The sequence below is a fragment of the Microcaecilia unicolor genome, chromosome 10 (assembly GCF_901765095.1).
Source record: "Microcaecilia unicolor chromosome 10, aMicUni1.1, whole genome shotgun sequence".
NCBI classification, from domain to species: domain Eukaryota; kingdom Metazoa; phylum Chordata; class Amphibia; order Gymnophiona; family Siphonopidae; genus Microcaecilia; species Microcaecilia unicolor.
The window spans coordinates 21,609,183-21,753,361 of NC_044040.1; the positions used below are offsets into that span (position 1 = coordinate 21,609,183).

Below are 144,179 nucleotides of genomic sequence, written 5' to 3' on the forward strand. Positions count from 1 at the left end.
TGCTACCGGCTTGCCGTGCATGCTCAGTACTTTTGCATGTGCGAAAACTGAGCCAGTGCAGAAGGGCTGATCTCACTGTCAGCTCAAGGCAAGTGCTGCTGGCTGACATTTGGAAGAGTGCTGGCTGCCCAAGGAGATCAAATCTTCAACTGGCAAGGTTTGGGGATCCCCACCAGCCACAGCAAGCGTGTCACAATTTTGGGTGGGCCTGACTCCAAAGTGGGTGGGCCCCGGCCCACCCAGGCCCACCTATGGCTATGCCACTGCTAAACCTAGCTGGTTTGGCACAGAATATCTACTCCTAACTGGCTACGTTTAACTAGTGAGTTATCTAGTTAGTTAGTTAGTTAGTGAGGGGCCCTTTTACAGAGCAGCGGTAAGCCCAATGCAAGCTTATCGCTCGCTCTTTAGGGACTACCACCGGCCCAACGCAGCCACTGGCAGTAGTCCTGCCCCAAGCGCACACTATTTCTGGGGTAAAAAGAAAACCCCAGGAAATGGCTTGCGCAAAAATATCCCAGCGGTAACTGGGCTTCGCTGCATGCTGCCCATTTACCACCAGGTTAGCACGGGAGCCCTTATCGCCACCTCAGTGGGTGGCTGTAAGGGCTCCCCGCCACATGACCACATGATAAGAGTTATCTCATCATCTGGCCATTTGAGGGGGGGTTACCAGCTGCAGGAGAAAGGGTCCTGGTGCACAGGAAAAATGGCCCCAGCCGCTAGCGCAGGCCCTTTTTTTCTGAACCTTAGTAAAAGGACCCGTTAGTATGGTATAGTATAGTATGGTAGTGGAGAAGTGGCCTAGTGGTTAGGGTGGTGGACTTTGGTCCTGAGGAACTGAGTTAGATTCCCACTTCAGGCACAGGCAGCTCCTTGTGACTCTGGGCAAGTCACTTAACCCTCCATTGCCCCATGTAAGCCGCATTGAGCCTGCCATGAGTGGGAAAGCGCAGGGTACAAATGTAACAAAAATAAAATAGATACTATTGGACATTCTACATGGAATGTTGCTATTCCACTAGCAACATTCCATGTAGAAGGCTGCGCAGGCTTCTGTTTCTGTGAGTCTGAAGTCCTGCATGTATGTGCAGGATGTCAGACGTCAGACTCACAGAAGCAGAAGCCTGCGCGGTTCAATTCCCACTTGAGGCACAGGCAGCTCCTTGTGACTCTGGGCAAGTCACTTAACCCTCCATTGCCCCATGTAAGCCGCATTGAGCCTGCCATGAGTGGGAAAGCGCAGGGTACAAATGTAACAAAAATAAAATAGATACTATTGGAGAGTCTACATGGAATGTTGCTACTCTTTGAGATTCTACATGGAATGTTGCTACTATTGGAGATTCTACATGGAATGTTGCTATTCCACTAGCAACTTTCCATGTAGAAGGCTGCGCAGGCTTCTGTTTCTGTGAGTCTGAAGTCCTGCATGTATGTGCAGGATGTCAGACGTCAGACTCACAGAAGCAGAAGCCTGCGCGGTTCAATTCCCACTTGAGGCACAGGCAGCTCCTTGTGACTCTGGGCAAGTCACTTAACCCTCCATTGCCCCATGTAAGCCGCATTGAGCCTGCCATGAGTGGGAAAGTGCAGGGTACAAATGTAACAAAAATAAATGGTATAGTATACTACTTACAATGTCAACACAATACATAATAAAACATTTTAATAGCATAGGGTATAAGCAAAGATGGAACACCCTCTCCCTTTTACAAAGCCGCACTAGCGGCTGCCACACGGCAATCCTAGCACAGCCCACTCAAAGTGAATGGGCTGTGTTGGCCCTACTGCACCAGCAGCTGCTAGCATGGCTTTGTAAAAGGAGGGGGTGGATAGAGTAATAGGAGTAAGAAATTAAGGGGATTAATTTAAGACAGTTGCACATGGTCAGAAATGTGTTTGACTATTATCTTAGATAAATACTAGGACTAGGGGACACACAATGAAGCTACAAAGTATTACATTTAAAATTAATCAGAGAAAATATTTCTTCACTCACGTGCAATTAAACTCTGGAATTCATTGACAGAGAATGTGGTAGAAGCAGTTATCTTAGCAGGGTTTTAAAAAGGTTTGAATAATTTCCTAAAAGAAAAGTCCACCTTGGTGCCTAAATTTAAACATCAGCGGGAAAGTGTGTTCTTACTTGTGTAAGTACTGGGTGCGGGTCTCAGCATTCTTCCATAAATGATGCATGCAACTCGGCTGGATATGACACTACAAGTTACACACATTAAACTGTGTGTGTGCCCAATGTACGTGCATTACTTAATTGAGTAACGAGCCAATCAGTGCTGATAATTGGGTGATAACCAATTATCAGCACTAATTGCCAATAATTAGGATTTATGCACATATTTTCTATAACAATTTATGATCAAGATCAAGAATATATTTGTTATATTGCAACACATCTCAAGAAAGATATAGTAGAATTGGAAAAGGTGCAGCGAAGGGCGACTAAAATGATAGCGGGGATGGGACGACTTCCCTATGAAGAAAGACTAAGGAGGCTAGGGCTATTCAGCTTGGAGAAGAGACGGCTGAGGGGAGACATGATAGAGGTATATAAAATAACGAGTGGAGTGGAACAGGTGGATGCGAAGCGTCTGTTCATGCTTTCCAAAAATACTAGGACTAGGGGGCATGCGATAAAACTACAGTGTAGTAAATTTAAAACAAATAGGAGAAAATCTTTCTTCACCCAGCGCATAATTAAACTCTGGAATTCGTTGCCGGAGAACGTGGTGAAGGCGGTGAGCTTGGCAGAGTTTAAAAAGGGGCTAGATGGTTTCCTAAAGGATAAATCCATATACCACTACTAAAAGGACTTGGGAAAAATCCACAATTCCAGGAATAACATGTATAGAATGTTTGTACGTTTGGGAAGCTCGCCAGGTGCCCTTGGCCTGGATTGGCCGATGTCATGGACAGGATGCTGGGCTCGATGGACCCTTGGGCTTTTCCCAGTGTGGCATTACTTATGTACTTATGTACATAAGTACATAAGTACATAAGTAGTGCCATACTGGGAAAGACCAAAGGTCCATCTAGCCCAGCATCCTGTCACCGACAGTGGCCAATCCAGGTCAAGGGCACCTGGCACGCTCCCCAAACGTAAAAACATTCCAGACAAGTTATACCTAAAAATGAGGAATTTTTCCAGTCCATTTAATAGCGGTCTATGGACTTGTCCTTTAGGAATCTATCTAACCCCTTTTTAAACTCCGTCAAGCTAACCGCCCGTACCACGTTCTCCGGCAATGAATTCCAGAGTCTGATTACACGTTGGGTGAAGAAAAATTTTCTCCGATTCGTTTTAAATTTACCACACTGTAGCTTCAACTCATGCCCTCTAGTCCTAGTATTTTTGGATAGCGTGAACAGTCGCTTCACATCCACCCGATCCATTCCACTCATTATTTTATACACTTCTATCATATCTCCCCTCAGCCGTCTCTTCTCCAAGCTGAAAAGCCCTAGCCTTCTCAGCCTCTCTTCATAGGAAAGTCGTCCCATCCCCACTATCATTTTCGTCGCCCTTCGCTGTACCTTTTCCAATTCTACTATATCTTTTTTGAGATACGGAGACCAGTACTGAACACAATACTCCAGGTGCGGTCGCACCATGGAGCGATACAACGGCATTATAACATCCGCACACCTGGACTCCATACCCTTCCTAATAACACCCAACATTCTATTCGCTTTCCTAGCCGCAGCAGCACACTGAGCAGAAGGTTTCAGCGTATCATCGACGACGACACCCAGATCCCTTTCTTGATCTGTAACTCCTAACGCGGAACCTTGCAAGACGTAGCTATAATTCGGGTTCCTCTTACCCACATGCATCACTTTGCACTTGTCAACATTGAACTTCATCTGCCACTTGCACGCCCATTCTCCCAGTCTCGCAAGGTCCTCCTGTAATCGTTCACATTCCTCCTGCGACTTGACGACCCTGAATAATTTTGTGTCATCGGCGAATTTAATTACCTCACTAGTTATTCCCATCTCTAGGTCATTTATAAATACATTAAAAAGCAACGGACCCAGCACAGACCCCTGCGGGACCCCACTAACTACCCTCCTCCACTGAGAATACTGGCCACGCAATCCTACTCTCTGCTTCCTATCTCTCTTATGCACATGCTATGAGTTTAACATATTGGGCAGAATTGATGGATCGTGCAGGTCTTAACTAACTTCTTAGTATCACACACAGACAAGGAGTGACATGGACTGCAGGACATGTTATCCACTCCTACCCTAGCTGAGATAACATTTAATCATCTGTCTGACCTCATGTACAAATCTCTTTAAATTAGTCACCTTATTTTCTAACTCCTCTTACTCCCTTACCTGTCTATATGTTCCATCTTTGTTTATACCCTACACGGTCTATTAAAATGTTCTATTACATATTGTGTTGACATTATAAGTAGTATACTATGCCATACTTTGTATTGTTATTTGAATATTTTTACTGCTGCAATTGTCTATTGCTTATGTTTCATTTATTCTTAACTGTACACTGCCTTGAGTGAATTCTTTCAAAAAGGCGGTAAATAAATCCTAATAAAAAAATGTGTAAATCCTAGTGTGCATACATATTTGGGCATTTCTGTGGCGTTCCCAAACGTTATGCACGCTGATATAGAATATGGACGAACTGTGCCTAATTTATTGCAGGCACCTACAGTCCGGCGCAGTTTGTGCCTAAGCACAATTCTATAAAGGACTCATACCCTTACAGAATCGCACTAAGCGCTACTTATAGAATTTACCCCTTCGTGCATGAATTCAAGGGGCATTCACAGGGAAAGATAAATGGGCAGGAGCAGCATTAATGCACGTAAATTATGGAATACTGTAAGTTACACGCTGAAGTGCTACATTTAAGCATGCGCGTTTACATCTGCTGTTGACATGGTGGACGTGGGCACGTCTAAATGTAGGCGCCGACTTATGCTAGTATTCTAGAATGAAATCTTGGTGCCCAGATGCCATTATAGATGAGTCTCAGTACCTAACCTGTGGTGCCCACCATGTACAATCCAGATTAAAGTCAATCATGTGTGCTCCCCGCCTACATTCATCAGAAGCTGGAGTGCTGAAAGAGGAAAGAAAGATTTCTAGTACCTTGGTCTTCACTTCCAGTATTCGAGGGCCAACAGTGGATCAGGTTTTCGGGATTTTCTAAATGAATATGCAGGAGAGAGAGATTCGCATTCCTACTAGTCCTGTTGTATGCAAATATTTCTTATGCATCTTCATTAAGGATATTCTGACAACCTGACCTGTTGGTGGCCCTTGAGGACTGGGAGAAAAGACCACTTCTGCAGTGGAAGACAGAAGTCACCCAACTACAGTGAAGGTTACAACAGACTTACTTATTTATTTATTGCATTTGTATCCCACCACCTATTTGCAGGCTCAATGTGGCTTACAGAGTCCTGTTATGGCATTGTCATTCCAGGATATCAGATACAATTAGTGATGTAAAAAGATTAAGTAAGGGAAAAAGAAAAGGTTTAGGCAGATAGGCATAGAAGGTAGACTTTCATGACTGGGGTGGGTTGGCGAGGTGATTTAGTGAGGCTATGGGTTCTCTTTGCAGGCCTTGTTGAAGAGATATGTCTTCAGAGATTTACGAAAGTTGGTTATTTCGTCAATAGTTTTCAAGGCAGTAGGTATTTATTTATTTATTTATTTATTGCATTTGTATCCCACATTCCCCCCACCTATTTGCAGGCTCAATGTGGCTTACATAGATTTGTTAACATTGTTCATTGCAGGATATCAGATACAGTTAGTAGTGTGTAGCGATTCGGAAGGGAAGAAAGAAGATGGGCGAGAGTGGTTAGGGTAGTTATAGAAGGTAGGTATAGAAGTTCATAATTGAGTGGGTTGGTGAGGTGACTTAGTGAGGCTATGGGTTCTCATTGTAGGCCTTGTTGAAGAAGAATATCTTCAGAGATTTTCAAAAGATGGTTGTTCCGTTGATTGCTTTCAGGTCTATAGGTAATGCATTCCACAACTGTGTGCTCATGTAGGAGAAGGTAGTTGCATGTATCAGCTTGTATTTTAGTCCTTTAGAGCTGGGGAAGTGTAGATTAAAAAATTTGAAGGATGATCTTTTGGCATTTCTGGGAGGCAGGTCCACGAGGTTTAGCATGTAGGTTGGGGCAGCTGCGTGGATGATTTTGTGTACAATCGTGCAGATCTTGAACATGATGCGTTCCTTAAGTGGGAGCCAGTGAAGTTTCTCTCTTAGGGGTTTTGCACTTTCATATTTAGTTTTTGCAAATATGAGTCTGGTGGCGGTATTCTGGGCTGTTTGGAGTTTTTTGATAGTCTGTTCTTTGCAGCCAGCGTACAGTGCGTTGCAGTAGTCCAGGTGACTTAGCACCATTGACTGTACCAGGGTACGGAAGATGTATCTCGGGATGAATGGTTTTACTCTTTTGAGTTTCCACATGGCGTGGAACATCTTTTTCGTCGTATTCTTCACGTGGGCATTGAGTGTGAGGTTTCGATCAATGGTAACTCCAAGAATTTTCAGATTTTGTGAGACGGGAAGAAATGACCCTCAAGGAAATGGGGAGGAAAGAGAGCACATGACCACTGTTCCCTCTAAGCTGAGCGGGAGTCCTCCAACTGCATTGTTGCCAGAGAGAGAGTGTGTGTGTGGGGGTGGGGGGGCAGTGCTTCAATGTTGTGTCTTCAATGGCTACAGTCCTACAGAAGTTGCTTGTCCCTCACTATTGAAAATGTGATAGTGAAACAGCACCCTCTACTGGCAGGACTGTAGGTGGAAGAATCCCGCTCAGCTTAGAGGGAACAGTGCACATGACCCCCCCAGTGCCGTAGCGAGGGTGGCTGACACCTGGGGCAGGTCGCCGCTGCGCCCCCCCCCCCCCCCCCCGGTGCAGCACGGCGCACCCCCCTCGGCAAGCACCCTCCCCCCTCCGGAGCGCACCCCCCCCCGGAGCGTATTTGTACTTGCATAGGGAAGCGGCGAGGGGCGATCCGCCCCGAGTGCACATCGCTGGGAGCTGCGTCGGCTCCGCTGGTTCCCTGTTCTCTCTGCCCCAGAACAGGAAGTAACCTGTTTGGGGGCAGAGGGAGCAGGGAACCAGCGAAGCCAACACCCCCCCAGCGGCGTGCACCCAGGGCGGACCGCCCCACTGCACCCCCTTCCTATGCCACTATGACCCCCCCCCCCCCCCAGCACCACCACCAGCAGGAACTAACACCAGTTATTTCTGTATGATCACAAAGACTTCCTATGCCCCCGTACCACTTCTCAAAAGAAAGGTATAAGCATGTTTTCTCTTTGAAAGTTGCCCAAGCAAAAAGTGGCCCCGGAGATCTGCACCTGTTTTTTTCTGCAGATCATTTTCCTGCCAAAACCATGCATGTTGTTTCCTTCTTAGGCATAACTCCGCCCCAGCAATGCTGCCACAAAATGCGATATACAGGGTGATTAGTTTTCAGAAAATCCTATTACCCAGATAAGTAGCCACTTACACAGGTAAGCTTTCTTTAAGCTTAATGCAATCTTCTTTTTGTAATGTTCTCCTGACAAAAATAATCCACAGTTCTGATGCTGTAGGCAGGCTTTGAAAACTGCTAGACGTACAGCTGGAACAAAAACATGACCACTTCTATGAGGGCTCTCAGCTTAACAAATGGCCTGCAAATAGGTGGGAAAATGTGGGATACAAATGCAACAAATAAATAAATAAATAAAATAAAGACAAACTATGTGAATTATTTTTTTTAAAAACATGATTGTTTGTTAGCTCAGTTCTACAATAGTCAATAATTACTAAGAAAACCTATTTGTTATCTTCCTGTTTTAATATTACAGGACCTCCCAGTGAATTCACAAGTAGAGAGATTGGACTTCGTCCCAGACAGGCTGTCCTACAATAGGTTACAGTCCATGAATGACGGCTTAATGATTTTTCGGCAGATCTTTTCTCTCTTATCTGGGGAAGATGTGGAGCAAGTTCTGCATGAACTTGTCCACCTCCGAGACCTTCTCGAATACCTGGCTTCCTTATTCAGTTGCTATATTAAAATCTCAGACAACTCAGAGATCCAGCAGATGCTGTCAGAGGAATATATTAGGTCTCATTATACAGTTGAAATGTTGGCTTTCGATAGGTTTCAGAAATACCTCCACAGCATCCTGCAACATCTGAACGACATCACACACTGCTGAGAAGAGCAAAAAGAGACATATGGCGCATGAGAAGAAGAATTGTCTCTTGGATTAGAAATGGTTTCGTCTTATTTATGATCATGATTTCTGTAGGTTATTTATTAGAAACTCGTTCCTTTGAGCTTTGCTACTTGCAACAACATTATGATGGTACTTGGCCACGTCAAGTCACGAAAGTGAGCATCCTACCATCATATCTCTACCAGCAGGACAAAGAGGTCGCTCTTTAATTTGACATCCTCCAACCATTGTGGGCAAAAAAAAACAAAGGGAATAGCAATGAATGCACAAATTATAACTCAGCTTTGGGCACAGGCTGTCAAGAGCTGCAATCTGATTAATTGATATTAACAAAATAACACTAAGTAAACATAAGAGGCCTTAGTTTTAAAAGTTAGTAATAGAAAGAGAAGGGTTAGGGATCATGGATTTAGCTCATATCTTTTTCAGTTATAGCTCAAAGCGAGCTATATTCAGGTACAGTAGGAATTTCCCGGTCCCCGGAGGGCTTACAATCTAACCCCCCCCCCCCTCCCCCTGTTTACAAAGCCATGCTAGCTGCTGTCTGTGCGGTAATGCCAACACAGCTCATTCACTTTGAATGGGTTATGTCGAAATTGCCGCAAGGCTTTATAAACAGTGGAGTAAGATTGTACATAAAAATGACAGAAACGCTGAATGTGGTGGATGAGGACCGAAAGGTTCAGTTGACTTCTTGTAATATTATAAACCCTTCATTTGATCCTTAGCTTTTTTTTGTATTTATTCAGAATTAAGGATCCATCATGCCATCCCAGTCTTTCCTCAATTCTGTCAGTGTTTCTTTCCGCCACATACCTTGGAAGGCAGTTCCATGTATCCACCACCTTTGCTGCAAATAATCCTAATGTTATTATTGATTCTATCCCCTTTGAACCCTCACATGATGACCCCTTGATGCAAACTTGCTTTCCAAAGTTTCAGCGAGGGGAGGAGTGGCCTAGTGGTTAGGGTGGTGGACTTTGGTCCTGAGGAACTGAGTTTGATTCCCACTTCAGGCACAGGCAGCTCCTTCTGACTCTGGGCAAATCACTTAACCCTCCATTGCCCCATGTAAGCCACATTGAGCCTGCCATGAGTGGGAAAGCACGGGGTACAAATGTAATAAAAATACAGAGGCATACAGGACCATGAAAGTCTGCACAGAACAAGATGTTCTCCTGGGCACTCTACCATAAAACACCAGGATCTCTGGATCATTATCTAGTCCTGTTTTTGTATATTCCAACCTCAGAGCATTCTGGGATTTGTAGTTTTTATTAAGATAATTACACTGCATCTAAAATGAAAAAAAAAAACCTACTCAGGTTGGAGGAAAAATTCCCATTAAGAAGGCTTTTCTTCTGAAAATTGCTTATAGTCCTACTTATCTCCCCAATATATCATAAGAGCTAGCACTAAATACTTATAGAATTACCCTAGGCCAACAGAACTATACTGATCTAGTTTAATTCTTATATAATCGCAACGGAAAAAATATTTGCACAACTGGTGACATCACACACATAGCTTTTCTGAAAGAGGCGTAGCCAGACACCCAATTTTGGGTGGGCCTGGGCCCAAGATGGGTGGGCAGAAGAACTCCACCTTGTCCCACAAGTGATTTGGTCTCTCCCTCTCCCAACTGCATGCCATATGATTTTCTCAAACATACCCCCCTCCCCTGCATACTTTTTACATAGCAGATTTTCACAAAAATCTGGCTGTGAATACGTACTGCTCATGTTGGCCCAATAGCCGTCCGTCTGATGTAATTTCCTGTTTCCACATAGGAAGGAATACATCAGAGGAAAGGCTGTGGGGCTAGTGCGAGCACTATGTCTCAGTTGCTGCTCGCTGCAGGTGAAGATCTGCTATTTAAAAAGTATGCAGGAGGGACAGTTGTTGGGAGTTTTTGGCTGGTGGGGCTTGGGGAACCCTGCCAGCCACATCATAGGTGTGCTGCTACTAGGTGGGCCTGAGCCCAAAGTGGGTGGGCTCGGGCCCACCCGGGCCCACCATTGGCTACGCCACTGTCTTCTGAACTACTTTTCAGCACAGAGAAAGAAGCACAGTGACAGGACTAGTGTCTGCATCTTTGTAATATGGACCTCATAAAGTTTCTAAGATTGCCTCTAAAATCAGAAAAAATAATTGAATTAAAATAATTTTTAGGCTGCATTTAAAAACAAATATGACTAACTTTTCTCTGCCATTTGGATGAGAGTGTTGACACCTCACTTTCCAGTAACAGAAAAATATTCACATTCTCAGAGCTGCCAAGTTACCCATTCCAGGAGGGAGACTCTTCAGCCGGTCCTGGTTTTAAACTTACATCCCAAAGCAGTGTGGGACTTGTAGTCCATGATGCTATACATTTACATCAGTGCTGCAGGTACCATAATGCACCAGGATGAGTTTGGCAGAAATCCAGGACCGGCCAAACAGTCTCCCTCCTGGAATGGGTAACTTGGCAGCTCTGCATTCTACTCCTAGTTTGCCAACCATTTTAGGATAGTTTCATCTTTCCTCATCCAATCTAGCAGCCATTTTGAGAGTTGTTTTCAGTGGGACAGAAACAGAGACAATTCGCTACTGCTCCAGTCTCTGTGGAATTCATATGCAGAGATAGAAAGTTGCCAGTTCACTCTGGTCAATCCAAAATAGTTTGATCCGGTTCTAGTTTTGCACCAGCCAAAGCATGAAAAAAATATTCCTACAATAACCAAGCATACAGTGAGTACAATCTGGATAGAATCAACCCGGTTTGGTTGACTTTCAGTGGACCCTATGTCTTGATGGCATCGGCTTGTAACAGTATGTTTACTTATGAAACAGAATTGGAGAGTTCATCATGAAGATTATCTTACTTTCAAAATGTAGATGTAGTTTTTAATACTCATCACAGGATACGATGATAGAAATGTGTTTCATAATGAAACCCTGTATACCACCATTGATTTGGAAAACAAAACAAAACAGTAGTTAGAAATTATACCTTTACGAAGCTAATGTTTTAAGATGCAAACTAGGGATACACATTTGTTAGCATGTATTCTATTCATTAGAGTGTCTTTAAGTTCCATGTTTCAAATTCATTCAGAATTTTATATCCCACCCATCATAGGACAGGTCTGGGGGGGTGGGGGCTTGCATTCTAAAAATAAAAGTACCTAAAGAAGAAGAAAATAGAAACATTGGAAAAGGAACAACTTTATGATGGTACATGGCCATGTTTGGATTAGAAAGAAATGTTGGCTTTCGATAGGTTGCAGAAATTCCTCCTCAGCATACTGGATCATCTGGATGAGATCACACACTGCTGAGAAGAAAAAAGAGACTTATAGAGCATAATTGAATTAAAGCATGTAATGGTCAAGGGTTATATGGATTTGATATATCGCCTTTCTGTGGCACAACCAAAATGGTTTACATTCGTTATATGCAGGTACTTTCGCTGTCCTCAGTGGGCTCACAATCTAAGGAGCCGTTTTACAAAGCCACGCTAAAACGTAGCCTGCAGCAGTATTAGCATATAGGTTTCCCATGCTCCGAGGCCACATTAAGCATGGTGGTAAAATGGCTGCTTTTCTATGTTTAATACAAAGACGAAGGAGTGGAGAAAATAGGCTCTTTCCAATCAGTAAGAGAGACGTAAATAATAAAAAAAGTTTATTGGTAACATCAAACAATAAACTTTTTTTCTTATATGCATCTCTCTCACTGATTGGAAAGAGCCTATTTTCCCTACTCCTTCGTTTTTGTATTGGATTTTTTCTCTGTGGGGATTAAGTGCACCTCCACTCCCGTGTGGCCTTCCTTCAGTATCTGCTTTTCTATGTTTCCCATAAATGGCCAGGCACTAGCATGTGAACCCTTAGCACTATCTATTTAGTAGGTTCTAGGGTCTCCCACGCTAATTCTGCACTAATTGGTTGGCCCACAGCAATGCCCACCCACAAACATGCCCCCATGCTAAAAAATATTTTAGTGCACCGATCCCTGATCTACCATGGGATGCCTGAGCGCATCCCATGGCAATGCTTTTTGGCGCGTGGGAGGCATGCATGAGTTCCTACTGCCGCTTAGTAAAAGGAGCCTTAAATTTTTGTACTTGGTGTAATGGAGGGTTAAGTGACTTGGCCAGAGGCAGAAGGAACCATAGTAAGAATTCAATCCAGTTCCCTGGGTTCTCAGCCCACTGCACGAACCTTAAGCTACTCCTCCACTCAATTTATGTGTGTTAAATAATTTTTAAATTTTAACACAAATATATGAAACAAAGTAAAAAAAAACTTCCAAAAATTGTGATCTGCCCATCTCTACTGCAAATCTTTAGGGGCTACTAAGACCTTTTTCTCAGGCATCTTATAGTTTACAATATCCTTAGCCTAATTGGCCTTTATGAGGCCTCCTGCTGCATTTGGTTAGGTCACTTGCCTACTGCACCCATAACCTGAATTCAAATCCCACACTGGGATTTCTATCAGGTAGCTGGTTTTTCGCCAACACAGCCATCCATCCACTTTCAACTGCTAAATGAGTACCCAGTCTTAGGTGTGCCGTAAAGATCACTGGGGAAGGCAATGGCAAACCACCCCACTGCCAAGAAACCATTACTCAAGTGGCAGCCCCTATAAGTCATTCACAACTTGCATACCGGGGACTAATTTTCCCTGTTTTTTAATTAGTCTATGCAAAAAGTTCCTATATAAGAAGCTCGTTTGCTCTTTAATCGACTCCTTTCCTGCACCCAAATGGCCTTCTGTTTTCCCCACACCAAAAACCTGATGATGAACTGAGGACCACTCTCCTTCCTACATCTAATACCAGAGTGAACTCCTGGCAGGAAGCACCTTGGCACCCCTCCCACTTTCTTCATTGTTCTTCCACTGCCTGTATGCAGAAGTAATTCAAAGATTCATCTGTGGCAGAGGTTCTCAACCCAGTCCTTGGGCCACATCTAGCCAGACAGGTTGTCAGGATATCCCCAGTGAATACGCACGCAGGAGCTAGATTTGTACACAGTGCCTTGGTTACATGTAAATCTATCTTGTGCATATTCATTGAGAATATACTGAAAACCTGACTGACTGGGTGTGTCCTGAGGACTGGGTTGAGAACCCCTGACCTGGGAAGCATAGGTTATGTGATCTGCTCAGATACTAAATGCAAATCTTGAGCCATGCAAAATCTGCTGGGGCAATACCACACTTAAAGCTTGAATATTACAATTGTTTTTTCTTCTATTGCTTTGTTTGTAGGTATTTATTTTTTTCTATTATCTATTTTTAATTAAAATGATTAGTTTATGGTACACCTGCTCTCTGTTTTTGTGATGAGAAAAGGTAGGAGTCCTGCCTTAATCTTATAAGAGTACCCAATCCACCCATTTGCACGCCTTCCTTTAGACTCCTGTCATTTAAGTTCCATGTTTCAAGTTTATTCAGAATTTTCTATCCCACCCATCATAGGACATGTCTGGGGGGCTTACATTCTAAAAATAAAAGCACCTAAAGAAGAAGAAAATAGAAACATTGGAAGAGGGAAATGGTACTTGATATACCACCTTTCTGAGGTTTTTGCAACTACATTCAAAGCGGTTTACATATATTCAGGTACTTATTTTGTACCAGGGGCAATGGAGGGTTAAGCGACTTGCCCAGAGTCACAAGGAGCTGCAGTGGGAATCAAACTCAGTTCCCCAGGATCAAAGTCCACTGCACTAACCACTAGGCTACTCCTACACTGGCAGTATTTCATGTAGAAGCCTGCCCTTGCAGATCATCAATGCGGCCGCGCAGGCTTCTGTTTCTGTGAGTCTGAAGTCCTGCACATACGTGCAGGACGTCAGACTCACAGAAACAGAAGCCTGCGCGGCCGCGTTGCTGATCTGTAAGGGCAGGCTTCTACATGGAATGTTGCTAGTGGAATAGCAACATTAACATTCCATCTAGAACCTCCAATAGTATCAACATTCCATGAAGAATCTCAAATAGGAAAAAGGGAAATGGGACTTGATATACCACCTGAGATTTTTGCAACTACATTCAAAGCGGTTTACATATATTCAGGTACTTATTTTGTACCAGGGGCAGTGGAGAGTTAAGTGACATGCCCAGAGTCAGAAGGAGCTGCAGTGGGAATCAAACCCAGTTCCCCAGGATCAAAGTTCACTGCACTAACCACTAGGCTACTCCTCCTTACAACAACTTTATGATGGTTACATGGCCATGTTTGGATTAGAAAGAAATGTTGGCTTTCGTTAGGTTTCAGAAATTCCTCCACAGCATCCTGGATCATCTGGATGCCATCACACACTGCTGAGGAGAGCAAAAAAGAGACTTATAGAGCATAATTGAAGTAATGAACACTTAGATCCGTAAATGGCAGCCACACACCCAGCAAGGGGGGGGAGGGTTCACTCCGGAGAAACACAGGTGGGCCACAGGCCTGTCTCCTATACTGAACATTCTGTACCTTCTTAATGTGCGAACTGCTTCTTTCAACAGCTTTATTTCACATGCTTAATCCATTTCATTTTATAATATACTCAGCAGTATAAACGCATATAAAATTAATTTGCACACAATACAAACATGTCCATTGCTAAAAACACTCACAGCTTATAAGAGAAAATGCATACAGATATGACAGGCATTACCAGCCAAGCAGATCTATGCAAAGCAGCTCATTAGCTATGCATGCATAGTAAAAATAGCTACCCAAGTGCAGGCCTGCAAAACTTTAACTACACCTCTGTGGGACAGTGTCGAAGATTTTACAAAAACATTCGTAGCAAAACTAGAAGGCCCATTTACTGAATCTTAGAGCACACTAAAGGACATTAGCGTGATGTAGGTGAAATATGGCCCGTAGGTATAAATTTGGACACACGGCACAGTGGCATAGACACAGGTGGGCCAGGGCCCACCCAACATTTCTTCTCCATTACTTAACTTGTCCTCTGCTATGCTACTGACAGTCCTCTCTACCCACCCCCCCCCCAGCTGATCGGCAGTCTCTCAACTCTACCCCCCAACCCCCAGTACCTTTTAAAGCCTTCAGTTCGCTGGCAATGAGTAGTGACTCATACCCACTGCTCAGGCCCACAAGTAGCCTTTCATCTGACACAACATCCTGTTTCCACTAGGTAGAACCAGGTCAGACAGAAGGCTGGGGCCGGTGTGAGCAAGCGGGTATGAATTGCTGCTCATTACTGGTGAAAGACTGAAGGCTTTACAGCTACTGGGGGGGGGGGGGTAATTGGGGGATTGGAGTTGAGAGATGCCTGATTGCCTGCAGGGAGGGGAGGGGGATATGCTGGGCATGGTTTGTGGGTTTTGTACCCACCCACTTTATATAACATAGTAGATAAGTATTGCCATACTGGGACAGACTGAAGGTCCATCAAGCCCAGCATCCTGTTTCCAACAGTGGCCAATCCAGGTAAAAAAATACCTGGCAAAATTCCAAAAAAGTACAAAACATTTTATACTGCTTATCCCAGAAATAGTGGATTTTCCCCAAGTCCATTTAATAATGGTCTATGGACTTTTCCTTTAGGAAGCCATCCAAACCTTTTTTAAACTCCGCTAAGCTAACCGCCTTTACCACATTCTCTGGCAATGAATTCCAGAGTTTAATTACACGTTGAGTGAAGAAAAATTTTCTCTGATTCGTTTTAAATTTACTACATTGTAGCTTCATCGCATGCCCTCTAGTCCTAGTATTTTTGGAAAGCGTAAACAGACGCTTCACATCTACCCATTCAACTCCACTCATTATTTTATAGACCTCTATCCTATCTCCCCCTCAGCCGCCTTTTCTCCAAGCCGAAGAGCCCTAGCCGCTTTAGCCTTTCCTCATAGGGAAGTCGTCCCATCCCCTTTACCATTTTGAGCTCAGACCCACCCAAATTAAGTGTCTGGCAACACCCTTGACGCGACATGTGGTGTGAGCTAACGTCCATTAGTGCACACTAAGCCTTAGTTAAAGGGCCCCGAGGTCAGCTAGTTTTCTACTGGGCTTTTGATGTACAAATGCCATTATAGAACTAGCACTCAGCACATGGTAGCGGGGGACCCAGATTTGCCTACAATGGGGGGCAGTTGATGAACAGGGTCTTTTTGACTGAATCTGAGGCACGTCATGGGGATCTGTCTATATATATTTCCACTATTCATGATGTATTGTAAGCCACATTGAGCCTGCAAAGAGGTGGGGAAAATGTGAGATACAAATGCAATAAATAAATAAATCTCACTCTGGAAGCTGCTTACTTGCCAGAGAAGAAATTACAACTGCGTACACCCAAGGTTTATAGATTCAAATCAGTCCAAGCCTACTTGACTCGACCATTCACAATTCCAAGACAGGTAGAGCAGGTTCCGGTTGTAACTGGGTAAAAAATAAACATGAACTTGATTTAATAAACGTCTTCTTCGCTTCTGTTCTCAAGGGAGAAATCTTTTGCTAAACGCAGTCCTTTGCCTGGGATTCAGCTTGGTTAGATTGCTGTGATATTTTACTAACAGAAGAAAATTATAGCTGCCTGTCTAAAATCCTGCTTGCTGGCTCTCAGCCTGGAGGCTTGTAGCAGATGGCGATGATGGGGACAGCCACAGCAAACATTGTCAAAAACACGTCAGATCCATCTCAAGGAGGATGACATAACCCACAGAGAATAGAACACGCTTACTTCAAGTTCACCAACAGATGGCCTCGCAAAGCATTTGTTAATTTCTTTGATAAATATTATTCAGCTCTCCAGCCCATCGATCTAGAATGGACGGTTCTGCTCCCGAAGAAGCCATTATTAGTGAAATGGACAGCTCCGTTGAGCTTGAGAGCAGTAGTTTACAAAGCTAAGTAATCTAGTTATAAGGCTTCTGTTTAAAAATATTGTATCACATATTGGTTTATGAATGGATGGATAGTTAAATAGACAGATAAATGATTCACTATTACTACTACTACTACTACTTATCATTTCTATAGCGCTACAAGGCATATGCAGCGCTGTACACCATACACAAAAGACAGTCGCTGCTCAAAGAGCTCACAATCTAAATATGGAACGTTGCTAGTGGAATAGCAACATTCCATGTAGAATCTCAAATAGTAGCAACATTCCATGTAGAATCTCAAGTAATAGCAACATTCCAGAATCTCAAATAGTAACAACATTCCATGTTCCACTGCACTAACCACTAGGCTACTCCTCCACTAGCAACATTCCATCTAGAAGCCTGCCCTTGCAGATCAGCAATGCAGCCACGCAGGCTTCTGTTTCTGTGAGTCTGACGTCCTGCACATACTTGCAGGACGTCAGACTCACAGAAACAGAAGCCTGCGTGGCCGCGCTGCTGATCTGCAAGGGCAGGCTTCTACATTATTACTACTACTACTTATCACTTCTATAGCGCTACAAGGCATACGCAGCGCTGTACATCATACACAAAAAGACAGTCCCTGCTCAAAGAGCTTACAATCTAGATAAAACAGGTAAACAGACAGAACAACTAAGGGTAAGGTAAACAGACAATTAAGGGTAAGGGAATAAAAAGGTGAGGATAAAGGCCAGGGCAAGTGAGTTAGGAGTCAAAAGCAGTGGTAAAGAGGTGGGTTTTGAGTCTGGACTTGAAAACGGCCACAGACGGGGCTAGTCGTATAGGCTCAGGAAGTCTATTCCAGGCATGAGGTGCAGCGAGATAAAAGGAACGGAGTCTTTATATAAAGTCTTTATATAAGAGCAAAACATACGGGAAAAATGGAGAAGGATTTTTTGACCAGAGATGGTGGTTAGAATGTGAGGTTCTTCCGTGGTCTCCTGATTAAGGAGTAGAACAAACAGTGAAGTAGACAAGTCGCAGGAGGAATGTGAACGATTACAGGAGGACCTTGCGAGACTGGGAGAATGGGCGTGCAAGTGGCAGATGAAGTTCAATGTTGACAAGTGCAAAGTGATGCATGTGGGTAAGAGGAACCCGAATTATAGCTACGTCTTGCAAGGTTCCACGTTAGGAGTTACGGATCAAGAAAGGGATCTGGGTGTCGTCGTCGATGATACGCTGAAACCTTCTGCTCAGTGTGCTGCTGCGGCTAGGAAAGCGAATAGAATGTTGGGTGTTATTAGGAAGGGTATGGAGTCCAGGTTTGCGGATGTTATAATGCCGTTGTATCGCTCCATGGTGCGACCGCACCTGGAGTATTGTGTTCAGTACTGGTCTCCGTATCTCAAAAAAGATATAGTAGAATTGGAAAAGGTACAGCGAAGGGCGACGAAATGATAGTGGGGATGGGACGACTTTCCTATGAAGAGAGGCTGAGAAGGCTAGGGCTTTTCAGCTTGGAGAAGAGACGGCTGAGGGGAGATATGATAGAAGTGTATAAAATAATGAGTGGAATGGATCGGGTGGATGTGAAGCGACTGTTCACGCTATCCAAAAATACTAGGACTAGAGGGCATGAGTTGAAGCTACAGTGTGGTAAATTTAAAACGAATCGGAGAAAATTTTTCTTCACCCAACGTGTAATTAGACTCTGGAATTCGTTGCCGGAGAACGTGGTACGGGCGGTTAGCTTGACGGAGTTTAAAAAGGGGTTAGATAGATTCCTAAAGGACAAGTCCATAGACCGCTATTAAATGGACTTGGAAAAATTCCACATTTTTAGGTATAACTTGTCTGGAATGTTTTTACGTTTGGGGAGCGTGCCAGGTGCCCTTGACCTGGATTGGCCACTGTCGGTGACAGGATGCTGGGCTAGATGGACCTTTGGTCTTTCCCAGTATGGCACTACTTATGTACTTATGTACTTATGAATGACGCTCCAGGTCAAAAATAAAAATTAAATAATTTATTGATTGATGAACACGACTCGACACAGCTGTGTTTCAGCCCAAGAGGCCTGCATCAGGAGTCTAATTACAAAACAGCATAAAAAAGCAATAACAACATGGACATAAAACAAACATAATGTTGAATATCGACACAGTAATTAGTATAAATCTAAGTAAGATTAAATGAAAAGACCTAATAAAAATACACCTACAAATACAAATGATTGTAACGAAAGGACTATTATCAACATTTTTAAGGGGATATTGTGAACAGCAACATTGTTTATTTTAAAGGGACATTGTTTATTTTTAAAGGGGCCATATCTTGCATCCACAAAATACAATATTTGTACATATTACATCTTGATTATATTGTAATGAACGAGGCCTCGTTTAACAAAAAACTTAGCAAGATATGGCCCCTTTAAAAATAAACAATGTCCCTTTAAAATAAACAATGTTGCTGTTCACAATATCCCCTTAAAAATGTTGATAATAGTCCTTTCGTTACAATCATTTGTATTTGTAGGTGTATTTTTATTAGGTCTTTTCATTTAATCTTACTTAGATTTATACTAATTACTGTGTCGATATTCAACATTATGTTTGTTTTATGTCCATGTTGTTATTGCTTTTTTATGCTGTTTTGTAATTAGACTCCTGATGCAGGCCCCTTGGGCTGAAACACAGCTGTGTCGAGTCGTGTTCATCAATCAATAAATTTTTATTTTTGACCTGGAGCACCATTCATTTTAGTCTACGTCACTGTTTGTTCTACTGTCTATAGTCCTGCGAAGATTTATTTCTTCTGTTTTTGTATCGTGTCTCCTGATTAAGGAACCTTGAGAGCCACTGAGGTCTTTCTCCTTCTGCTTTAATATTGAGACATTTGAAGTATATAAATATAGAGATCCAAGATGGCTGCGCTCTGTTAAGACGCTGTGCCTCACGCTCCTTTGAAATCAAAAATGCCTAAACGTAGAGGAAGAGTAGCGGTTAGAGCCTCCCCGCTACCTACCTCCTTACCTGGTCCTATGGATCGTTTTCTGCGACCACAGGGAGTTGGTCAAAACGGCGGAATGCCTCCAGTAGGGAATGCCGGCGAAAGGGAGAATTCGGCTTCCCCTGGTTTTGACATCACTTTGAGCCCCGCTGCACGCACCCCTCCTCCCCAACCGATTGGCACCAGTTCCTTCCTTTCAGAACCGACAGGGTCGCCCCAAGTGGGATTCATGGGCCCAGAAGAGCGTCGGCTGGAGGTCCTTGTTACAGCAGCGGAAGGAATGGAGGGCAATTTGCCCAAGGAATCGCCACGGAATGAGGGTAGAGAAGCTGAGGGAGTAAGCGAGATTCGTGGGCAATCTTCTGAAAGGTATGAATTTCCAGCAGCATTAGTAGTCAAACCAAAAGAAGTGACACTGGATGCATTATGGGACTTAGTGTCAACCCTGGGACAAACTTTTATAAAACAGATTAATGAAGTTACACCGAGAGTAAAATCCTTGGAAAATGACTTACAAAAAAAAGAGGAAGAAGCTAAGGCTTTGAATGATAAAATTGAAAATATGGATCAAAGAATTGTGAAGTTTGAAACAATGCAACCAACTATGATAAAAGATTTGACAAGTCTCAGGCAGAGAATGGAGATGTTTGATAATTATACCAAAAATCATAACCTGAGATTTGTTAACTTTCCTAGAGTGTTAAATGTTGCTCCTCTTGAGATGTTGAAACGTTATTTACGTGATGTTTTGAATATACCTGATCAGAATCTGCCACCATTTTCACAAGCATATTATATACCAGGGAAGGACTCAAATCCAATGACTGAAAATCCAATAGATGTTTCTCTTTTGCTTGAGACTTCTGATACTGAGTTGGCAACTGCAGCTACTTTAGTGGTGACGGTTGCATTATTGCCAGACAAAAATTGGATTTTCCGTTTGTTTTTCCGAAATAAAGATAAACCTTTTTTAGGTTTTAAGATATTGCTTTTCCCTGATGTCTCTAAGGAGACAAGGCGACGGAGGAAACCATTTTTGATCCTTAAGCCTGAAGTTCTGCACCTGGGGGGTACCTTCTTTTTAAGATACCCCTGCAAGTGCATAATAAGACTTGGGGAAAAGAAATATGTATTTACAGAACCTGCCCATTTGTCGGCGCTTATAGCCTCAGCGAAAATGGAAAAGCGCCAAGGATAAATAAGATATTAACTCCACTTAACAGAGTTGCGTTATCCTGAATGGTTTTCCTTTTATTTACTATTCTCCATGTTTTTCCGAATTCTTGGATCTCACTTTATGGACTTGAGTGTCAATTTTTCCTAAAATGTATGTATTCTAATTTTTTTGCTTATTATTATTATAAGTAATTTCCTAAGTAACAAATACTTTACTACACAAGATGTTTCTTGTATAAATTACTAAATGAATAATTAATAAAAAATAAAAAAAAGAAGTATATAAATATATAGGAACATTGAAATATATATACCTATATAAGAACAATTTGTCTGGGAATCTGGTGGAGTTTGGTAAAACTACAGTAAAGTGAGTCTACCTAAATTTTGGCACCATTTCTTGAATTTACCCCCAACATCTTTATTCCAACTTTCTGCTGTTTCACAAAGTAGAATCCAATGATCAGTTTTGGTAGACTTGAAGGCAACATACTCATATATAAAATTGTTTACTACAATTTTGTTATACTCTTCTCCAAATTCTGTAATTGTATTTACTATGTAAGCTGCATTGAGCCTGCAACTTGTGGGAAAGCGTGGGGTACAAATATAAACTTATTTTTATTTATTTTTGTTACATTTGTACCCCACGCTTTCCCAATCAAAATGCAGCTTACATGGGGCAATGGAGGGTTAAGTGACTTGCCCAGAGTCACAAGGAGCTGCCTGTGCCTGAAGTGGGAATCAAACTCAGTTCCTCAGGACCAAAGTCGGCCCTTGCAGATCACCAATGTGGCTGCGCAGGCTTCTACATGGAATGTTGCTAGTGGAATAGCAACATTCCATGTAGAATCTCCAATAGTATCTATTTTATTTTTGTTACATTTGTACCCTGCGCTTTCCCACTCATGGCAGGCTCAATGCGGCTTACATGGGGCAATTGAGGGTTAAGTGACTTGCCCAGAGTCACAAGGAGCTGCCTGTGCCTGAAGTGGGAATCGAACTCAGTTCCTCAGCTCCCCAGGACCAAAGTCCACCACCCTAACCACTAGGCCACTCCTCCACTTTTCTCATTTGGATCATATGATCATATATACCATGATCTATTCCATATATGTTATGTTCCATGTATGTTACCATGTATGTATGCACCTTAAAGCAATACCATTTGTAATTCTGTTATCCGGAAATGGCAACCGCCATTACGGCAAATGTAAGCCACAATGAGCCTGCAAAGTGGTGGGAAAATGTGGGATACAAATGCTACAAATAAATAAATAAATAATCCTAACTGTCACAATTTAAGGATCAGGGTAACATCAATAATAAGTAAGCAACACACCCTGGAAAACAGAGCATATGTCTTGAGTAAGTTTACGTGCGTTGCAAAGCTCAGAGCACCTCATATGCATGGAGACAGCAGCCCGGTAGGCCACCTGTACAAGAAGCCCCTGTGATAATTTGAGACTTTTTCTCCCCCTCACACCAAATTAAGATCGAGATTTCCGTATGAGAAAAGTTTGGTGAACTACCTATCTCTAGTTTCAAGCAGTTTTAAAGAGAATGTGGTAAAAGCAGTTGACCTATTCTGAAAAGATGGGCTCCACCTTAACCAGGGTGGAATCAGGCTGCTGGTACTGACATTCAAAAACAAGAGTGTTTTTTAAAACTAGAACATGGGGGAAATCGAACAGTCTTCAATTATCTTTAAAAGATACTATCAAAACAAGGCGCTTGGGTGTCCCTGTAGAACGGTTGCAATAAAGGCAAAAGTAAGCCAAGTGCCTTTAAGGGAAGAACAAGATTGCAAAACTGCTAAGCAAGATGAAGAAACAAGCAAAACACAAGCACACTCTGAAATATCTGTATACAAATGCTAGGAACCTGACAAGATGGGAACTTTAGGGGTCCTTTTACTAAGGTGTGCCGAAAAATGGCCTGCGCTGGTGTAAACGCGTGTATTGGACTCGCATAGGTCCATTTTCCAGTGCGCCTGCAAAAAAAGGCCCTTTTTTGGGGGACGAAAATGGACGTGCGGCAAATAAAAATTGACGCTCATCCATTTTGGGCCTGAGACCTTACCGCCACCCATTGACCTAGCAGTAAAGTCTCACTCATTAACCGGGTGGTAATGGTCTATGCCCGTACAATGCCAATTACCGCCCAGTTAGCACCACACGCTGGAAAATTTCCGGCGCGTAGTGGATGTGCGTAAAAAATGAAATTACCGCCCGTGTCACACGATAGCCAGGCAGTAGTTCAAAATTGACTCACATAGGATGCACGAACGCACCTATGCGGCTTTGTAAAAGGGCCCCTTAGAGTATAATAGCATTAAATGAAGAGGTTGATATAAAAGGTATCTCGGAGACCTGATAGAAGGAGAGTAACCAACAGGACAGTCTCATGCCAGGAAACAAACTATATTCAAGCAAGCCTTGAAGACATATTTTACTAAGACATTCACTCCAAACTGAAAGGTTTCTCAGCAAGGTTGGTCTCCTGTTGAGTAGTTCATCTTAATATACTCTACCTCTCCCTTTGAATCTTTAGTTTAATTAATAATCTACTATAATTTTTAATTTATTATCTACTGTTGTGATGTAATCTGGGCCACTTTTCATGTTTTCATCTGCCCAGCCCTTTCTTTTCCTTTATTTTATAAGCTGCTTAATTATACTGATGGGCGGTATCTAATATAATAATTTGCTCCTCCAACATTCCATTGTGTCGCACTGGGATCGTAACCACCTGCTGACATCACTCCTCCAACGTTCTCCATCCCCCCTCCCTCCCAGTTCCATGGGATCCTGGAACTGGGAGGGACAGAGGGAGGGGGGACCATGGAAATGGGAGGGAGGGGGGACACTGGAACTCAGAGGGAGTTGGAGGAGGCAGGGGAGAGATGCTGCACATGGATGGATGGAGGGGGCAGGGCTCAGAGGACGTTGCCTGCATATGGATGAATGCAGGGGAGAGAGGGGACCCTGAAACTCGGAGGGAGGCAGGGAGGGGACGACCCTGGAACTCGGAGGCAGGGAGGGAGGAAGGGGACGACCCTGGAACTCGGAGGGAGGGAGGGAGGGGGACAACAACCCTGGAACTCGGAGGGGGGGAAGGACCCTGGAACTCAGAGGGCGGGAGGGAGGGGGAGACCCTGGAACTGGGAGGGAGGGGGCCCTGGTACACACTCTCATGCTCACACACACACTCTCTCTCTCTCACAGACACACTCACACCCAGTCTCACTCTGTCACACACTCGCACATTCACTCGCTCTCACACACACAGTCACTCTCACATACACTCTCTCAAACATACACACTCCGAGGAAAACCTTGCTAGCGCCCGTTTCATTTGTGTCAGAAATGGGCCTTTTTTTTACTAGTATCAAATAAAGATGATCAATTCCAATAATAGAATGGATCAAATTGGAAGAGGGATGGCACTACATGTTAAAACAGGGAATTGAATGTAAGAAGAGCATAGTGTTGGGGGTATACTACCATTTGCCTTTCCGAAATGGGCAGATGATGAAATGTTTGTATGAATTAATGAAGCCAACGAATGTGGCAAAACTATTATAACTAACTCAATGTTGACTGAATAAATATCGCATTGAAAAATATTAGGAAGGTAAAATTCCTAGGTCAGTGGTCTCCAACATGCAGCCCCTGAAGTCCTCCATTGTGGCCTTCAATATGTTGTGCTCGTGAACAATATGCAGAAACAAGTATTTCATTAATGATATTTGCTACAGTTGACAAGACACAGTTAAGTGAGTTTAAATATATCCTGTGTGGTAGAATCAATATTTCATGTTTAATAATCACTTGCTATAGTAACTGTAAACAATCCCTCTTGTCAGTTGTCAGGTGTCTCATTTATATTTACTATATGGTTGACAAAACAAAATAAAGTGAGTTTTTAAAATATATCCTTGAAGTGTTGCAGAATCAATATTAGTATTAATGTTTAATATTTAATACCTGGTCTGAAAAAGCAAGCAAAGGCAGTTTACAAATTCAGTAGTATTTACTTTGAAATATGTTGGTGGCCCTCAGAGCTTTCTTATTGTAGCATACCAGGGCCGCCGAGAGGGGGGGGGGCAGGGGGGACAAAATTCCCCAGGCCCAGCACTGGGGTCAGGCTACCGGCGCTGCAGTTCCCAGTCTCACCTGCCTGCCTCCTCGGCTCCGGGCCCCCTGCATTCGAAGCAGCAGTCACAGATCGCCTCTCTTCTGGCCTTGCCTCCGTGTGTCCCGCCCTCGCGGAAACCGGAAGTTACATCAGACGAGGATGGGACACAGGGAGGGAAGGCCAGAAGAGAGGTGACCTGCAACTGCCGCCTTGAATGCAGGGGGACAAGAACCGTGGAGGCAGGCAGGTGAGACCGTGGACTGAAGCGGCCGGGGGGGGGGGGGGGGGAGTGCAGCCTTGTCCCAGGCCCAGCCCAGTCTCTCAGCAGCCCTGCCCTATACATAATAAAGGTTGGAGACCTCTGTCCTAGGTTCAGAGAGGGAGTTATTTTAGATCTAGTCCTTAGTGGAATGCAGGACTTGGAGCAACTTGGCAATAATGATCACAATATTTGAGCAGATAACTAGAGTAAAGATACAAAGGAAAATTACTGCATTAGTATTTTATTTTCAAAAGGGAAACTATAATAAAATGAGGAAAATATATATTTAAAAAAAAAAAGCAGCAGCAAAAGTTAAGAGTTTAAATCAGGCATAGATGATATTTAAAAATAACCACCTTGGAAGCCCAAACCAGATATATTCTACTTATTAAAAAAAGGTGGAAGGAAGGACAAACGACAGTCAGCATGGTTAAAAGGTAAGAAGAGACTATTCTAGCCAAAAGAACAACTTTCAAAAAAATGGAAAAAGGATCCAAATGATGAAACAATAAGCAGCATAAGCACTGACCACTTATACGTAAAGTATTGATATGGACGGCAAAAAGGAACTTGAAAAAAAAAAACTTGCCACAGATGCAAAAACTCATAATAAAAATGTTTACAGGTATATTAGAAGCAGAAAGCCTGTGAGGGGGGTCAGTTGGACCATTAGATCATCGTGGAGTAAAAGAGGCCATTCAGGGAGTACAATGTGCTAGAGGAGAAACTAAATTAATTCTTTGCTTCTTCATCTTTACTGAAGCCATTAATGCCAGACATGGAATTTAAAGGTCATGATTCAGAGGAGCCTAAACAAATCCCGATGAACCTAGAACATGTATTTATTTTTGTTACATTTGTACCCCCGCGCTTTCCCACTCACGGCAGGCTCAATGCAGCTTACATGGGGCAATGGAGGGTTAAATGACTTGCCCAGAGTCACAAGGAGCTGCCTTTGCCTGAAGTGGGAATCAAACTCAGTTCCTCAGGACCAAAGTCCACCACCCTAACCACTAGGCCACTCCTCCACTGTTGCTACTATTTGAGATTCTACATGGAATGTTGCTATTCCACTAGCAACATTCCATGTAGACGTCGGCCCTTGCAGATCACCAATGTGGCCGCGCAGGCTTCTACATGGAATGTTGCTAGTGGAATAGCAACATTCCATGTAGAATCTCCAATAGTAGCAACATTCCATGTAGAATCTCCAATAGTATCTATTTTATTTTTGTTACATTTGTACCCTGCACTTTCCCACTCATGGCAGGCTCAATGAGGCTTACATATTGTATACAGGTACTTATTTGTACCTGGGGTAATTGAGGGTTAAGTGACTTCCCCAGAGTCACAAGGAGCTGCCTGTGCCTGAAGTGGGAATTGAACTCAGTTCCCCAGGACCAAAGTCCACCACCCTAACCACTAGGCCAAACTGAGAAGCTAAACAGCAGCAAATCACATAGACTGAATGGTTTACACTACAACGTACTAAAGATAGATAGATACAAAATGAATTTACAGCTCTACTATTAGTAATCTGTAACCTATTATTAAAAGCATCCATGGTATTTAAGACTTGAATTGGCCATGCTGGAACAGGATACTGGGCTCAATGGACCTTTGGTCCGAGACGAAATGGCAATGATAAAATAATATTTCAGTCGTCCAGTGGAGTGACCAAACCTATGTGCACTGATCAGGAAAGCAATGACATAAAATACTTAGGAACATTCCCAAATTAGAACTGGAAGAGTGGCCTAGTGGTTAGGGTGGTGGATTTTGGTCCTGAGGAACTGAGTTCGATTCCCAGCACAGGCAGCTCCTTGTGACTCTGGGAAGTCACTTAACCCTCCATTGCCTGCCGCATTGAGCCTGCCATGAGTGGGAAAAAGCATGGGGTACAAAATGTAACAAAAAAAAAATCTTGGTTTGCAATTTTTGGCCCACGTCGAGGATGCGTTTTGGATCATGAATCTCCAATCCACCGAAGTTGAGAAAAAAAATGTCAAAGTCCTTAGGCATATAGCAGGGATTTTGCTATTTTTACACCAATACTGGCAATTTAGATCAGATGTGCAGAAAAACAGGCTGGAGATTGTGGAAATATTAGAAAGAAAAAAAAAGCCTTTGGATTTTAATTTTGCTGCCTCCTGCAAAGTTTAGAACATAAGAGTAGCCATACTGGGTAACCAATGGTCCATCTACCCCTGAATCCTGTTTTCCAAACAGTGGCCAAGCCAGGTCACAAGTACCTGGCAGAAACCCAAATCATGGCAACACTCCATACTACAAAGCCCAGGGCAAGCAGTTGCTTCCTATGTCTGTCTCTATAACATTTCTTAAGCAATTGACAATTAAACTGTATCACTACGGGCTGGCCAGCCATCAAGCAAACGAGGCCACCTCTGGCAACACGTTCTGACAACAGCCCAAACTCAAAAAATCAGCAGCTGATTCTAACCTGCAGGAAGAATGGACAATTTTCAAACAGTGCATTAACCCTTGTAAATTGCTTTTGGGACATCACCCTCATTATGCAAATACCTGCAAAATAAAGTATATTTAAAAGGTATCATGCACAAATATGCATTTTATTAGTATTTTCGTTGGAAGGGGGTGTCGAGATGATCATGACTGTTGAATTTAATTATCAATATCTTGGTGGTGGGGAGAGGTTAAAAAGTTAACTAAGAGGCATAAGGTCAAGAGCTTTCCCTGGGCACCAACCTCTGCCCCACTCCACTGGCTGACCAACAGTAATTCAATTCCTGTCGCTCTCCAGAACCAGTGCACACAGATTTTGATCACTCCCCAGGATGACTGACAGCAGTGCATCCCTATAGCTCTCTTGACCTGGTGCACATAGGTTTTGACCACACCACAGGATGACCGATAGCACTGCATTCCTAGCGCTCTTCTGGGTTTGAGGGACACTCTGTAAAACTGACTTGTGTGTTGTTTTGCAGAGGATGCAGGCTGCAAATGTGAGAATGACAGGTTTCACATCTACTATGCACCGAGTCCAGTACTGCTACGATGCTTTCTGGCAGCAGGGAAGCTTCAGTCTGGCAGAGATTCCAAAAGGCAGCTCACAGATTCCTCCTATTCGCTTTGATTACTAATTGTAATTCATGTGAGGATTCATGCCACCGCATTCAGATGAATGAACAGGCAGAGCTTACCTGATGTAACCCCAAGACAGACATGCATGCACAGAAACACATCTGTCTGCCTCTGTAACAAGAGCAAGCTCTGTCACTTCTCAACCTTCGACTCAAATTAGTCCCCCCTCCTCTGCCCTTTCAATTCCCATTCTGCTGCCAACATGAAACAGATGGCTTCTGGAACCAGGACTGTGATGTAAAAGCTTTGGGCTCCAGCAGATTCAACAAAGCTTGGAGTTTTGCCGTCAGCCTAAGCATCATCTGCTGGCCAGGACTATCCAAAAGTTTAAAACAGATTCTTTGTAGGTTATGACAATTTTTATTAGCTCAACTGCTAAAGACACAAGTGGTCTCAAAAGGCCTGGCTTTGGATTATCCTTGTTTGCTCAACAAAAGGTAACCGTAATTCCCAAACATCCAGCTCTCCAGGACCAAGAAAGCTACTCACGTTCTGCATTTAAGTTATCGTAACATTTGTTTAAAAATAAACCAGTGTAATTGGATAGAATTTAGCTTAGATTGCGAGCCCTTCAGGGACAGGAAAATACTGGATAGGCTATATAGTCTTTATCTACCTACATTTTTTTATGTTTCTATCTGAATGTAACTCACTCTGAACTACCAAGTTTACCTCATTGTCTGTATTTATGCTTATAGTTGGTCATTTCATTATTAGCTATTAACACATTTGTACGTTTTATGTCAAGCTGTACCTGCTTTACACAATCTTGGGTGGATTTCTTCAAAAAGGCAGTTAAGAAATCCAAATAAATAAACAGGTATAAGAATTAAAAAAAAAAAAGAAGCTATCCTTTTTCCACAAGAACATAAGCTTCCATGAATACAATATACCATCCTTGAATAATATTAGAGAAACAGTCCTAAAATCAAATTTAATTGATAGGAATGACCCTAGACTATAATTCCAAGGGGTTCCAGAGACATCCGAGCCCCTGTGACAGATGCTCACAAAGTCAAAACAGACCTGCTCATTTTCCCCCCCTACCTGTGTCAATCCCACATCTCACACCCTCCCAGCACTAAAAATCTTCCGTGTCTTAAACAGAATTCTGTGTCCCCAACACCCTTCTGTTGGGAAAGATTTCCTTATGTGACCCCCTAAAATCAGCCTCAGAAACTATAAACCCTCGGTACAAAACTCTGCTGCCCGTCTCATCTTCCGCCAGGGTCACTTTACCCATACTACCCCTCTCCTCAAGTCCCTTCACTGGCTCCCTATCCGTTTTCGCATCCTGTTCAAACTTCTTCTACTAACCTATAAATGTACTCACTCTGCTGCTCCCCAGTATCTCTCCACACTCGTCCTTCCCTACACCCCTTCCCGTGCACTCTGCTCCATTGATAAATCCTTCTTATCTGTTCCCTTCTCCACTACTGCCAACTCCAGACTTCGCGCCTTCTGTCTCGCTGCACCCTACACCTGGAATAAACTTCCTGAGCCCCTACGTCTTGCCCCATCCTTGGCCACCTTTAAATCTAGACTGAAAGCCCACCTCTTTAACATTGCTTTTGACTCGTAACCACTTGTAACCACTCGCCTCCACCTACCCTCCTCTCTTCCTTCCCGTTCACATTAATTGATTTGATTTGCTTACTTTATTTTTGTCTGTTAGATTGTAAGCTCTTTGAGCAGGGACTGTCTTTCTTCTATGTTTGTGCAGCGCTGCGTATGCCTTGTAGCGCTATAGAAATGCTAAATAGTAGTAGTAGTAACATTCGCTGAAGAACGCTCTTGTAAATTAAATTACACATTTTAAGAATATAAATGCCCGCCACATCCCCCTCTCCTCCAGAACAGTTTGTCTCAACTTGTTGAATCATGATGTAGATACAAGCCTACACGGTTTGGTTACCCTTCTCTGAACTGCCGCTACTCTGTCTACATCTCTCCACCCGTGTAACTCCACCACTGCTTCAGATACATCATCAGTGTAGATTAGGGGGTCTTAACCCTGTCCTCAGGACACACCTAGCCAGTCAGGCTTTCAGGCTAGGATGCATGAGCTAGATTTGCTTGGAACTGAAGTGCATGTGAATTTACCTCATGCATACTCAATCTGGAGATCCTGAAAATATGACTGGCTAGTTTGTGTTGAGAACCCCTCGGGATAGATGAAGGGCATTTTGCAAATTATTTAGGATATGATTTTTTTTTCCTTCATGGCATCAAAATGATGAGCATGCAACTGGACATCAACCTTGTCATCTTGGATGCGTTAACAAGCCTACCTGTAATGTCATAAAGCAGCTACTGCTAAAAGCAGACATAAGACCATACTTGCACTGTAATTGTGTAACATTGCTTTGGCATGCACCACTCTGAACACAGCTGAGGTTAATAATCTATATGACTCAAAATCCCAACCCCAGGCGTCTGGATCTTTGCTGAATGTAATTACATCAAGATGAGACTGCATCAGCGGATTTCTTCAATCTGGGAATTTCTGGTGACATCACGGCACGAGAGAAGCGTCTGTCACAAGTTCTGCAGAATAAGATCTCATCAGTCAATTGTCTTTAGTATCCTGTGAGGGTCCAGGAACGCCATGGAGACCCCACTGAAAGGTTTCAGGGATACCATGAGACAAGCTCCATCACAGGATCTGAATGGAGACACACCACATACGTATTCCACATATTGCAACACATTAAAAAAAAAAAAAAACATACCTACATACGCATTGCGCATGACTGTATTAAACATTCTTTTAAAAAAACACACATGCATTGCGCATAACTGTATATGAACTCTCTCATCACATTCCATGTGATACTTCATATAGCCTGCAAATGCCGATGCCTTCCAAGGTGCCCTGAGGCTTTCATCACACCTTTTATTTATAACTGTAAAGTGTTTCATGGATTTGTAATTACGAGAAGGAGAGCAAATAAACAACAACTGGAGCCTGTAGCACTGCACCAAAGATGAAGCTGGACAAAGTGGATGTACCCTGACATCCCTACCTGCATTGATAGTTTTTTTGACCAAAGGGAACCAGATAAAATGCAACTTCAATTAAGAACCCAAAGGTGTACAGTCATGTTTCGGTAATAAAACAAACTGCTGGTTAAACCCAATTACATAAGTCCATAGAAATTTCTGTGACGACAGCTTCTTCAGTTGCGCAAGTGTGAAATCCTTTCATGTAGCTCCGGAGCCACATTTGCAAATCTTGTTCTTATTTCCATCTGGAAAGCAGCGATTCCAGCAGGTCAAAACATCTGTGGTATTTAAAATACAAGAACCGTGAAGTTAAAAAAAAAAAAAAAGAGGCAAACACATCGGAATGCTTCCCTTACTGGAAAGGAAGCTTGCCTGGACATTATTACTGGCAATCCGAGCATCCTGTCAGGATTGGCCACCCTGATAGGGCCAGTAAGGTTTGCGTAAAAAAAGCCGAGGACAGTGAGTCACTTGTCATTAATACTGCTATGGATCATCGGCTCCTCGTTCAATCACGAGAACAGCATGTCTTGCCTCCCTCAGATCTGCACAAACACTGCCATGCACATCTTCACAGATGAAGTCATCAGTCTCCGGTTTGGAGTTCCAGAGAAAGTATTAATAAAAACCTAAATTCATAACAGCGGTGCAGGCTTCCTTAACACTAGAGAGCTACATGAGAACAGGGACTGTGGGAATTCCAAATAACCTACAGGATTCCCGTGGGTATGGAAGAAGTTGCCATGAGATTCCCACGGGAGTGTAGTCAAAACCCCTGGAGACTCCTGAATGAGGCTTGGAATGCACTGAGAGAGGCAGCTGAACACCAGACTGAGGCCTGGAACACTCATTGGCTGAACAGTAAATACCATCCAAGAAAACCATGGGAGGCTGTTGGGGACAGGAGAAAAGACGGCTGCGAGCAAGTAACTAATAGTGTTGACTCTTGCAGGTACAGGTGGGGAGGGAGAAGACTAATTGTGCGAATGGAATGGATCTTAGTGGGTAAAGGTGGGTACGGATAAAACTTCTGTCACTGTGCAACTCTTCTTTACACAGAGTCTCCCACCAGAGGAAGCAGCACAAGCTTCTCCACACTTACACAGACCCACCACAGCACAAGTACAGCACAGGCATCTCTCAAGCACTGACCCACCAGAGCACAGATGTGCAAGCTTCCCTCACAACCTGACCCACTACGATACAGGCGGAAAAGTAGTGCAACTTTCCTCACACGCTGACCCACCATGGTAGCTTACTGCTCATAACGCGCTTAGTGTATCTGGGTTTGGACAAATTCCTGGAGGAAAAGTCTATTGAGACAGACATGGGAAGCAACTGCTTGCCCTGGGATTGGTAGCATGGAATGTTGCCACTCTGAGATTCTGTATGGAATCTTGTCACTCTTCAGGATTCCAGAATCTTGCTATTCTTTGGGGTTCTACATGGAATGTTGCCACTCTGAGATTCTGCATGGAATCTTGTCACTCTTCAGGATTCCAGAATCTTGCTATTCTTTGGGGTTCTACATGGAATGTTACTACTCTGAGATTCTGCATGGAATCTTGTCACTCTTCAGGATTCCAGAATCTTGCTATTCTTTGGGGTTCTACATGGAATGTTACTACTCTGAGATTCTGCATGGAATCTTGTCACTCTTTAGGATTCCAGAATCTTGCTATTCTTTGGGGTTCTGCATGGAATGTTGCCATGATTTGGGTTTCTGCCAGGTACTTGTGACCTGTCTTGGCCACTGTTTGGAAAATAGGATACTGGACTAGATGGACCACTAGTCTGACCCAGTATGGCTCCTCTTATGCTCTTATGTTCTCTATCTTTTGTGCACGTTCATTAGAACAATAAAGTTGCTTCAATCTCTTACAGTTAGGTTAAAGATTAAAATAAATAATACATTAAACAAATCCCCAGGCATTGTACATGCTGGATTGTATGTGTCCTTCTGGTAAACACGCTATTGTCTATGAAACATCTGGAGGCAATCTACCCCTAACTACAAACGTACAGAGTCTCTCATTCATCTAAAAGGAGGCTTAGTTTGTACAGACAATCCAAACATGGCAGCTTGATTAATATATTCTGCTCACAGAAATGAAAGAATTACACCATTGCTTATAAACCTTCATTGGTTGCCTACTGAGGTCAGAATTTGGTTTACATTGTGCATGACGATATTTTAAATAATATATATATAGGAGAGCTCCATTATACATGTTAAATATGATATGTATGCCAAGAGAGGCAAGAATAGGCACACTGTGTAATATGTTATTACATCTCCCAAATTTCAAGTGATTTCATTTTAAAGGCGTTTTTTCATTGGGTTTTCCCTATCAAGCTTCTGTCGTTTGGAACTCTCTTCCTCCATCAATTAGGATATTAAAAAACTATCTGGTATTTCCCAAGGTAGTGAAATCCTCTCTCTTTAAAAACTACTTACTGAAGAGGAGTTGAACTTTATATTTGTTTATTATCAATTGCATGTTTTCCCAGGGACTACTTAGCTCTTTTAATCTGGAATCCACATAGAACTTTATGGTATTTCTGGAATAAAAGAATACTCAGCCAATGTCTGGCAAGCAGGAATAGATCCAAATGGAAACGAAAGGGAAAAAAAGGTAATGGAAACTTAAAACTTTTTTTTTTTAATGCTTAATTGGCTTGTGAACCTACACCACCTCCTGCTGTGGTCTCAAGATCCTTCTTACATTTTTGTTTTTTTTTAAGGGAACCTACTGACTGCACAGACATACTGCTACCTGCTGAGACTAGACTGACTTTCAGGAAGAGTGCACAACCTACTTATAACTGGAGTGAAAGTTCAGTGTGCTCTGTCTCCATCTGCTGGCAGGAATGCATAACCCATCTGTGACAGTCTAGAGGGACGCTATGGAATATTTGTTTAGAAAAAAAGAAAGAAACATGAACAAGCCCTTTTTTCACTGCAGACCAAAGTCAATACACAAACCAACCACTCAGGGTGGGGGGCAGATAGCACACAATCCTCTCATTCCAGTAAAGAAAGTACTTGTTGACAAAGGAGAATATCTGCAAGGAAGCTTGGCTGAATGTTTTAACTGGGTGTCATGAGTGACAAAAGGCTTGTCTTCAAGGTACTGGGAAGTTCGTCTGTATGTCACTGAGGGGGGCTGTGAAGGAACACGGGTACTGTATATAAAGGTAGACAAGTCTATCCTACAGTCATGATGTTCAGGGTTAGGAAGGGTGCTTAGGTTCAGGGCATTAGGGGGCACAACTGTACTGTACAGTATACACTCATATACAAAACTAGACCTCCCCAAGTAATCACAAAAGGTCAGGAGTCTGGGTTTTGAAGTGGATAGGATCTTGGATCTTATAGTGGAGGTGGTGGCGGGGGGGTACTCTGCTGTTGTTTTTTTTTTTTGCTAAGGCAGGACAGGGGTCAGGCTTTCCTGTAGAGCAGGGAGGGCTCTGCTATTCTCTCACAAATAACGTCATACATAAGGGTGCGAATGCCATCATTACACAAAACAAGATATTCTGGTACGTTTCAGTTACTTTCCTTTTTAGTAAAACATACTCTTAGTCCTCCTGTTAAATTAAAATAAAGGTGGATCTCAGAAGGTGAATCTAGCAGCCACCCAGTGGATATTATCATAGCTGCACTGTTTTTTTTTCCCACCTCATACGTACGTAATGTGATAACCCAGCTCAGGCAATGGTTTATTTCAGGTTTCAGGATCTCTGCCTGGTTTTACAGCTATCTGGTTCAGAAGACACATCCCAAGCAGTCTCCAGCATCAGACACACCGAGGGCTTGTGTTAATAAACTACAGCACGGGGTTTCAGCACATCCCTACGGCCAGCCCCTACGCAGCATTTCGATATCACGGGCCGAGGCAAGAAGCCGCAGTCATTGCGCTGGATGGCTGGGAGAAGGGTGAGCTGGTGCTGTGCCTGCGTAAGTCTCTGCAGCAGTCACAGCTCCCAGCCTGTTTCTGTGCGCACCTCAGTTCTCAAACCACTTGTTCTGTCTCACGGTGAAGGAGTTACTGCTCTTCCCCAGAATCTTGCTCTTGTACTGCTCCACCAGCTGGTTAAACCGCACCTCTGACTTGTTTGTCCGCTTTTTCTTGAGGGGGAGGAGGGAATGGAGAAAAAAAAAAACAAAAAAAAAACACAGAAGTTAATGCAAACTAAAAGCTCTGCCCCTGGCGTCTGTAAGATTTGCACTCCCCTTCCCTCACTTTTTCTACTTCTCCTGCATTTACCTCTTTGGGATGCACCCTCTGCTCCTGGTGGCGTTGGTTCTTTGGCGTCGGTTTATTTCTCTTTTGCGTTTGCTGCATCTTTCTCTTTTGCGTTTGCTGCATCTTTTTCTTCTGCGTTTGCTGCATCTTTCCTTTGTCCCGCATTCTAAAAACAGAGACAAATCTGTAACTATCCTCTTGGTAAACATCCTGTGTTACAGTGAGTTGAGCTACACCTTATGAAGTAAAACTAGTGTTTATTACGGGCATTACATTCTTCCTTAACAAAGCTTCCTAACAACAGAGCCATGAGTTACACCCTCCCCCCCCCCCCCCCCCCAAACTCACATCACTCCCATAATGCACAACTCCACTGTCCTTGGGAGCAGTGTTGCCAGGTGGGCGGTTTTCCGCGACCCGCCGCGGGAAATTTTTGCCCGCGGCGGGTCGCGGTTTTTTGGGCTTTTTTTTCTTTTCCGCGGTTTTTCGGGCGTTTTTTTCAGCCGCAGGGGGCGGGGTTAGTGACGTTTTGGGCGGGGCCGATGACGGGGAGGCGGGCCGATGACGTGGGAGGCGGGGCCTATGACGGGGAGGCGGGGCCGGTGACGGGGGCGGGGTGATGACGCGGTGGTGGGGGTGTCAGGGGCGGGGTTTGAGTTTGGGCGGGTTTTGGGCTGTTTTTACGATGGATTGGGTGGGAAAAAAATTTTCCACCTGGCAACACTGCTTGGGAGGACTGGGGGGGGAAGGGCAGGAGTGGGAGAAATCCACCACAGAGGTGGCTGTGTGTATATTTTCCAAGTCGATATTTCGTCAAACACATTGAAATTTGGTTTGAATTAAAAGGTACTACAGAAATTGAAATTACTGTCATGGCTGCCGCCAGGATTCTAACAGTTAAGAAAATAAAAGTGTTTATATTTTAACAATAGTTACTGCCTTATGGGAGTCTGGAGCTTGGCAGGTATGTATGATCAGTCCAGAAAGCAGGCTCTGTAGCAAACCTTTATAGTACACCTTGGCCTGCTGTTCCCACTGCATCACCCTGCTCAGTTTCCGCAGACTGGACTAGTTCTCTTTACCCTGCGTACCTGACTTTTGGCCCACGGTGGGAGGGGAACACAAGCACCTTTCTCCTCTTCTTCCCATCCAGCAATTCCTCATGCTCCAGCTCAGCTTTCGTATGAAACCCTGACCAGGGGGTTGGCTTTGGGGATACAATCCCGACTGCTTTTCCAGGTCTCTCAGCCCCATTCGGCACAGACCATTTCCGTTTTGAGGGGGTTGCCCTCGCTTTCTGCCTCCCCTCAGCTTCCTGCTTCTGCCTTAGCTTTTGCTGCGGAAGAAGAGGGACAATGATTATTTCCAGTCCCAGAAGTCTAGAATACGACCATAGGTAAAAGAGCAAAAGCCACATCAAAGCAATAATGTCCATCAGGCCGTTACTAAAAGAAAAGATTGTGTGTTCCTTGGAGACGACAAAACCCTAACTTGCCTATCTGTATATTTTCAAACATCAACCCCCTCATTCTGTAACACATCACCTAAAGCTAGACCAAAGCAAATGGCACTCAAAAATCATCACTTGGTTTGTTAATGGGCACATCTGGATGCACGTTATTCTGTAACACTGGGCACCCAAATCCCATAGTCTGTAACCCAAATTTAAGCACCAGGGACTTATGCCTGCTGAAACCAGCTGTACTACCTGGTACTCAATTTGGGCATGCATTTTTGGAACGCCTCTGACCCTCCCAAGGCCACGCCCCCTTTTGGGTCACAGGCTATGGGATTTGGGTGCCCAGTGTTACAGAATAACGTGCATCCAGATGTGCCCATTAATGTCAATAATTCATTGTTACTGCCAAATTATTGCCGATAATTGGTTCGTTAACTAAGTTGTGCATGCGTCTCAGGACCACACCCAACTTTTGGTGCACAAATTTGGGCAACCTTTCTCGAATCCATGGAATAATATATAGAATATTAGCACTTAGACGCATTAACTGTTACAATTAGCTGCATTAAGTGCCAGGCACGTGCTCAGCGGTATTCTATATCTTTAGCATTTAAATGTAAGTGGGGGTTCACGTTGGGGGGGGGGGGGAGGGGAAGGTGCATGGGCGAGCTGCGAGTTTGTCTTCCACTTAATGTGCATAACTTACAGAATTCCATACGTTGGGCATGTAGGTGTTGCATTTAGTCTTATGCCTTTGTGTGTGCTATAGACATGGCATAAATGCGCGTACAAGTCCAGAAATCCAGACTGCTCAGGGATTAGGTCAGTCCAGATTTTTGGATTTTTTTAGATTCTCACCCAGTATTTTAAAACTCAAAATGTAAGCATTTCTCCTCCCCCTTCCAGTGTCTCTGTTCACCACTGTGGCTACGCCTTTCCCCTCCCTTCTTTTCCCCTTCCTTCCTGCACGGTCAGGTGTCTTCCCCCCCTCCCCTCCCCAACTCCTGGCCTCACCCACAGCTCTGTCTCACACTCACTTGGTTCTGAAGTCTTTGGTGCTGCAGCGCCAGCCTTACGGCTGCCTCCGGCATCCACTAAGTCTTTCACCCTCTAACCTGCCCAACCCTTTCTGATGCAACTTCCTGTTTTCGGAAGAGTGGGTCAGATCACAGAGAAGGGCCCGGTGCATGCCAGAGGCAGCCTGTGAATAAGACTACCACTGGCACTGCAGACTTCAGAACAGGTGAGAGTGACAGCAAGCTGACAGGGCTAGAAACGGAAGGAGACGCTGGACCGTTGGTGGGGGAGGGAGGGGAGAATGTGTAGTCCGGATTCTCGGGTGGTCCAGATTTCTGGCATCTTCTGGACTTGTACTGTACATAAAATGTAGGTGAAATAAATGTCAACTGATGTTAGCATTCTATAACAACTCGGGCAGGGCACCTAGATGTGGTTATAGAATTAGCTCTCAGAGTGCTGCCCCCTATACGTACAGTATTGGTCTATTTAGATCACTAAGGGGCCAGTTCTGTAGATGCCTGATGCTGCAACAGCCCAATCTACAGTAGCATTTGGTGCCCAGATTCCACTGCAGAATACTAGCATAACCTAGCATTAGCGTGCCTCCATCAATGCACCCGCGATTACACTAGCCATGTAGACTCAGTGTAAAGGCATGCAAAATATCCTGTAGAATGTCCCCTTTGCATTTATGCACTATTCCACTTATGTGCACCATTAGACAAGGAGAAATTAGATCTTACCTGCTAATTTGCTTTCCTTTAGTCCCTCCGGACCGGACCAGGATTGGACTGATGGGTTGTGCTCGCCTACCAGCAGGTGGAGACTGAGAAAAAACTCTGACTCTAGAGAGCCAATAGGAGCCCTGGCCATTTGACCTTAGCCTCAGTATTTGAATAACAAAGCAGGAAAGAAAGAAAGACCTTCTGTGCCGTATGGAATCCTAGCAGCCACAAAGCACTCGGCAATGCCAAGTATCAGAGCTCACCAGCAACTCTCACCAGAGAAGCGGTATGGCTCACATGTACTATAGCTCACCAGCAACTCTCACCAGAGAAGCGGTATGGCTCACATGTACTATAGCTCACCAGCAACTCTCACCAGAGAAGCGGTATGGCTCACATGTAATATAGCTCACCAGCAACTCTCACCAGAGAAGCGGTATGGCTCACATGTAATATAGCTCACCAGCAACTCTCACCAGAGAAGCGGTATGGCTCACATGTAATATAGCTCACCAGAGAAGCGATATGGCTCACATGTCTTATAGCTCACCAGCAACTCTCACCAGAGAAGTGGTATGGCCCACTTAAGATTTTATATATATTCCATCAACTGAGCTTACCAGCAACTCTCACCACAAAAGTGTTAAATCATATTTAAGGTTTTATAGATATTCCAGCAACTGAGCTCAGCCACAACTCTCACCAGAGAAGTGGTATGGCGTATTTAAGGTTTTATAGATAGATTCCAGCAATTGAGCTCACCAGCAACCACCAGAGAAGTGATATAGACCACGTAAAGTTCTGTATATACAGTGGGGGAAATAAGTATTTGATCCCTTGCTGATTTTGTAAGTTTGCCCACTGACAAAGACATGAGCAGCCCATAATTGAAGGGTAGGTTATTGGTAACAGTGAGAGATAGCACATCACAAATTAAATCCGGAAAATCACATTGTGGAAAGTATATGAATTTATTTGCATTCTGCAGAGGGAAATAAGTATTTAATCCCTCTGGCAAACAAGACCTAATACTTGGTGGCAAAACCCTTGTTGGCAAGCACAGCGGTCAGACGTCTTCTGTAGTTGATGATGAGGTTTGCACACATGTCAGGAGGAATTTTGGTCCACTCCTCTTTGCAGATCATCTCTAAATCATTAAGAGTTCTGGGCTGTCGCTTGGCAACTCGCATCTTCAGCTCCCTCCATAAGTTTTCAATGGGATTAAGGTCTGGTGACTGGCTAGGCCACTCCATGACCCTAATGTGCTTCTTCCTGAGCCACTCCTTTGTTGCCTTGGCTGTATGTTTTGGGTCATTGTCGTGCTGGAAGACCCAGCCACGACCCATTTTAAGGCCCTGGCGGAGGGAAGGAGGCTGTCACTCAGAATTGTACGGTACATGGCCCCATCCATTCTCCCATTGATGCGGTGAAGTAGTCCTGTGCCCTTAGCAGAGAAACACCCCAAAACATAACATTTCCACCTCCATGCTTGACAGTGGGGACGGTGTTCTTTGGGTCATAGGCAGCATTTCTCTTCCTCCAAACACGGCGAGTTGAGTTCATGCCAAAGAGCTCAATTTTTGTCTCATCTGACCACAGCACCTTCTCCCAATCACTCTCGGCATCATCCAGGTGTTCACTGGCAAACTTCAGACGGGCCGTCACATGTGCCTTCCGGAGCAGGGGGACCTTGCGGGCACTGCAGGATTGCAATCCGTTATGTCGTAATGTGTTACCAATGGTTTTCGTGGTGACAGTGGTCCCAGCTGCCTTGAGATCATTGACAAGTTCCCCCCTTGTAGTTGTAGGCTGATTTCTAACCTTCCTCATGATCAAGGATACCCCACGAGGTGAGATTTTGCGTGGAGCCCCAGATCTTTGTCGATTGACAGTCATTTTGTACTTCTTCCATTTTCTTACTATGGCACCAACAGTTGTCTCCTTCTCGCCCAGCGTCTTACTGATGGTTTTGTAGCCCATTCCAGCCTTGTGCAGGTGTATGATCTTGTCCCTGACATCCTTAGACAGCTCCTTGCTCTTGGCCATTTTGTAGAGGTTAGAGTCTGACTGATTCACTGAGTCTGTGGACAGGTGTCTTTCATACAGGTGATCATTGCCGACAGCTGTCTGTCATGCAGGTAACGAGTTGATTTGGAGCATCTACTGGTCTGTAGGGGCCAGATCTCTTACTGGTTGGTGGGGGATCAAATACTTATTTCCCTCTGCAGAATGCAAATAAATTCATATACTTTCCACAATGTGATTTTCCGGATTTAATTTGTGATGTGCTATCTCTCACTGTTACCAATAACCTACCCTTCAATTATGGGCTGCTCATGTCTTTGTCAGTGGGCAAACTTACAAAATCAGCAAGGGATCAAATACTTATTTCCCCCACTGTATATAGTATTGTTCCACGAATCGTAAAGGAATGAATACACTTCCTACTGAATACACTTCCTACTTAATAAAAGAAGCTAAAGAGTAGAGAGAACATGGGAGGGGCCTGGTCCGGTCCGGAGGGACTAAAGGAAAGCAAATTAGCAGGTAAGATCTAATTTCTCCTTCCTTAGCGTCCCTCCGGACCGGACCAGGATTGGACTGATGGGAAGTACCAAAGCAGTAATCTGAAGGGAGGGACCCTATGAAAACTGCAGAGAAATGTTCTTGCTGCATAGGCCACCTGGCGACAACTAACATGTAGTGTGTCCCAATGAGCAAAATAAAATGAAACTAGGACTAAGTTGCCAACTTACCAATGTGCACCGAGAGCACCAAAAATCGCCATAGTAAGAATAGAGCCCGCTTCTGAAGTTGTGGAATATGTTGTAATACGCTGTGGAACTGCCCTCTCAGCGAGAAGAGAAATAGACACTCATTTCCTTGATCCTTCGCGATATAGCGGGTTAGAAACAATGAAAAACTTTTACGCCTACTGGCTAGAAGGACAAAACCAATAAGAAAAAAACCGATAGGGAAAGGTGAAAACTTTAAACTACAGCAGACCGAAAAGAAGTTACCAACCGTAGAAGTATTCCACACATAGATCTACTTGCTGCAATGGTTACTAGGAAACACTGCTTGAAGAGGAAAACTTTATAGAAAAAGTTATGGCTACTAGAAAACAGAACTTTAAGAGTCTGTTCACCTAGTTCACCTAGCTGGTGGACGAAGCGGGGGGTACAGGTGCAGGACTCCTTTAAGAAACCACTTTGACAGTGGATGCTGCATAAGCGTGCGGTTGTCAACAGTATCATGCATCACTGATAGAGCTGCCAAATGAACTCTAATGGATGAGTAAGACAGACAAGATTTCGCAAGATGCAGAAGACATTCCAAAACATGCAAAATGGATACTGTTTGTGGAATGAAGTGGCGAGAGGAGCACCACAGAGTGAACTGTCGCCACTTTGATTCATAGGACTTTAATGTAGATTTCTGTCTGGAAGCAATTAAAACTTGAAGTACTTCCTGCGAAAATATCAAAGATGTTGCGGACCCAGTAACCACGCCATAAGTTTGAGTGACTGGGGGTCCGGATGTAGAAGGGTGCCTTGGTTCTGCGTAAACACCTAGTGAGATGACGGAAGAAACGCATAAAGAAGGTTGAAAAACCCCTGCTGGACGTTGGCATCTGTCCCTGTCTCCATCAAGACTGTTGCTGAACGGAAGAAGCAAGAAATGTTCGTGAGCCTGAAGGCAAAAAGAGATAGCCCTGAAGTGTCGCAGTGAGGAAGTAAGGCTGAAAAAATGAGAGTCCATTCACCTAAATGCAGGGTGACACAACTAAGAAAAAATGAGTACAAACTCAAGAGTATACTCTTAACTCCTCCTTGGCGGATGACATAACCCATTGCCATGGCAAGGACCAACATAGCTCTCTCCGCCTTGTTTGTCAGTAGGGAAAACAAAATTCACCCGAAGGTAAAACGAATTGCTGAGGTCTCCCAGAAAAAAAATATATACAAACAAGCTTCTGCCAAAAAGTGTACTGCACGAAGCATCCCAATGACAGAACTAAGGTTCTTGAGATAACTAGATGACACTTAAATAGCGCGATTGATGACCCTGAGATTCGCAATAGGATGAAGGAAAATTCCTTCTTGGGCATTAGAAAGTAAAATTGCATTCTGCAGAATAGAGCGAGGAAATGGCCGAAGGCCCAAGGTCACCAAGAAAAATATAAACTGGGATGTTTGCAGAGGAGACAAAAGACTGTGCGCCAACCTGACTAAACAAAGAGAAAATCAGAGATATCTGATGAGAGATCAAATGAGAGGCCTGGCTACAATCACCACCCAACCTAGAGACTGTAAGAAATGCAACACCCGGTGCGTGACCTGAGAACTCTGCTGATAAGACTTTCTCCAATTAGGCAGTCGTCTAGGTAAGAATGAAATGACCCTAAGAGCACAATGAACATCCTCTTAGATCTATAAAAGAAGGGAAGAGAGAGTACTGCTGAAAATGACCGGTTAATGCATAATCAAAAAACTAGCCATTCTCTGGATCCTGAGGAGAAGAGGAAGGGTGACCAAGGACACCAGTTAAATAGGGCTACAAACTCCAACCCTATCTCTATGGCGTTCCATAGTTGGGTAAGTTCTGAATATAGAAAGTTCTGAATATAGGAGTCCACCAGCTATGGTAGTACGCTCCGGACAGAAAAAAATTGTCCCAGTATGAACGTCTGATTCACCGGCCTGTAATTTCTTGGATCTCCCTAATCCACATACCACTAATCCACGTACCACGGTCATGCGTCCTCCCTCACTGAGATGTAGATTGTAAGCTCCTTTGAGCAGGGAACGTCCTTCTTTGTTAATTTGTACAGTGCTGCGTAACCCTAGTAGCGCTCTAGAAATGTTAAGTAGTAGTAGTAGTAGTACCAGACTCACACCCAATAGATATGAATGTTGAGCTTGTTTCAGGTTAAAACACCGAACCTAGGCCCAGGGTCCCCAGTGTTCCTAGTGGTGAACAGCCATGGCAAATATTGTATGCGTTAGTTTGCAGAATTACTGCAAAGCCTTGCTTTTGGAGCAGAGATTTCTGTTCGATACTCTCGTGAGAGGTTTTTTTTTTTTTTTTTTTTTCCTTTAATGCTGTTCTGGGTGTAGAAAGGTGGACATTTGAGCTTCCCCAGAATGGCAAAACTTATGTACCTATGCCCATTAGATATGAATGCTGGACTTGATGGACTTTAGGCCTTACCCAGCATAACCATACTTATGTACCTATGGCATAAATACACAGGAAGTGAGTGAATCCCCTTCCAATTGAAAGAACACTCTGGAGTGAAGGCGCATAGAATGAAAATGAAAAAGGACAAACTTGGAAATTACCTGTAACGAAAAAAGTGAAGTTGTGCCACAGCCACTTGGTGAAGGCAGTGTAGACAAGACTGTATCTGAATTCAAGAAAGCTTGATATAACATCAGGTCTCTAAGGAAGAGGAAGAGATAGCAGATGGTATGTATAGGCATACTGGACCAAACCAGGATGTTTATAATCTGCCAATGCTGAACTGATAGAGTAGAGACAAACACGAGTAGATGGTTGAGGACCGTCCACTATCTTTAAGTGAAAGGATGACTTTATTCTCTAAGTGACCATATGTCCTGTAAAAACCAGAAGAAAGCTAAAATGAAATATGAGAGGCTTCAAGGCAGTTGGAAAAGAAGGGAAGACATGAATAAAGCATGCCTGCTAAGGCAGCTGAGTGATTGGGAGCTTGGTAGACAGGACTGTCCCTCAGAGAATATGAAAGAGCTGATATATCCCCATGGCATCTGAACAATATACTGTATGCCTCTAGAGAAGGCTTCTTAAAGTCGGAAAAAGAAAACACTGTATAACACTACAGCCATTGAGAGTGATTGTCTGTTAAGTTCTTAAAACACTATATAACATCATAGGCATGGAGTAAAATGCTTGAAAGGAACTAAGATATTATGGTCAGAATTGCAAAGTATCAATCAATTGACTCTTAGACAATGTAGTCCTATTCACCAGGGAATGAGAAAGACAGAAATTTACTCTATGCCTATAGAGAAAGTTTCTAAAGTTCTTAAAACACTGTATAATACTACAGCTATTGAGGAAAATGCTTGAAATGAATTATGATATTATGATAAGATGTAGATTTTCCACCAGGCAATGAAAAATGACTGAGCACCAGAAAAAACTAGTGTTAACAGCCCCGTGATACATAGAAATTTAAAAGAAGAAAAGCTTGTTATATATCCATATATGAAAGGAGCCCCCTTTCAACCAAATATTGCCTGCTGATGTGAAGAGCATTTTAGAATACGCCGTTCAGCACATACAAAAGTGTACACATCTTGGAGCCGAACTGCTCTATGAACTGCAGCCTTACCTTCAGCAGAGAGATCCCTGACTGATAAGATGGAGGGAGAAACAAAATGGCCGCCGTTCGCACCACTGGCCCCGTGGCGATCGTCGACAGCGCGCCCGACACCTCCGAACAAGCGGAGCCCAGTGGAACGGCGAAGAAACAACAGCCGGCGAAAAAGGCCCCGAAAAAACCGGAGGCAGCACCGGACCCGAAGAAACCTTGAAGGGAGAGCAAAATTTACACGTTCCGGCTGCGTGAACTGCGCGACGCTGACCGACAGCAGCTGTTTGAACTTTTAAGCCATATCGGAAAAAACAGGTGGCCGCGCTTACGCGGTTCGCACCTTTGTTTTTTTTTTTTTTTTTTCAAAACGCAAGAAAATGGAGGAAATTAAATCTGACGAGAAAAATCGCTGTTTAAATTCACAGACACAATTATTTTCTTTTGTTTTTTTTTGTTTTTTTATAACCCCTCAATCATAATAAAACACTGGAGCTGCCTGCTCGTTAGAAGTCTGGGGAAAGAAAGGCTGCTTCTTTGAATTTCCTTTTATTTGATTTAATTCTTTTAAAGCAGCTGCCTGTTAAAAGTGGCTGCCTCTCCCAAAGACGGTACACCTTTCCAGAGAAAGGGACGGCCCTTCCCTGCTAAGCCAGGAGATGGGGAGGAAGGGGGGTGGACTCGAGACACCCGAGTTTAACACCCCCGAGGCTGTCAAAGAAAGAAGAGAAAGGAAACCCTGTCAAGCCTCTAAATAAGATTCCAGGCACAGAAGAATTATCACAAATATCTGTAATATCTAAAGAGAAAAGGAGAGAGACTAATGGGCTCACTTCCTACCTGCTGGGAGACTGAGAAAATACTGGGGCTAAGGTCACATGGCCAGGGCTCCTATTGGCTCTCTAGAGTCAGAGTTTTTTCTCAGTCTCCACCTGCTGGTAGGCGAGCACAACCCATCAGTCCAATCCTGGTCCGGTCCGGAGGGACGCTAAGGAATACTGCTTAATCGCTTTGATGCCACTTACCTGCCAGAATGTTGGTTTTCTGTATATTGATGGACATATTTGCCCTTTACATGGCCAGATCAGGGGCGTAGCTACGTGGGGCCACGGGGGCCTAGGCCCCATAGATTTGGTCCTGGACCCTCCCCTGCCGACAACCCTCTCAACCCCCCCTCCCGTCGCCAACCCTCCCCCGCCTTGGGCTACCTTTGCTGGCGGGGGACCCCGCCAGCCGAGGTCCTCTTGCTTCCCGCCGAAGGCTGTGTTCTGTTTCTGACGTCCTGCACGTTGTACGTGCAGGACGTCAGAAACAGAACGAAGCCTTCAGCGGGAAGCAAGAAGTCCTCGGCTGGCGGGGATTGGGGTCCCTCGCCAGCAAAGGTAGGCGACGACGACGGCGGGGGAGGGTTGGCGGCGGGGGGGGGGGGGTCGAGAGGGTTGGCGGTGGGGGGGGGGGGGGCAAAGTTGGTGGTGGCGGCGGTGGCACGGGGGGGGGGGGGGATAAAATGTGCCCCCTCTCCTGGACTCTGGACCTCCCTCCCGCCAAAGTCTGGCTACGCCCCCGGGGCAGATGCTATCTGTTCTAAAAGTAGCCACGTTAGGGGAGGCATCAGAAATTATCCTTTCCTGGGAATATTTATCTGCTAAATCCTGAGCAAACTAGATTATTATATCATCATCTATCTGGGCATTTCTAAATATCTATGCAAAGACTGCAGTCCCTACAGAATGTAGCAATTCGTTTAATCTTTTCTCTTAAAATAAAATATGATAAGATAACCCTTTTTTCGGTTTTAGTGCATTGGCGCCCCTTAGAAGCCAGAGTTCTCTACAAACCTTTCTGTCTGATATTTAAGATCCTTTAGGGCACAGTGCTGAAGTTTGTGTTTCAACTTATCTGTGGGCCAGCAGTTAACTGATATAACCTAATACGCAATTCTATGGTTTTATCCTTTCCAAATCCTAGAGAGATTTCATCTGTGAAAGTGTTTTCCTCTTTATTTTGTTATCAAGCTGCTAGTGTTTGGGTCTACTCTACCTAGGGAGACATGCTCAAAACTCCGGCACTGAAAATACCGCCATTACAGCACCAAAAAGGCACTTCCCAATGCGCAGCGCTAATTATATGCAAATTTTATGCGCGCTGTTAGCACCAAGCATTGGGAAGCATGGAGGGACATGCACACAAGACCTGTGCGAAGGTGTCTGCGGTTCTCCACTGGTCTTCCCAAATAAGCAAGACTTCCCAAACCTTACCATCTGTTTGCCTTAAAGCGAGGTTTCCACAGATTTTGAAATGAAGCCTGGCAGCGGAAGAATCTAGTCCCGCCTCTCTTCTCCATTTAGGGAAGGGCTCATATGTTGCCACAGCTAAGTACATAAGTATTGCCACACTGGGACAGACAAAAGGTCCATCAAGCCCGGCATCCTGTTTCCAACAGTGACCAAGCCAGGTCACAAATACCTGGCAAGATCCCAAAAAAGTTGAATACATTTTATGCTGTTTATCCCAGAAATAAGCAGTGGATTTTCCCCAAGTCAACTTAATAATATTCTATGGACTTTTCCTGCTAAGCTAACCGCCTTTACCACATTCTCTGGCAATGAATTCCAGAGTTTAATTACACGTTGAGTGAAGAAACATTTTCTCAGATTCGTTTTAAATTTACTGCTTTGTAGCTTCATCGCATGTCCCCTAGTCCTAGTATTTTTGGAAAGCGTAAATAGATGCTTCACATCTACCCATTCTACTCCACTCATTATCTTATAGACCTCTATCATATCTCCCCTCAGCCGTCTTTTCTTCAAGCTGAAGAGTCCCCAGCCCGCTTTAGCCTTGTCCTCATTTTTCCATGGTTCCCTCCCCCCCCCCCCCCCCGTCTCCTCCTCCTCCCTTCCTTTTTCCCTATGTAGTTTTTCAGACAAGAGTATGTCTCTTCAGTATCACTGCCCTATTCTTTCCTGTTTTATTGTAGTTCCTTTCTAAACTTTGAATTTATTAGATTGCAAACCACCTGGATCTGTCAGTTAGGTTAGGCGCCATAGCGAGTTTGAATAAATATGCCTACATATGTGGACTGGTCTGGAGGAACTAAAGGAAAGAAAATTAGCAGGTAAGAATTTCCCCTTAGACAAATTCCTGGAAGAAAAAAAAAAAGTTAAGGTAGTCCTGGGTAAACCACTGCGTATCCCTGGGGGTAAGTAGCATGGAATATTCCAATTTTTGGATACTGCCAAGTATTTGTGGCCTAGATTGATCACTGCTGGAAACAGGATGCTGGGTGAGATGGACCGTTGGTCTGACCCAATATGGGAATTTTTATGTTCCATTAACTTGTTTCACTTCCTGCCATTTGCGTAACTTATGAAATGCATTATTCAGGAGCAATTAATAGAAAGTTACAAAAACAACTGAAAGAAATGCATTAATCATGTGAGAAATAACAGCCACATTTTGATGAATTGCCTGTTTTTTTTGCAACTCATTTGCTTCTACTGGAACTGTACAGCACGGCCCCTTAACCACTGGGTCAGAACGGAGCAACAACCAGGGCTGTGGAGTTGGTAGTACACCAAACCTTTGACTCCAACGCATCTATTTTTCTACTGTCTGACTCCGACTGATATTAGGCTTAAAACTTTTTTTGTTCTGGATCTAAAGTACTGGTAAATAACATATGTACTACTACTTTAGTAAATATAACTTATATTTACCAGTACTTTAGATCCAGAACAAAGATTTTACATAAATAAAACAAGATGGCAGATAAGAGCCAAGAGGCCCATCCAGTCTGCCCATCCACTGCAACCAGTGTCTCCTTCTTTCCCTAACAGATCCCATGTGCCTGTCCCACGCTTTCTTAAATTCAGACACAGTCCTCAGCTCCTCCACCAGAAGGCAATTCCACGCACCCACCACCCTTTCATTGAAAAATTATTTCCTTAGATTACTATGTAAAATCTAAGTACATAAGTAATGCCACACTGGGAAAAGACCAAGGGTCCATCGAGCCCAGCATCCTGTCCACAACAGCGGCCAATCCAGGCCCAGGGCACCTGGCAAGCTTCCCAAACGTACTAACATTCTATACATGTTATTTCTGGAATTGTGCATTTTTCCCAAGTCCATTTAGTAATGGTTTATGGACTTGTCCTTTAGGAAACCGTCTAACCCCTTTTTAAACTCTGCCAAGCTAACCGCCATATATTATAGCACTCCAATATTGGGGGTATAATATATGGCAAAAATGTTTAAATGCTTACCTTGGGGACTAAATGTGGGCAGACAGGGTGCTGGAGTTTATACAGGCCCATCCAATGTTCAGCTGGGGTCGCATAACTTAAAAAATCTTATTTAAAGTGCTGCAACCCCCCCCCTCCCCAGCACCCCTCCTTCCTTCCCACCCTCCCCCAACCCCTCAAAGTTTAACCCCACCAAACTCACCCCCCAGTCCCGTCTCCTTCCCCCCCCCCCCCCCACGAGCCTACCTCTGATCCGTGGTGCTCTAGAGGGTCATTGGGGGCAGGAGAGCAGCTCCCTCGTTCCTGCCCCTAGTGGCTGGCCTCACAAAATGGCTGCTGTGACCTCTCACAGAAGCTCACTATACTTGTGTATGCTCTAGGGTATTCCACTGGGCAGGAGCCTCTCCTGATCACTCAATTGCTTTGAATATCGGCCCGTATATAATGCTATAAGTTTTATAAGCTGTAGTCAGAAGGGGTACATTTTATCAAATGACTCCACCCAAATTGCTTCCAACTCTGACTCCACAGCCCCGGTTAACAACTTACCTTTTTACTCTGGGAAAGTGCAAGTTAAGCCTTTGGAGCCCCCCCCCCCCCCCCCCCACACACACTTCTCTTCAACTAATATAGGTGCAGAGAGGGAGAGCAAGCAGACCATGTGGAGACACAAGCACAGACCAACACACGTCTTACCAGGCTGAGCTCAGCTCGTCTCTCCTTCAGCTTCAGTTTTCTGCGATCCTCCAGAGAGAACTCCACAATTGGCCTCTATGCGCCGGAGCAAAAACACACAGTGTTAATGAGAGCAGCTTTCAGTGTGCTTTACAGCTGCACGCTGCAATGACAGCCCTCTCTTGCAAATCTCCAAACCCTACTTTCATACCACACGCTGCAGAGCTCAGCAAGACAAGAGAAATTCAAAGACAACACTTGTAGGCTGTAGAATTCCCTAGGGCAGTGATTTTCACTATTTTTGAACTGGGGACCACACTGGCAAAACAACTTCAAGTGAGAACCAGGGTCAGTGCTGGATAAAGTGGACGGTCCCCAGAAGTCTAGATGATAAAGTTTAGGGTTTTTTTTTTTTTTTTTTGGGGGGGGGGGGGGGGAGGGAGTCCCTTCTAATGCTATAGCTAGTATAGTTGCTCAAGTGTACTCAGAGTAATGTCTCTTCACCCCCACCCCGGACTGTTTTAAAGCCCTGACCTGTCCCAGAGTCTTCCTACAGGAAGTGGACCCTGGGACAGCAGTTTTGCTTCCTTCCAGCATCATCTGCACGATGTCCAAACTTTTACACTGTTCGCATAAAAAGAGTTTTGCAAGAACTGCGTGGCAGTTGATATGCTGCGTAGCACCAACTCGCTAATTACAGAGCAATTGTTCTGGAGACACTGCCAGCAACACACCTCTGGATAAGGTGGGGAGGAGGTATGTATTGGGAGAAGAGAGTAGAGAGCTGCATGGGAACGGGGTTTGCGGGATTCCCGCAGGGACGGAAGCAGTTCTGCGGGGTTCCCGCGGGGATAGAAGCAGTTCTGCGGGGTTCCGGCGGGGACGGAAGCAGGTCCTGTGGGTTTCCCGTGGGGATGGAAGTTCTGCGGGGTTCCTGTGGAAGTGTAAGCTGCACTGCATCAGCCTCTCATCTACCGAGTACCTTGAGTGCTGTCTCCTCCTCCTCCTCCTCTTCCTCCTTGCTTTAACAGCACAAATGTGGAAAGTCTTCCGTTAAGGAGGTGGTAGAGACACAAATGATGATGGAATTCAAAAAGGCTTGGGATGAACACAGAGGATCCCACAAATGAGAAGACGAATAGACTGGAGTGGGCTTCAGCGAGAACTCCAGCAGCTGGAACATAAGTATAGGGCCAGATAGACTTCTATGGTCTATGTTCCAGAAACACATTATATACTTTCTTTCGTGTTTCTGGAACATAGACCATAGAAGTCTATCTGGCACACTCGATTTAATCATGAATTGATAATGAGTGTGACTATTGGGCAGACTGGATGGACCGTTCAGGTCTTTATTTGCTGTCACTAACTATGTTACAATTAATCCTCTTTGCTCCCGGGCTGATGCGCGGACCTCAGGTCTGACACCTGACCTACTGGTGCGTGCATGTGGTGACCTCTCAGCACACAGTGCCAGAAATCAGAGACAAATCTTACATGTGCACACCAGAGTGTTCTAAGTTTCAGCTTCCATTCCTTCCTTGCCTACAGTGATGTGGCTCAAATCCAGAGAGAGACTGAGGGAGCTGACCAGAATTTTCTTTTATGTACCATTAAATTCTTGTGGGGATGGGTTAAATTCTTGCGGGGACGAGTGGGGACGGGTTGTGATGGGTTAAATTTTTGCGGGGATGGGTGGGGATGGGTAAGATTTCTGTCCCCATGCAACTCTCTAGAAGAGAGTTAGGGAACCTCACCTAGGGTCGCTGGAGGCGTCACTAGTCATCGGAAATCGCAATGAAGAACACTGCCCTAGTGAGACTAAAACGTCAACTATTACATTTTCTATTATTTATTCCTTGATCTTTTATACTGGCTGGGCTGTTTCATACAAGCATACACAAAACACTCTCTCCGAGATGTGATTACAGGATGTGGAGCCAAGAAGGGAGTCCTAAAGAAGAAAACTGCGATCGTCGCTGGATATCTGTCCTCTAAAAATGAACTGAAGACATGACAGGAACAAGCAATGCCTTCACCCACCTCAGGATGCCATTAGCTAAATGTCAGGAAGAGAGAGGGAAAAAGAAAAGAGAGATCTGGGAAGAGGGTAAAGCCTGATTAGAGACACCCATCTCTCTCATTAGTGATGTCTGTCTTACAACTGCTGCCATACAGTACCAATCCGTCACTGATCTGTCTGCCCCTAGTAGGGTAACAGATTTAATCCATACCTTGTGAGGTCCAAACAGGTCCGGGTTGTTGTTTACATGGCGCAGAGCAGCCAGGGCATGCTCGTGCTCCTGGAATTCCACAAAAGCGTAACCCAGGGATTGGCCAGTGCTCTTCTTCCCGCCTTTGCCCCGTAGGTCCCGCATCACACGACACTAGGGGAGAGAAAGTTATGGTCTCGTGCATACTGAATAACTTCTGCTCTGCAGGACTAGAGACAATCCAGGCAAAGGCCACAAAACGCTAAAGATGTGACAAAAGCCTTCTAAACTAAGACTTAAAGACCTAAATATAAGTACATAAGTAATGCCATACTGGGAAAAGACCAAAGGTCCATCGAGCCCAGCATCCTGTCCCCGACAGCGGCCAATCCAGGTCAAGGGCACCTGGCAAGCTACCCAAACGTACTAACATTTTATACAAGTTATTCCCAAAATTGTGGATTTTTCCCAAGTCCATTTAGTAGCTGTCTATGGACTTGTCCTTTAGGAAACCGTCCAACCCTTTTTTAAACTCTGCCAAGCTAACCGCCCTCACAACGTTCTCCGGCAACGAATTCCAGAGTTTAATTATGCGTTGGGCGAAGAAAAATTTTCTCCGATTTGTTTTAAATTTACTACACTGTAGTTTCATCGCATGCCCCCTAGTCCTAGTATTTTTGGAAAGCGTGAATAGACGCTTCACATCCACCTGTTCCACTCCACTCATTATTCTATATACCTCTATCATGTCTCCCCTCAGAGAGAAAAAAGGGGATATGACAGATGACATTCAGACACTTCAGATATATAAGTGCAGGAGTAAATTAGAAGCTAGAATACCAGACTGACAACCAGGAAAGCCCAGTTCAAATCCTGCTGCTGCTCCTTGTGATCCTGGGGCAAGTAACACAATGTATTTCTCCACTTTTCAAGAAAAAACAAAACAGCAAAGATGACCAACAAAAGCAAAAAACATAAAATATGTATTTAAAAGATGAATCCATCAAAATCAAAAAATTACATAAAAAAGACGACACTTTGGATGTAAAAGTGAAGAATCAACTTTATTAGCCAAACTGTAGCAGGGAGATAGGGACTCGACACAGCTGTGTTTCGGCCATACTGGCCTGTGTCAGGAGTCTTCTCTGCCGTCTGTTGATCATTAATTCTATCCAAATATAAAAGAATATGTGTGTCAATAAACTGAAGCTATAGTGCTCAATTGTACTGGAAACAAAGTTGTTGAGCGGAGAAGATCAGAGCAGCGTCTCTGATCTATGCATAGTTGATTCTTCATTTTTACATCCAAAGTGTCGTCTTTTTTATGTAATTTTTTGATTTTGATAGATTCATCTTTTAAATACATATTTTATGATTAATTTTAAATTTTGACCTTTTTTATATATATATATATATTTTTTTTTTTTTTTTAATATTTTTTGTTTTTTGCTTTTGTTGGTCATCTTTGCTGTTTTGTTTCTTGTTGATTTCCTTGCGAAGACTGGTTTCTTCTGTTTTTTGTACTACTTTCTCCACTTTTCACCTCTCCTCTCCTGCTTTTATTATTTTTATTCTTCTAATGGCCTTAAGTGAAGGGTGGTACAGAAGTGAAAATAAACAAAAATGTAGTTTTGAAAACATAAAACTAAGCCTGCTGTAATCCCCCTCCCACCCCCGCCTCTGTTCAATGTGGTTAAAAGCATAGGATGGGCTGTTTCAAGCTGTCAATTTCTGCGGTTTACCTGAAGAAATGACTTTGAAAATTAATTTAAAAGAAGTGTGGGCGAGTGGTGCAATACACCAATTTGTGGGGTAAGGGAAGTGGTGTCTGCACAAGGACCAGCCGAGCCTCTGTCACATATTCCTTCAAGCAGATAAGACCTTTAAGTATCACAGGTGCTCCCTAGAAATGGCATTATACAGCTCTCTGCTTTAGTCAGATGATATGCTAGATTCCAGGAATAATTATACTTCAGGGCTACATGCACTGTTTGTCCAGGTATTCTTTAGATCACTAGATAACTCCTCCTTTCTTTAGATCACTAGATAACTCCTCCTTCAAAAGTACATAAGTGCTGCCATACTGGGACAGAACGAAGGTCCATCAAGCCCAGCATCCTGTTTCCAACAGTGGCCAAACCAGGTCACAAGTACCTGGCAATATCCCCCAAAACGTACAATACATTTTATGCTGCTTATCCTAGAAATAAAGCAATGGATTTTCCCCAAGTCCATTTTAATAATGGTCTATGGATTTTTCCTTTAGGAAGCCATCCAAAGACTTTTTAAAACCCCGCTAAGCTAACTGCTTTTACTACATTCTCTGGCAACGAATCCCAGAGTTTAATTACACGTTGAGTGAAGAGAAATGGCCTCCAATTCGTTTTAAATTTACTACTTTGTAGCTTCACTGCGTGCCCCCTAGTCCTAGTATTTTTAGAATGAGTAAAAAAAGCAATTTACGTCTACCCGTTCAACTCCACTCATTATTTTATAGACCTCTATCATATCTCCCCTCAGACGTCTTTTCTCCAAGCTAAAAGAGCCCTAGCCGCTTTAGCTTTTCCTCATAGAGAAGACATCCCAATCTCTTTATCATTTCCGTCACCCTTCTCTGTACCTTTTCCAATTCCACTATATCTTTTCTGATATGCGGTGACCAAAATTGCACACAGTATTCGAGGTGAGGTCGCACCATGGAGCGATACAAAGGCAATATAACGTCCTCATTTTTGTTTTCCATTCCTTGCCCAGAGTCACAAGGAGCTGCCTGTGCCTGAAGTGGGAATCAAACTCAGTTCCCCAGGACCAAAGTCCACCACCCTAACCACTAGGCCACTCCTCCACTGTTGCTAATATTTGAGATTCTACGTGGAATGTTGCTATTCCACTAGCAACATTCCATGTAGAAGTCGGCCCTTGCAGATCACCAATGTGGCCACGCAGGCTTCTGCTTCTGTGAGTCGTCACAGAAACAGAAGCCTGTGCAGCTTTCTACATGGAATGTTGCTAGTGGAATAGCAACATTCCATGTAGAATCTCCAATAGTATCTATTTTATTTTTGTTACATTTGTACCCCGCGCTTTCCCACTCATGGCAGGCTCAATGTGGCTTACATGGGGCAATGGAGGGTTAAGTGACTTGCCCAGAGTCACAAGGAGCTGCCTGTGCCTGAAGTGGGAATCAAACTCAGTTCCTCAGTTCCCCAGGACCAAAGTCCACCACCCTAACCACTAGGCCACTCCTCCACATTCTATTCTTAGCTGCCGATGCACACTGAGCAGAGGGTTTCAAAGCATCACCAGCTTTAGAGCTAAATATCTAGCAGCACTACCAATCTGTACCAGGAGCCACCTTTCTCCCACAGATTAATTAAAGATGGCTTCTCCCCCTGATGCTATCCCTCTTCCCAGTGCAAGCCCCAGGATTCCTCCCCTTCCACGCACAGGAAGCTCCACCACCCACACACACACACATCATCCGTGATAGGGTGGCACCAGGCTTGTGCCTCACCTCTTTTATCCGCAACCCCTTGCTACGCCCAAGTGCCTGTATCAACAGCTGTCGCAGTTGCTTGTCCTCCACAGATTTTGGGATGTTGTGGACACACAGACGCGTCTTTGAGACAAAAATGTTCTGATCCTGTAGCTTCAGACGCTTCAGCTCCTCAAACTATGAGAAAGAAAAAAAAAAAAGAGTGAGAAACCAGTTACTAACAGGGAAACAGAGGGCGCCTGTGTTTTTAACTGTATGGTATTAAGTTCAGTGTCTTATTTAGGATATTCAATTTTTAGTATTGTTTAATGTTTTATTATCCATTTTGAGCTACTTTTGGTAAACAGATTACACAAGTGAATTAATAAAGGAAGAATATAGGCATGGGGAGAGAAGAATCTATTTCCTGAGAAGGACGCAGGTTGCTTTTACACATTACAGCCTGAATAGAAGACAGGTCCTCTTTCACACAGTACACGATTAGAGATTGCATCGAAAACCAGTCTCTTTGATGGACCTGGGCCTTTAATGAGAAATATGACAGGATCTAAGAATGCAAGATGCTGCTTATAACCAGGGGCGTAGCTAGGTGGGGCCACGGGGGCATGGGCCCCCGCAGATTTAGAGCTGGCCCCCCCTGCTTTCACACAACCCCCGCCGCCGAACTTCCCCTGCCACCGCCAGGAACCTTTGCTGGCGGGGGTCCCCAACCCCCGCCAGCCGAAGTCCTCTTCAGCGCCGGTCTCCGGCGTGTTGCTGATCTGGATTCTGTTTCTGTGAGTCCTGACATCCTCACAGAAACAGAATCCAGATAAGCGAACGCGCCGGACTCGGAGACCGGCGGGGGGTTGGGGACCCCGCCAGCAAAGGTACCTGGTGGTGGCGGGGGAGGATTGGTGGCTAAAATGTAACCCCTCACCTCGGGCTCTGGACCTCCCTCCCGACAAAGTCTGGCTACGCCCCTCCATACTGCAGGCTGTCACTGACTGCTTCTCTGCCTTTTAGCTAGGATTGCTAAGATCAGCTGAGGACTGTCCCCTTTTTTTTGCCTGAGATCAAGAAGCTGTACATTATTAGAGGTGAGGGCTTAATGTCCTACCCCCCTCCCCTGACTCTATTAGGGAAATTAAGTTACAACCATCAAACACGTAAGAAAATTAAACTTCATGTCAAAAATTCCCAAAGCAGGGAAGTAACATCAGCAAAGATAGTCACCTAAATCAGGGAGCCAACATTAATTTAGCCAGAAAATGAGAACACCACACCCATACACCTAGGTATCCCCCTGGTAATATCCAAGTTCAGAAGCCCTCCAGGGATCAAAATATGGCTTTGTGGAAGAAAGCAGAGAGGTTATGATAAGCAGGCCGGTAAGGCGCGTGAATGGGCTCAGAGGCTGACAGCAAGGAAGGAAGAGAGAGAGAGAGAGAGAGAGAGAGAGAGAGAGAGAGAGAGAGAGAGAGAGAGAGAGAGAGAGAGAGAGAGAGAGAGAGAGAGGAATCCAGTAAAGCGGCCTCATTCACAAGAAGTGGAAGGGAAGTTGTAAGAAAGCCTTCAGATCAGTGAAAAGTGAAATCTGAGAAACTTTCGCAGAGATCTGAAAAAATCCTTGTGGGCCACCAAGAGATTGAGATGGAAATAAGTGGGGGAACAGAATGAGAAATTGTGGACATTCCAAAAAAAAAAAAAAAAAAGTATATGTTTAAAACCCACTGAAAACTGCCTCACAAAGAATTCCTCACAAAACTGAGGATTTGGAAAACCAGTTGCATAAAAAACAACATGAGGATTAGAGTAGTCCCTGAAATCCTGGAATTCAGCAGCTGTCCTGAGGCGATAAGAAAAATCTAATGCAGTGTACTGGAGTTGGAGGTCGCAGACAGCAACGGCGGCTGTATGAAAACTCATCCAGTATACAGATGTTTTGGGCCACAGAAGGTAAACCTCCCCAGAGACATTGTACCATGTTTGCGTAACTTTGCTGATAAAGAGAGCTTGATGACCAAGGTAGAGAATGACACGGGGACCAAGTTTGTCCCCATCCCCTCAGGTTCTGTCTCTGTCCCCGCCCCATCCCCATGAGCTCTGTCGTCATCTGCAGAAGTCTCGAACAATTATGATTTTATATTTAAACTAGCCGTTAAGCCCGTAAAAACGGGCGAGTATTGCAGCCCTCCTCTCTCCCCTGGCCTCACCCCGTCCACCGTCCTCCCCCCCCATATCCAGCGACCCTCCTCTTTCCCTTGGCCTCCCCCCTCCCCCATATCCAGCTACCCTCATCGCCGCCGCTCCCTCCCCCCTCCGTGCCGGGCCCCCTGCACTGACCTGACAGCACCTCTCACCTCCATATGAAAGCGCTGTAGGCAGCAGCAGATCGCTCTGTGCTGCCTGCAGCGCTTCCACACTGAGGTGAGAGGCGTTGTCAGGTCAGTGCAGGGCGCCCGATACGGAGGGGGGGGGGGGCGGGGATAGGGGGGAGGTTGTTTCGCGCGATATTCCTTTCCAGGCGGCGTCCGACAATTCGACTCCGTTTCCCTCTCTGTTCCGCCCTCTGACGTCATGACGTCTTGACGCGAGGGCGGGACAGAGAGGGAAGTCTGTACTGCGCATTTGCAAGTGAATACGGTCACTTGCCGTTTATATGTTTGATATTTTTAATAAAGTATAAAAAGGAGCAATATGCTGTGGAACTGTTATGTATAAATTACAAGTAGAAAACCAGCGAGTACCTTTAATAACCCCCCTCACCACCACCCTTTACCCTTCCAACCAAAAATAGCTGATTTCTACTACCCCAAGGAATCCTAATCCACCCTATTAAAAATGTCCAGGGGTAGAAAATACAATCCATTCTGTATGCCCTAGAGGGGAGAAATATGCCCTATGAAGCACTGTCATGATTTTTTAATCTGTGGATGAATAAGTCATCAACAATATCAGGATTCAGTCTACGTCCCCTGTCTTTTACAGTCCTTCCTGCAATAGAAGATGTCTGGTAGCTGGTAGCAGGATATACAGGATCCCTCAAGCAAATTTGCTAGTTGTGGCCAGCATGTTTGCTCGTCTTTCCAAAAAAATCAAAATATCTTTGTCTGCATCACTCAAACACAAATAACAGTCCAGTTCATTAACAGGCTTCAAAGTATAAAATGACACGGGGACAAAGTTTGTCCCCGTGGGATCTGTCCCCATAAGCTCTGTTCCCGCCCCCGTGTCATTCTCTAGACCAAGGCTGGACCAACTGGACCCATCCAGTGGGATAACAACAAAACTGAGATTTACACTGACATCTCCCATATTACCCTATTGAGAAGGAAGGAGGTCAGGGAGGTGATGCCCTTTAAGTGGCTACTTTGGGAAGCAGCTCATGGTGAATGGGTTGAGTAACCGAGTTTATGTTTATGTTTGTTACATTTGTACCCGGCGCTTTCCCACTCATGGCAGGCTCAATGCGGCTTACATGGGGCAATGGAGGGTTAAGTGACTTGCCCAGAGTCACAAGGAGCTGCCTGTGCCTGAAGTGGGAATCGAACTCAGTTCCTCAGGACCAGAGTCTACCACCCTAACCACTAGGCCACTCCTTCACTGTTGCTACTATTTGAGATTCTACATGGAATGTTGCTATTCCACTAGAAGTCGGCCCTTGCAGATCACCAATGTGGCCGCGCAGGCTTCTGCTTCTGTGAGTCTGACGTCCTGCACATACGTGCAGGAAGTCAGACTCACAGAAACAGAAGCCTGCGCAGCCTTCTACATGGAATGTTGCTAGTGGAATAGCAACATTCCATGTAGAATCTCCAATAGTATCTATTTTATTTTTGTTACATTTGTACCCTGCGCTTTCCCACTCATGGCAGGCTGAATGCGGCTTACATGGGGCAATGGAGGGTTAAGTGACTTGCCCAGAGTCACAAGGAGCTGCCTGTGCCTGAAGTGGGAATCAAACTCAGTTCCCCAGGACCAAAGTCCACCACCCTAACCACTAGGCCACTCCTCCACATTTCTCTGTGTGGACAAGTCACTGATATTGTATATGTTTTGATCTTTATTGTAACCCACTATGACTCCTTGAGGGAAATCAGCAGGCTACAAAAGTTGGAATAAAATAGAAAGCATAGGATGTGCAAGAAAAGGAAGGTCTCTGCATCCTGCAGAAAGACAAGACGCTGGCCCTCAAACAGACGCTGACAGAGTACTGTTGGCAGTAAACGCCTGGAATGGGGGGACAGGTTTACGACAGCATTCCATGGGGAAATAAAGACGTAGATGTGGCAGAATGAGCAGTGAATGCGGAGTAAATGAGAAGGATGCACAGAAGTGCTGTGAGAGAGTGCATAAATCATAGACACCAACATGAATGACCAAGGAAATACACAGCGGAAGGGGAATAGAAGAATTAGCAATATGGATGGAAATTAGACGCTTAAGTCACTCACCCGCTTTCTCTTGTCAAGATCAGAGGCACTGATTGCTTCTGCTGCTTTTGTCCCTTCTCGGATCACTGCAAGGAAACAGAGATTGTGTAAGAGTCATCCAGTTCTAGCAAGAAGCAACACTCTACCTTCCTACTAAGTTACCATCTCTTCAAGCAAGCCTACCCAAATGCCCCAACCTAATCTCACCAACTTCCACCCCCAATTCTGTTCTGACTTAAATACCAACCTCTCATCCTTCTCTTTCCATCTCTCCTTAATTTTATCCCTCCTTACCCTTTCTCCCAAATTACACAATCCTATCCTGTCTACCCTCTTTTATCCTAGTCATATATTATCTAGCTCAACTTATCATACACTATTAAGCCCGACTTTACATTGTTTTACTACTGTTTTATTAAAATTCTATTAACTTTGTATTTCAAATTACTGCATTATGTGGGAAAGCGTGGGGTACAAATGTAATAATAATAATATATAGTGAACAAAATGGGACATTTTAACTTGCCTGCAAAACACAATGGGGCCGATATTCATAAGTACATAAGTATTGCCACACTGAGTCAGACCAAAGATCCATCAAGCCCAGCGTCCTGTTTCCAACAGTGGCCAACCCAGGTCACAAATACCTGACAAGATCCCAAAAAAGTTCAATACATTTTATGCTGCTTATCCCAGAAATAAGAAGTGGATTTTCCCCAAGTCAATTTAATAATGGTCTGCGAACTTTTCCTTTAGGAAGCCGTCCAGACCTTTTTTAAACCCCGCTAAGCTAACTGCCTTTACCACATTCTATTGCAAAGAATTCCAGAGTTTAATTACATGGTGATCAGCGGTTTTTAAGTCGCTGACAGCAGTGGGCTGAATTAAGCCTGAATATTGTGCGGCCAACCTGCTCAGCGTGGTTCAAGCTAATAGCAGTCTTTCCTGCCTGCTTAAACCACACTGAATATCAACCCATAATATATATTAAAGTCCATCTCAACAAAATAAAAAGAAATCTCATATACAATACTTTCAAACTTTTAAACCGCCTGAGGCACTGATCCGGTGATTCAGAGGCACAACAGCTGTTATACAGATGTGCATGACAGCTCTATGTCAACTGTGACATAACTTTGAGGTGTGGCTCATTACAAACCCACCCCACCCAGGTGCAACCAACTGTCCTCTCTGACCAGGTGCAGATCCCCCCCTCCCCCAGCTGCAGGAATAGCTTAGTGGTTAAGAGCACCACAGTTGACATCCAGGGGTGCCCGGGTTCAAATCCCACTGCTGCTCCTTGTGATCTTGGGCAAGTCAGTCAACCCTCCGTTGCCTCAGGTACAAAAATTAGGTTGTGAGACCTCCAGGGACAGGGAAATACCTAGTGTACCTGAATGTAATTCACCTTGAGCTACTTCTGAAAAAGTTGTGAGCAAAAGCCAAATATATTAATATATATATATTTTATTTATTTATTTATTTATTTGGCTTTTGCTCGCAACTTTTTCAGAAGTATTACAGCCTGGCCAGATACAGATCACCCCTCCCCCTGTTACATATGCTGTCTGGCTAAATACAGGTCCCCACTCCCCAAGGTTACATACTGTTCTGTCCGTCCAGGTACAGATTCCTGTTCCTCAGACTACTTACTGCCTTCTCTGGCTAGATACAAGTTCCTTGTCCCCGTTGGCTTTTTGACCTTTTTCTGGCTCAGTTTGTGGGCTTCATCACGACTGACCGCCAAGTCTATGATCAGCTTCCTCCCATCCAACCTCAGGCCACCATTCTGGAATAATATATAAAATACATATTGTGTTGACATTGTAAGTTGTGTACTATGCCATACTTTGTATTGTTGTTCGAATATTTTTACTGCTCTAATTGCCTATTGCTCATGTTTGATCTAGTCTTACTGTACACCGCCTTGAGTGAATTCCTTCAAAAAGGCGGTAAATAAATCCTAATAAATAAATAAATAAATAAATTTTTTTTAAAAGAAAGGAGAGCATACTGGTCACCCCCTCACTGCAGCCAACATGCCCGCTCCAAGTTGAGAAGCTCCTCCATCAGTCCCTACCCTGAGGTACCTGACAGGAGGCACCAAAGACTGGTAGATGTGAAAATACCTGCAACTCTTACAGTTTGCTTTCAGTGAACTTATTGCAGTCTAAGGCCAACAAGATCTGACCCCAACCCCCTCAGGACCTGTCACATTAGCTGATCAATGAGAAGCACCACAATGATGGGCAGATGATCAAAAGCCCCGCACTGTTCCAAACAGCGGGGGGCTTTACCGCCCCTATGATCAGAGATAACTGCATGCAAATTTAAACACGCAATTCTCTCTGATCATAGGGTAGAAGTACGGGAGGATTGTGCCTGAGAGCATGTACTCCCACACTTGTTTGACAGACCCCCCCCCCCCCCCAACTACCCCCGCACCGAGCCAAGCAAAACAGGGATTGGAGAGCTGGCGGACCTCCGCTCCCCCCGAACCCCCCCCCCCCCGACACAAGTTCAGGGGGGCTGGAAATCCAAGGGGACTCCAACCCCCTAACCCCACCGACACAAGTTTGGGGGGGCTGAAGATCCGTGAGGGGGGGATCCCTTATATGGTGTGAAGCCCCGCCCAGTGCATCCCAAGATGAACTGGGCAGGGCTAGGCGTTGCCATTTTCGAGGCGGCGCCGATGGAAGAGGAGGGAGGTGGCCTTCAACTGAAGGTAGGGAGGGGGTGGGGAAGGACCGCTAGACCACCAGGTGGGAGAGATTTACCCGCAGCCCCCTGGGCCACCAGGGACATCTGATGGATGCTGAGGGGGGGGGTTAAGGGGGCTGGACACCCACCATATCTCCAGCTCCCCTGAACCTGTGTCGGGGGGGGGGGAATCCTGTGGGAGGATGGGAGGCTTCTGCATTGCAGGGAATGGAGAACTGCTAGCATATAAATGCATGTTGGACATGGCTCACCATTCCTCCCCAATGGTCTGCAATGGTCCCTCGAGGGCGGGACCAGAGCTGAGAGAGGGAAAGGAAGGCTCCCGAAGCGTCGAGCAGCTCGCATGCTTTTCACTGTTGCTGCTACCTGCCGGCCGCTGTAACCCGACGTCGACGAGGTAAACTTTTAAAATTCAAGTGGGGGGGGGGGGGCAGGCCTTGGAGCTGGGAGGGAGAGGGGCCTTGAAGCTGGGTGGGAAGCAGGGAGGCCTTGGAGCTGGGAGGGAGGGGGAGCCATGGAGCTCGGAGGGGATGGCCCGGGAGCTCGGAGGGAGGGGTGGCCACCCTGGAGGTCAGAGGGAGGGGTGGCTGGCCCTGGAGCTAGGGTGGGGGCCCATCAAACTGGTCTGCATAGGGCCCTGTACTTGCTAAGACCAGCCCTGCATGCTCCTCCCAGGTCCACGCCCCCTTGCAGTTGCAAGCTATATAATTTTGCATGCAATTTGCTGATTCCTGACTAAGCTAACTGATAATTAGCACCAATTAACACCAATTACTGCCAATAACTGGTCATTAATGCCAATTAGCAGGTAAGTATATGCACATAACTGACAGAATTCTATAACCTATGGACAACTTCGCACAGTAAGTGTAAAATTGTGCATGCAAATTTATAGAACTGAGGGACAGTGCACACTCTTCCCTGATAGGAATAGACATGCACAATGATATGCACATGAGCGATGGTTTGCATGTGTGCCCTAGGGGTACAGAGTGACCCCCATGTGCACATAGCACACTATTACCTGCAGATGACATTTGTTTCAAACAACAGCCCATCCCTAAAATATATAGAGAAAGAGGGCTCTCTAGGACAGTGTTTCCCCAAGTCCGGTCCTGGAGTACCCCTTGCCAGTCAGGTTTTCAGGATATCCACAATGAATATGCATAAAAGAGATTTGCATATAATGGAGGCAGTGTATGCAAATCAAGTTCAATGTAGAGCAGAGAGGGAGTAGGGAAAATAGGCTCTTTCCAAATCAAGTTCATGCATATTCATTGTGGATAGCCTGAAAACCTGACTGGCAAGGGGTACTCCAGGACTGGACTTGGGAAACACTGCTCTAAGAGCTTTGTAACCTAATACTGTGACTTGTTTTACCTTATATGGAACCTGTTCCTGATAACTGATTGAACAAGGCAAAAACTGTCATGCAAAATGAATATAAATGAACTATGTATTATATGACCCCTGCCCCTTACATGAAGTAAGAAAATAGGTTTGAACCAGAGGCCCCCCAAATTGGATGTGGGTCCCCCGAGGTCTGCTGATGGGGGTCTCCATCCTCCGCTAGCAGAAGCCTTCCTCCAGTGCTGTTCTCTGCCGCACTGCCTCCTCACCTCCCCGCGCTCATGCTCAGTTTGAGTGAAATTGAGCATGTATGACACTACGTGCATGCTTAATTTCATTAAAACCGAGCATGTGAGACGTGAGGGGAAGCAGGGCAGTGAGCATGGGAGTGAAGAGCGCTAGAGGAAGACTTCTGCTGGCGGGACTTGGGAACCCCCACCAGCCAAGGTATGTGGAGTTGCGACAGAGGGCGGTGGGGCAAAATGTGCCCCCCCTCCCCCCACCACCACACACACACACACTTTGGGCTCCGGCCCCTCCAAACATTGAAATCTAGCTACGCGCCTGGTTCGAACATTTAGGAGAAGTATTTTTCTCTCACAGATCTGTTTTGTTTATCTTTGTTTTGTGTGAGCAAAATGGAAATCAAACATATAAATGGCAAGTGATCTACTCACCTGCAAATGCACAGTAGAGACTTCCCTCTCTGTCCCGCCCTCGCGTCAAGACGTGATGACATCAGAGGGTGGAACAGAGAGGGAAACGGAGTCGGACTGTCGGACGCTGCCGGAACATCGCACGTAACAACCTCCACCCTCCCCCCATCCCTGCCACTGCTCCCGCCCCCCCTCCGTATCGGGCCCCCTGCACTGACCTGACAGTGCCTCTCACCTCTCACAGCATGTTGGACAGGGCTCACCATTCTTCCCCAATGGTCTGCAATGGTCCCTCGAGGGCGGGACCAGAGCTGAGAGAGGGAAAGGAAGGCTCCCGAAGCGTCGAGCAGCTCGCATGCTTTTCATTGTTGCTGCTACCTGCCGGCCGCTGTAACCCGACGTCGACGAGGTAAACTTTTAAAATTCAAGTGGGGGGGCAGGCCTTGGAGCTGGGAGGGAGAGAGGCCTTGAAGCTGTGTGGGAAGCAGGGAGGCCTTGGAGCTGGGAGGGAGGGGGAGCCCTGGAGCTCGGAGGGGATGGCCCGGGAGCTCGGAGGGAGGGGTGGCCACCCTGGAGGTCAGAGGGAGGGGTGGCTGGCCCTGGAGCTAGGGTGGGGGCCCATCAAACTGGTCTGCATAGGGCCCTGCACTTGCTAAGACCAGCCCTGCATGCTCCTCCCAGGTCCACGCCCCCTTGCAGTTGCAAGCTATATAATTTTGCATGCAATTTGCTGATTCCTGACTAAGCTAACTGATAATTAGCACCAATTAACACCAATTACTGCCAACTGGTCATTAATGCCAATTAGCAGGTAAGCATATGCACATAACTGACAGAATTCTATAACCTATGGACAACTTCGCACAGTAAGTGTAAAATTGTGCATGCAAATTTATAGAACTGAGGGACAGTGCACACTCTTCCCTGATAGGAATAGACATGCACAATGATATGCACATGAGCGATGGTTTGCATGTGTGCCCTAGGGGTACAGAGTGACCCCCATGTGCACATAGCACACTATTACCTGCAGATGACATTTGTTTCAAACAACAGCCCATCCCTAAAATATATAGAGAAAGAGGGCTCTCTAGGACAGTGTTTCCCCAAGTCCGGTCCTGGAGTACCCCTTGCCAGTCAGGTTTTCAGGATATCCACAATGAATATGCATAAAAGAGATTTGCATATAATGGAGGCAGTGTATGCAACTCAAGTTCAATGTACAGCAGAGAGGGAGTAGGGAAAATAGGCTCTTTCCAAATCAAGTTCATGCATATTCATTGTGGATAGCCTGAAAACCTGACTGGCAAGGGGTACTCCAGGACTGGACTTGGGAAACACTGCTCTAAGAGCTTTGTAACCTAATACTGTGACTTGTTTTACCTTATATGGAACCTGTTCCTGATAACTGATTGAACAAGGCAAAAACTGTCATGCAAAATGAATATAAATGAACTATGTATTATATGACCCCTGCCCCTTACATGAAGTAAGAAAATAGGTTTGAACCAGAGGCCCCCCAAATTGGATGTGGGTCCCCCGAGGTCTGCTGATGGGGGTCTCCATCCTCCGCTAGCAGAAGCCTTCCTCCAGTGCTGTTCTCTGCCGCATTGCCTCCTCACCTCCCCGCGCTCATGCACGGTTTGAGTGAAATTGAGCATGTATGACACTACGTGCATGCTTAATTTCATTAAAACCGAGCATGTGAGACGTGAGGGGAAGCAGGGCAGTGAGCATGGGAGTGAAGAGCGCTAGAGGAAGACTTCTGCTGGCGGGGCTTGGGAACCCCCACCAGCCAAGGTATGCGGAGTTGCGGCAGAGAGCAGTGGGGCAAAATGTGCCCCCCCTCCCCCCCACACACACTTTGGGCTCCGGCCCCTCCAAACATTGAAATCTAGCTACGCGCCTGGTTCGAACATTTAGGAGAAGTATTTTTCTCTCACAGATCTGTTTTGTTTATTTTTGTTTTGTGTGAGCAAAATGGAAATCAAACATATAAATGGCAAGTGATCGACTCACCTGCAAATGCGCAGTAGAGACTTCCCTCTCTGTCCCGCCCTCGCGTCAAGACGTGATGACATCAGAGGGTGGAACAGAGAGGGAAACGGAGTCGGACTGTCGGACGCTGCCGGAACATCGCGCGTAACAACCTCCACCCTCCCCCACCATCCCCGCCGCCGCTCCCGCCCCCCCCCCCCCCCCCTCCGTATCGGGCCCCCTGCACTGACCTGACAGCGCCTCTCACCTCCGTGTGGAAGCGCTGCAAGCAGCAGCACAGCGATCTGCTGCTGCCTGCAGCACTTTCACACGGAGGTGAGAGGCGCTGTCAGGTCAGTGCAGGGGGCCCGGCACGGAGGGGGGAAGGAGCGCCGGCGAGGAGGGTAGCTGGACATGGGGGGAGGGCGGGGGGAGAGGGCATGGTTGCTGGACATGGGGTGAGAGCCGGGCAGAGAGGGTTGCTGGACATGGGGGGAGGGCAGGGTTGGTGGACCGGGGGGGGGGGCCCAAGGTAAAGAGGAGGGTTGCTGGATATGGGGGGGGGGGGGGGGGGGAGGATCGGTGGACGGGGTGAGGCCAGGGGAGAGAGGATGGTTTGCAAAACACAAATCTCGCCCGTTTTAACGGGCTTAACGGCTAGTAAAATAAATAAAGGTGGTCAGTGTAGCACACAAATAAATTTGGCCTCCGTGGTAATTCTTGCACAGTACTTACCTCAGAATCGTCACGTGCTGCTGCCAAACACTTCTGAGCCGAATCCTTATCCAGAAATTGGGCAAAAGCACAACCTGGGAATCACACACACACATACATAATGAAACCTGGACATGGGACTAATAAATCAGCGGCTACCGCTTGAAAGCTCAGAAAAGAATGCAAGGCCCCAGACCACAGAGCTGTGAAAAAGGGGCTGTTCGCTAATTTAACTAGCAGTTAAAAAAAATGCAAACCATTAAGAGTCAATGTTTTCATTCTGATAGTTATTCATGTCACTGGAGATAAGAATGAGGACAGGTTTCAAATACCATGAACTGGGTCAATGCTGCACATTATCATGTGGAAAGCCCCTGGTTCAATTTCTAGGAGAGAACTTCTGCTCTCCAGGTTAACTGGGGCTAGGAATGTGGCACAGGCAGTGTTTAGAGCCATGAGGAAGGGTGAGAAGGAGCTGAGGCCACGGTGTGAGACGACATGCCCATCAACATCTTGTTCAGAAAGGAGCCAGGCTACATGACCCAGCCGAGACAATCGCTGCAATACACCAACATGAAGGCCCATTTTATGTAGGTTGTTCAGATCTGAACTGAGACATCCTAAGTTCTCAAAAAGTAGGAAGCTACGCAATGGAAATGTCCCTTTGCTAAACCTACGCTGACTCATCTCCACTAAGCAGCATCTAATTATATGATACACATAGCATGAATACATGGACAGCTAAAGGGGCAACCTATGCAGGTGTGTGTGTGGGGGGGGTTATCTGATGACTATATACTTAAGAGTTCCCCCCCCCCCCCCACTAAAGAACAGAGTAACCAATACTCAGCAGCCCTGCCAGTGTAAGGAAAGCTCCAACTGACAACCAGTGCCATAAGAACATAAGAGTAGCCATACTGGGTCAGACCAATGGTCCACCTAGCCCAGTATCCTGTTTCCAACAGTGGCCAAGCCAGGTCACAAGTACCTGACAGAAACCCAAATTGTGGCAACATTCCGTGCTACAAATCCCAGGGCAAGCAATAGCTTCCCCATGTCTTTCTCAATGGCAGACTATGGACTTTTCCTCCAGGAACTTGTCCAAATCTTTTTTTTTAAGCACAGCTACGCTAAACCCTGTTACCAGCTTAAGAGGACCTAGGCAGTGAATTTATACCAGCACTACAGGGACCATGGGCACAAAAACTTGCAGGTGTCAGCTGCACTGCTGGTCACGGACACCTGCTGATTTAAGAGCAAGATGCTACTGGTATCAGGTGGGCCTTGGGCAGCAAGCGATGGCTGGCAGTATTGGGGGGGGGGGGTTATTTTGTTTGTTTGTTTTTTACTACCTTTTGAGTGCTCTGTATCTGGGTGTAATACGATGCAGACGTATTTCAGATGCCCAAAGCGCTCCAGCAGCTCTCCCAGACTATCCTCCTCAGTATCAAAAGACAAGTTCCTGTAAAGAACAGGAGCACAGCGTAAGACAGAATGGTAGAACCCAGCTGGGAAAAAAAAAAAAAACTTGCTGACTTCACATGTAGTGTGATACTGGTGTGACACAAACCTTCTCCTGTGCAGATCTTGGAGAATTTATCCCCCCCCCCTCCCCCCCAAGATATGTGACACCTCCACACACTCCTCAGGACAGTGCCAGTACCAATATTCATATTTTCCTGGATTTTCAGGAGTGATAGAAGCACAGGCAACATTTGGGTGATGTGATCAGGAAATAAACTGAACTATGCAATACAAATCTCAGATATATTCAATGCTATACTATTTACAATGTCATCACAATATGTAATAAAACATTTTAATAGACAGCATAGGGAATAAGCAAAGATGGAACATATAGATATGTAAGAGAAGTTAGAAAATAAGGTGGATGGGTGAGTGTGTCTGTGTCTCTGTCACATTAGTTACTTCTTCCATTAAAGGCCTGGATGAAGAGACAAGCTTTCACCTGCTTCCCAAGTACAGATAGTCTTCTGTTTAGCGAAGCCTTTCAGGGAGTGCATTCCAGGGTGCAGGGTTCCCTTCCAGCAGAGAGAAAGGAAGCCAAGGCACAAGGACTCCTCACCCTGCATAACCAGGCTAGACAAAAGTATGGGAGGAAGGGACCTGGTCACCCAGCTCAAACTCAAAATCAGGGCACTAATATCCCTGCCTCAAACCAGGAGCTTCTTGGTCTCAGCTGAAACTAATATCTTTCCACATGTCTGGACTGGTCTGGAGGGATGCTAAGACATTCCATGTTTACCAGCCTGGAGGATTATGAACAGACTAATTCAGTGGACCAGGTAGGACCACTGATATACTGGAAAACTACTACTACTATTTAGCATTTCTATAGCACTACAAGGCGTACGCAGCGCTGCAACAGCGAAAGCAGTCCTTAGGGGGTGAATAATGGCTTATACCGCTAGCAAATAAAAGGACAGTGAGCGGGAATTATTAGGACTGTCATAAGAATTACAGCTATTGAGACATGTGCACATTACTAGCTCAGGACTTAGGCCAAAAAATAAATGATGTTAACAGCAGGTTAAATTTTTTTTATTTTTTGTTACATTTGTACCCCGCGCTTTCCCACTCATGGCAGGCTCAATGCGGCTTACATATTGTATACAGGTACTTATTTGTACCTGGGGTAATTGAGGGCTAAGTGACTTCCCAGAGTCACAAGGAGCTGCCTGTGCCTGAAGTGGGAATCGAACTCAGTTCCTCAGTTCCCCAGGACCAAAGTCCACCACCCTAACCACTAGGCCACTCCTCCACTGTTGCTACTATTTGAGATTCTACATGGAATGTTGCTATTCCACTAGCAACATTCCATGTAGAAGTCGGCCCTTGCAGATCACCAATGTGGCCGCGCAGGCTTCTGCATGGAATGTTGCTAGTGGAATAGCAACATTCCATGTAGAATGTCCAATAGTATCTATTTTATTTTTGTTACATTTGTACCCTGCGCTTTCCCACTCATGGCAGGCTCAATGCGGCTTACATGGGGCAATGGAGGGTTAAGTGACTTGCCCAGAGTCACAAGGAGCTGCCTGTGCCTGAAGTGGGAATCGAACTCAGTTCCTCAGTTCCCCAGGACCAAAGTCCACCACCCTAACCACTAGGCCACTCCTCCAGAGGGCAGAATACAATATTTACTACCATAGCTACTGCCTACATAGATGGGGTAGCAAGACGGGGAAGCTTCTAGACAGGTTAAGTCCCACAGAGCAAACAAAGCACATCATTACTTGTATCAGAAGTGTTTCATAGACTGAACAGATTCAACAAAGCCTTGTGGGAGAGCTGCAGTTTCCCATTGTTAGCAGGAGGAGAACAGACATCCCCAGGATAAACTCACCTGATAAAGACTGTTCGGCCTTCACCAACGTCTGAAGGTAAAACTCTCTTCTGATTCTTGGCTTTCTTTTTCTGACCTAAGATCAAAAATAAATGATCCAGTGCATGAACTGAGATCTCTTAATTATATATTTGTTTATTGAGTTCTATTAACTGCCTTTAAGAAGAGATTCACCCAAGGCGGTGTACAGCAGGTACAGTTTTACATAAAACTTACAAATTGTGTTAACAGCATAATAGTAAAATGACCAAACATAAGCACAAATACAGTCAGTGAGGTAAGCTGAAAATTATGTTTTAAACCATTCATTCTCGTAAGAGAGCAGAGAGGTATAAATATGAAATACAACGTTAACTTAAAAGTTATCCTCTTTTTAGTAAGTTGTGAACCACTTTGAGCATAACATTGAGAAGTGTGGTATATTTACTGAAGAAAAAGATGTGTCAAACTCAAATCAGAGGCAGAGCTGGCTTCCTCTGGTCCAAACAGACATTTCCTCCTCCTCACCAGGGAACCTAAACCTGCATTTCTCTTTCCTTCCTGGGCACAAAGGACCCAAGCCTTCACCCAGTCCCTCAAAACAGAACCCACCATCCTCTTCCTCCTCGAGGTCACTTCCTGCTGACTCCTGTGGGTCTTCCTCCTCCTCCTCCACTTGAGCATTCGAACTCAATTCCTCCTCTTCCTCCTCGCTGCTCTCTGTCTCAGGTGCCGACATTTTCTTTACAGCTCTGCAATATAATAATTGGTATTTCTGCAATGACAGTGTAAACAGTATTGTATAAAACATGGTCCCTCCCTCAAAAGCTTACAGTTTTAGGTTTAACACTAGGAGGTTAAAATGACTTGCAAGTGGTGGATATGGAACAACGGAACTGGGAACTGCAGAAAGGCAGCCCTATCTCCCACATTCGGTATACGGTCTGTGCGTATTTGTGCCACACTTGCCTGGAGCCAAATGGCAGCAGGGATATTTCACCCATGCTCCGAAAAAATAAAATAAAACAACATAAAAAATGTTAAAAAAAAAACAAAAAACAAACAAACCCCACACCATTCCTCCTACCCTTCTAGAAGCTGCTCACCGTTTCTGAGACTTTGTGTCAGCAGGAGGTGATGATACCAATTCCTCATCCTCCTCGACAGAGGCATCTTCCTCATCACTGGGATCATCTGGAGCTGGGATCTGCACAGTAGGTTCACTGCTTACCTCCTCCTGACATCCTTCACAAGGAAGGGGGGGGGGGAACGAGAGGGCAAGAGAGATGGTGGTAGACAGAGTAAAGAACAGCGAGAGAAGGGATAGAATGGGAGAAAGAAAACTTAGCAATAGTCAATAACAAAGAATAAAGAGTTATTAGGATCTGTATACTGCTTTCAAACAGGGTCCAGCTATGCTTTATATCAGAAACACTTGACTGTTTTCTTCCTTTGGACATCACTACTACTACTACTACTATTTAGCATTTCTATAGCGCTACAAGGCGTACGCAGCGCTGCACAAACATAGAAGAAAGACAGTCCCTGCTCAAAGAGCTTACAATCTAATAGACAAAAAATAAATAAAGTAAGCAAATCAAATCAATTAATGTGAACGGGAAGGAAGAGAGGAGGGTAGGTGGAGGCGAGTGGTTACGAGTCAAAAGCAATGTTAAAGAGGTGGGCTTTCACTCTAGATTTAAAGGTGGCCAAGGATGGGGCAAGACGTAGGGGCTCAGGAAGTTTATTCCAAGCGTAGGGTGCAGCGAGACAGAAGGCTGTTCTAACTTCATCTGGGTAGTTACCCAGTTAGCGGATAGAAAAACTGCAGCCAACCATCAACTCCCGGCTCCACCTTGACTCTGCCCGGTACTAACCGGATAGTGCCATGCCAGTCTCCCCAAATATTATTTTATTTATTTTTGTTACATTTGTACCCCGCGCTTTCCCACTCATGGCAGGCTCTATGCGGCGGGCAATAGAGGGTTAAGTGACTTGCCCAGAGTCACAAGGAGCTGCATGTGCCGGGAATCGAACTCAGTTCCCCAGGACCAAAGTCCACCACCCTAACCACTAGGCCACTCCTCCTCAACGGCACACTCCAGTTATATGTCGCTGAAAATCCGGGGAATCACCTGGTCAGCATGAGATAACCTAACCAGTTCTCTCTCACTCAATATCGGCCATCGAGAACTTAGGCAGTGAATACTCGAAGCTGATGGCATAAGGTTCTTTTGAATATCAACCTGCCAAGATGATAAGAAGCAATAAAACCATTTTATAAAAGAAACATGTTGGATTGTTCGCTGATGGATCAGCTGTCATTGGATCTAGAACCTTCTAGGTTCCTTTCCAATCTATTACCGCTGAGATGCTTCAGCTGGGAGGCTGGCTCTGTTTCATATACAACAAAAACAAACACCGACTGTCAATAAACGTGAGTAATATGATTGTGATTTGTACCTAAAGAAACTCTAGGCTGGTAGTTATAGGGCAACCTTGTCCAGTGACTTACAATATTTAAGACGGAGGCTTGGAATAAACACAGTTACATACCTGAGCTGGAAGTTGTCTGTGTGGCTTTATATTTATCCTTTGCCACGGCCCAGTCCACAGCCACCATCCGACCTGAAACACAGAAGTTGTAACAAGCATCCTGACACTAACTCCAGAGTGAATACAGTACAAAACCCAGTATAAAAAGAAAGCATCTTCCCCCAACTCTGACACAGCCCATTAACAAGTACACCCCACCACCCCGAGGCGGTGCAACAATCTGTTGCTCCCCCTACCTTTAGGAACAATGGAACTGTCCATTTATTTTCTCATTCTGGCTTGATTGGTACAACTTGTGTTGTTTTCTAAAGTTTTATACTTTAGGGATTTTGAAAAACTTAAAAGTTTAAAAACTGCCACCTGTATACGTGTGAGTAAAACAGAACTAAAATACCAGTCAGATGCACACCTAAAACTAAGCAGCAGTAAATGCATCTGATTTTCAATATATATATTTTTGTTTTCGGGGGGGGGGGGGGGGGGGGTGGCTAAGCAATCCTTGAAAGGATAAAGGACCCCACCATGGCACTTCCAGGAAGGACCTAAGAATAAAGCACCCTTACTTGTGGCACTGCACAACTCTCATTCTGGACTGACTGAACCTCACGGCTCTTGAAATAAGCTTAGGAAACACAGGCTGAAAACATTAGATTAACAGGACATTTCAACGGACATAAATAAGGGGACTATGGAGAGGGACACAGATTATTAACAGCAGTGTTCACAGGCATACAAATGAGTACTACAGGATTTTCAGAGCATTATTGTATAGGACAGCGTAATTTCATTGAACTGCAGCTAGGATGATAAGAAAGGGTTTGGATTTGATGAAACTGTTTCCTCCTGTTCACATCCACACCAGGGCCAGGATGTGACATCAGGAGCCTTCGCTCAGAAGTACCTGGGGATTTTTCCCTTATTTTATATTAACACCCCCCCCCCCCCCCCCCCCCCGATCACTCTAGTCCAATTACTGCAGTGACGGCCTTGTGCCAGAAACCAAGCACCAGGGTTTCTTAGAGAAATCTGCACTCACAACCCTAAATCCACCCACTAGATGTCACTGTTGTATAACAACTGACTCCCAATCTTGGCCAACCCCAGGAAGCAAAAGACCTGAACCAAGAACCCCCACAGTACCAACCACTGAACTGTGAGTCTGACAGGCTTTAACACAGACAGTGAAGGTAAGCAGGGCTCCTGACACTACGTGCATTCTCACATTTTATTTCTCTAACCTAAACCATGAAACTTAGAATTATGGATTTCTGGTACTATCACAAACAATTTTCCTTGCAAATATCTGAGTTATGTGGAATGCATAAAGTGGCATCAGAAGCTGCTTACTGCAGAATCATCCTTTTATTACGTCAAACAGTAACAGTCCTGTTCAAGGTGCTTTCCTGAATATGAGCGATGTCATGCTGGATCTTCTGCAGAGATCCGTGGCTCACACTCAAAAGGCATTTTATTCATTTTTTATTTTTGTTACATTTGTACCCTGCGCTTTCCCACTCATGGCAGGCTCAATGTGGCTTACATGGGGCAATGGAGGGTTAAGTGACTTGCCCAGAGTCACAAGGAGCTGCCTGTGCCGGGAATCGAACTCAGGTCCTCAGTTCCCCAGGACCAAAGTCCACCACCCTAGGCCACTCCTCCACTGTTGCTACTATTTGAGATTCTACATGGAATGTTGCTATTCCACTAGCAACATTCCATGTAGAAGTCGGCCCTTGCAGATCACCAATGTGGCCGCGCAGGCTTCTGCTTCTGCGAGTCTGACGTCCTGCACGTATGTGCAGGACGTCAGACTCACAGAAACAGAAGCCTGCGCAGCCGTCTACATGGAATGTTGCTAGTGGAATAGCAACATTCCATGTAGAATCTCCAATAGTAGCAACATTCCATGTAGAATCTCTAATAGTATCTATTTTATTTTTGTTACATTTGTACCCTGTGCTTTCCCACTCATGGCAGGCTCAATGTGGCTTACATGGGGCAATGGAGGGTTAAGTGACTTGCCCAGAGTCACAAGGAGCTGCCTGTGCCTGAAGTGGGAATCGAACTCAGTTCCTCAGTTCCCCAGGACCAAAGTCCACCACCCTAACTACTAGGCCACTCCTCCACTGTTGCTACTATTTGAGATTCTACATGGAATGTTGCTATTCCACTAGCAACATTCCATGTAGAAGTCGGCCCTTGCAGATCACCAATGTGACCGTGCAGGCTTCTGCTTCTGTGAGTCTGACGTCCTGCACGTCAGACTCACAGAAACAGAAGCTGCGCAGCCTTCTACATGGAATGTTGCTAGTGGAATAGCAACATTCCATGTAGAATCTCCAATAGTAGCAACATTTCATGTAGAATCTCCAATAGTATCTATTTTATTTTTGTTACATTTGTACCCTGCACTTTCCCACTCATGGCAGGCTCAATGCGGCTTACATGGGGCAATGGAGGGTTAAGTGACTTGCCCAGAGTCACAAGGAGCTGCCTGTGCCTGAAGTGGGAATCGAACTCAGTTCCTCAGTTCCCCAGGACCAAAGTCCACCACCCTAACCACTAGGCCACTCCTCCACTAGCATCAAATGAAAACTTTCTTATCCTAAAAGCATCTTTATGTAGTGATAATCCAAGCAGCTCGCTTTCCTGCATGGAAGCCCCAGACCCAAACAGCACCTCACCTTTAATCTCTTTCATATTCATTCCTTTCAAGGCTTTCCCTGCCTCCAGTATGTTTTTGAACTGAACAAAGGCAAATCCGCGCATCTTTCCATCTGTAAGAGAATGGCAGAGGGATGAGGATCAGAGAGGGGCTTCCTTCACATCTCTCACTCCAAAGCACAGGAAACATAGGACGTAGAGCTCTCCACAGCACAGAGAGGCAGGTCAGAAAGAGCTTTTCCAACAAGGGTGTAATTCTCCAATCATTTCCCCAGCACCTTACTACATAATCCCACATCTATGGTGAACGACACTGTTTTTCCCCAAAGTTATCACTGATCACACACACAGGCTGATTTTCAAAAGTTTTAGGAGCTTTACTTTGGAAATTAGGTTTCTAAACCGAGACCAAGTTCCTAAATTTAGGACCCTAAAAAGTGAGTAGCTACAAGGACAGATTAAGGGTGGAGAAAAATGTTAGAAGCTTAGCACTGATGTTCAATATGAGGCACCTAACTTAGGATCCTAAATCTACAGAAATGAACTTCAGACAAACTCAGGATCCTAAATTTAGGTGGACTTTTAGCTGAAAACTTAGGAACTTATTTAAGTACAGTGGTGGAAATAAGTATTTGATCCCTTGCTGATTTTGTAAGTTTGCCCACTGACAAAGACATGAGCAGCCCATAATTGAAGGGTAGGTTATTGGTAACAGTGAGAGATAGCACATCACAAATTAAATCCGGAAAATCACATTGTGGAAAGTATATGAATTTATTTGCATTCTGCAGAGGGAAATAAGTATTTGATCCCCCACCAACCAGTAAGAGATCTTGCCCCTACAGACCAGGTAGATGCTCCAAATCAACTCGTTACCTGCATGACAGACAGCTGTCGGCAATGGTCACCTGTATGAAAGACACCTGTCCACAGACTCAGTGAATCAGTCAGACTCTAACCTCTACAAAATGACCAAGAGCAAGGAGCTGTCTAAGGATGTCAGGGACAAGATCATACACCTGCACAAGGCTGGAATGGGCTACAAAACCATCAGTAAGACGCTGGGCGAGAAGGAGACAACTGTTGGTGCCATAGTAAGAAAATGGAAGAAGTACAAAATGACTGTCAATCGACAAAGATCTGGGGCTCCACGCAAAATCTCACCTCGTGGGGTATCCTTGATCATGAGGAAGGTTAGAAATCAGCCTACAACTACAAGGGGGGAACTTGTCAATGATCTCAAGGCAGCTGGGACCACTGTCACCACGAAAACCATTGGTAACACATTACGACATAACGGATTGCAATCCTGCAGTGTCCGCAAGGTCCCCCTGCTCTGGAAGGCACATGTGACGGCCCGTCTGAAGTTTGCCAGTGAACACCTGGATGATGCCGAGAGTGATTGGGAGAAGGTGCTGTGGTCAGATGAGACAAAAATTGAGCTCTTTGGCATGAACTCAACTCGCCGTGTTTGGAGGAAGAGAAATGCTGCCTATGACCCAAAGAACACCGTCCCCACTGTCAAGCATGGAGGTGGAAATGTTATGTTTTGGGGGTGTTTCTCTGCTAAGGGCACAGGACTACTTCACCGCATCAATGGGAGAATGGATGGGGCCATGTACCGTACAATTCTGAGTGACAACCTCCTTCCCTCCGCCAGGGCCTTAAAAATGGGTCGTGGCTGGGTCTTCCAGCACGACAATGACCCAAAACATACAGCCAAGGCAACAAAGGAGTGGCTCAGGAAGAAGCACATTAGGGTCATGGAGTGGCCTAGCCAGTCACCAGACCTTAATCCCATTGAAAACTTATGGAGGGAGCTGAAGCTGCGAGTTGCCAAGCGACAGCCCAGAACTCTTAATGATTTAGAGATGATCTGCAAAGAGGAGTGGACCAAAATTCCTCCTGACATGTGTGCAAACCTCATCATCAACTACAGAAGACGTCTGACCGCTGTGCTTGCCAACAAGGGTTTTGCCACCAAGTATTAGGTCTTGTTTGCCAGAGGGATTAAATACTTATTTCCCTCTGCAGAATGCAAATAAATTCATATACTTTCCACAATGTGATTTTCCGGATTTAATTTGTGATGTGCTATCTCTCACTGTTACCAATAACCTACCCTTCAATTATGGGCTGCTCATGTCTTTGTCAGTGGGCAAACTTACAAAATCAGCAAGGGATCAAATACTTATTTCCACCACTGTATCTAAATTTAGATTCTCACCAGTGGTTTTGGTTTCAGCTGAAACCAAATCTGCAGCTCATTTCCCCCTGCCTCCTAATTGCCATCTTTTACCCACTTTCTAGACCCCCATTTTCACCCTCTGTATTCATCCATTTCATCTGCTCTTTCCCCATTATTCATCTCCTTTCTTGTGTCATAACCCCACATGCAAACTTATTCCACCTTTTGCCTCCACAAGTCACTTCCCTTTGTTTCTCAGCCCCTGTCCCTTTCAACTTTCTTCCAACTCCTTCACCTGTTTCCCTTCCCCATTTTTCTACACTCATTCTCACAATCCTACTTATAGCCCTCATCTAATCACCTAGTCCCTGTAGTCCCCATTATCCCCGTCAAACACCCCCTCCCGCCTAATCCCCGCTTTTCCATCCTACACAAATGTCTGAATCCTCACTTACAATGCTGTCCAAGCCCGAGTTCCCATTTATACTCCCATTACCCAACCAATCTTAGAACCTGTGTCTTCTTTTAGTCTCTCAACTAATCCCAGAGACTCCGCCAGAGTCTTAGACCCTGCTCTCCTGCAACTCCATGTTTCCAGTTCTGCCTCTTTCTTAAGCATTCAGCACCCCTGCCTTTTCCCCCATACCTATTTCTCCCCTTTCCTAGTGTCCGCCAATTTCCTTTTCCAATATTCATTGACCATGCCTTTCTTCGACCTTGTGCCCATTCTTCTCCACTTTCCCTGCATATGCCCTAACTTCTCTCCCCTCACAGTATCTGTCCTCCTCTCCTTTCTCCCAACTTCAGCTCTCTTCTCTCAGCCCCTAGCCCCAACCTCAACATCAAGATTATCCTCTTTATTGGCTAAGATGTTTCATTTGGGGTCAGCTCTGTGTTGGCGCCAGTGCGGGCTGGAGGGGGATACGTTTCACATCTGGTGGTCTTGTCCCCATGCTGAAACGTTTTGGGCTACTGTTTGGAAATTTATCTTGAATGTAGCTGAAGTCAACTATCCTATGAAAATGGACTATTTAAACCCCGAGGAGTGGGAAAACGTATTCATTGTTTCGCCACGCAGGTGTTTGTGGCCAGTAAATTGGTCCTAGCAGCGGCATGGAAGTGCCCTACTCTCCCGGGTCTTCAGACGATTTTGAACAAGTTGGATTATATCCACCTGATGTCTAAACTAACCGCCCTGCGCACAGCACATCTATTAACGTACCACAAGATTTGGGACCTCTATGTTCAGTGGACCTCACACCCGGACTCTTCCTTACTCACTAATTGGGGGGGGGGGGGGGAAGGATATAAATGCGTTGTATTTTCGCATCTGACATTATGCTTCTTTGGAAGGTTTGGTTCATAGTTGTACTGCTATATGATGACTGTGTTATTGTTATTATTTTTATTTGTTACATTTGTACCCCGCACTTTCCCACTCATAGCAGGTTCAATGCGGCTTACATAGTAGTAGAATTACAAAGTACAATGCAGAGAAAAACAGGCTAAGCTTAGCGGAGTAATGGGGATGTGTGGATAGGTAATATTATAAGGGAGATGGGGTAGAGGAGGTGCATCTTTCTCAATAAGGGAAAAATACACTTAAAAAAAAGGATTATCCTCTTTCAGTTCCAGACCCCAGCTCCAACATCACCCCCTTTTCTCCAACCTGCCCTAGTAGCACCATTATTCATGGACACAACAGTGGGAGCATATTTCTTGGCTCCCAGTGGCCTGCGGTTCCTCAATAAAGCAACCACTAAAGTTGAGAAACTGGATCCGCTACAAGGGAGAACACAGAGACAGAAGAGTAGAGTGATCAACAGGACACTTCCAAGGAGACGAAAAAAAAAATCGGGAATAAAAATGTTCTTTATTGGTAGAAGATAAGACTGGACATGGAACCATGTTTCAGCGATAAAACGTTTCCCTCGGGAGTCTACAAGTTAAAATAAATGATGCAAACAAACATATATTTTTAATGCATATTAATCTATATATATAAAAGGCACCACTGAAGCCTCCAGCCGGAAGTCTGAAGCGCCAGAGATATCCGGTTTCCCCATGACTGAAGGAAAACAGCACAGAACGAAATCTCACACAGTGAAGGACTCAGAGGGGGGAGGGGAGAGAGATGCCCTCACTCTCTCTGTAACAAAAACACAGAACAGCAGGAAACAACACTGAAGGACTGGACTCGGAGGGGGGAGGGGAGGGAGAGAGGGCAGACGGCAGGGACACACACACTCCCACATGCACACTCTGAAGAAAACCTTGCTAGCCCCCGTTTCATTTGCATCAGAAACGGGGTTTTTTTTACTAGTGTACTTATATTCCTGATTTTTTCGACTCCTTGGAAAAGTGCTGTTGATCACGCTACTCTTCTGTCTCTGCGGTTCCTTGGTGCCATCTGCCATCACTACAGGTTTGAAACATGAGAAAAGGCTTTGGGCGTCCTTAAAGCTTGGGCACCCTGAGTCAGTGCCCTACTGGCTCACCCCTCAAGCCAACCCTGCTACACACATCGGAGGTCAAGCAGAAGGACGTTCACCTATGCACAGCACACAGGATTATAGCCAGAGCTGATCCTAGAGGTTCATCACCTTTAATTCATTTCACCTCCATCCCCCAAAGATATAATTTCCACAAACATTAATCATGCTACGAAGCGGCAACACGATACGATTCCTAAATTCATTCTTTAACGTGAAATCACTGTAGAAAGGGTCGTGTAGCCCAAAACGTTTTGTTTCGTTTAGTTTCCCTGTCTCATTTATGGGACTTTTCTTTTATTGGATTTGTATCCCACAATCATCTGAGTTGGGAACTCAGTTCTACGTGGCTTACATAAGATAAGCAGACATACAAGGATGCATGATAAGACAGTAAGCAATGGAGTTTATGCTTCGGGGGAATGTCAAAAAGACGGCATACTACTTGCGAAGAGTACCCACTCTTTCCCATGAGTGTGCCCCGTTTACAATACAGGGGGAAAAAATTGGGGGTTTATTCTTAATATTTTGGGCTAAAAACTACATGAAATGTTTTGAATGAACGCACCTCCCTACTTTGGAATGTTTCCAGCACATGCTAGCTAAGAGCCCTGCCTCACAGCAGTACAAAGGTCTCCACTGCATGTCCTGCAGAAAAAGACTTTTCCAGATCACTTTCAAAGATACGGAGCAGGACCTCATAGTAACATAGTAGATGACGGCAGAAAAAGACCTGCACGGTCCATCCAGTCTGCCCAACAAGATAACTCATATGTGCTACTTTTTGTGTATACCCTACTTTGATTTGTACCTGTGTTCTTCAGGGCACAGACCGTATAAGTCTGCCCAGCACTATCCCCGCCTCCCAACCACCAGCCCCTCCTCCCAACCACCGGCTCTGGCACAGACCGTATAAGTCTGCCCAGCACTATCCCCGCCTCCCAACTGCCAGCCCCTCCTCCCAACCACCGGCTCTGGCACAGACCGTATAAGTCTGCCCAGCACTATCCCCGCCTCCCAACCACCAGCCCCGCCTCCCAACCACCGGCTCTGGCACAGACCGTATAAGTCTGCCCAGCACTATCCCCGCCTCCCAACCACCAGCCCCTCCTCCCAACCACCGGCTCTGGCACAGACCGTATAAGTCTGCCCAGCACTATCCCCGCCTACCAACCACCAGCCCCTCCTCCCAACCACCTGCTCTGGCACAGACCGTATAAGTCTGCCCAGCACTATCCCCGCCTCCCAACCACCAGCCCCGCCTCCCAACCACCGGCTCTGGCACAGACCGTATAAGTCTGCCCAGCACTATCCCCGCCTCCCAACCACCGGCTCTGGCACAGACCGTATAAGTCTGCCCAGCACTATCCCCGCCTCCCAACCACCAGCCCCGCCTCCCAACCACCGGCTCTGGCACAGACCGTATAAGTCCGCCCAGCACTATCCCCGCCTCCCACCACCAGCTCTGGCACTAATTCTTCAAGACTTCAGGTTTTTTTTTCTCCTCCCATGCATACTACAGTCAGCCACTCCTCTCTCCTCCCTACAGGAAAAGGATTGTATTACTGATCTAGGCAAAAGGGCCATCTGCCGCTTTTCCCCTCCAAAGCCTTCCAATAAGAGATTCAGCATCTCCCCCAGTTCTCACAAGCAACACAGCCAGAAAAGTGAAACAAGCCCACACTGTACCTGCTTTCTTAGGTATGTTCACCTCCAGTACAGCTCCAAACTTAGAGAAGGATTCCTTCAGATCATCTTCCGAGCACTGAGGAACGACAAAGAAAGGAGAGAGGGACTAAGAGAATGGATTCCAAACAAGGGGAAAGCTGCATTTTATTCATTCATTTAGTTCAACATAAAAGGAGTGCAGAGTGATGTGTTTGGGGTGCAGAAATCAAACGCTGTTGTAAGTGATGTGGGAAGAGGCTGATGTGTATGGACCAGATGATGGACTGATTCTGCTGATCTCAAACTAGAGAAACAATGTGATAAGGCAGTGCCCAAAGTCAGAGGGATGCTGGGCCTCATAGAAAGAGGCTTGGCCGAGTGGACTTTCTTGTTTATTTTGTAGGTATTTTCCATTTATGGCTTTGTCTTTAATTATTGTAAACTGCTGTCTTCTTAGATAACGTTAAGCGGTATAGTAACTTCAAAAACGAGATGATAACGCCCATGGGCAGAGCATCGGCAAGGACTCATCTGGAATATTCTGCTCCGTTGTGAAGGCCGTGTCTTGGTAAGGGTATAAAGCGACTATAGGCACGCCAGAGAAAAGCAGCCTAAATGTCTCAAGTAGAGAGCTGCACGGTTTCCGTCCCCGCGGGAATCCCGCGGAACCCGCGGGATTCCCGCGGGGATGGAGGCAGTTCCTGCGGGGTTCCCGCAGGGATGGAACCAGTTCTGCGGGGTTCCCGCGGGGACGGAGGCAGTTCCTGCGGGGTTCCCGCGGGGATAGAACCAGTTCTGTGGGCTTCCCGTGGAAGTGTAAGCTGCACCTGCACCAGCCTCTCATCTACTGAATACCAATTTATTTGAGTGCTGTCTCCTCCTCCTCCTCCTCTTCTTCCTTGCTTTAACAGCATAAATGTGGAAAGTCTTCCATTAAGGAGGTGGTAGAGTCACAAACGATGACGGAATTCAAAAAGGCGTGGGATGAACAGAGAGGATCTCTAATTAGAAAATGGAAGTTATATAAAAGCTAACCTTAAATGGCTGCATGTGTGTGGATATGTCAAGTGACACTTAGATGGCGACTCTGGCTGTGATGAACTAGAGCTGATACCTGGCAGACTTGTATGGTCTGTGTCTCATACATGGCAATCTGGTGTAGGATGGGCTGGAAAGGGCTTAGACAGCAACTTCAGTGGCTGGAACATGAGGACAGTGTTGACAGACTTTTACGGTCTGTGTCCCACAAATGAGAACATGAATAGGCTGGAGTGGGCTTCGATGGCAACTCCAGCAGTTGGAACATAAGGATGGGGCCAGATAGACTTCTGTGGTCTTTGTTCCAGAAACACGAAAGAAAAACCATAATCAAGTATATAATATCACACTCGTTGATTTAATGATGAATTGATCATGAGTGTGACTATTGGGCAGAGTGGATGGACCGTTCAGGTCTATTTGCTGTCACTTACTATGTTACTATTAATCCTCTTTGCTCCCAGGCTGGTGCACAGACCTCAGCTCTGACACAGGCATGAGAATCAGATGTCACCTGACCTACTGGCGCATGCATGTGGCGGCCTCTCAACACACACTGCCAGTGAATCAGAGACAAATCTTACATGTGCGCACCAGAGTTCCAAGTTCCAACTTCCATTCCTTCCTTGCCTACAGTGCTGTGGCTCAAATCCAGAAAGAGACTGAGGGAGCTGACTGGAACTTTCTTTTATGTACTATTAAATTCTTATGGGGATGGGTGGGGATGGGTTAAATTCTTACGGGGATGGGTTAAATTCTTGCGGGGATGGGTGGGGACGGGTTGGGATGGTTTAAATTTTTGCGGGGATGGGTGGGGACGGGTAAGATTCCAGCAGGGACGGGCGGGGATGGGTAAGATTTCTGTCCCCGTGCAACTCTCTAGTCTCAAGTTCAATTTTATTTGATAAACTGCAAATGCATGATAATATCTAACCCCCTCCCCCTTTATTTTACATAGCCACGCTAGCGGCTGCTGGTGCGGTGGGCTGTGTTGGCATTACCGCGTGGCTTTGGAAAAGAGGGGCAAGTGGTACATACAAACACCCAGAGACAAAATTATGCACAAACCCAAAGGGGAAAAAAAAAAAAAACAGCAGGTAATACGTCTTAATTTCAGATCCTGTACCCACCATCCTATGTTGTGCCAACATACACGCATGTTCCAAAGGAAAAGTCCTCCCCCCCCCACTTAAAAAGCAGAGCTTCTCACCATCTCATCAGTTACTTGATACTGTCTAATAAAATCAACTTAGAAAGACAGGGGTAAAATCATGAACTTCCAGATTAGCTTTCAATTTACTGTAAGACGATTTCATAAGGAGATTAACAGGCGACGTGATGTGTTCCATTTAGTGAGGCGCGATAGCCACAGATGTGGTCCGACCAGTAGTCTCAAATTGAATCTTGGTAAAGAAAAAGATTACGACTAAACTCGGTTGCAAAGAGCGAGTCGGAGGATATGGAATGAGTAAATCGGAAAGAAAGGCAGCAAAACAGAACAGTAGATCCTGTGAGTCGGCACGAGAAATTTAAAGGCAACTCTAAACGTGACTGCCAGCCAGCGTTCCTCTTTGTCAGGGGTACTCAAAACTTTTTGCCAAGCAGGTACACTTTTTCAACTGCCGAGTTGGTCACGGTCCACGATATTAAAGAAAACCGAAGCTTACAGGCATAATCTGCCTCATCCCCACTCCTCTTCCCTGCTGAGGGCCCACAGCAATTTATAAAGGGCCTATTCTTCCAGGAAATCCCTGTTTACCCGCAAAATTTCCTTTTGAAAACTGCTCTTAGCTTTATTTTACATTTCTCACCGTCTATTTCTAAAAATCAAAAGCAAACTATAACTAAACATACACAATAAATACGGTAAATTAAACAACATAAAATATTGTGAACCAAAAAGTATTGAAGCAAAAGCCAAAATACATCAATAAGAGAAGAAGTAAAGTTACCAAGGATAGGAGCATTTCCAGCGGTGAAGCAGGAAATCCTGTAAGAATACAGATTAACCCACTAGCCCAGCACAACATAGTAACATAGTAGATGACGGCAGAAAAAGACCTGCATGGTCCATCCAGTCTGCCCAACAAGATAACTCGTATGTGCTAATTTTTGTGTATACCCTACTTTGATTTGTACCTGTCCTCTTCAGGGCACAGACCGTAAAAGTCTGCCCAGCACTATCCCTGCCTCCCAACCACCAGCCCCTCCTCCCAACCACCGGCTCTGGCACAGACCATATAAGTCTGCCCAGCACTATCCTTGCCTCCCACCACCGGCTCTGGCACAGACCGTATAAGTCTGCCCAGCACTATCCCTGCCTCCCACCACCGGCTCTGGCACAGACCGTATAAGTCTGCCCAGCACTATCCTCGCCTCCCAACCACCAGCCCCGCCTCCCACCACCGGCTCTGGCACAGACCGTATAAGTCTGCCCAGCACTATCCCTGCCTCCCACCACCGGCTCTGGCACAGACCGTATAAGTCTGCCCAGCACTATCCTCGCCTCCCAACCACCAGCCCCGCCTCCCACCACCAGCTCTGGCACAGACCGTATAAGTCTGCCCAGCACTATCCCCGCCTCCCAACTACTGGCTCTGGCACAGACCATATAAGTCAGCCCAGCACTATCCCTGCCTCCCACCACCGGCTCTGGCACAGACCGTACAAGTCTGCCCAGCACTATCCCCACCCCCAACCACCAGCCCCGCCTCCCGATCTTGACTAAGCTTCTGAGGATCCATTCCTTCGGCACAGGATTCCTTTATGTTTATCCCACGCGTGTTTGAATTCCGTTACTGTTTTCATTTCCACCACCTCCCGCGGGAGGGCATTCCAAGCATCCACTACTCTCTCCGTGAAAAAATACTTCCTATCATTTTTCTTGAGTTTGCCCCCCTTCAATATTGTGAACCAAAAAGTATTAAAGCAAAAGCCAAAATACATCAATAAAAGAAGATATTCAGAGAAGAAGTAAAGTTACCAAGGATAGGAGCATTTCCAGTGGTGAAGCAGGAAATCCTGTAAGAATACAGATTAACCCACTAGCCCAGCACAACGCCATACCTTGGAAACAGCAATAGCATTCAGGGCTTGGTACTGCAGATGCTGGGTAACATGAGGTCTGCCACAACCATACTTTTCCTGTGAAACACATGTTTTATTGCTTACACCACTCAGGCATTTTTGGCCAGAACTCGGACCCGGATTTTAGGTTGGATTCAGTGTTGGATTCGAAACCGAAATTCAGTCAGCCTTTAAGTGATACCTGACAATATTTTATCACTGATGTATTTTTTTGTTATAATGTTCGTTTAACATTTAAATTGATAATATTCTGTTATGTATTGATTTGTTCTATTAATTTTTTCAACTACTTACCTCATACCTTTTCTGTAGTAGTTCAAGGTTAAATATGTATTGTTTTATTACTGCTTTATAAAATACACAATAAGTACTTATTTACCAGCAGAAAGTGTGAGACATATTGAAATTACATTATCATTTCACAGCAGGCAATACACTTCAGCTAGTACTGCCCAGGGCTGTATGCTTTACCTTAAAGCTCAGGTTGCGGATTATAAGCCTCGCCTTCTTGTGCATTTTTTTCCCAGCTTTGCATTTCTCTTCCTTTCCAGCTGTTTCCCGGGATTCTAAAGAAAACAGAAAAAAATAATTTTGTTGTATTTGGACAATATCTACTATAATAAAACTCACCCTCAACATTCTGAGGACACTGACGCCAGTGAAGCCAAGCCCTGACTTCCTTCAAAAAGGTTCGAAGGTTCGTGGTGGTGAAGCCACCAAAATCGCTCCGGGCCCCGCCCTCGAGGGCGGAGCAATGGCAGAACAACGAAGGGGGTGGCAGGGAGGGAGGCAGGGGAGGGGTGGGAAATCCCTCCGGGCCCCGCCCTCGCGTCAAATGTCATGACGTTGGGGGTGGAGCAATGGCAGAATAACGAAGGGGTTGGCCACGGGGGGGGGGGGGGGGGGGGGTGATGGTGACGAAAATCTTGCTAGCGCCCGTTTCACTTGCTCTGAAACGGGCCTCTTTTACTAGTTTTTCATAATCAAGGGCTCCAGAAAAAACTTTCCAAAAATACCACAGTGCTGCAATCAGTCCTCCTTGTATTACAGGAGGGGAGAACAGACCAGAATTTAAACCGAGATGGAAAGCAGAGGCCAGAGATCATAGTACTACCCCTAAAAGGATCAAAATCAAAGGAAATAAGAAAACTGAAAAGTGAGAGCTAAAGAGAACGCACATCAGAAATTGGTCCCCTGCAACATAAAGGCCTTGTACAGCCCCCTCCCCCCCCCCCCCGAGGGCACAGATAAAGCCAAATCTGCCTGTCCTAACAATGAGGACTGCAGAGCAGAAGGTCTGTCTGCCGACACAGCCTGTGATAAAATGGCGGCATTCCCCACCACTACTGGAACCGGCGCTGCCTCCAAGCCGCCCGAATCCCAAGAAACCACAGCCACTGCCACCGCCGAAGAAACGGCCCGCGAGGGACCAGCCTCCACTTCTTTTTCCACGGTGGTGCAGTATTTGCAAATCCCGGTAGCTGCAAGCCCGTGCCACAGACAAATAAAACATCTTTAAACTTCTCTGCCATGGAGCGACGCGTTTTTGTTTTTTTTTGTAAACAAAAATAAATCAAGCAAGATGCCGACGACTGAGGCGGACACAGAGCTGTCCTGCTCGTTCGTGTCTGCCTTTTGTAATTTTCTTTTTTTTTTTTGGCGGCTGCCTCTCCCAAAGCCTAAAACACTCTTCCCTTGAAAACTTTAAGGCTGACTGACAACCTGCAGGAAATTAAGCCAAGCAGGGAGACCAAGGGAGAAAACTGGGGGGGGGGATGGGGGAGGGGAACCCAGCCACCAGAATGTGACACCTCCAAAGCTTAGGGAGACCCCCGCAGATTTCAGCCTCCAGACACTTCAAGAGACACCAGGGCACAGAATAAATAAAACTCAAGACACACTCTTACCCCAGAATATCCCATATGCCAGGCCCCCTCCCTACCCATCTTCAAATCATTGCTCAAAGCCCACCTCTTCAATGTCGCTTTCGGCACCTAATCACAACACCTCTACTCAGGAAATCTAGACTACCCCAACTTGACATTTCGTCCTTTAGATTGTAAGCTCTTCTGAGCAGGGACCGTCCTTAGTTATTAATTTGTACAGCGCTGCGTAACCCTAGTAGCGCTCTAGAAATGTTAAGTAGTAGTAGAATAAAATATTCTAAATATATTCATAAACCCAGAAGAAAAGAAAAGAGTAGAGAGAGAAACTGAAAGAGTTCACCACCTTCGACCTGCTGGAGACTGATACTACAGAGCCTAGTTCCAGTTAGCCAGGGCTCTTATTGGCTCTCTCTAGAGTCAGAGTTTTGAGTCTCCGCCTGCTGGAAGGCGCATTCTGGGCCGGTTCAGAGGACACTAAGGAAGAAAGAGCTAAAGAGAAAGCAAAGCGGAGATTTAGAGAATCGTATTCCCCTACCAAACTAACTCTCTGTAGAAATCCTGCTATCCAAATCCCCAATAAAGGACGGCAGAATCACTGAACAAACTCTAGCCCAACTTGTGCAAAGACCCACAACCTCAGAGGAAGTTGTATCTCCCTACAGGACTCTACTCTCATTTATCCAAAGACCCAAAGGCCCACACCTTTGGAAAGGTGCAGAGAAGGGCGACAAAAATGATAAAGGGAATGGAACGACTTCCCTATGAGGAAAGGCTGAGAAGGTTAGGGCTCTTCAGCTTGGAGAAAAGGCGGCTTAGGGGTGATATGATAGAAGTCTACAAGATAATGAGCGGAGTAGAGCGGACAGATGTGAAGCGTTTGCTTACACTTTCAAAAAAATAATAGAACCAGGGGACACAAAATGAAGCTAGAATATGGTAGATTTAAAACAAATAGGAGAAAGTTTTTCTTTACTCAGCGTGTAGTTGGGCTCTGGAACTCGTTGCCGGAGAATGTAGTGACAGCAGCTGGCCTTACGGAGTTTAAAGGGGGTTTGGACAGATTCCTGAGGGAAATGTAAGCCACATTGAGCCTGCAAATAGGTGGGAAAATGTGGGATAGAAATGCTACAAAAAAATAAAAGTCCATTGAACATTATTTAATTTTTTTTTTTTTTTTTTTGGGGGGGGGGGGGTTGCTGGGTTCTTCAGGCCTGTATTGGCCGCTGTCGGAGATGGGATGCTGGGCTTGATGGACCCTTGGTCTTTTCCCAGTATGGCAGTGCTTATGTACTAACTCAAACACAGAAAGTCACAACCCTGTACAGAGATGCTGAAACAAACACCTTCAGCAGAGGAAGTTACATCACACTGCTAAACTCAACTCGCACATAAAAAAAAAAAAAAAGAAACATCCCCTATCAAGCCCTTCCTGTGCCTAGACAGCCAAAGAATGTCACATCCCCCTAACTGCATTTTACTCATACTCGGAGATCAGAACACACAGATTTCAAACTGAGACAGACACATTTCCCCACCAGACTCCAGTCTGATGCTGAGACTCTGACAGCCATACACCAAAGAGAGGTAGTCAATGTCCTCTGCTAGGCTAGAAGCTTCTGCATAGTGTCCAAGGAGACACCCAACCAGGAGATAAGTCCAGGACCTTACAGAGTCCTTCTGGATGTTTCTCAGAACACAAAACCAAAACGTCCATCATACTCTCCAAAGGCCATTCTAGGTCACAAATACATGGCAGGATTCCAAAATGTCGATAGATTACAAGATGCTGATCCTTAAGGATAAGTAGTCCATTTCCTGAAGCCTACCTTAATAACACTTTATAGACTTTTCCTCCGGGAACTTGTTCAATCCTTTTTTTTAAACCCAGCTATGCTGCTCTGGTAATATCCTCTGGAAATGAATTTACAAGCTTAATTATGCATTCGAGAAAAGCAGACCCAACACTAGATCTAGCCCAAAAGTAGAATAACGTAACATAAGAACATCCATACTGTATCAGACCAATAGTCCATCTAGCCCAGTTTCCTGCTTCCAGCAGTGGCCGATCCAGGTGATACGTACCTGGCAGAAACCCAATTACCAGCACTATTCCATGCTACCAATCCCAGGAAAAGCAGTGGCTTCCCCCATGTCCATCTCAATAACAGACTACGGACTTTTCCTCCAGGAAATTGCCCAAACCTTTTTGTAAACCCAGATACGCTAACCGCCGTTACCACATCCTCTAGCAACAAGCTCCAGAGCTTAACTATTCTTTGAATGAAAAAAATATTTTGTCCTATTGGTTTTAAAAAGTATTTCCATGCAATTTCATTGAGTGTCCCTCTGTCTTTGTACTTTTTAAACGAGTGGAAAATCAATTCATCTCCACCTGCTCCACACCATTAGGATTTTGTAGACCTCAATCATATCCACCTCCCCACCCCACCCACCTCTTTTCCAAGCTGAAGAGCCCTAACCTCTTTAGCCTTTCCTCATACGGGAGGAGTTGCATCCCCTCTACCATTTTGGTTGCTCTTCTTTGAAACTTTTCTAATTCTGTTAATTCTTTGGGAAACAGCGACCAGAACTAAACGCAATATTCAAGGTGAGGTCACACCATGGAGCAATACAGAAGCATTATAATATTTTTTATTTTGCATCCCTCTCCTAATAATTCCTAGCATCCTTTTTGCTTTATTGGCCGCCATCACACAGTGGGCAGAAGATTTCAGCGTATCGTCTACAATGACAGTTAGGTCTTTTTCGTGAGTGCTGACTCCTAAAGTAAACCATAGCATCAGGTAACTATTATTCGGATTATTCTTCCCAATGTGCATCACTTTGAATTTGTCTTTATTAAATTTCATCTGCTATAACACTTGACGGGTTAAAAACATGTGCCCGAAATGGTCACATTGCACCCTACTAAGGGCTGCATCAGGGGCTCATGGGACTGCGAGAACAAAACTAATATTGGTAAAATAATAACATTTTAAAAAGTCACTGTATAAAAACATAAAATACATAAAAACTTTTAAAATGAAAGTGTGACTACACATTGATAAGACTGTGTTAGCATAAAACCAAGGGGTAAATAAATAATTACTAACAAATCTCACATATATAACTCAAACTTAAGAGGCTGTGGGGTCCTTTTACTATTGTGCGGTAAAAAGATGCCAGTAGAGCACCGCCCTTTTCAACAATCACCGCATAAATACTTACTGCCACCCATTTTGTAAGCAGTAAGAGCTCACACGGTATTTGTGCGCTGACCAGCTAGCGTGCGGTAATGTAGCTGCGCTAAATGATTAGCACAGGGAAGCCCACTCTCTGCCCCCTTTAAAAAATTATTTAACACACAATTAACATGCGCATACTTCTGAAGTTATCACAGTATGCTTACATAGTAACATAGTAGATGACGGCAGAAAAAGACCTGCACGGTCCATCTAGTCTGCCCAACAAGATAAACTCATATGTGCTACTTCTTGTGTATACCTTACCTTGATTTGTATCTGCCATTTTCAGGACACAGACCGTAGAAGTCTTGCCCAGAACTAGCCCCGCCACCCAAACACCAGCCCCGCCTCCCAATCTCGGCTAAGCTTCTGAGGATCCATTCCTTCTGCACAGGATCCCACGCATGCTTGAATTCCGCAAAAATCACAGTATGCTTGAGTACATCCTACACTTCTCCATTTTTAGCTGTGTTAGGCATGTGTTAGCGCCTAATGCAGCTTAGTAAAAACACTCAGCAAATAATACACCACAGACAGATGTATGCAAAGAGATTCCATAGGGGCACTGGGAAATCTAAAAACAGGGTACAAAATTAGAATGAGGTAAATACCTAGAAAGGTGTGAGTAATAGCTATCACCAAGTGTTGCAGCGTTATCCTCCAGTCTTGGCTGTGTGTACCTAGATAATTTCTCTCGCTCTTTTATTCCCTCCGTCTGTCTTTTCTATTTATCATACTTTTGCACTTTACGTTTGATGTTTTTGGTGCAGAACGGCCCTACCTGCTGCTGTGGCAAAATGCTCTGTACAGCTCCTAACCGTACTGTGCTGGTATATCAGTTGAGGTTACAATGTAGTCCCTTCTCCCTCACGCCATCTCTCGGCTGTTCTCTTCTACATCCAACCTGTCTCCCCTCATCCCCCCCCCCCCCCCCATACATCCCAGTGTGCTTTTCTTCCTCTTCTCAAGAGGCCTCTTATTCTCTCCGCCCGCCTCTCTTCCCTCCACAATCCAATCTATCCCTACCAGAAACTTTATCCAGTCTCTCTTCCTTTCAAAAGCATCTTTTATACTCATCACTCCAAAACTAGGCTGTTCTCCCCACACCCTGTTATTCCCAAACCCCCGTTTTCCATTCTTACCATCTTCCCCCAGTTTCTTATAACAGCTTATTTCACTCCCTATCCCCAACAACCTATCCCCCCATCCCAGGAAGTTGTCAAAGAAGTGATGCAATGGGCTTTTTGTAGGTATGGTTTTCCTCTCCCTCAATTCGAGATTCACATATTTGAAATATGGCTAAACATTGCTTAGAGACTTTATTATTCTTGTAAGTAGACTGGGAGCTGCTGGCAGTGACTCTATGTGCAAATGAGCGCAGGGAAGTGAATACAAACAGCAAAAAAAAGTACCAGGAGCCTTCACAAGCGGGGCAAATCCTTTAAATGTACATCATGTATCGTTGATCCGGCATGGGCTGTGTTTCAGCACCTAGTGTCTGCGTCTGGGGTCATTTGCTCTTAATTGACTATGATGAAAAGAACAGCTGGAAGCAGAGTTCACATCAGATGCGACTAAAATCCGCTCCAAATACAAGCATAAGACGCCTGCTTGCTCCGCACAGGAGAGCAACATCCTTCTTACTTCAGGCACAATCAAACAGCCGATGTGAACTCAGCTTTCAGCTGTTCTCATCTTAGATAATTAAGAGCAAACGACCCCTGACACAGGCGTTTCGCGCCAAAACACAGCCCATGTCGGGTCAACGATATACGATCTACATTTAAAGGTTTTGCCCTGCTTGTGAAGGCTCCTGTTTGGATTTTATTTTGTGCTTTGAAGCCTCTCTCTGTTTTTTTGCAGGGAAGTGAATGGCAGCTGACATCATCTGCGAGAGCCATCAGTTTAAAATACAGAGCAAGCTTTATGCTGCCTTTGCTGCTCACCCTCTTTCCTCTTCTTCTTCTCACGCAGCTTCTTCTTTGCAAAAGACACATTGATCTTGCAGCCGTCAAACTCCTTCACCTCTCTCAGTGCTTTCTGTGCATCCTCCAGCAGGGAGAACGTCACATAGCCGAATCCACGGCATATCTTATTACCTACAGGTAGAGGAATGAATACATTAGGAAGTGTGTTCATGACCCTGAAACCTGTGGGGAGAATGGGGAGGTTTGAAGATGTGTCACACAAAGGCTATGCCATTAGAGAATGTGGTTGTGCTCACTGTGCAGCATTTACTCCTGTTGGAAGTCTGACATTAACAGAAAGAGCTGTGCGTAGAGCTGCTCTCCCTGTATCAAGGACACACATCGCTGAGGCACCCAGCAAGAGACACCATTGCCGTGGGGTGTAATTCTGAATATTATTATCAATAAACAAAGAGGACAAGAGGATATCAAAATATCAAACAAACCAAAACAACCTCTTTTTACAGAAACTGCAAAGTACTTAACGGTACTAAATTTCTATGAAGTGCAAAGAAATATAATAATGAGAGAGGGAAAAAGCATCTGCGCCCATACCTCCACCCAATATATAAATTTATAAGGTAAGAAGGAAAAACTGTGGGTCAGTTTTCTTCATCGGCATAAAAAACCCTTATCTCAGTTCTCTTTCTGCTAAAACTTTACAGGAATAACATCCATGGATCCAAAAATATGAATTGGAAGTGAGAACAACTTAACCTTCTAGAACACTTGTGGAGATAAACGTGCAAAAGCAGTCAGTCACACGCACCGACTATGACCAGAGTTTCGCTATCAAAAGCTGTCTCGAGGTGTGCATGACATCAATGGTTAAAGCACTACATCTTCAATGCATTGAGGGATCCTAATGCACTGAAGATGCATCTTCAGCTAGAACCTTTGCCAGATGTATTTCTCTCTTCACTTCTTCCAGTTTTATCCGTTAATCTCTTCTTTGTGCCTCTTTTTGCATTCTTTTGTATTTCGTAAACACCACCTCTTTTGCCTTTATTGTGTCAGTGACTTGTTTGGTGAACCATATCGGTTTACTTTTTATCTTGTTTATCTTGGAGGAGTAGCCTAGTGGTTAATGCAGCGGACTTTGATCCTGGGGAACTGAGTTGATTCCCACTGCAGCTCCTTGTGACCCTGGGCAAGTCACTTAACCCTCCATTGCCCCTGGTACAAAATAAGTACCTGAACATATGTAAACCGCTTTGAACCTAGTTGCAAAAACCTCAGAAAAGCGGTATATCAAGTCCCATTTCCCTATTTGAGATTCTACATGGAAAGTTGCTACTATTGGAGATTCTAGATGGAATGTTAATGTTGCTATTCCACCAGCAACATTCCATGTAGAAGCCTGCCCTTGCAGATCAGCAACGCGGCCGCGCAGGCTTCTGTTTCTGTGAGTCTGACGTCCTGCACCTACAAGCCTGCGCGGCCGCGTTGCTGATCTGCAAGGGCAGGCTTCTACATGGAATGTTGCTAGTGGAGGAGTAGGCTAGTGTTTAGTGCAGTGGGCTTTGATCCTAAGGAACTGAGTTTGATTCCCACTTTAGCTCCTTGTGACTCTGGACAAGTCATGCCCCTGGTACAAAATAAGTACCTGAATATATGTAAACCGCTTTGAATGTAGTTGCAAAAACCTCAGAAAGGCGGTATATCATTTCCCATTTGCTTATATCAAGATCTGTTGCTGATTTTACAAAGCAAATATACATTTTATTAATCATTACTGAAACAAAGCTACACTGCATTACGTTCGGACAAAAGCAATCATTACACTTACTCGTTACTTTTAAAAGTAACTACTGCCCAGCACTAAGTATATATTATACAGAACGAAGTGTCTCTAACTAAACTTAGTTCTCACACACCTTTCACTATCATAAGAAAGCACTGCTCCACAAGCCTGATGTCAGAAAATGTCATACCATATAAACAGACACCTCGCGATATATATCACGCACCTTTCTCGGTCACCACGAAGCACTGCTTCACAGGCCCAACGTCGCTGAAGATCTCCTGCAGCCTCTCACTGCAGGCAGAGCTGGGCAGGCGGCGCACAAAAAGCGTGAGACTCGGAGCAGCGGCCATGGCCCCCTAAAGAGGGATGGTGGGACCACAAAGGATAGAAACAGGCGGCCCCTCAGGGCGTCCAGGCCGATCACGCACGTTCTTCCCAGGGCGCCGCCATCTTAGGAAACCGGAAGTTAATCAGTAAAAACAGCGTCCGGAGTAGAACCAGGTACCCGAAACTCTTGGATCCTCCAATCAGGCTAGAGGGAGCCGGAAGTGACGCTCCGTACTTCCCGTCGAAATTAGAAAAGGCGTAGATACGGGTGGGCTCGGAGGGGCACAGGCCCATCGAGTATTTTTTTTAAGTTGAGGCTTCAGATAATCTGGCAGTCAGCGAGGCGCTTTTTAGTTTATTTCTATATTAATTAAGGTGGCGGCCCGTATTCTTGATCCGCTTTAGGCGTCTGAAGAAACCAGAACTGGGCTTGGGAGGCCAGTGCGGCATCGCTGCCACGTGCAGGGACCCAGAGACCGCTTGGAAGTCGGGGCTTGGGAACTTGCTTACACGGAAGTGTGGCGCTAAAAGAAATCCTGAGTCTAATCGGGGGGCTTTTCTTGGATTGCAGCAAAGGTCTCAGCGGCGGCATCGCATGCCAGCAGCCCTTCCTCGGTTCCTCCACCGGTGCCCAGGTAAAACAAAAACGTGTAGGTATATATTTCTTCCTGGTCTCTTTCTCACTATATATACAAAATAAAACATGGAAAAGAAAATAAGATGATACCTTTTTTATCATCTTATTTTCTTTTCCATGTTTTATTTTTTTGATTTCTATTGATAACCTTAAGACTGGACTACACGGCTACCACACTCCTCACTATATATACATATATTAGGGAAGATGCTGGTCTCTTCTGGAGGCGTGGGGACTGGGGAGGGAGGGGAGGAGAGATGCTGCGCTATTGGGGAGGGAAGGGCTGGGATAACGGCCGAGGTGGAGATAGATGGGGGGAGAAGTCGGACTGTGAGAGAATTTCAGTATTTCTTCGGTCTCTGCTTGGGATTAGTGCAGTGGTTCTCAGCCTTCTGTTGGGACACGCCTAACAGGCTGTGTTCATGTAAGTGAGTGACTCACTGACTTGTCTATTACAGTCTGTGTTGATCAGAAAAAGAACCCAAATATCATTTGCTGTTTAAAAGGCCTGTGTACGAAAGGATGATAAAGGTGGAAATAGAGGCATTGAGGAGGTGAAAAAGGGTTTGGGGAGTTAAGTAGAGTAGAAGAAAGACTAAGGCATATTTTGAAAATGAGCCCCTTAGTAACGTGGTAGATGATGGCAGATAAAGACCTGTATGGTCCATCTAGTCTGCCCAACAAGATAAACTCATAGCATAAGGTATGATGTGATACTGCATATGCATAGTTGATTTTCCCATATTCAGGGCATAGACCATAGAAGTCTGCCCGGCAGTAGCCTTATTCGCCAACTACTGAAGCTGTCATCAAAGCCCACTGTAGTCCATACAAATCTCTCCAGCCACGGGACACAGATCATAGAAGTCTGCCCAAGACTGGCCTTGTTCTCCAACTACCGAAGCTGAATCTGACCAGACATAATCAAGGCACAGACCATAGAAGTCTGCCAAGCACAAGCTTTGTTTCTCAATTACTGATGTTGCTATCTAATGACCGCTAGGCTTGTTTGGTTCCATGCTTTCCATACAGAATTCCTTTGTGTTTATCCTACACTTTTTAAAATTCTGTTACTGTTTTCATCTCCACCACCTTCCGCGGGAGGGCATTCCGGGCATCTACCACACTCCCTGTGACGTTATTTCTTAGTTGGACCCCTGCAATCTAAATTCATGTTCTCTGATTCTATCACCTTCCCTCCTTTAGAAAAGGTTTGTTTTATATTGATGCCTTTCAAGTATTTGAATGTCTGTATCGTATCACTCCATCTCTTCTTTCCTTCAGGTGTACATCTTCAGGTCATCAAGTCTCTCCTCATATATGCATCCTTAGCAAGATGCGGCCTCCAAAACTGAACACAGTACTCCACGTGGGGCCTCACCAATGACTTATACAGGGTCATCAATACCTCCTTTCTTCTGCCGGTTATACCCCTCTCAGTGCAGCCTAGCATCCTTCTGGCTGCGGCCACCACCATGTCACATTGTTTCATCGCCTTGAGATCCTCATACACCATCACCCCAAGGTCTGTCTCCTGAGCTGTACTATCTCGTACACCTCCTTTGAATTTCTGCACCCCAAGTGCATCACTTTGCACTTCTTCATGTTAAATTTGAACTGCTAGACCTTTGACCATTCTAATTTTTGGAGATCTCTTCTCATGGTTTCTACTCCCTCCACGTTATCCACTATATTGGCTATCTTTACTTCTTCATGTTAAATTTGAACTGCTAGACCTTTGACCATTCTAATTTTTGGAGATCTCTTCTCATGGTTTCTACTCCCTCCACGTTATCCACTATATTGGCTATCTTTATGACATCTGTAAAAAGACAGACTTTTCCTTCTAAACCTTCAGCAAGATCTCTCACAAATGTATTAACCAGAATAGAAACCCAGAGGCACTCCACTACTTACCTTCCTTTCCTCCTAACAAATTCCATTTACCACCACCCTTTGTTGCCGTTTCCAATCCAGTTCATCACTTTGGGTCCTAAGTTCAGCCCTCTCAGCCTATTCAAGAGCCTTCTGTGAGGGACTGTATCAAAGAGTTTGCGGAAATCCAAGTAGATTAAATCTAGCTAATGTCCTTTATCCAGTTCTTTGGTCACCCAGTCAAAGAAATTGATCAAATTTGTTTGGCAGGAGTTTAAATTGTATTGTATTAATCATTTCTATTCTGCTTTTAACCCAAAGGCTGCAAGACAGATTACAATCAATAAAAAAAAACTTCTCATAAAGAAGGAATTATTAGTATAGCTGAAAAATCAATAATAAAAATATCTAACCCAATACAAACATTATTACAGTCTAGCAGAATAATCACTTACAGTCGCTGCTTTGAAAATGTATAGGTTTTAAGAACCTTTCTAAACGAGATATGATGTAATACGTTGAATTTGAATCGGAGTACTATTCCAGATTTGACACCTTGAAAAGTGAAAGAGCATTCCCAAATTGATTTACAATTTATATCTTTCGTAAAAAGAACGTTAATTCCTGTCATCAACAGCAGATGAATCCATTAACTGATGGGTAGTTTCCTTGTCATCAAGCAGATAAAGCCATTATGTATGGGCATCAACCAGCAGGGGGAGATAGCACTCAACTTTTCACAGTGCCTCATGGCCAGCCAGCTCCACTGCCTCTTCAGTATTCTCTATCTCCCCAAGCAGGGTGGCTGCAGCTTCTTCGAGCTCCATCAAAAATCTGCCTGGGGGGGGGGCTCCTGGCTTGCCAGTTGTTAGCCGGGGTGTTAGAGGCTATAGCAGCTTCACTTTGAAGGCACATAGCCTTTCCCTGCCTTACCCATGCCCCCGTGGATGTGGACATATTAGCTTGCTTTTCCCTGTCCTTTCCCACTCAGTGGATGCAGGCACGTTGGTTCGCCTTTCCCTGCCTTTCCCACTCATCTGAGCCTCCTGAGTTCTTATTACCTCTGCTTTCCTCACAGCGTTAAAAAAAAATGGAACAGAGGTTTTCCTTTGATTCTTCTATGGGATCGGAGCTGTGATACTCGGTCCGGTGAGGTAAGAGTGTTTTTTCTAACTCCTCCAGGGTGGGCCCGCAATCGGGGCGTTTTTGGCGCGAAACCGCCATTTTGAATTTTCCCACCATTTTCGGCGATGGCTGCAGAGAATGTAAAGCGCTGTTCCTGGTGTGGTAAGTGCAAATCAGCAGCGGGGCTCTGTAAATCGTGCTGTACAGGTGTAAGAGCCGGCCCAAGCATGGCGAGCGATGATTGTTCCTGCTCAGAGCTGGCAGCGGACGCCATTTTGAATTCTCCGCATGGCGCGGCCTCCGTAGAGACGGAGAGCCCTGAGCCCAGGGGGGACCTCGAATTGAGGCTATTCAGGGATCGGCTAGCTCCGGACGGGATCTGGGTGCCCAGGGCGAGTTTTTCTCCCCTGATTTTGTGTTATTATTGCATAAAGCGTACATGCTGAAAAGAGCTCTCCCGCAAGGGTCATCTGAGGCCCCTTCTATTGTCGTTCCCCCCCCCCCCCCCCCCCCCCCCCCCCCCCCGGGGTGGATTCTGGACTGGGACTGCCCGCTGAGGCTATTTTCCCTGATAATTGGCATAAAGAAGATCGTAGAAGGGCTAATTCCCCTTCAGATTGTGGTGCACCTCCCCCCCCCCCCCCCCCCCCCCCCCCCCCCCCGTGGTCGGGCTGTGAGGATTCAGAGAGTTTTGGCAGGCCTTCGTGGTCTGAGGAGCCAGAGTCAGGTGCAGAATTACCACAGGATCTGGATGATCCTTCCGCGGTGAGGATTTTCCACCGTGATGAGCTGCCAGCGCTTATTTCAGATGCCCTACAGGTCCTTTCTATTGAAGAGCCTGACAGTGGCACAGCCTCCTCTGTGAATCCTAGGATGGCTAGTACCAAAAAGCCTGCTCGAGCCTTTCCTTTGCATGACTCCATCCAAGAGCTTATTTCTGCTCAGTGGGCTGACCCCGAGGGACCTTTGAAAGTTTCCAGGGCTATGGGGCAATTATACCCTCTGCGTGAGGAGCATTTGGCTTGCTTTGCAATGCCTAAAGTAGATGCCCTAGTCTCTGCGGTGACAAAGAGAACTACCCTCCCTGTGGAAGGAGGAGTTGCCCTGAAGGATATACAAGACCGTAGGCTGGAAGCAGCACTTAAACGGTCCTTTGAAATTGCAGGTCTTACTGTTCGGGCGTCTGCATGCAGTTGTTATGCTGCTAGAGCCTGCCTGGCGTGGTTGCAACAGGCAGTGGAACAGCCCGGAGATGGAGCGGAGCCCTTCTCGGATGTGGCTCTGCGGCTGGAGTCGGCCTTGTCCTTTTTGGCTGATGCCCTTTATGATATTGTCAGAGCTTCGGCTAAACAAATGGCAGTAGCAGTGGCGGCTCGCCGTCTTATTTGGCTATGACATTGGGCAGCGGACATGGCCTCTAAGCAAAGGTTGGTGAAGTTGCCCTTTCAAGGTCTTCTCCTATTTGGTGAGGAGTTGAAAAAAAAAGTTGTTAAAGGCCTGGGAGATCCTAAACCCCAGCGCTTGTCTGAAGATAGGCCGAGGCCTTCCTCCGTGAAGCTGGAAGGTACCGCCCGGGACGTTCTGCTGGGTTCACTTCTCGTGCCCGTTTTTCAGCAGAGGAACTCCTTTCGCTCGGACAAGCGTTCCGCAGCCACCAGCTCTAGGCCTGGAGTTCAGGGGCGACCCTCTCAATGATGGTGCGCCGGCCCCCTCCTCGCTTCCTGTCATCGGAGGACGTCTTTCCCTCTTTGCCAAGGAGTGGGCCAATATTTCCACAGATCAGTGGGTTCTGGACCTGATGGCTACAGAATAGAATTCAACGCCCCAGTAAGAGACGTGTTTGTGGAGTCATGATGCGGTTCTGCCACCAAACGGGCGGCGGTAGAGGAGACTTTGCAAGGTCTGATTCAGTTAGGGGCGTGTCCCCGGTACCTCCCGCCAAACACGGCTACGGCTGATACTCCATCTACTTTGTGGTGCCGCGAAAAGGTGGGTCTTTTCGCCCTATTCTGGACTTAAAAGAATTAAGTTCCTGAGAGTGCGGCATTTCCACATGGAAACCCTGCGCTCCGTCATTGCTGCAGTACAGCCAGGAGAGTTTCTCACGTCTCTAGACTTGAAAGAAGCTTACTTACATATACCAATTTGGCCCCCGCACCAGAGGTTTCTGAGGTTTGCGGTTTTGGGAAAACATTTCCAGTTCCGGGCCTTGCCTTTTGGCCTCGCCACAGCTCCCCGAACCTTTTCGAAGGTAATGGTGGTAGTAGCTGCTTTGCTCAGGCGAGAAGGTATCAGGGTTCACCCATACCTAGACGACTGGCTCATCAGAGCAGACTCTGTAACAGAGAGCTATCAAGCTACAGCCAGAGTGGTCTCAGTACTTCAATCTCTAGGCTGGGTCATCAATATGGCCAAAAGTCACCTGACCCCCTCGCAATCTCTAGAATATTTGGGGGCCAGGTTCGACACAGACTCGGGCTATGTATACCTCCCGAGCTAAGGCGGTGCAAGCTTCAGAATCAGGTCCGTCTGCTCCTGAGGATGTCCCGCCCGCGAGCTTGGGACAATGTCCAGCTGTTGGGATCGATGACGGCCACCTTGGAAGTGGTGCCATGGGCGAGAGCACACCTGAGACCTCTACAGTATTCTCTACTTCAACGATGGTCTCCAGTATCTCAGGATTATCAGTGCAGACTTTCTTTGCTCCCTGCGGCCCGCCTCAGTATGGAGGGGTGACTCTCGGACAGCATGTTGCGGCGGAGAATGCCGCTGGCGCTCCCCGATTGGTGCCTAGTGGTGACAGATGCCAGCCTGAAGGGCTGGGGTGCACATTGCCAGGGGAAGCATGCCCAGGGTCTGTGGACGCCCGACGAGTCGGAGTGGTCTATCAACCGCCTGGAGTTGAAAGCGGTGTTTCTGGTTCTTCTGGCCTTTCAAGTGACTCTGGAAGGATTGGCTGTCCGGGTGATGTCGGACAACACGACAGCAGTGGCCTACATAAATCGACAAGGCGGCACTCAGTGCAGAGCTCTAGCCGCGGAGGCCGAACAAATTTGCCACTGGGCCGAGCTGCATCTGCAGTCCCTGTCAGCAGCTCACTTTGCAGGTCAGAGCAACGTGCAAGCCGACTATCTAAGCAGGAATCAGATCAATCCAGTGGAGTGGGAACTAGCAGACGATGTATTCCTGCAGATATGTGCCAAATGGGGCAAGCCAGTGATGGATCTTATGGCGACCAGTTCCAATGCCAAAGTCCCGTGCTTCTTCAGCAGACGGAGGGATCGTCGCTCAGCCGGGTTAGATGCCTTGGCTCAACCCTGGCCCCTGGGCTTGCTGTATGTCTTCCTTCCGTGGCCCTTGATAGGGCGAGTGCTCCTGCGGATTCGGCTGCATCCAGGAGAAGTGGTGCTCATCGCCCAGGATTGGCCCAGGAGGCCTTGGTATGCGGACCTCCGACAGATGCTGTTGGAGGCTCCCTTTCCGTTACCTCTGGTTCCGCACCTGTTGTCACAGGGTCTGGTGGCCATGGAGGACGCTTGCCGCTTTGATCTTATGGCATGGCGATTGAGAGGGCGCAATTGAGAGATAAAGGTTACTCAAATAAGGTAATTTCCACTCCCCTGCAGGCCCGTAAGTGCTCCACTTCCGTGGCTTATGCCAGGATTTGGCGCCAGTTTGAAGTCTGGTGTGTTTAAAGAGCGCTTTCTCCGTTGCAGGCTCCTGTCTTGCCGATTCTGGACTTTTTGCAGGATGGTGTACACAAAGGCTTGGCCTATAATTCCCTGCGGGTGCAAGTGGCAGCATTGGCCTCCCTGTGTGGCAAGGTTGAAGGCGTGTCCTTAGCTGCTCATCCAGATGTGGCACGGTTTCTTAGAGGGGTGCTTCAGCTCCGTCCTCCCGTGCGGGCACCTTGTCCAGCTTGGAACCTGGGGTTAGTATTGAAGGCCCTTCAGGGGGCTCCCTTTGAACCACTTCGGCGTGCTTCAGAGAAAGATTTGACACTGAAGGCCGTCTTTTTAGTGGCCATTACCTCGGCGAGGCGGGTGTCAGAGCTCCAGGCGCTTTCCTGTAGAGACCCTTTTCTGCAATTCTCAGAGTCAGGGGTCACGGTTCGGACCGTGCCTTCCTTCATGCCTAAGGTAGTTTCAGCGTTTCACCTAAACCAGCCTGTTTTTCTTCCCTCCTTTGTTGAGGAGGAGTTTCCAGATTCATTTGGGCAGTTGCACCTTTTGGATGTGCGCAGGACTCTGTTGCAGTATCTGCGAATTACAAATTCTTTCAGGACCTCTGATCATCTTTTTGTGCTGTTTGCAGGTCCTCGCAGAGGGTCTTCAGCGTCTAAAGCCACTATTGCCCGTTGGCTCAAAGAAGCTATCTTTTCAGCATATCTGCTGTCTGGCCGGGCTCCGCCTGAAGCCTTTAAGGCACATTCCACAAGAGCGATTTCCTCTTCCTGGGCGGAAACTGGAGCACTATTTCTTCATGAGATTTGCAGTGCTGCAATATGGGCTTCTAAGCTCTCTTTCGCCCGACATGTGGCTGCCAGGAGGGATGCGCGTTTTGGAGCATAGGTGCTAGCGCATGGTGTGACCGGTTCCCACCCTATATAGGGATTGCTTTGTGACATCCCATATGTAATGGCTTCATCTGCTTGATGACAAGGAAGGGAAAATTAGGTTCTTACCTTGGTAATTTTCTTTCCTTTAGTCATAGCAGATGAAGCCATGAGCCCTCCCTGTATGATTGTCTGTATTGCAGTGATTCTGATTTTAGGTGCTGTTCTTGTTTCCTGAAGTTATATTCCTTCCTTGGGGAGTTGGAAAACAGTCTTCAGGATTCTTGTTACAGTTATAGGAGGATGAGTTCATTCCCTCCAGTTCATGTTTTGGGAGGATGAGTTTATTCCCTCCAGGAGGATGCAAGTATTCCCTCTGTTTATACAAAGTGGAGGACGAGTTTATTCCCTCCAGGAGGATGAGTTCATTCCCTCCTTTTTTGAGTTTATGCCCTTGTTAAGGGGCCATCGTTCGCTGTGAGGAAATTTCATGTTATTCCCATTGCGGTTTGCCATACTGCTTTGGAAGCTTCAAATACTGAAGAGGCAGTGGAGCTAGCTGGCCATGAGGCACTGTGAAAAGTTGAGTGCTCTCTATCTCCCCCTGCTGGTTGATGGGACACAACCCATACGTAATGGCTTCATCTGCTATGACTAAAGGAAAGAAAATTATCATGGTAAGAACCTAATTTTCCCATTTAGGCTCTGTTCAGGCACAGACTGTAGTGGTCAGTGCATCACATATATATACAGACTGTCAGGTGTGTACCAACAGAAGACAGGTTGAGAACCACTGATCTAGATTGGGGAATTGGGATGGGGAGGAGAGTGAGAACGGGACTGTGGATCCAAATAGGAGGAGAAAGAAGCGGTGATTGAGGTGGGGGAGGAGTACAAATGTATTAAAATGCTTATTACAGCTCTGAAGAGGAAGCTACAGAGTGGGTAGGGGAAGAGATCTAGGAAATGGGGAGGAAATCTCAGAGGGTGGGGATGGGGAGAGGAGGCAAGGAAGCACTGGCACAATCAAAACTGCCACTATGCATATTACCCCTATTGCCTATATTATCACTAAATTACAGTTCCACTACCACATTTTAGAAGTAAGTATTCTCTGTGTTTTATGATTTTAGCTTTCAAGAAGAAGACAGTTCCTGATTGTGTTCCTTAGTCTAACCCCTTGAAGGTCTACATCATGGCAAAGCAAATTTCTTTGCTAAACTATGTCAATAAACCATGTCTAGAAAAACTCGACAAGGATGCAAACAGAGATGAAAAAATGCGTCTAGAAGAGATTGGCGAGGATGCATATACAGTTGAAGACCTGCATCTAGAAGTGATTGATGAGGATGCATGTAAAGTTGAAAAACCACATCTAGAAGAGCTTGGCGAAAATGCATATAGAATCGAAAAACTGTGTGCAGAAGAGTTTGGTGAGGATGCATATAGAGTTGAAAAACTGCATGTAGAGGAACTTGGCGAGGATGCATATAGAGATGAAAAACCATGTGTAGAAGAACTTGGTGAGGATACGTATAAAAACGAAAAGCCGTGTGTAGAAGGACTTGGCGAGGATACGTATAAAGACAAAAAGCCATGTGTAGAAGAACTTGGCGAGGATGCGTATAAAGACAAAAAAACATGTGTAGAAGAGCTTGGCGAGGGTGCAAGTAGACTCGATTCATTAGCTTTTCCCTCAACAAGTTCCATTGAATGCCTGCAGATGAGTACATCTGGTACTGAACCAACTCAGTTATCTATAGATTTATCCCACATTGATGAACCACCTAAACAACCAAAGTTACAGGCTTTCCCAGTTTCTGTAATTAGTGGCAAATCCCGAAGTTTTTCCACTCGCTGGTATGATAAATTTCACTGGTTGGAATATAGCATGATCCAAGATGCAGTGTTTTGCAAAATGTGCAGACATTTTTCTGATGCCCGTGCTGAAGGCGCATTCACCAGAACTGGCTTTAAAGACTGGAAACATATGAATCGGAGTTGCGCCAGACATGAAATGAGCAAATCACACAGTCTTGCACTGGGAAGATTTGATGACTACAAACATAATCACTTACTGGGAGTTCAGGAAAACACTTCAAATCCAGTAAACCAACCTACCAAGAATACACCTGTCATAGAAAGCAATCGTGAACATATTAAAGTAGTGCTTGACGTTGTGATGTTTTGTGCAAAGCAAGATATTCCACTACGTGGACACAGAGAGACTGACGGTGCTGTAAATAAAGGAAACTTTTTGGAAATGTTTAAACTCCTGAGTAAATACAATAACGATATACAAAATCGCATTGAAAAACTTCCTAAAAATGCCACTCTCATGAGCCCGCATATTCAGAATGAGCTGTTGGAATCTGCCACCTTAGTACTTTTACGCAAAATCAAATCTGAAATACATGACTCTAATAATACGTACTATGCAGTTCTGGGTGTTGAATGTAAAGATCTGTCCAAATGCGAACTTGTTGCAATATGCATCAGATACCTATACAAGGGGGTAATAAAGGAAAGGGCAGTTGGATTTGTTGACACTGCAGACACGACAGCAAATGGGATTTCTGATAAAATCATAAAAGTACTTGAAATATTTGAATTGGATCCCGAGTTGTGCGTTGGCTTCAGCTTTGATGGAACATCTGTGATGTCTGGAAACCAAGGGGATGTTCATGCAGTTTTGAAACGCACATTTCGTCGGGCTATTTATGTGCACAGTAATTCTCATCGCCTCAATTTGGTTCTCTGCACTGCATCGAAAGCATGCCCCTCTGCTAACACATTTTTTGAAATTCTGAACTACTTGCATGACTTTATGACGGATACACACAGGCATTCTCGATTTTTGGATGTACAGAAACAACTACATCCTGATAGACAGTGCCTTGAACTGGAACAATTAACAGACACAAAGTGGAGCTCGAAATCTGGCTCTGTGAAAAAAGTACTGATGCTTTTCGATGTTATTCTTGAAGTGCTTGTCGAATTTGCAAACTCTGCTGGACAGATAAAACTCGAGTCACAATCTATTCTATATCAAATAGAGACAAAAAAATTCTTATTTCTGGCAGTTACATTCAGGAAATTATTTGAAATTAGTGATTTCGGTACTAAAGGACTACAGAGTACTACTGTGTCTGTTATGGATTGTATTAATCTGATAGAGTGTCTAAAAGAAACATTTGTTCAGTTTAGAGAGAACACATCAAATGACTTTGACAAGATTCTTAAGTTAACAGAGGAGCTCGCCGAGAAGTATGGTATTGAAAATTGGGATGTGTCTTCCTCTCGAAAGAGAAAGCTACCTGCAAAGATTGGGGATACGTTTGTTTTCTCTACTTTGGGTAAATCTTCCCGTGTGCAAAGCAATGAAGACTTGAGACATCTGTGGAACGAAATTATTGACTGCCAGATAACCGAGTTGAATAATCGTTTTCAAGACGATGCGTATGGAATGATGACCGCTTCTGCTGCCTGTATGCCAGCATCTGAGGCCTTTGGCCGAAGAGAAAGTTTACAGCCCCCATGCACTTTGTATGGCATCACCATAGAAGAAGCTGAATTTACAGTATTTGTTCAGCAGCTAAAACGGAAAGTGGCCCAAGGTAATACTTACACAGCATTAACTGACGTATTAGAAAGCTGCAATGTGGACATTTTCCCAAATGTCAATGCCCTTTTAAGAGCGGTTATCACTTTACCAATGATAACGTGCAACATGGAAAAGCTCTTTTCTACTGCAAATCGGATCAAAACAACAATAAGAGCCTCGATGCTCACCAGCCGCCTCCAGAATCTGGCGCTTTTATCATTTGAAAGAGAACTGTGTGACTCACTGGATTATGACAGCATTATCGATACATTCAACAGCAAAAGACGGCGCCTCGTTCTTTAGTTGGCAATAGTGTTTCAACAGCACCGAATAAGGCACAAGCTATCGATCATTTTGCTATATGCTGTTATACAGCTCTGGACTTGTACATTAACCCCAACTTTTAGTTATTTTGAGCTTTATGCAGTCCTGCCTACCAGGTATTTTTATAAGAGCCGGTGTATCCCAAGAACGAAAAGTTGTCTGGGCCTTAGATTACACATGTAATGAGGCCTTCTGGCTTATCTAACAGCATCAAGAGACCCCAATAGTCAAGTTCAAGTACAAAAGCGGATGGCCAGTTTCAAGCCTTAAACTTGAAAAAAGCATTCTGACAAATGGAAGGAATGATGAAAAGGTGACTGGCAAGATGTAAAGCAGTTTGTAAATAGCAAGTTCTGTAAAGAGTTAGACCAGCATATGAGGACAGAAACTGGCTAAAACACAAATACAGTAGACATCAGAGAATTACTTCAGAAAAGTAGATAAAACCCTGACTCTGGAATGGTAGAGAGGGGAAACTTTCAGCCTAAAGAGTAACGATGGGTAATTGCACCAAAGGATAGTGGACTACAGATAAGGTTCACATCCAGCGTTTGGAAAAAAAAAATCCATAAAACAGACAAATGCAGATTTTGCAGCACCAAGCTAGGTTTGAAGTGCTGCTCTCAGAATGAAGAAATCTATGATCATCTAGGCCATTCCTAGCCTCACAGATAAGCTTGATGCAAGAAAAATGGACATCCATAAAGGAGAAAAGAACAGCGTTATTATTAGAAGCACCAGTGATTATTCCGTACTAGATGTGGCGAAAAAGAAAATAAGTACCAACAGAGAAGAAGAAAATGTGCCAGAAAGATATAGAGATTCTCCCAATTGTATTGGGAGCCACCAACCTTGATGAAAAAAAATCTCCAAATACATTTCGATATGTTGCCTGTACCTTAGAAAACCAGAAGAAATCTCTTGGCTACAATTCAAGTGCTGAAATCAGCATTAAATGCAGTCTGATATATGTTGCCTGTATCTTAGAAACTCCAGAAGAAACCTCTTTGCTACAATTCAAGTGCCGAGATCAGCATTCTTTGTGCATCTGGGACTCGCATATCTGAAACGTATAAGTGTGAGTTTCATTCCTGTCGTGTGTGCAAAATTAACCAATTTGGAGACGTGGCTGAGAAGAGAGTAAAGATACATTTGTTTTGCTGTTGCTTCCACTTTTTGTGCCACTGGGATTTTTGAGTGTGACATTAGTCCTTTTACCATTGGTTCAATGCCGGTGGAACTTGTCTTCTAGTGTAGTTACCTCTGCTTCTGAGATTACCTTGAAAGATACATTGGCAGGTGGTTACCTACACGGAAGCTACTCTTGAAGACCATTCTATCACAGCTATGTCAGTTTTCTAATGAGACTGTCTTAAAACTGTCAAGTCATAAGATGTTGCAGGAGCTAAAGACTCAAGTATCAACCACCATACGATCAATTATGGTGTCCAAGTTTAAAGAGAGTTTATGGACAGAGTTTGTTGGAATTATTGGAAAATAGTTTGTTCTTGTAAAATGTGTTGGGCCCGGGCTGACTGTATATATTAATATCTGTTATGTGCCTCGGAAAGTCAGGAATGTTGATCCTGAGGAGGGAGATGTGGATGTTCCTGTCTCTCCAGAGAGCTTGGAGCTGACTACTTTTCTTGAGTCCCCTCAAGACTTTGTTATAGTCTGAATTGGTTGAAAATACAAAGTTTGAAATTATATTTCTCTAAGAAATCAATTCTTTTTTTTGTGGATACAAGCTAGATATGTTCCCAGATGTGGCCAGAGCAAGACAAGTACGACAGAAGGCATTCCTGGGGCTAAGACCTGATGTTTTGGTCCTGAGAGCCACTTTTTCCCTTGCATTTCCCTTTAAATGCCTGGTCACACATGAATCAATTTTGAAGCAGTCTGTGACTCCACAGTGGGGACAAAATCCAAAGAATAACATAAACCCAACACTTGAAATTCTTAACGTAGCAGTACAATCGATTCGACCTCAGCAGTGACTCTCTTCACACCGACACACAGCTCAGTGACTCATTGTAATCGTCGTTGCTCCATCTAACCTTTAATTCCATATCATCAAGCTGATCAATCCATAGACTGGTGGGTTGTGTCCATCTACCAGCAGGTGGAGATAGAGAGCAAACTTTTGCCTCCCTATATGTGGTCATGTGCTGCCGGAAACTCCCCAGTATGTTCTCTATCTCAGCAGGTGGTGGTCACACACAGCAGCAGCAGCTCTGGCTAGGCCTCCAAGCCTAATTTTTAGGTTTTGTTGAGTGCCTGGGGTTGAGGGCTCTTTTGAGCAAGTGCAAACCTGGTGGTGCCAGGTCCCTCCTTTTCTCCCCCCTCCCGCTGGCTCCGTTAAAAAAAAAAAAAAAAAAATTTTAAACGTCTTTAAAGGCGTTTATTTCGACGTTTATTTAAGCGTCTATTGCAGCTACTCACTGGGACACCAGGTCGTTACAACTCGGAGCGGACAGCAGGTAATTTTTACCTTTTTATAGCGGGCGGGGGTTCCCCGATTCTTCTCCTCGTGGCACATGGCGTCGGAGGGCGAGGGCGCAAAGGGTCGCTCCCCGGGTCGCTTGAGCGCTTCTAGAGGGGATGCGGGGGTCTTAAAGCCTGATTCGCCCTTGTTGGGTGGCAGTTTCGTGACCGATGAATGTCCCGGTCCTTCCTCCGGCGTGGCGGTTTTTCCCGCCATAAACGCCCATCCCCCGCTCCTCGCCTCCACCATTTTGACCGGCCACGCGGCTCGGACGGCTTCTTCTTGGGCCGCCCTTGAGGTTGGAGACATTAATGCCATGAACGCCCTTAATTTGGGCGACGGCACAGAAGCGGCTAAAGTTAAGAGCCGTTCTTCCCGCGCGGCTCCTTCGCGGAGTTTCGCGCCGGACGCCATTTTGGATGCGCAGCAGGCCTCTCCCCCGCTGTTGCGAGCGCCGGTTGAGAGTGCGCCTAGGGCTGTTGCCCAGGCTGCGGAAGTGCACAGTCTGGGGGGTTTCTCCCCCGAGTTTGTTTTGCTGCTGCATCAGGCCTTCCTCATGCACAACGCTGCCCCCGCTCCCTCGTCTGGTAAAGAGGTTGAGGTTCCCAGAGGTAAACGCCCTCGGGTTGATTCCCAGGCCTTGGAGGAATTTGTCTCCTCCGATGTAGATGAGGGCAGCGTGTCTGAGGTCTCCCAACGGTCCTTTGCGGATTCCTTGGAGGACACGGATCCCCGCTCGGATGGAGCGGATGACCCCTCTGCAGCGCGGCTTTTTCGCCCAGAGGATTTGCCCAACCTGTTGTTACAGGCCATGGACACTTTGAAGATTTCCTCTCAGGAGGACGTCTCTCCCTCAGCCCCTGTTGGCTCTGCCATTATGCTGGGGACGAAGCGCCCGCCTAGAACCTTCCACGTGCATGATGCCATGCACACCTTAATTTCGGCTCAATGGGATGTCCCAGAAGCGAGCCTTAAAGTGGCTAGGGCTATGTCCCGCCTCTATCCTTTGGCTGTGAGTGAACGTGAGGCCTATCGGTGGCCTACCGTGGATTCTTTAATCACTGCGGTGACTAAGAAAACGGCATTGCCGGTGGAAGGTGGCACGGCCCTAAAGGACGCCCAAGACAGGAGATTGGAGGCGGCCTTAAGGTCGTCCTTTGAGGCGGCTGCTTTAAGTTTGCAGGCCTCAGTTTGCGGCTCCTATGTGGCCAGGGCGTGCCTGACTATGGTGCAGCGGGCTTTCCCCTCGGATCATTCCTTGAGGGATGATTGGCCAGCCCTGGAATCGGGCTTAGCCTATTTGGCAGACTTGCTGTATGATGTCTTGAGAGCCTCAGCTAAAGGCATGGCTCAGACAGTCTCTGCGCGGCGGTGGCTTTGGCTGAAACATTGGTCTGCTGACCACGCCTCTAAATCCCGCCTGGCTAGGTTGCCTTTTAAAGGCAAGCTGCTCTTTGGGGTCGAGCTGGACAAAATCGTGACCGATCTCGGCACGTCTAAGGGCAAGAAGTTACCAGAGGTCAGGGCTCGGGCTAGTGCTCGTCCCGGTACCTCCAGAGGACGGTTTCAGGAAGCCCGTCGGTACCGCCCGGGCAGGTCGGGTTCTTCTGCCCCCTCTTCCTTTAAGAGGCATTTCTCCCCCAAGCAGCGTTCCTTTCGCAGAGACCGCCGTCCCGGAGGTGCTCCCTCCGGTCCTCCCCCAGGGTCTCGTACCCAATGACGGGGTCTTGGTCCACGCCCCAGTGCAGATTGGAGGATGGCTGTCCTCGTTTCTGGGCGAGTGGACCACAATAACTTCAGACGCTTGGGTGCTGGAAGTCATCAGAGACGGCTACAAGCTAGAGTTCTGCCGACCCTTAAGAGACGGGTTTGTACTCTCTCCCTGCAAGTCTCCGGTCAAAGCTGTGGCAGTGCAGCAGACTTTGGACAATCTGATCCGCCTGGGTGCGGTCGTTCCGGTGCCAGAAAGTCAGCTTGGCAAGGGGCGTTACTCCATTTACTTTGTGGTACCAAAGAAAGGAGGTTCTGTCCGGCCTATCCTCGACCTCAAAGGGGTCAATCGGGCCTTGAAAGTGCGGCACTTTCGCATGGAGACTCTCCGCTCTGTTATAGCGGCAGTGAAGGCAGGGGAGTACCTGGCATCCTTGGACATCAAGGAAGCATACTTGCATATTCCCATCTGGCCTCCTCATCAACGCTTTCTGCGTTTTGCAGTCCTGGGCCGACACTTCCAGTTCAGAGCCCTCCCTTTCGGGTTGGCTACTGCTCCGCGGACCTTTTCCAAAGTAATGGTGGTCATAGCGGCCTTCCTGCGAAAGGAAGGAGTACGTCCATCCTTATCTGGACGACTGGTTGATCCGAGCCCCCTCTTATGCAGAGTGCGGCAAAGCTGTGGACCGGGTAGTTGCTCTTTTGAGCTCCCTGGGATGGATCATCAACTGGGAGAAGAGCCAGCTGCGCCCGACTCAGTCCCTGGAGTATCTGGGAGTTCGATTCAACACCCAAGTGGGCAGAGTGTTCCTGCCAGACAATCGGATTGTCAAACTTCAGGCTCAGGTGGACCAGTTCCTAGTAGCCTCTCCTCTTCGGGCTTGGGACTATGTGCAGCTGTTGGGCTCTATGACGGCCACGATGGAAGTAGTGCCCTGGGCCAGGGCTCATATGAGACCACTTCAACACTCTCTGCTGCAGCGCTGGACTCCGATGTCGGAGGATTATGCTGTGCGCCTTCCCTTGGATCCAGCAGTGCGCAAGGCGCTGAGCTGGTGGATGCAGACAGACAAGTTGTCTGCGGGAATGCCTCTGGTGACCCCAGAGTGGATTGTCGTCACGACGGACGCCTCTTTGTCGGGCTGGGGAGCCCACTGTTTGGGAAGGACAGCGCAGGGGCTCTGGTCTCCTGCAGAGGCAAAGTGGTCTATCAACCTCCTGGAACTCAGAGCCATTCGGTTGGCGCTTTTGGAGTTCATCCCGGTACTGGTGCTGAAGCCTGTACGGGTACTGTCGGACAATGCCACGGCTGTGGCCTATGTCAACCGCCAGGGAGGTACCAAGAGCGCCCCTCTAGCCAAGGAGGCTATGAGTCTATGCCAGTGGGCGGAAGCGAACCTGGAACAGCTGTCAGCGGCCCACATTGCCGGAGTCATGAATGTCAAGGCGGACTTTCTCAGTCGCCATACCTTGGAGCCCGGAGAGTGGCAGCTATCTGCTCAGGCGTTCTTGGACATCACGAAGCGCTGGGGCCAGCCGAGCCTAGATCTGATGGCGTCATCGGCCAATTGCCAGGTGCCGCGCTTCTTCAGCAGAGGACGGGACCCTCGATCCCTGGGAGTAGATGCTCTTCTCCAACAATGGCCGACACAAGAGCTTCTCTATGTGTTCCCACCCTGGCCCATGTTGGGCAGGGTCCTAGACCGGGTGGCAAGACATCCCGGCAGGATAATCCTGGTGGGTCCGGATTGGCCCAGACGTCCCTGGTATGCGGACTTGATCAGGCTCTCAATCGACGATCCTCTGCGGCTGCCAGTGGAGCAGGGCCTGTTACATCAGGGTCCCGTGGTGATGGAGGATCCCTCCCCCTTTGGTCTTACGGCCTGGCTATTGAGCGGCAGCGTCTGAGGAAGAAGGGCTTCTCAGACAAGGTCATCGCCACTATGCTGAGAGCGAGGAAACGCTCTACTTCTACTGCTTACGCCAGGGTTTGGCGTATCTTTGCAGCGTGGTGTGAAGCAGGCTCACTTTCTCCCTTCACTGCTCCAATTTCTTCAGTGTTGGCGTTCCTGCAAGAAGGTCTGGACAAAGGCCTGTCGCTCAGTTCCCTTAAGGTCCAGGTAGCGGCTCTGGCTTGCTTCAGGGGCCGCCTGAAGGGTGCTTCCCTGGCTTCCCAGCCAGAGGTGGTGCGCTTTCTCAAGGGAGTTAATCACCTGCGCCCTCCTCTGCACTCGGTGGTGCCTGCGTGGAATCTCAACCTGGTGCTAAGAGCATTGCAGAAGCCGCCGTTCGAACCCTTGTCGAGGGCATCTCTGAAAGACCTGACGTTGAAAGCAGTCTTTTTGGTGGCTATCACTTCAGCCAAAAGAGTTTCCGAGCTCCAGGCGCTCTCATGTCGAGAGCCTTTTCTGCAGTTCACTGAGGCAGGAGTGACTATTCGCACAGTGCCTTCCTTTCTGCCCAAGATTGTTTCTCGCTTCCATGTGAATCAGCAGCTCTGTCTCCCTTCCTTTCGTAGGGAGGACTACCCAGAGGAGTACTCTGCTCTTAAATATCTGGATGTGAGACGAGTCATCATCAGATACTTGGAAGTGACCAATGATTTCCGGAAATCGGATCATCTGTTTGTCCTGTTTGCAGGTCCTCGTAGGGGTCTGCAGGCTGCTAAGCCTACAGTGGCAAGATGGGTCAAGGAAGCCATTGCAGCGGCTTATGTGGCCGCAGGGAAGGTGCCGCCTATCCAGCTGAAGGCTCACTCCACAAGAGCTCAGGCGGCCTCGATGGCAGAGGCCGGTTCCGTCTCCTTGGAAGAGATATGCAAGGCGGCAACTTGGGCTTCGGCCCATACATTCTCCAAGCATTACCGCTTGACTGTGGCTGCTCGGGCGGAGGCCCGGTTTGGAGCTTCAGTGTTGCGGTCAGGGATTTCTAGGTCCCGCCCTGGGTGAGTACTGCTTCGGTACATCCCACCAGTCTATGGATTGATCAGCTTGATGATATGGAAGGTAAAATTATGTATAATCATACCTGATAATTTTCTTTCCATTAATCATAGCTGATCAATCCATAGCCCCTCCCAGATATCTGTATTGTTTTATTCTGGTTGCATTTCAGGTTCAAGTTTACTCTTCAGTTACTTCAGAAAGACTTCGTGTTCAAGTTTTTTCACTTGGATTCTTCAAGAGTTAAGACGAGTTTGTGTTACAGTGAGCTGCTGCATTCCTCTCCCCTCCGTTTTACGGGGCTGGATTGAGACTTATAATTCTGCCGGCACTCCCTCCCGCTTCGTGCGGCTGTAGGGCAGTTTTGTACCCCTCCCGCTTCGGCGGTGTTCGGGTCAGTCAGCTCCTCCCGCGGTTGCGGTTGCAGGATAAGCCAGATCCCCCCGCATCGGCGGGTGTGGTGTCCCTCCCCCGCTCCGCGGGGATGAGCTGGACGGATTCCCCTCCCCCACTTGTGTGGGGATGAGCTGGGTTAATTCCCCTCCCCCGTTTCGGCGGTGGTGAGCTGGGCAGAGTGTCCCTTTGTGGGTGTAATTCTCTAAGTGCTGAGTCCTGCGGATGGAGCTTTGATATCGACATACTGAGGAGTTTCCGGCAGCACATGACCACATATAGGGAGGCAAAAGTTTGCTCTCTATCTCCACCTGCTGGTAGATGGACACAACCCACCAGTCTATGGATTGATCAGCTATGATTAATGGAAAGAAAATTATCAGGTATGATTATACATAATTTTACCTTATTCATCTTGGAAACGTTTCGTGACTCTTTATATATTTATGTAAAAACGCTGCTTAGCTTGGGTCTGGTAGCATTGAATTAGAATTGCTGATAAAGCTAAATAGCATTTTTACATAAATATATAAAAAGTCACAAAAAGTTTCTAATATGAATATTAAAGGGTGGATGGACCCATGACAATTAACAGTGAGTCACTGAGCTGTGTGTCGGTGTGAAAAGTGAAATTGATTGTACCTGCTATGTTAAGAATATTAAGAATTTCAAATGTTGGGTTTGTTATTCTTTGGTCACACATGAAGGCAATATATTTGTCTTCTCTGTTTCTCCTCATAAATGTTTTCTGATAAACCTGGTTTTTGTTTTTTGGTTTTTTGTTTTGGAGGGGGTAGGGTGTCTGAGGAACTAATAGTGGGTTCCTATTTAAGATTTAATGGTCCAAATATAATTCAAATTTTTTTGTACTTTTTTTTGTTGTTGTTGCTTACTTATTGAAGGATCCAAATCTCTTCTTAATGTGGAATGTAGTTTAATTTTCCTTATGTTTGATAATGTCCTGATGTTTTCTGATTTAAATGGATTTTGTAATTCATTTAAAGAATTCTATAAAAATAGTTTGCCATTATAGTAGACTTGTGTGTGGTTAAGTTACAGGATACTGACATTTTTTAAAATATAGTTCAGTTCTTTCCATAAACATATATGTAGTTTTATGCTGCTGCAGGACAGCTGTTGGACAGAATATTTACTTAGAAATCTGTTATTAGGTGCACTCTAAGGCATTATACGTTACCACAAAACACTATTTGTATATGTATACCCAATGCCTACCCATGTTTAAGCCCACTGAAAATGTCAGATCTGCACATAATCTACGTGCAGTTGTGCTGAAGAATCGCCTCTAATATTGGCCTTTCTGTAGAGTACAATCTGTTAATACTACTTTGTAATTTTGTTCACTCATAATCTTTAAACCGCCTTTCCAAGAGCTTACTCAGGGTAGAATACAACAATCATTTTTATGCATTATTTTGGTGGCACCTGTGCCCAGTTTCTGTCGTGACAAAAACATAATTTGAATCTGTGACCAATCTCACCACTGCTAAGAGACGAGCAGAGAAGCAGGACTGGCCCAACCATCATGTAGCAAAAAAACCAGAAAAAGAACAAAATGTTCTGCAATGCAGAAAAGTAGTCCAAAGAAGAGCATAACGCAGGTCTTAGTATGGTAAATAGACTTTATTTGTGCCACTCTGTTAAAAAAAAAAAAAAAAAAATCCCAACATGGCAACGTTTTGCCTCACCAGGGCTGCGTCAGGGGCTAAAACAGCTGTATGGAGAAACAAAAACATACAATCTCTCTATATAAAAGGCAACCCCAACGTTCTGAAGCCTCCACGGAAGTTGAGGCGCCCGAGATATCCGGTGTGCACTGGAGTGTCTGCACCGCCCTCGCGTCAAAACGTCATGACGTCGAGGGCGGAGCTATGACACTCGACGAGGGCCAAAACGGAAACGCCACAGCGAACAAGGCAAGTAGCTCCGAGGGAGGGGGGGGCCCCTTGCTAGCGCCCGTTTCATTCCGCTCAGAAACGGGCATTTTTTCCTAGTAAATCATAAAACACCAATTCTGAATACTAAAAACTATTAAAACATCTTAAAACATGAGTTAGGAACAAACCACTAATACGTTATTAGAGGCAGGTTCAAACAACAAACCTATAGAAGATAAGGTATAATGTTTAAAGACATACTATTAAAGCAGGTTGACTTAATAAAGCAGAAATTCATAAAAACATTGGTAACGTGTTAAACAAAACAATATGCAAGAAAGCATAACTGAAAATAACACAGAAATATTGCATTAAACCAAACTAGTACACACCAACTAAACAGACCATCAAGCCAAAGTATTATAGAACTCATACGAATCAATAAAAAATTCAATCTAGAATACTACTGAATGTGGCAACTCGCAGAAACTTGTACCAAATAAATCTTAATAAACAAGAGAAGGGACACATACCTATTGCGATCCCAAAAGGTTCAAACATGCAATAGAGCTAAAATCCAATGAAAACGGCAACAGTCACCTTGCCTAAAAAGGTAAGTTGAAAATAAGGGCACTATAAGGAATCAAAAGCAACTAAAAACCAGAACAATGTGGCCAAGGTGCATACTCACAGTTTGCAGGGTAGATAGAAACACGGCCACCTTCTCCCTCATGCAAGAGAATTTTGTCTACAGCTGTGCTGGCACATTTATATATTTATTTAGATTTTGCTCACATCTTTTTCAACAGTAGCTCAAGGTGAGTTACGTTCAGGTATACTGGGTTTTTCTTTGTCCCAGTTTGTATCTGAGGCAATGGAGGGTTAAGTGACTTGCCCAAGATCACAAGGAGCAGAAGTGGAATTTGAGCCGGCCACCTCTGGATGTCAACTCAAGACCTATGCTCTAAGCACTAGGCCACTCCTCCACTCCATATATGCTTCCTGCCAGGGAGCAAAGTCACTAACAAAATGTTTAAAATAAGAAACAAACTCAAAACACAGAAAAAAGGGGGTAAAAAGAAAATAAAAATGTTATACCTCATTAAAAATGTGCATATGAATGAGGCAATAAAAAGTACAATGGATGACTTTAACAGGTTATAGATTACTAAAACCAGATCAGCAATTTCTTGTTTGAGTTTCTTCAGTACCCTTGGATCCATGCCATCCGGTCCAGGTGATTTACTACTTTCTAATTTGTCAATTTGGCTCAGTATGTCTTCCAGGTTCACTGAGATTTCTTTCAGTTCCTCTGCATCATTACATTTGAAAACCATTTCCTGTACAGGCGTAACACTGGGAGCCCAAATAAAGTGGACATGTGAGTATGGCCCCGAAGCAAGTCTTCACCCAGCCTCTCAGGAGCCACCAAAAGAAGATAAGGAGACATTATTATTATTAGCATTTGTATAGCGCTACCAGACGCACGCAGCGCTGAACATCTGACACAAAGAGACAGTCCCTGCTCAAAAGAGCTTACAATCTAAATAATACAGACAGACAAGACAGACACGGGTGATGACCAATCTAAGTTTATATAGCTGGAGCAATGGTGGGTTAAGTGACTTGCCCAAGTTCACAAGGATCGGTGGTGGTAATTGAACCCAGGTTGCCAGGCTCAAAGCCCACTGCACTAACCATTAGGCTACTCCTCCACTCTGCCAACAGCCAATCCCACTGTGTCAGATGCCAACACAGCTGGCACTGAAGCCGCTGACTTCTCGGGCAGCTCTAATGCCTTACTCCAGCCACCAGTTTCCAAAGCAGATACAAACACATGAGATGAAAACAACAAGCAGTGGCAGGAATCGGCATAGCCTCCGTCTCTGCTCGGGTAAGCTTTGCCAGTGGAGTTAAGCCAAACTAAGAGATTCCTGAGATAAGATGCCCCTGAAAAGGAGAGGTATTGAAGCAGAGCTCTTACTTGTACGTCATCTTAACAATGTATTTTAACATTTATGTTCCATCTTTTACATGTATTCCAGGCAGCCCACAAATGTAACATAGCAACAGTACACGTCTTCATTACATCATTAGAGGGCGATACCCTTCCTTTATTCTTGCACTTCACCAAATTAGTTAGTATGAAAGGGAATGCATGAGCGCTTAATTCTAGCTTTCTCCCTGATGTGCAGTGCATGAGTGGTTAATTGCAGCTTTCCTGTGGCATGCATTAAATTCCAGCTTCCTTTACATTCTGTTCTCTATCACTGCCAATCCCGCTTCCCTCATAGCCTTCACTGTCTGCAGCCTGAAATATGTCTTCCTCATCCCTGGGCACTCCCTCACTGCAGAATACGGGCTTTACCCATTATCAACACCATTTAATTTTAGCGTCAGTGTAACTTCCGTTAGATCTGGGAGGCTTTCTCCGCCGTTCCTATGGTGAGAGGTCTACTTTTGTGGTGCTACCATTTGGGTTGGCAGGGATACAAGTGCAGTTTCTGCAGGAAGTCGTTTAAGGTTCCTATGTATTCCCGTGGATGAGTGCGCAGGTGGCCAGCATGTTGTGACCTTTTCCAGCCTTTATGCTGTACCATCACTCCCTTTTGCTCCCAGGCCTTCAGCAGCTGCCCTAGAACCTTGAAGTCGTTCATGAGGGTCATCCTCGCTGCAGAAGAAAAGAGCGGGGCAGGTGTTGGGGGTGTTCCAGAAGGTGCTGATACCTAAATCATAATAATCTGGTGTAACTTTTCAACATGGTGAAATACAGCAGGATACTTCCTGGGAGGAGTAATCACAGTAATTGGGAGCAGGTCAGCTGCGCAAAACCTGGAAATGAGATCCATTAACACAGTAAATAGTTCATAAAATTAAATGTTTTATAATAAAACACCTTGGATGAGGGCATTAAATGAATGAATAAATCTGGGGGCAATCCTGCTCAAAACAATGCTTACATAGTAACAGAAAATCATCTATCTATATATATAAAAGGCACCACCAACGTTCTATGAAGCCTCCAGCCGGAAGTGTGAAGCGCCAGAGATATCCGGTTTCCCCCATGAGTGAAGGAAAACAGCACTGCACGAAATCCCTCTCTCTGTAACAGTGAAGGACTCAGAGGGGGGAGGGGAGAGAGACGCCCTCACTCTCTCTGTAACAAACACAGCACAGCAGGAAACTTAACACTGAAGGACTGGACTCGGAGGGGGGAGGGAGAGAGGGAAGAGGGCAGGGACACACACTCCCACATGCACACTCTGAACAAAACCTTGCTAGCCCCCGTTTCATTTGCATCAGAAACGGGGCTTTTTTACTAGTTACATAATAATGCATAGCAAACGATAAAGTGGTATACCCAAAAGACTAATATTGTATTGTGGTTACCTCATTAAGCTGCTTTTTGTATTTTTTCATAATTACATAGTAACTGATGACAAATATGCAGACCTCTTGGCCTTCACCATCCACCTAGTTAAATCTATCTGCCCCAATTCTAACTCTGATCCATCCCTCGCCTCTCTCCTACAGACCGTCTCAGGCTAATCACCATCATCGCCTCTCCACTTCTCCAGCTGAACACATGCTAACCCTCCACGGCCAATGTTCCTCATATTATCCTTCTGATTCCTCTGCTCATAACTTCAGGGTGACCTTTGATGCTTCTCCTTCTCTACCCACATCCAAAGCACTGTTGAAGCACTTTACGTCTTCCTTTTCAACATTCCTAAAAGCCATTCCTTTCTTTCCGAGTATGCTACCAAAACCCTTGTCCACTCTCATTACCTCCTCCTTAGACTACTGCAATCTGCTTCTTGCAGGTCTCTCATGGAGTCAACTTTCCCCACTTATTCAGCTGCATATAAGCCTCCTTCTCAAGTCATTCCATTGGCTTCCCTAACACAGACTGTTCAAACTTCTACTGCTCACCTACAAACACAATCATTCTGCAGCCCCTCATGATTGCTCTCTCCCTATTGTTATTATTCCTCATGAACTCTATTCATCTGACAAGTCACTCTTATTTTTGCCTTCTTTCTCCCTAATTCTTATTTTCACTCTGTCAACTCTGCAGCATCATTTGCTTCGGACCTTTTTGAGGTTGCCTTTACATATTGTTCACTTCTCAATAATCTATTTTCCTAGAATCTCTTGCTTGTTGTGTATATTTGTCTTGAATGGGTTGTAAGCTCTCTGGACAGGGACTGTCATATGTGTTTGGACAGCAGTGAATAGGCATGACAACACATTAGAGAAATGATTTCTAGAAGTAGTAGTGTCACTACCAACACCACCTCTTGCCTTCGCCACTGCTCCCCCCCGCCCTTCTCTCTGCTACAAGGATACTTGTTTTCTTTCATGGTTTTGATGACGGCACCTTTGTTGAACCCACCATCCTCTTAGGATGGGACGACTTCCCTATGAGAAAAGGCTAAAGAGGCTAGGGCTGTTCTGCTTGAAGAAGAGATGGCCGAGGGGAGATAAGATAGAGGTCTATAAACTACAGAGTGGAGTGGAACGGGTAGACGTGAATCGCTTGTTTACTCTTTCCAAAAATACAAGGACTAGGGGACATGCAATGAAGCTACTAAGTAGTAAATTTAAAACAAATTAGAGAAAATATTTCTTCACTCGATGTGTAATTAAACTCTGGCATTTGTAGCATGAAATATGGTAAAGCAGTTAGTTTAGCAGGGTTGAAAAAAAGGTTTGGACAAGTTCCTACAAGAAAGGTCCACAGAGCTTACAATCCATTCAAGACAAAAATAATGCAGCACGCCTCAGTGCATCCCGCGGTCGTGCTCTTTTAATGCACGGTAGACCTACTGTGCCTTAATAAAAGGACCACTGTATTTGTTTTCTTGGCTGCTGTTCCACAGTGAGCAAAGGATTTCAATGTTAAAGCCCACCATGACACCTAGACTTGGGTAGTGACTCCTACTGTTGGACCAAGCATTGTTTAGCTATAATTTAATTTATTTAAAACATAAAAATTAAAAAAAACTTCTGGCACACAAGGTAAAGAAGACATGAAGAAAGTACAATGGAGACAAAAGGCCCTCTGAGTAAAAGCAAGCAGTAGCCATCTGGAATAAGCACCCAGATGGGTTGAAAGGAGAACCTTCCCTTCTACAGTTCAGGAAAGGGCTGAAATCCTTCATCTTTCCTACCTGTTGATTCAAGCTCATTACTGCCTGCAAATAGGTAGGAAAATGTGGGATACAAATGTAACACAATAAAATAAAAAAAAACCCTCCATTGCCTCAGCTACAAACTTAGGGGCCCTTTTACTAAGCTGCGGTAAAAGGGGCCCTGCGCCAGCATCAGCGGTCATTTTTGCCGCACACCAGGGCCCCTTTTACTGCAGCGGGTAAAAATGGCCAAAATTGAAATGGCCGTGCGGTCAATTTGCACTTGCCATATGGCCACTTTGAGTGGCGGGGGGGCACTTAGCACCGTCCATTGAGGTGGCGATGTTCTCTTGTGCTAACCCGGTGGAAATCGGGCAGCATGTAGCGATGCTTGATTACCGCTGGGTAACCCCCTACGGAAATATTTTTCAAATACTTCTGCTAGCACCGGAAATGCCGCACGCACTGGGGGTGGAACTACTGCCGGCACCCACACTGGAACAGTGGTAGTTGCGGATTGTCACGCGGGAAGCCTGCTTAGTAAAAGGGCCTCTTAGACTAGGGTTACCATATGTCCGGATTTACCCGGACATGTCCTCTTTTTGAGGACATGTCCAGGCGTCCGGACGGGTTTCTAGACAAACGGGTGGGCGGCGGGCCTATCCTAGCCTCCCCGTCCCTTACTTACTATCTACTACCCTGGTGGTCTAGTGACCTCTTCGGGGCAGGAAAGAGCCCCCTCTTTCATGCCCGTAGCGCTGCCCTTTCCCTGCATCATGTTGCTGTGATGGTCTTGGGATTCAAAATGGCCGCAGAGAGTTGAAGCAGCCTCGCAAGCCTTCAACTCTCGGTGGCCATTTTGAATCCCGAGACCGTCACAGCAATAGGATGCAGGGCAAGGACAGAGCTCCGGGCAGGAAAAAGAGGGGGCTCTTTCCTGCCCCGAAGAGGTCACTAAACCACTAGGGCAGTAGATAGTAAGTAAGTGGGGGGGGGGAATATGTGACCTGAGGGGAGGGGAATATGTGACGGGGTGGGGTGAGGATGCGAAAGGGGCAGGGCAGGGCAGGGGGCGGGACGTGTCCTCTTTTTGAGAGGACAAAATATGGTAATCCTATCTTAGTCCATTAGCCCTCTAGGGACAGGGAAATACCTAGTGTGTCTGAATATAACTAGCTTGACCTTCTACTGAAAAAGGTGCAAGCTAAATCCAAATAAATACAAGAGTAGAATTGGAAAGAGTAGGCAGAATTCAGAAAGCAGGCCAGTCAGCGAATGATTACTGGATTTTCTTCTCAACTCGGCCACTTAATCTGGGGAACTCAATTTATTTTTTAGAACTATCCTCCCTAGAGTTCAAGTCAAGCAGTCATTCCCAAACCCGTCCTGGGGTCTCACAGGAAACACCTTCTGTCCTGCAAACAGACACAGAAACATTTTCAATAATGCAATGCAGGGCAGAACTGGGATATGCAAAAAAAAAATTAACCAGTTTTTAATACACAATAGAACACTACCTCCTATCCCATGACTCTCCAATTTCCTCTGGAGTCTTTCATGAGGTACTTTGTCAAACGCCTTCTGAAAATCCAGATACACAATATCAACCAACTCACCTTTTTTTTTTTTTTTCATTTCATATTTATTAATTTTTTACATTTACATATTTAAAACATAAATGTCTGGAAATCCAGAAAAAATAAAGGATTATATAAATAACATATTTTACATATAGTAAATATATTATTGAAATATACTATTAATTTAGTCCCCTATATCAAAAGCAAAACTTGAATCAAGATACTAGGATAATCAACAAGAAAAAGAAAAAGTAATCAAATTACAGAGCAGTTAGGGACAACAGTAGCCGACAGCCGACTTTACAGCATATTACTTATGAGAGTGTTTCCAGGGGTCTATTCCCTTTTTCTTTAAGTTCAATGAATTCCAACAACTTTTTGGGGGTATAGAATACATAATTAAGAGATTCTAAAGATATACAACATCTGCAAGGAAATTTTAACACAAAGAGACCACCTAAATTCAAAATCCTGGATTTATACAAAAGAAATTCTTTTCTCCTTTTTTGCGTATTTCTTGCAATGTCTGGAAAAATTTGAATCTTGCCCCCAAGAAAAAGGTCATTTAAGTGATGAAAATATAGTCGAAATATATTGTTTTTGTCTGGTTCCAAGGCAAATGTGACAAGTAACGTTGTTCTTTCAGTTACAATCTCAAGAGAGTTTTCCAAAAAATCTGTTAGATTAAGATTAGGATTATCTTGAGTTAATCCTTTGGAACCCTTTATTCCTGATAAATACTGGGCCCTCGTTATGGGCGGAAAGCCCTCCTCTGGGATCTCCAGTATTTCTCTAAAATATTTCTTGAGCATATCGGCTGCGGGTAACAGTGGACATTTTGGAAAATTTAAGATTCTTAAGTTATTCCTACTAGCGTTGTTTTCCACATATTCAATTTTTCTTTCTTGAATCTCTCTTTCTCTAATTAATTCTGATGTAACATTTTGTAATTTATCCAGTCCCCCTTCAAACTTATCATTTTTCCCAATTTGCTCTTGAAGTTTAACAGACAAATCCTGATGTCCTTGTTTTAACTCTGAAATTTCACCTTTCATTAAAGTATTCATCTGTAGTAATGCAGTACTTACACCCTGTATTGTGTCCCATAAGGTCTCCAGTGTGACTACAGCTGGTCTTCTAATTTCTCCAGTATTCCCCGGCAATAACCTCCCAGGAGTAGAAGAACAGGGTTGACTCTGTCCCTGTTCCGACGTTTCACTTCCTGGGGTTGAAGATCCCCTGGGTCCTCCTTCCACAGTAATGGTAGCGTTCTCCTCCATTCTCTGTGGTCCCCTTGGGGAAAATTCGAGGCCGGGTTGCTGGGGCGCTGTAAGTGAGGGAGGACTTAACGAAACTCCCTCTATGCTGCGCTCCGCCCCTGAAAGAGCAGGGCTGATCGAAGCGGGATCCCGCTGAGCCTGGGAAGCGATACCAAAGCTGTCGAGGGTCGTCTGGCGGGTAGATGGCGTCAAGTGCGGGACCATGGAGGTAGGTGCCGCAGTTTTCCCCTTCCGCTTACCCATCTCTCGAATAGCAAACGGAGCCCACACGGCAGATTAATCGACAGCCTGCAGAGCGTCGCTTCCACACCACTGCTCAAATCGCCATCTTGATTCTTTAGGTCTTGATCTTTTGAGCTCACCTTTATCCACATGTTTGTTCACCCCTTCAAAGAAATGTAATAGATTGGTGAAGCAAGATTTCCCTTCACTAAATCCATGTTGGCTTTGTCTCATTAATCCATGCTTTTGAATATGCTCTGTAATTTTGTTCTTTATAATAGTCTCTACCATTTTGCCCGGCACTGACGTAAGACTCACTGGTCTATAATTTCCCGGAACTCCTCTGGAACCTTTTTGAAAAATTGGCATTACATTGGCCACCCTCCAATCTTCCGGTTCCATGCTCAATTTTATGGATAAATTACATATTACTAACAACAGCTTCGCAAGTTCATTTTTCAGTTCTATCAGTACTCTGGGATGAATACCATCCGGTCCAGGAGATTTGCTACTCTTCAATTTGTCAAATCCATTACATCCTCTAGGTCTATAGAGATTTCATTCATTTTCTCCGACTCGTCAGCGTTGAATACCATTTCTGGCACCAGTATCTCTCCCAAATCTTCCTCAGTGAAGACCGAAGCAAAGAATTCATTTAATCTCTCCGCTATGGCTTTGTCTTCCCTGATCGCCCCTTTTACCCCTCGGTCATCTAGCGGTCCAACCGATACTTTTGCTGGCTTCCTGCTTTTAATATACCTAAAATATTTTTACTATGGTTTTTGCCTCCAACGTGTATGCCAAAAGTTAGCACAAATAGCATGCTAAGGGGTATGTTTACTAAGGTGCGTTAGCGTTTTTAACATGCCTGTAAATTTAAGGCGCGTTAAATGCTAACGCAGCTATACATTTCTATGGGTGCGTTATCGTTTAACGCATGTAAACCATTTACGCGCATAAATGCTAACATGCCCATTTCGCCACTTAGTAAACATACGCGTAATGTAGTCAAACAGATGTTAATGAGGTTATTTCCTATACCCTGCCAATGCTCACAGAACAGCGCACAAACAAAGCCGCCTTAGTGCTGAAAACAATAATGCCAGCTCGGAGCAGATGTTAGGGTGTTTGAAGAGAGAATTTCTCATGATCTTTTTTTTTTTTTTTAATCTGCCGGTTTTGATATAATTTGGAAGCAGAAGGAAGCCTGTGCAAGCCTTTAAGCGCTGGTAGTAAGAGACGTATGTGCGAGTCAGAGCAAACCCGAAAGAGAAAGGACACTTTGGCGTCTGTTTCCTGCGTTTAAATATAAGCCTTCCAAATTAAAAAAAAAAAAATTAAAATGCTTTAAAAAGGTGCAGAAAACAGATGCCAATGTTTGCTTCACTTTCGGGTTTGCCAGGCGCATGCGCAAAGGAGCTGAACTTACCGCAGACTTCTGTACATGCACCAAGTACATTCCTCCTCCCCCTTGCTTTCGCTTTTACAGTGCGCATATAAATTTGAATACCATTTTGCTTGAGCATTGGTGAGCTACATTTCTGCGCTGTTAGCTTATTGTGGGAGTTCTGAGCATCAGCTTATAAGAGACTGGATTTGCACGTGCATTGTAGATTTAATTACTCACCTTTCCAAATGCAAGCTCAAAGGGATCTGCATTCAGCTATTTCCCTATCCCTAGAGGGCTTGTTGTATAAGATCTAGATTTATTAGCCTTCAGCGACATCATAATATGTGTTATTGCACTTCAAAGCAGATTAATGTGATGTAACCTGCATTAATGCAATCCCCATTATTGTCAAGGGCGTCAAGTAACATGTTTAAATCAATGCATGAATGCAGGTAAGTAAATCTAGCCCTACACATTTGTATTTGAGACAGTGGAGGACTACGTAACTTAACCCAAGGATGAGTAGGGACTCTTATACCCCAACTCGGGACATTTATGGAGTGTGTTCTTTGTGGATTATACTTTACCTCTTTTCCACCCGGGGGGGTCTTCCAGACTCATTCATTTCTCAATTTTGCACTCATGCCACACATCCTGCCCTATCCCCACTAGCTCCCTCTTTAATCTAGCTTCCTCATTTCTAATCCTCTAACCCTAACCTCATTTGAAATAGCTCATCCTGTTGGATTTGTGACTGTCCTTCCACATTGCGAAGGTTTACCCTCCTCCCCCCCCCCCCCCCCCTCCGCATATAACAATGACTTGATCCCTCAATGCCACAGTCTTATCATAAAACAATAAACACTGAACAACTGAATGGAATTAACAAGACCAAAGCTTTGTTTATTGTTGGAACTCAAACTCAACAAAGCAGTAAAATTAATCAACACCTGAGCCATAAACTCGACAGAACAAGAAATTGACTTAATAACTAAGCAGTCGTGTAAACCTATGTCCTGCCATCACAGATAGGACTTGTGTGTAACCAGCAACTCAGCAAGGACCTCCTTGCCACGCCTCCAGGTGGTCACCTGACCCACTTCCTGCATAAATTTCACAGCTGGGTGAAAACTATAATACGCCACTAAAATCCCGCCTGAAAGAGCCCAAATAGCTTGAGTGACTGCCTCCCCCCCAAGCTGTGACATCTCCCAGCACTCCCCACCGATATTGAAATAAGAAGCCTGCAAATCAAGTACAGAACAAAGGAGGGAGGAAGGGTAACACAGCCTTTGAGGAGCAGGAACCAGGCCTGCTTCTCAGCACATGGCATTTTTTTACCTGCACTCCGCCTGCCTCTTTAGAACCAACCAACCAATCCAAAACCCTAAATTTCATGCCAGACTACTTTTAAAAGTAAACCCACCAATCGCATGAAATTCCCCAAGACCCTATGCATGCTCAGGTGCATAGTCCCCTCTTAATGAGCAGCACTCAAGACTGTGGTCTCACCCTTGTTATATATCTGATTCTACTTGTCACTCTAAACCTGCCTGTGATGAAACAGTGGGTTTCTAAACCTGTGAACTGTATTATTTTACTGGTGACATGTATTTCTCCTAATTGGCCAGCAGATGGCACTGGTTTTGAGTTTTAAAGCTGTTGCAGAAAAGGACTCTTCCAATTTAAGCATGTGGAAAGTTAATTTGCAGTACATTGACCAGATACTTTCAAAGTTGGTGCTCTGGGCTTTTGACTGGCCTGGAGTTCAGATCTAGTGAAGAGGTACTGGCTTTCTTTTCTTTTCTAGTCTCAGCCAGGTACAGAGAGAAAAAGATCTATTTACTGACACCCTGTGAGCAGATATATTTTATAACCCATGAGGAGCTACATTTCCTGAACTCCCCAGGTACCATCCAGGTAGAAAACAAATGTTTAGATAGTTTTATAATTGGTCCATCTTCTTCCATGGATCCTAAATAGATAAGTCAAGCAATTATCTAAAAAGTGCATAATTCATCACGTGCATGTTCAGTTTTAGTGACACTGAGCATGCGCGATAGCACATGCTCAATTTCATTCAAATCGAGCATGTGCAACATGAGGGAAGCAGGGCAGGCAATGTAAGGAGAGCATTGCTGAAGAAATGGCAGCTAGCAGGGGTTGAGGACCCCCGCCAGCCAAGGTATGTGGTGTTGCAGCAGGGGAGGGGAGGCGGGCCAAAATGTGCCCCCTCACTTGGGGCTCTGGACTCTCTTCCCCCCACCCCCACTTCGAAGTCTGGCTACACCCCTGGTTTAAAGTTCACTGCACTGACCACTAGGCTGTCCCTTTGCAGGGACCCCTATATGGTCATTTTTGTACAAATGATGCCAGACCGATGTTTTTGCTCCTGCTTCTTTGGCGTTCACATTTTGAAAAATGGCTGTTCATTTTGGAAATTTCCAGAGCAACAACATCCTTCTCTCATATTTTCAAACAGGAAAAACTGATTTTTCTTTTCCTGTTCAAAAATGGCTGCGAGATGGAGGGGGTTTTTTTGGGGTGGGGGGGTGGGGGGGATGTTATGAGCAGGATGTCCCAATTCTGACTTGGATGTTCTTTTGAAAATATCCCTCTGTCTCCACCCTGATCATAAATGTGAATAGCTATTTACAACAGGAAAACAACTCCCCCCCCCTTTGGTCTTTGCAGATTGAGGGACCTCATTGCACCAGTCAGTTGGGACCATATGCAAAAAACATAGCAGCTCATTGGTAGGGCTGGTCCTGCTTGTAAAAAAGAACTTGAAAGATATAGACAATGGATGCAATGCAATAAACTCCCAAAGAAGTTCAAGACAGCCAGCCTACCGAGACCCTAGCACTGGGGACTGAGAACAATGTTAGACTTCTGCACACGAGTGCTTGGGGAGTCAGGAAACCAAACCTTTCCCACTCAGTTTTGATCTTGTAGGCAATATGCTGAGTGCAGAGACACCTAAGGCCCTTTATTAACCTGTGCACCCCATAGGTGCCGACTCTGTGGGTGCTCAAGCACCCTCGCGGAAACATGAAATGAGGATGGGACCAGAGCTGAGAGAGAAGGGAAGGCTGAAGCCGAGCCTGCTCGCCTTTCACTGCTGCCGGGACCGAGCGAGGTAAGATGAGTTTTAAATTCTGGGTGGCAGGAAGGCAAGGATGGAGGACTGTTGTGGGAGAAGAGGTTGGGCTGGGGTTGGGACTGGCACTTGGAGGAGAGGGGGGCCTGGAACGAAGGAGAGGGGGGCCTGGAACTCGGAGGAGAGGGGGGGCCTGGAACTCGGAGGAGAGGGGGGGCTGAAAAGGGGCAGGTGGTGTTTGGGGCAAGTTACTGGACATGGAGGGGAGGGGAGAGAGGAGAAATCGCTGGACACGGAGGGGAGGGGAGAGAGGAGAAATCACTGGACATGGAAGAGAGGGCAGGGGAGAGATGAGACTTGTTGGACATGGATGGAGGGAGGGGAGGGCAGGGGAGAGAGGATAATTCACTGGACATGGATGAGAGGGGAGGGGAGAGAGGAGAATTGCTGGATATGAATGGAGAGGGGGAGGGGGGAATGCACCACCTGTAAAAAAAAAAAAATTCAGCACCCCCAATCATTTTGAAAAGTTGGCTCCTATGGTGCACCCTAATGCAGGACCTTCCAGGGTGCTAAGCCCCTTTGTAATGTTGAATTTCTGGTTCTTCACTGTTAGCATTAGAATGCAGACATTTAAAAAAGATTAACAAAGGACCACTTCCTATTTAGAAGGTGCTAATTTTTCCCATATTATTTATTTATTTATGTGGATTTATTAACTGCCTTTACAAAGGGGTCCACCCATTATGGATGTGCTAAGAGGTTAGTGTGCCAGTAATGTCATTGCACTAGCTGAATAGAACTTTCACACCCATTCTCTGCCCCTGACATGCCCTCTCCAAAAAAATATACATAAACACCACAGGCTTAGTACAGGCAAATGGCAGAATTGATGCAGAATGTGGAGTAGTACTCTGAGAATCATGGGAACTGGGTTCAATTCCCACTGCAGCTCCTTGTGATTCTGCCCAAGTCACACAAACCTCCATCGCCCCAGATACAAAATTAAGCACCTGTATATATGTAAACTGCTTTGAATGTAGTTGCAAAAACCTCAGAAAGGCAGTATATTAAGTCTCATTTCCCTTTCCGTATTTGAGATTCTACATGGAATGTTGCTATTCCACTAGCAACATTCCATGTAGAAGCCTGCCCTTACAGATCAGCAACGCGGCTGCGCAGGCTTCTGTTTCTGTGAGTCTGATGTCCTGCACGTACAGTATGTCAGACTCACAGAAACAGAAGCCTGCGCGGCCGCATTGGTGATCTGCAAGGGCAGGCTTCTTCATGGCATGTTGCTAGTGGAGGAGTAGCCTAGTGGTTAGTGCAGTGGACTTCAATCCTGGGGAACTGAGTTCAATTCCCACTGCAGCTCCTTGTGATTCTACCCAAGTCACACAAACCTCCATCGCCCCAGATACAAAAATAAGTACCAGTATATAAAAATGTAAACTGCTTTGATTGTAACCACAGAAAGGCAGTAAATCAAATCCCATCCCTTTTCCCTTTAGCGCATCTTGTGTTAGGCCATTTTCCTTTGTTAAGTGCTCTTTAGTATTTAACACAGCGTAGTAAAAGGGGTCCCTAGTGAAGGGGCTGAACAAAAATTGCAATTAGAAAAGGTATAGAGAAGGGCGATGGAAACGATAAAGGGGAAGGGAAGACTTCCCTATGAGGAAAGGCTAAAACAGCTAAGGCTCTTCAGCATGGAGAAGAGAATGGCTGAGGGGAGATATGATAGAGGTCTATAAAATAACAAGTGGAGTGGAATGGGTGGACGTGAATTATTTGTTTACTCTTTCCAAAAATACTAGGACTTGGAGGCACACAATGAAACCTCTAAGTAGTACATTTAAAACAAACCGGAGAAAATATTTCTTCACTCAACGTGTAATTAAGCTCTGGAATTCATTGCCAGAGAATGTGGTAAAAGCCATTAGCTTAGCAGGGTTTAAAAAAGGTTTGGCTCATTTTCTAAAAGAAAAGTCCATAAGCCATTATTAAGATTTTAGGAAACCCACTGCTTATTTCTAGGATAAGCAGCATAAAATGTGTTTTATAGTTCTTGGATCTTCCCAGGTACATGTGACCCAGATTGGACACTGTTGGAAGCAGGATACTGGGCTTAATGGACCTTCAGTCTGTCCCAGTATAGCAACACGTATAATCCTCCTGTAAGAGACAGCAGGAGCAGGGTGAGGGGGTGGAGACGTCTCCTTAGGGTGAAGTATTTGAGCTGGTGACTGAGCAGGAATAAGGTGCATTGAAAGATCCATAAGAGTGGGTAATAAAAGCCAAGCGCCTAGGACACTTTTTTTTTTGGCCAAAATAGCATATAAACCTCAGTGGTTCTCATGGACATACCTTCTAATATAACAGAAGCTGGAAGGCAGTGGAGTTCTGTTCAATATCACCTTGCTTCATTTACTTTTCAATGCCTGGGGTCACACCTGGCACAAAGGTCACATGTAGGGATGGGCTGGGATCCTCATTAGATACAGAATGCCAGATAACAGCAGCCACATCTGAGAAGAGCTGATTCTCTCCAGTCTGAGAAAGTGCAGATCCCAACAGGCACAATTCAGCCTCTGGAAGTCTTTTAAGCATTCCAGATATACCACCGTGTTTAAACTCCTTAAAACGGAGATTTGGAGATAGGAATACCTGCCTCTGTTCAGACTGTGTAAAGCAGAATTATTACTCTTTGTTCTAAAGCATAGATCCATGCATGTCACTGCTCAAAGACTTTCAGATCATAATAACACAATTTCTTAGCTCCAGCCAGTTTTCTTCAAGCATAGTTACTGATCAGGAAAATTGGACTGTGAGGCTCCACTGTATTCTCATGTCCGTCAGATAATGGACTAGCTACTGTCTGATGTCAGTGCCTGAGCAAAATATTTCCACTGAAAGGCGTCTTAGGGGTCCTTTTACTAAAGTGCGCTGAAAATGGCCTACGGTAGTGTAAATGCGTGCTTTGGGGGTGCGCAGAATTATTTTTCAGCGCACCTACAAAAATACCTTTTTATGCGGAAAATGGACGTGCAGCAAAATGAAAATTGTCGCGTGTCCATTTTGGGTCTGAGACCTTACCGCCAGCCTTTGATCTAGTGGTAAAGTCTCACGCAGTAGCTGGGCGGTAATGACCTACGCGTGTCAAATGGCACTTGGCGCGCGTAGCGGACGTGCACTAGAAAATAAAAACAATTTTTTTTGTCGGATGCGCATATCGGACACGCACCAAAAATGAAATTACCGCAAGAGCCACGCAGTAGCCGGGTGGTAACTCCATTTTGGCATGCGTTGGGCGCACGTACACACTTACGTGGCATAGTAAAAGGGCCCCTTAGAGAGTAAAAGGGGTTCTATAACCAGAGTAATTAAAGTATTACCTTGTCTGCTATTATAGTTCAATTTTGTCCTTTTTAAAAATCTTATTCTTCTATTTTTTTTAACAAAGTCTATTTCTCACACTTTTATGGACTAAAGATGTTGGGCTCTTAACATAGCATATCAAGTCTTACATGAGACTTATGGCTCAGAAGTATTTGCAAGAAAAAAAAAACCTAAATAAAACATCATGAAAACACATATTAAGTAGTAAAAACCTCATGACAAATACTTAATGAATAACTAGTGTTTTAACAATTTGTGGAATCGTAAATAATCATATTTGCATCTGAATTCAAGAGATAAAGAGTTCGATAGAAATTCAACTGTAAACATAAAAAGCTTTTTAAGATGATGATGTGAACTTTGATACAGAGAAGGTACAACTAGTTTATTAATATGGTAAGATCTAATTGTGACTCAATTGGGTTGCAGTGTGACAATTGAGGACAAGTAAAAGCTTAAAAACCATACACAAAATCTTAAAAATCAACTCTGGCATTCACAGGCAACCAATGGAGAGATGTTAGTACAGGTGTAATATTATCAAACTAGTAAAAGAGGCCCATTTTAGAGCAAATGAAACGGGCGCTAGCAAGGTTTTCGTCGCCAACACCCCCCCTCCCTCCCTCCCTGGCCAACCCCTTTGTTGTTCTGCCATTGCTCCGCCCCCAATGTCATGACGTTTGACGCGAGGGTGGGGCCCGGAGCGATTTCCCACCCCCGCCTCCCTGCCTGCCAACCCCTTCATTGTTCTGCCATTGCTCCGCCCTCGAGGGCGGGGCCCGAAGCGATTTTGGTGGCTTCACCACCATGAACCTTCAAACCTTTTTGAAGGAAGTCAGGGCTTGGCTTCACTGACGTCAGTGTCCTCAGAACGTTGAGGGTGAGTTTTATTATATTAAATCTAGTTTTCTGTAAAAGTAATCTAGCTGCATTATTTTGAAGTAATTGAATACATGTTTAATCTGAAATATAATGAATTACAGTCTTATCTTGGACAAAATCAGAGCTTGGACAATTTTTTGCATATTATCAATAGAAAAATAAGATACTGGGACGATATTCAAAAGGGTTTAACTGGGCAGGTTTAACCCTGCTGAGCTGGCTATAGGACAGTATTCAGTGGTACTTAAGAGGACATTGCCAACGAATGTTGCCTGTGACTGTGCCAGGCACCGTCCAGTTAGCGCTGGGGTAGTCTGGGGGCGAAGCTGCTACTTCGCCAGTTAACAGCAATATTCAGTCCACTAACCAATTAAGTAAGTGGATAAAGTTAGGAGAACAAAGAAGTTGTCCTAATTTTATCTACCAAGCTAACCCAGCCGGTACATGATTAGCTTCAATGTGGGTGCCTAGCAGGCTGAATATTGACCTCGCTATTCTTTCTTATGAGGACATCCTATTTTTATTTTGTCCACAACAATCTTCTATATACAGGAAAACAACATTTCAGAGCATAGGGGCTAATTTTTAGAAGGTATTCTGCATGTAATACATGGTTTACACATAGAAAAGGGTTTTATATCTAGTAGAGGAGTAGGCTAGTGGTTAGTGCAGTGGACTTTGATCCTAGGGAACTGAGTTTGATTCCCACTGCAGCTCCTTGTGACTCTGGGCAAGTAACTTAACCCTCCATTGCCCCTGGTACAAAATAAGTACCTGAATATATGTAAAGCGCTTTGAATGTAGTTGCAAAAACCTCAGAAAAGCGGTATATCAAGTCCCATTTCCCTTGCCCTATTTGAGATTCTACATGGAATGTTGCTATTCCACTAGCAACATTCCATGTAGAAGCCTGCCTTTGCATATCCACACAGGCTTCTCTTTCTGTGAGTCTGACGTCCTGCGTGTATGTTCAGGACGTCAGACTCACAGAAGCCTGCGTGGCCGCATTGCTGATCTGCAAGGGCAGGCTTCTACATGGATTGTTGCTAGTGGAGAAGTAGCCTAGTGGTTAGTGCAGTGGACTTTGATCCTGGGGAACTGAGTTTGATTCCCACTGTAGCTCCTTGTGACTCTGGGCAAGTCACTTAACCCTCCATTGCCCCTGGTACAAAATAAGTACCTGAATATATGTAAACCGCTTTGAATTTAGTTGCAAAAACCTCAGAAAGGCAGTATATCAAGTCCCATTTCCATTTCCCTTTCCCTTCATGGCTAAATATGTAACAAGTATCTGCACAAAAAGATCACATCACATGCATCAAAGTGCATGCAGTCCGCATCTCAGGCTGTGCATGCTCAGTTTTGAAACCAAGAACGCGCTGAGAGAAAAAGCAGCCGCAGGGCAGAGTAAAGAGCAGTGCTGGAGGGTTGCTGGCGGGGCCTCAGGATCCCTGCCAACCAAGGTGTTTGAATTGCAGTTGCGGCAGTGGCAGCAATTCAGGGGGGCGGCAGCGATGACGATCGTGGGGGGGGGGGGGGGTGGCTGCTCTGCCCTGGGCCCGGTTCAGTCTCTCGGTGATAACTGATGTTAACTAAGTACAGTTTGTTTATGAGAAACGGGTGATATGATACAGACGTTCAAATATTTGAAAGGTATTAATCCGCAAACAAACCTTTTCCGGAGATGGGAAGGCGGTAGAACTAGAGGACATGAAATGAGATTGAAGGGAGGCAGACTCAAGAAAAATGTCAGGAAGTATTTTTTCACGGAGAGAGTGGTGGATGCTTGGAATGCCCTCCCGCGAGAGGTGGTGGAGATGAAAACAGTAACGGAATTCAAAAATGTGTAGGATAAACATAAAGGAATCCTGTTCAGAAGGAATGGATCCTCAGAAGCTTAGCGGAGATTGGGTGGCAGAGCCGGTGGTGGGAGGCAGGGCTAGTGGTTGGGAGGCGGGGCTAGTGCTGGGCAGAGTTCTAGGTCTGTGCCCTGAAAATGGCAGATACAAATCAAAGTCGAGTACACACATAAAGTTGCACATATGAGTTTATCTTGTTGGGCAGAGTGGATGGACCGTGCAGGTCTTTCTCTGCCGTCATGTACTATGTTACTCACGTTACTATGTTATCTCATTGTAGAATCAGGAGTATTTTAATCATTTTTGTTTTTTTTTTACTTTTTGTGTGTATTAGATTTTATATGTTTTGATGAGAATGTAAAGATGATGTGGAATATATAAATACCGATAAATGAATAAATAAAATGAAGGGGATGGTACCCAGGTTATATCCCTGACTCACTCCTTGTTCTTGCTTGAAGTTATCTGTCTCCAGGTTGCAGCTAATAAACGAATACATGGATATAAATCGTATGATCGTCTTCCTCATTCCAACTTGTAGTGGTTTAAGGTTATGACCACAATGCCACATAGAATCAAAAGCCTTTTTAAAGTCAATAAAATATTCACACATTCTGTCCAAGAGGGCTGCTGTTTACATGCATGTTAATCAGTGTCTCTACATTAAAGATAGAGTCAGTGATTGAAGAGGAATCTGTAGGAACATTAGGAATTTTGTAATACTCGTTTGCTAAGGACGCTACTGAACAGTTTGCTATAATTAATTCTTCAGATACTGTCTTAGGAAAATAGCCAGACAGTGGAATCAGGTTTCATTATTTTACTAGTGCTTCCTGGTCTTCTATCTGAGCATTTTATGTAATATCCTAGGCATTCCTTGAGTTCAGATGTTGCTACAGGACTAACTTAATAGTGTTTGCTTCCCCCTTTCAGCAGATTTAATTTCTCTTGGGTGCATTTTTGATCTTAAATGAGATTTTATAGTTCGGTCTCTTTACAGGAGCGCTGGAAGCACTCACTTCAGACTTTACCAGTCTTGCTAAATCAGGTTTGGTTCCTTCCACATTGTTATCTATGGTCTCAATTTCAGACATCAATTCTGACAGCTGTCCCTTGTGTTGCCTTGCCAGTGACAAGCCTTGGAGGGGGGGGGGGGGGGGGGGGGGGGGGGAAGGGGCTTGCTCGGCAGCAGCTGGAGGAGGAAGAGGAGGAGACCTGCCCAGTCAAATCACCCTGTCTGGCACAGTATCTGCCCTCCCTCCACCCTTTCCTCAGCCCTCTTTCCCAGGATCTGCTGCGGACCCTGGGAGATTTTTTTTTCCCCAGCTGCCTAACAATTTGCTCATTGAGGTGTGACCATATTATTGTTAGCGGTGTTGAGATTTCAAGCCATTGGAAGAGAGACAGGGCCAGAGAACGAAGGGGGAAGCTGTAGAAATGTGACAGAGACATAGACCCTGGAGGGGGACTAAGGGCTACAGAGACAAGACAGGAGGAGAAACAGGCTGGAAAAGCAGAGGGAATGAAACAAAGGTTGAACAAAGACTGTGCTGAATGAAAATCTCTATAAAGGGGGGGGGGGGGGGGGGGGGAATATACCCAGTCTGCAGAACGGAGGCAGAGAGAGAGAAGCAAATATGCCCCAGAGGATTGGCTGCACTCGGCTTCCCCCCAACTCATCAATGGTTAGGTGAGTGATCTGTGCGTCCAGTCTTATCGTTTACTTGTTATGAAGGAAACAGAGGTGAATTGGGGGGGGGGGGGGGCAGTAATGGAAAATTGTCAGGTGTGGAAAAGGAGCTCTAGGGTTGACCTTGAACCACCGCATCACTGATCAAACTTCCCGAGGAAGATCCAGAGGATAGAAAAAAATACAGCTTGCAGGGCAAGTGGGGAGGAAATGTGTCAGGATACCCCCCTCCCCCCTTTCTTGTAAAAGGATGGAGGATTGGGGAGGGGGAGCAGGGATAATCAAGGGGTGTGTATCTAGCCAGCAGAAGGAAGGGGCTGCATTTGGAGGAGATGTGGGGTTCGGAGGAGTCCATCAATCCTCCCCCTTTCCTCCCCTGCCTGGATTTCATGCCTCGATTGTGGTATAAAAGAGAGGAAAAGGCGCACGGACGAAACGAGGGGCCAGATGCAGCTGTAAATCTCACAAGGGGACGGGGGACGGGGGGGGGGGGGGACTGAAGGGTTTCTGTGTGGGGCGAGGGGAGGGGGCGGCAGAGAGGCTTCTGTGTACGGTTGAAGAGGGTTGTGGGGGGGGGTTGTTGTAAACAGAGGTATGTGTGTGAGTGTGGGGGGATAGGGAAGGGTTTTTGGTGGGGTGTGAGGGGGCTGTCTGGAGGAGGGGGTGCAGACTGATGTGTGGGGTATATGTCTGTAAAGGGGGGGGTGGGACACAGCAGAGTTGGGTCTGTGTAAATGGGAGATGCAGAGGGATGCGTGAGAATGGCGGGTTAATAGGAAGGTGTGTGTGAAGACGGATGCGGAGGGGTTATTATGTGTGTGAGGGGGAACAGAGGGGTGTCTGTGGGGAGGGGAGAGATAAAGGTTTCATTTTAGGTGATGGGGATTCGATGTGTGTGAGTATGAAGGGGTTACGCGTGCACGGGGAGGGATGCAGAGGGGTTACTGTCTGAGGGTTGTTGGGAAGGTGTTTCTGTGTATGTGAGGGTGAGCAGAGGGGTGTCTGTGGGGAGGGGAGAGAGAAAGAAGGATTCCTTGTATGTGAGAGGAATACAGAGATGTGTGTGTGTGTGTGTGTAGAGGGATGCAGAGGAGATACTCTGAGGGGGGGGGGGGGTGTTGGGAACGGGAAGGTGTATGGGTTTCTGTGTATTGGGGGAAGAGATGCTGAGAAGTTTCTGTTTGTGTTGGGGCATAGGGATGGGTTTCTAATATGAGGGGGATGTGGAGAGGTTTCTCTGTGTGTGCTTCAGGGATACAGAGGGATTTATCTGCAGAGGGATTGCAGGTGAATTTCTCTCTATAGTGGAAAAGAGAGTATAGACAATCGCATTTCAGATTGGGCATTCTGAGTAACATAAATCAGAACAATCAAATTTGTAAGAGCTACTCTGCAGCCAGAATGCCTGGGGCTCTAACCACATGAGATCTCAGAAGTGAATGAGGGTTGAGTCTGGGTAGAAAGAACAGAAGACTTGGAAGAAACCAGGGGTGGGGGGGGGGGGGGGGGGGTTGCAGAAAGCTACCAGGAGCAGAAGTGCACAGTTACTACAACACGCACATGCATGTTACTTGGGTGCACAATGCAGAAGTTATCTCCATGCAGTACGCATGGGTGCACAGTACATTAAATTGCATGGTAATGAGTCCATTAGGTATTTCACTGCAATGCAAAAAAGTAAACAGGAGGTTTTAAAGCATACACAGCGTGAGAAATTTAGCACCAGGTCTGAGGCAGCATAGAAGAATGAGTTGTAAAGATCTAGGGTTAGATTCTATATGTGGCGCCTGAAAAATCGTTGCTGGAAAAACAATACGCCTAAATTTCCACGCGGATTACTGAATACGCCAACTAAATTTAGTTGTGGGGAGTTACGCCAAGTAAAACTTGGTGTAAATCTCAATGCCTAAATTAGGTGTGGATCAGGTGTATTCTGTAAGGATGCGCATAGATTTGAGAAACACCCACAACCCACCATTCCATGACATAGCCACACCCCCTTTTTAACTATGTGACTTAGAATTTTTGCACATCACTTTATAGAATCTGTTCAGACAGTTTCTGTGCATAAATTGTAATTATGTCACCGCGTTAGGAGTCACAGACCTAGAAAGGGATCTGGGAGTCATCGTTGACAAGACGTTGAAAACTTCTGCTCAGTGTGCTGCGGCGGCTAAGAAAGCGCACGGAATGTTGGGTATTATTAGGAAAGGGATGGAAAACAAACAAGAGGATGTTATAATGCCTTTGTATCGCTTCACGAATATTGTGTCCAATTCTGGTCGCCGCATCTCAAAAAAGATATAAAGGAATTGGAGAAGGTGCAGAAAAGGGCGACGAAAATGATAAAAGGGATGGAACGACTTCCCTATGAGGAAAGGCTAAGACGGTTAGGGCTCTTCAGTTTGGAGAAAAGACGGCTTAGGGGTGATATGATAGAAGTCTACAAGATAATGAGCGGAGTAGAGCGGACAGATGTGAAGCGTTTGTTTACACTTTCAAACAACAATAGAACCAGGGGACACGAGATGAAGCTAGAATATGGTAGATTTAAAACAAACAGGAGAAAGTTTTTCTTTACTCAGCGTGTAGTTGGGCTCTGGAACTCGTTACCGGAGAATGTAGTGACAGCAGCTGGTCTTACGGAGTTTAAAGGGGGTTTGGACAGATTCCTGAGGGAAAAGTCCATTAAACATTGTTAATTTTTTTTTTGAGGGGGGGGGGGGGTTGCCGGGTTCTTGAAGCCTGGATTGGCCGCTGTCGGAGACAGGATGCTGGGCTTGATGGACCACTGGTCTTTTCCCAGTATGGCAGTGCTTATGTTCTTATGTAATGCCAATTAGTGTCAATAATTGCTTGTTATTGCTGAAACACGGACTGTGTTGGGTCCTAATAAACTTATTCTGAAGCTCTTAGTCCCTTGTTTGGACTGGTCATTTGGATTTGGTATTCTTCCACCCTTGGTCCTCTGTGCTTGTATTTCTGTGGAAGACATTGCCCCCCCCCCCCCCCCTTCTTCCTGCTTCCATTCATTAGGTGAAAAGAAACCTGTAATTTCTTTTTATATCTTGGGGGGGGGGGGGGGGTGCATAGCATGGTGTGGCATGGCGTGATGTGATGTGGAACAGCCCATCTAAGTTAACTGGGCCCATCCAAAATACTGGATCTGGCTACGCCACTGGCTAGAAGGACATGATCTGAAATGGAAAAATTGCAGGAGATAATGGGAGGTGCAAGATCACTAACAGATCTGACCAAAAGGAAAATGAGAGATGTCAGAGGCTTCAGTGACAAATTAACTAATCAGTACTAGAGAAAAGCAGAGAGTAGTCTGGGACAATGACATAAAAAAAAAAGAGTTAAGTTCTGGAACCACAGAAATCTGGAACCACAAGTGAAACTAAGAACAGAAGCTGAGTATAGAGAAAACTGGCACACCATGGCTGCCAGCCTTCATACCAGGGCTGTAGCCAGACCTCAAGGTGGGAGGGGGCCAGATCCCAAGGTGGGGGGGCACATTTTGGTCACCGCCCTGCTGCCACCCCCCCCCCCCCTCCGCTGCCTCGCTACCCCCCCTCCACTGCCACCCACTGCCACCGCTGTACATCTTGGCTGATGGGGATCCAACCTCCACCAGCTGAAGACTTCAGCATTGCTCTTCAGCGCCACCGCATTGCCTGCCCTGCTCTCTCTTCCCCTCACTTCACGCGAGGGGAAGAGAGAGCAGGGCAGGCAATGTGGTAGGGCCGCCGCAGACCAGCGCTAGATGAAGTCTTCACCCGCCTGCCAACTAGGGGCCCAGAGCAAATTTGGGGGGCCTCATCTAGCTGTGCCACTGCTTCATACTGAGGATGACATCTAATGATAATGAGATGAAATAGGGGATAGTGAGAAGAAGGGGTTGAGAGATACAGAGAGAGAAATGAGGGAAAGAGAAGACAGGTAAAGTTCTACTGGAACGGAACAAGTCCCTTTGCAGACTAGTGGAATGTACATTTTCAAATGAATATCTAGCTCCCATGTGTAAGTGGTAGCCCACCCCAGCCCTCTGCTTCTCTGTATGCCCCCCTTGCATTTAGGCGCGATGCCACTTAGGCGTGCCCTTACAGAAGGGTGCTTAGAGGGAATATTGACATTTAATCGTGTATGTGCACACATGTGCTTATCAAGGTCAGTATTCTGTACGTTTATGTGTATAATGAGTACATAAATGTAATCAACCCCATTGTAGAATAGCTTTTTTGGTGCTCAGACCTCAGTTTGGAGGGGCCTGATCCCAAAGTGGGGGGGGGGGGGCAAATTCTGCCTCACCTCCCCGCTGCTCTCCACCACCCTCCACAACCCCACATACCCGGGCTGGCGGAACCCCCCAAGCCCCACCAGCACAAGCCCTTCCTCCACTGTCACACCACCTGCCCTGCTTCCCCCTACGCACGTATGCTCGGTTGTAGTGAAATTGAGCATGCGCAAAGCCTCACATATGCTTAATTTCACTAAAACCAAGCATTCAAACGGGGGGGGGGGGGGGGGGGGGGGAGGGTGGAGGGGGGAAGCAGGGCAGGCGGCAAGGCAGCAAACAGCACTGGAGGAAGGCCTCTGCTGGTGGGGCCTGGGGACCCTCAGCAGCCAAACCAGCAGACCTTGGAGTAGCAAGATTCCATTCAACTTACCCCCAGGATTAAGCAATGGCTTTCCTCAAGTCTGCCCTAATAACAAATATATCTCATGCATATTCACTGTGGATATCGTGCAAACCTGATGGGACTAGGTGTGCCTTGAGGCACACCAAGGACTGGGTCGAGAAGCATTGGGTTAGGTGGTTTGCCCACGGCAGTGATTCCTCAACCTGTCCTAGGGGAACCCTAGCCAGTCAGGTGTTCAGGATATCCACAATTAATATTCATGAGTTTGATTTGCATACACTGCTTCTATTGCACACACATTTCTCTCATGCATATTGTGGAAATCCTGAAAACCTGACTGGCTAGGGTTCCCCCAGGACAGGGTTGGGAACTCCTAGTCCAAGGTCACAAGGAGTTTTAGTTGCATTTGAACCTTGGCTTCTCTGGTTCTCAGCCCACTATAACTACTAGACAACTGCTATCCTCATACAGAGCTTCCAAGTTACCCATTCCAGGAGGGAAACATTTTGGCTGATCCTGAGTACAGAGATGTGGTAGCCATGTTAGTCCACTTCAAAAGGCAATCAATAGAAATAGAATAAAATAAAACATAGAAAAGAATATAAGATGATACCTTTTTTATTGGACTAACTTAATACATTTTTTGATTAGCTTTCAAAGGTAGCCCTTCTTCGTCTGATTTCTGATCTGACCAAGAAGGGCTACCTTCGAAAGCTAATCAAAAAATGTATGTGTTATAACACAACACCTCTCCACCTTTATTCAGAATGTATCTCTCTATAATTGCTTGACCAGATCCTCTTGTCTTCTTTGACTTCTTTGTAACACCAATTGTATTCTTTACCCTGGTATGGCAATGCCATAACAGTTCTTTGTAAGCCACATTGAGCCTGCAAAAAGGTAAGAAAATGTGGGATACACGTGCAATAAATAAAATAAATAAAAAAAGTATCTTATTTTCTTTTCTATGTTTTATTTTTTTCTATTTCTATTGATAAACTTACTACATTCCAAATCAGTGTAGTATTTGTAGTCCATGATTCTATCCATTGAAATCAGTGCTGCAGGTCCCACAATGCACCAGGATGAGGTTGACAGAAATACAGGACTGGCCAAAAAGGCTCTCTCCTGGACTGGGTAACTTGGCAGCTCTGCTCATGATT

The 144,179-nt window shown here is 45.4% G+C and overlaps 2 protein-coding genes across 5 annotated transcripts; one reads left to right on the plus strand and one right to left on the minus strand.

Annotated features, from left to right (window-relative positions):
* Positions 1 to 34,472: 34,472 nt before the first annotated feature.
* On the minus strand, positions 34,473 to 96,422 carry RBM28 (RNA binding motif protein 28). Of its 2 annotated transcripts, none has more exons than XM_030216341.1 (19): positions 96,188 to 96,422; positions 94,197 to 94,349; positions 87,591 to 87,685; positions 83,016 to 83,091; positions 76,667 to 76,759; positions 73,983 to 74,054; positions 72,533 to 72,671; positions 72,039 to 72,178; positions 71,448 to 71,523; positions 69,433 to 69,542; positions 68,102 to 68,175; positions 62,316 to 62,451; positions 60,684 to 60,748; positions 56,266 to 56,424; positions 52,773 to 52,925; positions 50,560 to 50,634; positions 37,149 to 37,393; positions 36,079 to 36,223; positions 34,473 to 35,939 (listed from the first exon to the last, which is right to left on the minus strand). In XM_030216341.1, the coding sequence occupies exons 1-19, from the start codon at positions 96,312 to 96,314 to the stop codon at positions 35,817 to 35,819; spliced, it is 2,256 nt and encodes a 751-aa protein (XP_030072201.1). In that variant the 5' UTR covers positions 96,315 to 96,422; the 3' UTR covers positions 34,473 to 35,816. The 2 variants fall into 2 exon arrangements, with proteins under 2 accessions (XP_030072201.1, XP_030072199.1); XM_030216339.1 differs by having other exon boundaries at positions 94,197 to 94,352.
* Positions 96,423 to 96,539: 117 nt separating this feature from the next.
* Positions 96,540 to 108,852, plus strand: LOC115478846 (zinc finger MYM-type protein 1-like). 3 transcript variants are annotated; one of them, XM_030216473.1, is made up of 3 exons: positions 96,540 to 96,939; positions 104,095 to 104,097; positions 105,617 to 108,852. In XM_030216473.1, the coding sequence occupies exon 3, from the start codon at positions 105,679 to 105,681 to the stop codon at positions 108,388 to 108,390; it is 2,712 nt and encodes a 903-aa protein (XP_030072333.1). In that variant the 5' UTR covers positions 96,540 to 96,939; positions 104,095 to 104,097; positions 105,617 to 105,678; the 3' UTR covers positions 108,391 to 108,852. The 3 variants fall into 3 exon arrangements, with proteins under 3 accessions (XP_030072333.1, XP_030072332.1, XP_030072334.1); XM_030216472.1 differs by lacking the exon at positions 104,095 to 104,097 and having other exon boundaries at positions 96,540 to 96,941; XM_030216474.1 differs by lacking the exon at positions 104,095 to 104,097 and having other exon boundaries at positions 96,540 to 96,926.
* Positions 108,853 to 144,179: the final 35,327 nt, after the last annotated feature.

Coding starts and splice junctions, on each gene's coding strand:
- RBM28 (XM_030216339.1), bottom strand. CDS start 96,314: ATGGCCGCTGCTCCGAGTCTCACGCTTTTTGTGCGCCGCCTGCCCAGC. Junction 37,394..50,559: donor GACGAGCTGAGCTCAGCCTG/GTAAGACGTGTG, acceptor CTTCTTCCGCAG/CAAAAGCTAAGGCAGAAGCA. Junction 35,940..36,078: donor AGAGGGTGCATCCCAAAGAG/GTAAATGCAGGA, acceptor CTCCCCCTCAAG/AAAAAGCGGACAAACAAGTC.
- LOC115478846 (XM_030216472.1), top strand. CDS start 105,679: ATGGCAAAGCAAATTTCTTTGCTAAACTATGTCAATAAACCATGTCTA.